Source organism: Budorcas taxicolor, chromosome 14 (genome assembly GCF_023091745.1).
Source record: "Budorcas taxicolor isolate Tak-1 chromosome 14, Takin1.1, whole genome shotgun sequence".
Taxonomy (NCBI): Eukaryota; Metazoa; Chordata; class Mammalia; order Artiodactyla; family Bovidae; genus Budorcas; species Budorcas taxicolor.
The window spans coordinates 38,093,628-38,237,806 of NC_068923.1; the positions used below are offsets into that span (position 1 = coordinate 38,093,628).

The window sequence follows — 144,179 nt, forward strand, 5'->3', positions numbered from 1 at the left end:
ACCCTGAACTTCAGATAGATTTACCTGCGGCGTTATTGTTGTTCAGTCACCCAGGCATGTCCGACTCTTTGAGACCCCATGGACTGCAGCATGTCAGGCCTCTCTGTCCCTCACCATCTCCTGGAGTGTGCCCAAGTTCATGTCCATTGAATTGGTGATGCCTTCCACCCATCTCATCCTCTGATGCCCTCTTCTCCTCCTGCTCTCAGTCTTTCCCAGCATCAGGGACCTGTCCAGTGAGTCTGCTGTTTGCGTCAGATGACCAAAATACTGGAGTTTCAACTCCAGCATCAGTCCTTCCAATGAGTATTCAGGATACTGAATTTCCCTTAGGATTGACTGCTTTGATCTCCTTGCTGTTCAAGGGACTCTCAGAAGTCTTCTCCAGCACCATAGTTTGAAGGCATCAATTCTTTGGCACTCTGCCTTCTTTACGGTCCAACTCTCACAACCGTACGTGACCACTGGGAAGACTTGACTGTATGGACCTTTGTTGGCAGAGTAGTGTCCTGCTTTGTCATAGTGTTCCTGCCAAGAAGCAAACATCTGATTCCATGGCTGCAGTCACCATCCACAGTGATTTTAGAGGTCAAAAAGAGGAAATCTGTCACTATTGCCACCTTTTCCACCTCTATTTGCCATGATCTTAGTTTTTTTACTACTTAGTTTTAAGCCAGCTCGTTCACTCTCCTTCTTCACCCTCATTAGGAGGCTGTTTAGTTCCTCTTCCCTTTCTGCCATTAGCGTGGTATCATCCACATATCTGAGGTGGTTGTTTCTCCCGCCTATCTTGATTCTAGCTTGTAACTCATCCAGTGTAGCATTTCTGATGATGTGCTCAGTGTATAGATTAAACAGATGACAGCAGACAGCTGTTCTTTCTCAATCTTGAACCAACCAGTTATTCCATATGGGATTCTAACTGTTGCTTCTTGACCCGCATACAGGTTGCTCAGGAGACAGGTAAGATGGTCTGGTATTCCCATCTCTTTAAGAGCTTCCCACAGTTTATTATGATCCACAGAGTCAAAGGGTTTGGCGTAGAGGATGAAACAGGGGTAGATCTTTTTTACCTGCAGTAAGCACATGAAATTCTTCCTGCTTTTTTGTTGGTGACCAAGCACAGAGGGCCGCTAGACCTCCCAAAATCCTGGTCGGAGAGCCTCATCATTGTACCTTCCTATGGGCGTAAAATTCCAATCGTTCATATTGCTCATCTCAGTATCCTTATCCACACCTTTGGCTTCAGATAACAGCAGGGGCTTCTCTGGTGGCTCAGTGGTAAAGAATCTGCCTGCAATTCAGGAGACTCAGGTTCAGTCCCTGGGTCTGGAAGATCCCCGGAGAAGGGAATGGCAACCCACTCCAGTATTCTTGCCTGGAGAATCCCATGGACAGAGAAACCTGGTGGGCTACAGTCCATGAGGTCCTAAAGAGTTGGACACGACTGTGCAAACACACACAACAGCAGAGCACCTCTTTCTCCCAGTTTCCTATGTCAGGTCTGACACCTCAGAGTCCCCTGCTGATTTGATCTACCTCTCTTACAGATGCTAAGTCTACAATCATGTACCCACCTCCCCCTCACTCCACCGGCCCGAGAGGGTGGCCTGCTTAGAGTCAGTCTCTGGAGAAGAGGCTAGTTCTCAGGGAGGAAAGGAGAACTCTTGAAAACCAGGCAGGGCAATGACAAGAAATTCTGTCTCTCCCTGGCCTTGTGATTTTGCCTTTCATTGCACAAGCCATTTGTTTCCTCCCTCGTGGTTTTGAGTTCATTGCATAACTTTCTGAAAGCAGTTTTCAGTAACAACAAGGAATGCAAGCTTAAGATGAAAGTGTAACAGTTGGAGTGCAAATAAACCAGCTAGGTGACCTCTGTTCATGAGGTTGCTGGGGAGCTGAAAGGAACACTGAGCCCGCAAAGACTGTCTCAACTTCCTCTTCTCCTGACAGCTGAAATATTCTACCAAGACCGATTATTATAGAAATCTTTAGTTCTGAGTTGTTAAAATGTGGACAACAACTTCACTTCTAGAAATAGGAAACTACGGTACATTCTAGAATTTCATACTACTTTTCTGTTCCTCGGGCATTGTGCCAGGCATCAGAGACCATTTAAAGCATAGCTCCAGCCCTTAGGAAGTAATGATTAACACAGAAGAAACCACAGGGAAGAAAAGCAAAGGCCTCTTCTATAAAATACAGTAAGGTGCCTGTCCAAAGGTCAGATGAATACAATTGCCTATTATTCACACACTCCGGAAGCTAAAGGAGTGATAGAAACTCTGGTAATTTTCCATAGGACCAGGCTTCAGAAGTTATCCATTTTCCTGGCTACGTAAACACAGCTAATTGGGTTGATTTGGATCATCTGGAACACTTTTGGCCACGTGTAACTTGGAACCGAGCATTTGGCATCCTTTCTAAGGGTGTGTGTATTCACAGCTTGGTGAGGAATCTCAAATAGAATTCCACAGTTACAATCAAATACATCTTTTAGCAAACTGAAAAAGTGCTGTCCTGTGTGGAAGAGAAACAGCCAGTGATCAGTGGAACCCAGGGCAACCCAAATGTCCACGTGGCACATCTCCTGTGGAATGTGGGTGTATTCAGAGACTTCAGTGATTTCATATTCTTAACGCAACCTGATGTACCTAAGTACTCCAGATACTATTAAACATTAAGCTGAATAGAAGTGGCCACAAAATATGGTAGTGTTCATATATTAGTTTTGAATACTGATGTGCAAAGAGCTGCATCCTTTCATCAGGATGATTCTTTCAAATCTCTTTAAGTTTTATGTATTATTGATCACTTTTTAATATTTTCTGTTATAAAAATCCTGTATCAGTGGGGGTAAGATACATTTAAATTTCTTGCCTTGTAGTTATTAATAATATCATCATGGTCAGTGTAAGAAGGTAGAAAATAGAACCTTGAAAATAACCCAATGGACAATTGAAACTCCCTATTTTTAAAGTCACATGTGATTTTACCTTTGTTTTAAAGTTTTTTAGCAGCCCCACAAATTATTTTGTGGAGGAAAGAAATCTCTAAACATCGTAAAATGTGTTTTAATTTTTAGGAAAGCAGAACTCAACATACACCTTTGACAGGGGGGCCGAATGCCATACTGTAAGTTAATTTAACTTACATTTGCAAGTTATATTTAACTCAGTGGCATGTCAACCAACTATGTTTTTATCAAATGTTAAGAGACATGGCTCGTGACTGTGATGGAATTTTTGTTACAGATAATCACTTAACTGTGGGCAAAAGAACCTCTGATGAAAGAACTGTAAAAATAGCTTTGTAAAAATGGTAAACACCTAGGGGAAGGTAATTTAGCATCATTTACGCAGGAATGTTCTATTATCAGATAACCACTTTCACGAAATGCAAATGTGAAGAGTAATATTTACCAAGGAATAATTATTCACATTTCACCAATGTTTAGGCTTAATTAAATGATTTCTTTCAATGTTCTTTTTATATATGAAGCCCCCCATAGGCATTTAAAAAGTGATCAAGTTGACAAAGTAATCATTTACTTTTTTCTTTTTTTTTTGCAAGGACATATTCCCTTTTAAAGTGAGATTGTCTAGAAGGTATATAGACAAATTGGTCCCCGGAAAGTCAGCTGGGGAGTGTGCTGAGTGGCAGTTTCACTCCTCAACAAAGCACTGTTCATAACCTTGTTGATATAATATAAAACCCTGCAGAGGGAAGCGTATCCGGAATGAAGGCTAATGTCACGAGTTTAGGACAGTCTGGTCTGTCATGTGGCTGGGATTTTTAAAAGGAAGAGGAAGTTACATAATTCAGTAGAGCAAGTGGCCTGCAAGGGTTTGACTATTTTTGGTCTTCAGGGTGAGGTTAAATCTTTAGAAATAACAATACTAATTATGATAGTACTATTCATATTTCAGGGACGTTTAAAGAGACAAAATTCTCAATGCTGAAAATTGAATAAAAATGCATAGTAATTATTTGCTTCCTTACTTCTTCCTATGAGCAACATTATCAACCAGAAAGATATCTAAGAGGCATCCTTTTAAGTCAGAGTACTCACTGTGCTTTAGGTTTCCACTGTACATGGAATACTAAAGAGATTTTAATGTACAGTAATATCTTTGGGTAGAGTAGTCAATTGGCCACATAGTGTTCCAGGACAGTTTCAGAGACAACATTAAAAAACAGAGACATTACTTTGCCAACAAAGGTCCGTCTAGTCAAGGCTATGGTTTTTCCAATGGTCATGTATGGATGTGAGAGTTGGACTGTGAAGAAAGCTGAGCGCCAAAGAATTGCTGCTTTTGAACTGTGATGTTGGAGAACTCTTGAGATCCCTTGGACTGCAAGGAGATCCAACCAGTCCATCCTAAAGCTGAAACTCCAATACTTTGGCCACCTCATGTGAAGAGTTGACTCACTGGAAAAGACCCTGATGTTGGGAGGGATTGGGGGCAGGAGCAGAAGGGGATGACAGAGGATGAGATGGCTGGATGGCATCACCAACTCGATGGACACAAGTTTGAGTAAACTCTGGGAGTTGGTGACGGACAGGGAGGCCTGGTGTGCTGCTATTCATGAGGTCTCAAAGAGTTGGACACAACTGAGAGACTGAACTGAACTGAACTGAATATCTTTGGGTAGTCATACCCTACCAAAGTAATTTTTAGCATATACTCATATTTGTGAATCTGTTTTTACATCAGAGAACTGAAAGTTCTAAAAAAAAAAGTAACATGTTCTGGAAAATAGCTATCAATACATTCATGTTATAGCTAACGTATGATCATGGTTTAATCTTAAACCAATGATATTTTGATCTTACTATGCTTTTATAAATATCATTCAAAAAGATAAATCATGTAGAGTGATGTGATTACATTTCTTGGTTAATTTCCCTCACTTCTTTTGCAGTGATTTATACTCTAATTTCTTATCATTTTCACCTCCCCACCGCGAGAAGCAAGAATTCTTCACTATGTTCAAATTACTACCTTTTGAGGAATTCCCTGTGAGGGCCAGTGGCTAAGATTCCACGCTTTCACTGCTGAAGGCATGGGTTCAGTCCTTGGTCAGGGAACTGAGATCCTGTAAGCCACATGGCTCAGCCAAAAAAAAAAAAAAAAAAAGATATGAAAATAAAGCAAGGCAAAACTCCACAGTTAACTATGACTTTTTGTGGAGATATTCATCCTAGAGTGTCTGTCACCCAGTTTTCTCTGGGACCGCATACCCCACATCCCAGCGTCTCCTGTCAACATCATCTGTCAGCTCTTTGGGACTCTCTGCAGTGCTGAAGCCTCTTTGTCATGGGAACCTTCTCATCCCATTTTCCTTTCTTCTCGTGTTCCTGTTAAGTGCAGCACAGTGCGCATGTCCTCTGTCATTTACAGGGCTTCCCTGGGGGCTCAAATGGTAAAGAATCAGCCTACAATGCTGGAGACCTGGTTTCAATCCCTGGGTTGCGAAGATCCCTGGAGGAGGGCATGGCAACCCACTCCAGTATTCTTGCCTGGAGAATCCCCATGGACAGAGGAGCCTGACAGGCTATAGCCCAAGGGGTCGCAAAGTGTGGGACACAACTGAGTGACTAAGCACACAGCACATTTGTCATTTACTTCCTGACAAAGGCAGCTTGGGAGAGAAGCTTGTGGATTCTTGCTGGTGTCAGAATGTCTTCATTCTGTCATACAGGAATGATCTAATTTGGCCCAGTAAGATATCACTTTCCTTTATCATTTTGAAGGCATTGTTCCATTGCTTTCTAGCTTCAGGCATTTCTGTTGAGAAGTCCAGTCTCTTCTGATTCTCAATCATGGGTATATGACCTGTTTCTTCTTCCTGGGAATTTATAGGATCTTATCTTTAATGTTTCAAAATATTGCATTGTGGTGTCTTTCTGATGATGTCCAACTCTTCACAACCCCATGGACTGTAGCCTGCCAGGCTCCTCTGTCTGTGGAATTCTTCTGGAAAGAATACTGGAGTGGGTTGCCATGCCCTCCTCCAGGGGACTTTCCCAACCCAGGGATCAGACTCGTGTCTCCTGCCTTGGCAGGTGGATTCTTTACCACTGAGCCATCAGCTGCTGCTGCTGCTAAGTCACTTCAGTCATGTCTGACTCTGTGCGACCCCATAGACGGCAGCCCACCAGGCTCCCCCATCCCTGGGATTCTCTAGGCAAGAACACTGGAGTGGGTTGCCATTTCCTTCTCCAATGCATGAAAGTGAAAAGTGAAAGTGAAGTTGCTCAGTCATGTCCAACTCTTCACAACCCCATGGACTGTAGCCCACCAGGCTCCTCTGTCCATGGGATTTTCCAGGCAAGAGTACTGGAGTGGGGTGCCATTGCCTTCAGGAAGCCCCAAAACAAAGATGGGGCTTGTTAACTGAGGGCCTACATTACAGAGTAATTAGGTCAACTGTGGGTATTTTTAGATCTTTCCTCCTGAGTTTCTCCTGAGAGGAATCTCTCAATCAACTGCATACTGGAGGACAGGGATGGCTTCAAGTCTGACTGTGGGTGTTCTTGAAGCCAATGGGCAGATGGACAGGGGGCCTGGGGGTTTCACTAGTTGGTATGTAGATTTCCATTCCCTCTCCCTTCATTCACTAGAGAGCAGGTCTTCAGTTTCTCCAGACTCAGGTAGTGGACACATCAAGATCTGTGTAATAAGATGTTGACAGGGCTGATTCCTTGTGGAGCCTCCAGGGGAGAATGTGTTCTTTATCTTTTCTGGAGTCTAGAGGCTACCCACATGAGTCCTCTGACCCACAACCACATAGTTTCAATCTTTACTCTCTTTCTTGTATCATCTACTGCCAACTTTGATCCTCTAGCCACTCCCTCACCCCACCAAAGGACCCTTGTGATTGTAACAGACCCAAGTGGATAATAGAGAAAGATCTCCCTATCTCAAAATGCTTAACCTAATCTGCAAAGTCCCTTTACTTTATAAGGTAGCATATTTATAGGTGGGGGGTTAGGACATGGGCATCTTTTGGGAGGGGTCATTATTCAGCCTACCACCACTGGGAGCTCATGTCACTTCAACTTTAATAAGGGCAAAAACAGTCCTCCCATCTTCCCACCTTCTGAGTCCGCTCATCTTACTGTGCCACCTCAGCACATATTTGCTCATCCCACCAACAACTAAGTCTTCCTGATTTTCTTTATCCTAACATTTTTTGGGATTTCTTTGATTTTCTCCATCTCTTCTATAGTTGACATCAGGACTACTGCAATAGTGTCCTAGTGTGACTCTGCACATTCCAGACTTATCCACACATCCTGTCCATCCTCAAGCAGTAAGCAGAGTGGTAGTCATTTAAAAGACCAAAGACCCTGATGCTGGGAAAGATTGAAGGCTGGAGAAGGGGATGACAGAGGACGAGATGGTTGGATGGCATAACCAACTCATTAGACATGAGTTTTAGCAAACTCCAGGACATAGTGAAGGACAGGGAGGCATGGTGTGATGAAATCCATGGGGTTGCAGAGTCTGACATGGACACAACTGAACATCTGAACAACAACAGCACACAACAACAACAAAATCATTTAAATGCAAATCTAATCACCTCTTTTTCCAGAGCTTCTGAACATCCCTGCCTCCTTCTCCAGCTTCATCATAAGCCATCCTTCTCTTCCTGTTGTGTGATGGCCAAAATGGCCTTTCAGCTCCTGAAATGCATCAAGCTTCATTTTAACCAAAGTGCTTTTTTGATTGATCTTCTCTTTGCCTGAAACATTCCCTCCATTTGTCACTTGGCATACTCTTACTCTTCAGCTTAAGACACATCTTCAAAGATGGCTTCTTTGAACTCTTAAGACTAATTTTTGTTCCCTTATAATATATTTCCTTGACCTTTTTCTTTTCAAAATTTATTGATGCATAGATGATTTACAATGATGCATTAATTTCGAACCTACAGCAAAGTGATTCAGTTCCGTTCAGTTCAGTCGCTCAGTCATGTCTGACTCTTTGTGACCTCATGGACTGCAACACGCCAGGCCTCCCTGTCCATCACCAACTCCCTGAGCTTACTAAAACTCATGTCCATCAAGTCGGTGATGCCATCCAACCATCTCATCCTTATCCTCTTCTCCTCCTTCCTTCAATATTTCCCAACATCAGAGTCTTTTCCAATGAGTCAGTTTTTCGCATCAAGTGGCCAAAGTATTGGAGTTTCAGCTTCATCATCAGTCCTTCCAATGAATATTCAGGACTGATTTCCTTTAGGATGGACTAGTTTGATCTCCTTGCAGTCCAAGGGACTCTCAAGAGTCTTCTCCAACACCACAGTTCAAAAGCATCAATTCTTTGGCTGGTTCCAAATTGAGAAAGGGGTACGTCAAGGCTGTACATTGTCACCCTGCTTATTTAACTTATATGCAGAGTACATCATGCAAAATACCAGGCTGGATGAAGCACAAGCTGGAATCAAGATTGCCAGGAGAAACACCCAATAACCTCAGATATGCAGATGACACCACCCTTATGGCAGAAAGTGAAGAGGAACAAAAGAGCCTCTTGATAAAAGTGAGAGAGAAGAAGAAAAAGTTGGCTTAAAACTCAACATTCAAAAAACTAAGATCATGGCATGCAGTCCCATCACTTCATGGCAAATAGATGAAGAAACAATGGGAACAGTGAGAGACTTTATTTTGGGGGGCTCCAAAATCACTGCCAATGGTGACTGCAGCCATTAAATTAAAAAACACTTGCTCCTTGGAAGAAAAACTATGACCAACCTAGACAGCATATTAAAAAGCAGAGACATTACTTTGCCAATAAAGGTTCATCTAGTCAAAGCTGTGGTTTTTCCAGTAGTCATGGATGGATGTGAGAGTTGGACTATAAAGAAAACTGAGCAAAGTGATTCAGTTGTACATAAATATATTTTTCATATTCTTTGCCTTTATCATAGGATATTGAATATACTTCCCTATGCTATGCAGTAGGACCTTGTTGTTTATCATTCTGTATAAACCCTTGAGCTTTTTCTTAAACACTCATCACCATTCTATTTGTGTAATTATTATATTTTAAATTAATTTTTTACAACAGTTTTAGGTTTGTGGAAAAATTGAGCAAATAGCACAGATTGTTTTCATGTACTTCCATCTCCCTAATCACAGTTTACCCTCTTCCTAACCTATAAAATTAGTGGTGACTGCAGCCATTAAATTAAAAGACGCTTGCTCCTTGGAAGAAAAGCTATGGCCAACCTAGACAGCATATTAAAAAGCAGAGACAGAATTTTGTCGACAAAGTCCTGTCTAGTCAAAGCTTTGGTTTTTCCAGTAGTCATGTATGGATGTGAGAGTTGGAATATAAAGAAAGCTGAGCACTGAAGAATTGATACTTTTGAACTGTGGTGTTGGAGAAGACTCTTGAAAGTCCCTTGGACTGCAAGGAGATCCTACCAGTCTATCCTAAAGGGAATCAGTCCTGAGTGTTCATTGGAAGGACTGATGTTGAAGCTGAAACTCCAATACTTTGGCCCCCTGATGAGAAAAACTGACTCACTGGAAAATACCCTGATGCTGGGAAAGACTGAAGGCGGGAGGAGAAGGGGACAACAGAGGATGAGATAGTTGGATGGCATCACTGACTCAATGGGCATGAGTTTGCATAAGTTCTAGGAATTGGTGATGGACAGGGAAGCCTGGCATGCTGCAGTCCATGGGATCACAAAGAATTGGATGCAACTGAACTGAACTGAACTGAGTATGAGTATTGTACATCTGCCACAAATGATGGGCCAGTACTGATACATCACTGCACATCAGGGTTCTTGACCATTGTACAGCGAGTTCCATTCCATCAACAATTATTTGACACCAACTGGGTGTCCTGTGGTTTCATCCAACCTGACACTAACTACCCAGAGTTATTGTTAGATCCTACAAGTCAAAGGACAAGATCTCTAACAAGACTGCATTCACGTCACACAAGAGCCCAAATGGCATCCTCAGGAGGTTGGCACTTCTGTCCAGCTGGTTACACATTCAGATTCCCGCAGTGCACCTTCAAGTTTGGTACTTAGCTACTAGTCACTGGAAGCAGTGTACTTTGGATTGTGGTTTTATTATAAAGTACACAAATAAATTGCCAGGTAGAGAGATACATAGAGCAAGGTCTGGAAGAGTCCTCAGGGCAGGAGGCTCTAGCTGTAGACTTGGAGGTGCTTCACTCTCCTGGTACTTTGATATGTTCACTAACCAGGAAGCTCCATCAAGCCCTGGTGTTTAGGTTTTTTATTTGGGGTTTCGTTACATAGGTACGATGGATAATGTTACTGGCCCATAGATGAACTCACTCTTCAGCACCCTCCCCTTGCCAAAGGTTGGGGAGTGGTGCTGAAAGCACCAACCCTCTAATCTCAGGCTTGGTTTTTCTGGTGATCAGCTTCCACCATGAAGTTTTCCAGGGCCCCTTTTCACCGGAGCCCTGCTCCAATCAGGATCCACCTTATTAGCATAACAATGACACATTGGTCACGCATGAAACTCCAAGGGTTCTTAATGTTCCAGTCATGGAACTGGGAATGAAGACTTAATATATACACATACATAATTATACTACCTGCTGTCCAGAATGTCATGGATCTACCATTGTAGTAGCATACAGAATAGCTTCATCATCCTAAAAAAAAAATTTCCCTCTGCTTCACATACCTCATCCTTCTCCTTATTTTCCAAACCACTGGCAATTGCTGATATTTTTACTGCCTTTATCATTCTAGTTTTTTCCGCAGCATCATATAGTTGGAATCATATAGGATGTAACCATTTTAGACTATCTTCTTGCACATACAATGTGCATTTAAGTGCTTCCCAGGTGGCTCAGAGGTAAAGAACCTGCCTGCCAGTGCAGGAGACCTGGGTTTGATCCCTGGATCAGGAAGATCCCCTGGAGAAGGAAATGGCAACATGCATTTAAGATTCCTCCCTGTTCTCCATGACTTGGTAGTTCATTTTCATTTTATTGCTGAATAATATTTCATTTATGGATGTAGCATGGTTTATGTATTCCTTTACCTATTGAAGGATATCACACGTGCTTCTAATTTTGGATGATTATGAATAAAGCTGCTATGAATATTCCTGTGCAGAGTTTTGCGTGGTTTTAAGCTCATTTGAGCAAATATCCATGAGCATGATAATTGGCTGATATGTTGAGAATATGTTGAGCTTTGTGAGAACTTCCAAATTGCCTTCCAACGTGGTTATACCATTTTGCATTTCCATCAGCAATTGATGAGAGGTCCTGTTGCTCCACATCCTCCTTGGGTTTTGGTGTTGTCAGTGTTGTGGATTGTAGCCATTCTAAAAAGGTGTGCAGTAGTGTATTTCAAAGTGTTGCTTTAATTTGCAATTCCCTAATGTCATGCTGTGGACCCTCTTTTCATACACTTAGTTGCTATCTGCGTGTCATCTATGGTGAAGTGTCTGTTCAGCTCTTTTGCCCAGTTTTAAACTGGGCTCTTATTGTTGAAGTTTAGGTGTTCTTTAAATATTTTAGGTGCAAGTCTTTGATTAGATGTGTAATCAGATTTTTAATTTACAAATATCTTCTCTGTTTGTGGTTTGTCTTTTCATTCTTTATAAGAGCTTCCTTGGTGATTCAGATGGTAAAGAATCTGCCTGCAATGCAGAAGACCTGGGTTCAATCCCTGGGTCAAGAAGATTCCCTGGAGAAGGAAATGGCAACCCACCCCAGTATTCTTGTCTGGAGAATTCCATGGACAGAGGAGCCTGGCAGGCTACAGTCCATGGGATAGCATAGAGTTGGTGTCTTTTAATTCTCTAAACACTGTCTATCACAAAGAAGAATTTTTAAGTTTTAATGAAGTCTAACTTATTAATTTGTTCTGTCATGGATTGTGCTTTTGGTGTTGTATCTAAAAATTTATGACCAAACCAAATGTCACCTAGATTTTCTCTTATGTTACCTTACAGAAGTTTTATTGCTTTGAGTTATAAATGTAGATCTATGGTCTATTTCAAGTTAATTTTTGTGAATGGTGTGAACTCTTATCTAGATTAATTTTTTGTATGTGGAGGTCCAGTTGCCCCAGTACCATCTGTTGAAAAGACTACCCTTTGTCTGTTGAATACCTTTGCTCCTTTGTTAAAGATCCATCGAATGTACTTGTGTGAGTCTGTTTCTGGGTTCTGTATTCTGTTCCATTGATCTACATTTTTAGTCTTTTGCTGTTACCATACTGCCTTGATTGAGTGAGTGAATGAGTGAAGTCACTCAGTCATGTCTGACTCTTTTCGACCCCATGGACTGTAGCCTACCAGGCTCCTCTGTCCATGGGATATTCCAGGCAAGAGTACTGGAGTGGGTTGCCATTTCCTTCTCCAGGGGATCTTCCCGACCCGGGATCGAACCCAGGTCTCCATTGTAGGCTTTACCCTCTGAGCCACCAGGGAAGTCACTGCCTTGATTACTGTTGTTGTTGTTCAGTTGCTAAGTCAAGTCCAACTTTTTGTGACACCGTGGATGGCAGCATGCCAGGCTTCTCTGTCCTTCATGATCTCCTGGAGTTTGCTCAAATTCATGACCATTGAGTCAGTGATGCCATCTAACCATCTCTTCCTCTGTCGTCCCCTTCTTCTACTGCCCTCAATCTTTCCCAGCATCAGGGACTTTTCCAGTGAGTCATCTCTTTGCATCAGGTGGAGAAAGTATTGGCGCTTCAGCATCAGTCCTTTCAGTGAATATTCGGGGTTGATTTCCTTTAGGATTGACTGGTTTGATCTCCTTATTGTCCAAGGGACTCTCAAGAGTCTTCTCCAGCACCGCAATATTAAAGCATCAATTTTTCGGTGCTCAGCCTTCTTTATGGTCCACCTCTCACATCCATACCTGACTACATGATTACTATAGCTTTATAATACATTTTGATGTTGGCACACACAAGCCTGTGACTTTGTTGTTCTTCCATTTTGGGTTGTTTTTTCTGAGACTTTTGCCTTCCCAAAGAAATTTCTAGATCATTTTCTTGACTTTCAAAAAATACCTTGTTGGGATTTTGACTGAGATTTTGTCAAATCTATCCAGTTGAGGAAAACTGATGTCTTGACAATAGGGATTCTTCCTATTCATGAATACAGACTTTCTTTCCATTTATTTGTATCTTCTTTGATTCATTTCATTAGAATTTTAGCTTTTTCCATATGGATTTTTTACACATTTTGTTAGTTATATCTAGGTATTGTTTCATTCTTTGTGTTGAGTGATATTGTGTCTTTAATTTCAAATTCCAGTTGTTTATTGCTGTCATATAGGAAAACAATTGGCTCTTGTATGTTAACCTTGAATCCTGCAACCGTGCTGTAATTGCTTATTAGTTTTAGGTTATTTTTGTGTGTAGGGGTCAGTTCTTTGGGAGTTTCTAAGTAACTATGTCACCTGTGAACAAAAGCAATTTTCTTTCTTTTTTTTTTGATGATAAATCTTTTTTATTTTATTTTTTTTTATTTTACTTTACAATACTGTATTGGTTTTGCCATACATTGACATGAATCCACCACGGGTGTACATGCGTTCCCAAACATGAACCCCCCTCCCACCTCCCTCCCCATACCATCTCTCTGGGTCATCACCATGCACCAACCCCAAGCATGCTGTATCCTGCATCGGACATAGACTGGCGATTCGATTCTTACATGATAGTATACATGTTTCAATGCCATTCTCCCAAATCATCCCACCCTCTCCCTCTCCCTCTGAGTCCAAGCAATTTTCTTTCTTTCTTTTGGTTGCAGTAGTTTTTACATGTCTATTACTCTCTGAAGTCTTTTCATCTCATTGTCATCTCTTTTATGCTCAGATTTTTATTTAACCATAGGTTAAATTATCATTGCACTAAATAATTTAGCTAGAAATAAACTGCTTCTAAGTTAATGCTCTTTTTTCAAGTACTGCTACTCCATGGTAAGTATGGAAAACGTAGGTAAAATGTGACTCAGTGTCTTTGCCCCCTAAAGAAGATGGTGTATCTACCTTTGATGTAAGCACCAAATTAAGACTGCCGCAATGACACCCCACTCCAGTACTCTTGCCTGGGAAATCCCATGGACGGAGGAGCCTGGTAGGTTACAGTCCATGGGGCCGCTAAGAGTCGGACACGACTGAGCGACTTCACTTTCACCTTTCACTTTCATGCATTGGAGAAGGAAATGGCAACTCACTCCAGTGTTCTTGCCTGGAGAATCCCAGGGACGGCGGAGCCTGGTGGGCTGCCGTCTATGGGGTCGCACAGAGTCGGACATGACTGACGCGACTTGGCAGCAGCAGCATACCTTATGTTCTTAGGACAGTTCCTAATAGTTTTTCAGTTTTTGATTAGGATACAGGTATTACTTGTGTGCCCTACGACACAGAACCTTCAACAACCAGCAAACTTCGATCAGATAGACAAAGAGTAATAAAAACCAAAGAGAAATGTAGCGCCAAGAAGGCAGGAGTCCAGAAAGGTTAGTGGGAGGTATGTTTAACAGCCTGTGAGTGTGGTGGAAGTCTAAGGCTGACCAGGAAATCGCCGAACGACAGGTTCTCAGGACTCTGTGTTGGAGGTGATGGGAACCAAGTGAGCATGTGCGAAGGTGAACAACACTAGGCGGGTGGCACAAGGCCGAAGGGCAGGAGCTGTGGGGAGAGAAGAGCAGGTGGGCTAGAGCGGCAGGAGGTGAGAGCCGCCCCCCGCCCTGTTACCATAGGGACCGGGTCACCTGACCGGGCGCCGCGCGCCTGCGCGGGCGGAAGGCGGGGGCGGCGCGGTGACGCGCGGCGCGGGCGGTCCTCGGGAGCGCGCCGCCCTCCCCCCTTTGGGTTTCAGAAGTCCGAGCCAGTGACCGGCGGCGGAGAGCGGGTCTCAGCGGTCTCGGTGAGCAGCCCTGGGGGGGACCGGGGGACGCTCGCGCGGCGTCCCGGGCGCGGGGACGAGGAGCGGGAAACCTGGGGGACTCGGGGCCGCTGGGCGGAGGGCATTTCGGCAGTGGCCTTTCCTCAGTGGGCTCCGCTCCGCGCCCCTCGCGGCGCCCAGCCGGCCCGGGGGCGTAAGTTTGCGCGACGGCGCCCCTCTGCCCGCCCGCGGCCTTGCGGGATTCCGGGTCCCCGTCCGGAGAGAGGGGCGGGGAGGGAGCCTGAGGCCCGGCCGGGGACGATGCAGGCAGCCCCCCGTCCGCCGCGACTCTTTTTGTTCGTGTTGGGTGGGCCCGCGGCCGGTGCGGGGGCACCCTCCGGCTCTGGTCCCGGTGCCGCGATCCCTGTGTGCGGAGTCGCCCTCGGCGGCGGCGGCGGCCGCGTCCGAACGTCCGGAGTTGGAGGGAGGTGTTCGGCAGGCGCAGCCTTGACTTTCTGGAAGGGGGTGGGGAGGCTGCTCGCGGCGCTAGTTTGTGGAGAAGTTGGAGGAAAGGGAGAAGAGCTCCCGGCTGGGTGAGCGCGGCAGGAAATGTTCCTAGAGGGCTCGCCTTTCAGAGCCTTCCGAGCTTTTCCTTGCAGGATTTCCCTATAATCACGGGAAGGCGGAAACTTACACCTACGGAAAGTTTCCCCTTTCACCAAAACGGGCTTATTTCATCGTGGAGTCTTGTATGATGCCGATTTTAAAAAGAAATATCTAGGTTTATCTAGTCTGTGTTGTGTATGTGGTCCGCACACCCATTTACTGTTATTTTTAATATCATGTACATTTACTGTTATATTAAATATCGTGTGCACTTCCTAGGAAGTAGGTTTGGTTTACCAAACTCATAACATCCAGTGTTTCGAGGGAAAAAAGTCCTGGCTAAAAAGGAAAATTACAGGGAAGAAGAGCCACAGGCTGGTTAGCTGTATCTCAAATGTATATAAATGGTCAGTTTTAAGTTTGTCTGTTCCTTTTTTTCTGTTTTAGGTTGAGGGCAAACAGTAAAAATGTGTGTTTTCATTTGCTGTGTTACCAACTTAATTCTACAAACTTTTGTTCTTTAAATGGTATGTAAACATTATAAATCAGATTGTGCTACAGAATTAAAATAAGGGAATGTCTTTTAATAGGTTCAGGAAATAGTCATCCTGTTATAGTACATATTTAACTTTGGCAGCATTAATTTTTCGTTATGTTTGGGCATTTTAAGAAAGGATGTGAAAATCGTGACTAAAAGAGGAAGCATTTACTAATAGTCGGCGGTTGAACCTACTTTTCAATAAACAGTTCCCTAAATTGAGCATGACTCAACTATATTTTTTCCTGTTTTTGCCGGACTTAGGTACTTTTAGATAGCAAATGCCAAAAGTCTCTAAAAAGATTCCCACCCCTGCAACTGTTATATGTAGTAATAGATACAGTCACAATTATTAATGTTTCCAAGTGCTGCCAAGATTTTTTTTTGTGTATTTATTTAGTCTTTGAGGAAGTAATCAATTAACGTGACTCAACATTTAAGTAAAGAAAAACAGGGTACGTAGTGTGTACTGTTCCCTTCCTTCAAGGTCCTCTAGCCAGCCAAATTCTCTTACTGTAGGAAACAGCTGTTTTGCATTTCTTAGGTATCTTTATAGGGATATTTTATACCTTACAAATATATATTTTTCCCCTTCTGTTACTTCTCTTTTTTTAATTGCGGTAAAGGACACAACTTGGTGACTAAACAGCAGGCATCACAAGTGCATGTAACATTACCATCTTAACCATTTTAAAGTGTACAGTTCAGAGGTATTTAATATACTGACGTTGTCATGCAACCATCACCACTGTCCATTCCCTCAGCTCTTTTCATCTTGTTCTCATTAAACAGTAATGCCCCATTCTCTCCTCCTCCCAGCCCCTGGCAACCATTTTGGTACTTTGTGTCTCTTATGATTTTGACTAGTGCAGCAACCTCATGTAAGTGGGATCAGGGTGTTTTTCTTTTTTATATTTGGTTTATTTCACTTAGTGTAATGTTTTCAAAGTTCTTTCATGTTATATATTGCAGACTCTCCTTCCATTTTAAGGCAGGGTAAAATTCCGTTGTGTACGTGTGCGCGGGCATACATTTATACACACAGTTATACCACATTTTGCTATCCATTCATCTGTTGATGGACACTTGGGTTGCTTCCAAGGTTGAGCTAATTTGGGGGAATCTCCTATACTGTTTTTATAGCACCTGTGCCCAGGGGATGCAGTAGTAAAGAGTCTGCCTGCCAGTGCAGGAGACCTGGGTTCCATCCCTGGGTCGGAAGATCCCCTGGAGTAAGGAAGGGCAACCCACTCCAGTATTCTGGCCTGGAGAATCCCATGGACAGAGGAGCCTGGTGGGCTACAGTCCATGGGTTGCAAAGAGTCAGACACGACCAAGCAGCTGAACACGCACATGTGAACACACACCATTTTACATTCCCACAAACAGCAAATTAAGAGTTCTAAATTTTCCACATCCTCACCAAAACTTGTTTGGTTTTTTTGGGTAGTTGTCACTCTTGTGGATGTGAGATGTATCTCATAGTTTTGATTTGCATTTCTGTAATGATTAGTCCATGGGAAATAGACGGAGAAACAATGGAAACAGTGTCAGACTTTATTTTTGGGGCTCCAAAAATCACTGCAGATGGTGATTGCAGCCATGAAATTAAAAGACGCTTACTCCTTGGAAGAAAAGTTAGGACCAACCTAGACAGCATATTCAAAAGCAGAGACATTACTTTGCCGACTAAGGTCCGTCTAGTCAAGGCTGTGGTTTTTCCAGTAGTCATGGATGGATGTGAGAGTTGGACTGTGAAGAAAGCTGAGCGCCGAAGAACTGAAGCTTTTGAACTGTGGTGTTGGAGAAGACTCTTGAGAGTCCCTTGGACTTCAAGGAGATCCAACCAGTCCATTCTGAAGGAGATCAGCTCTGGGATTTCTTTTGAAGGAATGATGCTAAAGCTGAAACTCCAGTACTTTGGCCACCTCATGCGAAGAGTTGACTCATTGGAAAAGACTCTGATGCTGGGAGGGATTGGGGGCAGGAGGAGAAGGGGAAGACAGAGGATGAGATGGCTGGATGGCATCACTGACTCCGTGGACGTGAGTCTGAGTGAACTCTGGGAGTTGGTGATGGACAGGGAGGCCTGGCGTGCTGCGATTCATGGGGTTGCAAAGAGTTGGACACGACTGAGCGACTGAATTGAACTGAGCTGAATGATTAGTGATGTTGAGCATCCTTTCTTGTGATTGTTGCCTTTTCCTCTATATTCTTTGGAGGGATGATCATTCGTGTTCTTTGCCAATTTTGTTTTTGTTGTTTTAGGACTTCTCTAAATATTCTGGGTATTAGTCCCTTATCAGATATGATTTACAAATATTTTTACCCATTTGATGAGTTACCTTTTTATGCTATTGATAACATTCTTTGACACAAAAAGTTTTTGTTTTCATGAAGTCCAGTATGTCAGTTTTTTCTTTTGTGACCTGTTCCTTTGGTGTCACGTCCAAGAAATCATTTTCAAATTGAATGTCAGGAATGTTTTGTCCCATGTTTTCTTCTAAGAGTTTTATTGTTTTAGGTCTTAGGTGTAGATCTTTGATCCATTTTGAGTTTATATGTATGCACACACATATATATTTATATGGTGTTAGATAAGGGTCCATCATCATTCTTCTGTGTGTGGCTTTCCAGTTTTCCCAGTGCCATTTGTTGTAAAGATTGTTTTTTTTCCATTGAATGGTCTTTAGACCCTTGTCAGAGATCATTTGACCATGTATATGAGGGTTTATTTTAGGCTATCTCTTCCATTGGTCTGTGTTTGTCTTTGTACCAATACTATACCATTTTGAATACCATAGCTTTATAGTAAGTTTTGAAATCAGGACATGCAAGTTCTCCAGTTTTATTTCTACAATTGGTTTTAATTTCTTTCAGCAGTATTTTGTGGTTTCCATTGTACAAGTTTTTTACTTCCTTGATTAAATAAATTCCTAAGTAGTTTATTATTTTTGATGCTCTTGAAAATGGAATTGTCTCTTTTTTCCTGATTGTTCACTATTTATGTGTAGAATTGCAATTGATTTTTGTACCCTGACTATCCTGTTTCATTGGTGAATTTATTAGTTCTAAGGCTTTTTTATGGAGTTGTTAAGGTTTGCTAAACTCTAAGCATATAAGGTCATATCTGAAAATGTAGATAATTTTACTTTTTTTCAGAGAAGGAAATGGGAACCCACTCCAGTATCCTTGCCTGGAAAGTCTCATGGACACAGGAGCCTGGTGGGCTGCAGTCCATGGAGTCACGAAGAGTCGGGCACGACTGAGCGACTAACACTTAACACTTACTTCTTTTCTAATCTGGATATCTTTTATTTCTTTTTCTTACCTAATTGCTCTGGCTAGAACTTCCAGTACTATGTGTGGAAGAGTAGTGTTGAAAGTGGGCATTCTTGCCTTGTTCATGATCCCAGAGGAAAAATAATTAATCTTTCACCTTTGAGTATAACATTTGCTGAGGGTTTTGCATTATATGGCTTTTATTATGTGGCCCTTGCTTTCTTCTATGCCTGTTGTGTCTTTATCATAAAAGGTGCTGAATTTTGCCAAGTGCTTTTTATGTATCAATGAGATGATTGTGGTTTTTTCCCACTTCATTATCTTGATATGATGTATTGCTTTGAACAGTTCTTATATGTTGAACTAACTTTCTCTCCCGATAATGAATCCTATTTGTTAAGAAGTGTCTAATCCGTTTAATATGCTGTTAAGTTCTGTTTGTTAGTATTTTGTTGAGGATTGCATCAGTGTTCATATTGGTTTGTAGTTGTCTGGCTTTGGTATCAGGGTAATACTGTCCTCATAGAATGAAAGTGTTCCTTCTTCAACGGTTAGCAAAATTTTGAGGATTTATACCAGTCCTCTTTTATGTATTTAGTAGAATTCACCAAAGACGTCATCAGATCCAGGGTTTTTCTTTGTTGAGAGACTTGACTACTGATTCAGTCTCTTCACTAGTTACTGGGCCTATTCAGATTTTCTGCTTCCTTGTGATTCTTAGTAGGTTTTGTGTTTCTAAGAATTTGTCCATTTCGTCTAGGTTATTCAGTTTTTTAGTGTCCATTTGTTCATAGTGCACTCTTTATATAGTCTTTTATTTCTGTAGAAACAGTTCATTTTAACATATATATTTTTTTTTTCCTTAGTCCATTTAGCTAAAGGTTTGTCAATTTTGTTGATCTTTTTGTAGAACCAAATTTAGGTTTCAGTAATTTTAATTTATTTTTTCTGTTCTCTATTTCATTTATCTCTGTTCTCATCTCTGCTACTTAGTTCTGCTAGCTTTGGGTTTAGTTTGTGTTTTCTTTTCTGGTTGTTTATTCCCCCTTATTTTATCACAAATTTGAGCGTGCTTTACATACTGGCCTAAATAGGGTTGTATTTTTTCCAGTTAGTGATAATATTTTGGATCTCTTTCACTATCTTGTCTGTTTAGTACTTCCTCCTTTGTTTCAAGAATTTTGCTATTACAGTTGGTGCTTCAGTGAATAAAATTCTACATATGTTGCTTTTTGTATGTAGATATATTTATAGACTAAAACCTGAAGTGGTATTTGTGGGTTGGAGAGTATCTGCATTTACAGTTTTGGTAGATACTGCAAACTCACTCTTTATGGAAATTGTACTGCTTTATACTTTTACCAGTAATATATGTGTTTCTCAAAGCCTCATTACCAGAGAGCATTGTCAGACTTTGTATTTTTGTCTGTTCAGTGGGTGGGAAATGGGTAAAAAGGTTATTCTATTTAGAAGAGATGTCATATGACCATATTTCTCAATGGCTTATCATAACAATCTCCCTGGATATTTATTGAAAGAATTCCTAAATTCCTAAGCCCTTTCATAAAATCTGTGTCTGTATTTTTAACTAGTGCTCAAATACTTCTGATTTGGTGATTTGCCAGGTTTAGAAACATAGCTGTGGAAGACTTTGCATCAAACTGTGTTCCTTGATACCATCTGGAATCATCTGGAATGTATGATTGTATGATTCATTGTATGAATCAACTTGAACATAAGAACCCCAAAATCTTATTCTAAATTTTTGTAGCATTTAAAGATATATGTAGATGAAATGGCATTGTCTTTGAGGACAACTAATTGCTCATCAGATGTCTTCCATAAAGTTGAGAGATAACACATTTTATAAATACTCTTCCAGATTTCAGTCACATTTTTAATACAGCTTATTAGTGTGTTTAGTTCTTCCTACAGTTGGTTATCAAAACACATTACTGGTTTTAGATTTCATATCCATTTCTAATAGGTTCTAACATTACTGTCTGGTAACTTTTGTACCTGCGTTGTCAAAAAGCAATATTTTTTGTGGGGATGACAATTTATATTTGCAGAGAATTTTTGTGTGTGGAATTTTGTGGGGATGACCGTCTGTTTCTGTATTATCAGAGAATTTTCACTTATACTTTTATAAACACCAATTAAAATAGTCAGTGCAATAAAGTTTTAAAAATTTCTCTGCCTTGCTGTTGTAAGGCGCATGTGGAGAAAAAGTGAACCGGGCAGTCAGGCAAGAGAAGGAAATTTATTAGAGGGAAGACGAGAGGGTGACTGGCCTTTAAGGAAGTCCAGTGTCCTCCCTTTCTAATGGGGTCTTTCTTACACCCTGCCAATGAAAAATTCTCTGAAGGGATGGTTAATTTTTAGCCTGTAGCTGAGTCCTGTGATCATGTAGCTGGAGGTCTGGAATCCAGTGGTCTTGTAGACTTGAATAGGTAGGCGCCAATTCCTTTCTCCTTCCCTTATTCCTAAGAAAGAATAAAAGTCTTGAAGTAGAACTTCTGAGAAAAAAAATCTTAATTTTAAATTGTATTCATTGGACCTTGATACAGAGGGTTAACGGAGAAGGCAGTGGCACCCCACTCCAGTACTCTTGCCTGGAAAATCCCATGGATGGAGGAGCCTGGTGGGCTGCGGTCCATCGGGTCGCAAAGAGTCAGACATGACTGAGCGACTTCACTTTCACTTTCCACTTTTATCCATTGGAGAAGGAAATGGCAACTCACTCCAGTGTTCTTGCCTGGAGAATCCTAGGGATGGGGGAGCCTGGTGGGCTGCCGTCTGTGGGGTCACACAGAGTCAGACATGACTGAAGTGACTTAGCAGCAGCACAAGAGGGTTAAAGGGCAGATTTCTGGACTCTGTTTCAGTTTCTGGGTCTAGGACTCAATCTCTGTTCTTAACAAGATTTCCAGATTATCCTTATGGACTTAGAAATTGAAGATGATAGGGCTCACATGGGGTCTCATTGATGAGATGGCTCATTATGTCTACCTCGCAAACAAAGAATAAAATCACGGTGATCCAGGAGACTGACCAAATTGCCCAAATGGCGTCTGTTTTCTCACTGGCACCTATCTTCTCAAAGCTGTGAGACCACCAGATTCCAGACCTTCAGCTACGTGACTACAGGACTCAACTACAGGCTAACAACCATCCCTTCAGAGAATTTTTCATTGGTGGGGTATAAGAAGGACCCCATCAGAAAGGGAGGACGCTGGTTCTCCTTAAGAGCCATTCACCCTCTCTTTTTCCTCTAATGAATTTCCCTTTTATTGCCTGACTGCTCAGCTTGCTCTTTTTCTCTGCACTCGCCTTAAAGCAGACAAGATGTTTGAGGACCTTAAGCAGGTTTTTTACTATGGTAGTACTTTGGGCTACTTTTCTATAGAGCATTTCAATTGTTTCCTGTGCTGTGAGGTGATACCTCTTTGTGGTTTTGATTTGCATTTCCCTGATGGTGTTGAACACCTTTTCATATATCTGTTGGCTGTCCTTGTGAAAATGTCTGTCCAGCTCCTCTGCCCAGTTTTTAATTGGATTCAGTGTACAGGTCTTTCAGCTCCTTATTTAAATTGATACTTCTGTTTGATGCAATTGTAAGTGGAATTGTTATCTCAATTTCTCTTTCTGATAGTGTATTTTTAGTGTATAGAAATGCAACAGTTTTGTGTATTGATTTTGTATCTTGCAGCTTTACTGATTTTATTAGTTCTAATAGTTTTTTGGTGAATCTTAGGTTTTCTTCATATTCATAATATAAATAGTAACAGTTTTACTTCTTCCCTTCCTTTTGGAAGGGTGTCTTTTCTAACTGTTGCTTGCCTAGTTGTTCTGGCTAGGACGTCTAGTAGTGTATTGAGTAAAAGTGGCAAGGTGGGATTCTTCTCACTGCATTTTACAGCCCTCCCTCCCACCCCCCCCCCGCCCCCCCCCGTTTATGCTTTTGATGTCACAGTTTACATCCTTTTATCTGTGTTGCCCTTAACAAATGAGTGTAGTTATAGGTGTTTTTTGTGTGTGTGTCTTCAGTGGTTATTCTAGCTTTATAAGTAATTAGTCCACTATCTTTATAACTTTAAGCTATTCTGAATTTTCTATATTTACTTTTACCATTGGGATTTAAACTTTGTTTTCCTGTTACTAATTAGCATCTTTTTGTTTCAACTTAAATCTCTTTAAAATTTCTTTTGAGGCTGGTCTAGTGGTGATAAACTCCCTTATTTGCTTGTCTGGGAAATTCTTTACCTCACCTCCAAATCTGAAGGACTTTTCTGGGTGGAGTGTTCTTTCAGCTGTTAGTCCCTTCTGTCCTGGAGTTTCTGCTGATGAACTGCTTAGAGTCTTTAGGGGCTTCTCTTGTGCATAACAAGTTGTTCTCTTGTTAGTTTCTAAGATTCTTTCCTCGTCTTGACGTTTTAGTTATGACATGTCATGGTGTGGGTGTCTTCATCTCTTTTTGGAACTCCCTGAGCTTCTGGATCTGAATGTCTGTTTCCTTCCTCAAGTTAGGAAAACTTTCAGCCATTATTTCTTCAAATTTTTTTACCTCTTTTCCTTCCAAAACCCTTACGCTGCGAATGTTGGTGGCATGGTGGTGTCTCGTAAGTCCTCTCAGCTGTTTACATCCTTTCTTCTTTCTGCTGCTCTGACCTGCACTGCCCTGTCCACAGGTTTGTTTCTTCTCTTCTTCAGGTTCGTTTCTTCCTGCATTCTGCTTCCTCTAGTCTGCTGGTGAACCCTCTGTCATATTTTTTCAGTTTTCATATTTTTAGTTTTAAGATTTCTGCTTGCTTACATTTTCTGTATCTTTTGAAATTCTTTGTTCATATATTGTTCTCCTGAACTTAGCCTCTATTGTAACTTAAAACCGTATCGGGTAAATCGCTTGTGTGTACTAAGTCCCTTCAGTCATGTCTGACTCTGTGACCTCTGTCCATGGGATTCTCCAGGCAAGAATACTGGAGTGGGTTGCCATTCCCTCCTCCAGGGAATCTTCCTGACCCAGGGATCAAACCCGGGTTTCTTACGTCTCCTGCATTGGCAGGCAGGTTCTTTACCAGTAGTGCCATCTGGGAAGCCCAATTTTTTTAGTGAGGCTTTATCTTGGTCTTTTGTTTGGATTCTGTTATTTTGTTTCTTCATTTTTCTTGACACCCTTTGTTTACATAAAACAGGCACCCCATCTGATCTTGAATGACTAGTCTCATAGAGGAGATGAGCTTTCTCATTTAGCCCTGCACTTATACTTGTTGTATCTCATACCCTTTTAATTTTCCAAGCAGCCTACTTTATTGCCTTTGGCTCTCAGTAGCTGAGGCTGTGCCAGGGTCTGTCACTGGCCCAAAGGGGAGGATCCCAGTCAGCACCTAAATTCAGGTTGGTGCGAAGCCAGACCCAGGCCCTCAGGCAGTAGCTTTTAAAGTATACAAATGTTCCCTCTGCACTGAGCCTGGCAGGATAGCCCGTTACCTGTGTCTTTGTTTGCTCCAGTCCTGTTGAGCTGAGGAAGACAAGCCCTGCTGACTTCCAGAGCGAGGCTGTCCAGGGATGTTCCCTGTGGGTGGCAGACAACTGCCTTGGCACTGGGTCCTTTCTCAGAGACACTGGCTACCTCGGATGGGGCAGAAGGAGATGCAGAGATGGGGCCTGCTGGCCCTTCCAGTCTTTGGAGAGAATTATAGCCCCTGGGTGTATATTTAATTAGCAGCCCGCTTGCTCTTCAGGCCACAGCTATGAAGATCAGGTAACAGATCTCTTCTGGAGAGTCTGGGGTGTGTTCAGTCTGCTGTCTTTACACTGTGCCCTGGAGAGAGCCTGTGAAGAACTGTTTTCTCAGGAGGCCAGCTGATGGAGCACCAACTTGAAATGGGTTTCACAGTTAGACCATCACACGGTTGCACCTGGGTGCAGCCAGGACCAACTGAAAGCCCTGTTGTCCTCCTCATAGACACAGCCCACTCTTGGCTTGTCAGTGATGGGGCACTCAGTTAGGGTCTCCCTGGATACCTGAAGCTGCCTTTGGGGTGAGTGTGTCGTGTGGGTTCCGTCCCTTCCGGGTATCCATCATGACAGCCGCTCTCCAGCCCGGTTGCCTGCTCCTCATCCATAGGAGCACTTGCAGTCCTGTGGGACCCGTGAACGGACGTCTTGCCACCAGAGCCTGGCTCTCGGGATGTCCCTGGTGGCAGCTGCAAAAACCGGGGCACCTAATGTGTTGTGCTGTTTTTTTTTTTTTTTTTTTAAGATAAATGGTTCTGCAATCCTGAAATTTCATCATCCTAAGATTTCTTAAAAAACAACTTAAGACTAAACAAGTAGACAAGTATTGTTTTAACTTTTAAATGATCGCAAAGTTTAAAAAATTTTATTTTTATTTATTTGGCTGTGCTGGGTCTTAGTTGCAGCACTCAGAATGTTTTAGTTGCTGCTTGTGGAATCTAGTGTCCTGACCAGGCATTGAACCCAGGCTGCCTGCATGGGAAGTCAAAGGGGAGACCAGTTATAGTGGGTGATTTGAGGGAAGGAGTGAGTCAGTAACTCAGAAAATGATGAGTACTGCCATTTTAGGCGATGCCAAATAGATGACTTTACCAGCGTGTTTCCTACTTCAAGAATCAAAGCATTGCAGCTAGAAAGATGATCACAGATAAACCGCTATGGTATTTGAGTCCTTGAGGTGTTTGGTCTGTGTGCATATTTAAAGGAAGTTACTGCAACATTGCCCTGAGGAGGTAGAGGTCAGAAATCTTGATGCTGAGGCAGAATCGTCAAGTATTTTTTGTCTTTAGATGTTCTGGAAAAACCCTGAGACTGTTCCAAGCATTGAGAAGGTTCTTCAGTTCAGTTGCTCAGTTGTGTCTGACTCTTTGCGACCCCATGAATCACAGCATGCCAGGCCTCCCTGTCCATCACCAACTCCCAGAGTTCACTCAGACTCACATCCATTGAGTCAGTGATGCCATCCAGCCATCTCATCCTCTGTCTTCCCCTTCTCCTCCTGCCCCCAATCCCTCCCAGCATCAAATTCTTTTCCAATGAGTCAACTCTTCGCATGAGGTGGCCAAAGTACTGGAGTTTCAGCTTTAGCATCATTCCTTCAGAGGAAATCCCAGGACTGATATCCTTCAGAATGGACTGGTTGGATCTCCTTGCACTCCAAGGGACTCTCAAGAGCCTTCTCCAACACCACAGTTCAAAAGCTTCAATTCTTTGGCGCTCAGCCTTCTTCACAGTCCAACTCTCACATCCATCCATGACTACTGGAAAAACCATAGCCTTGACTAGATGGACCTTTGTTGGCAAAGTAATGTCTCTGCTTTTGAATATGCTATCTAGGTTGGTCATAGCTTTCCTTCCAAGGAGTAAGCGTCTTTTAATTTCATGGCTGCAGTCACCATCTGCAGTGATTTTGGAACCCCCCAAAATAAAGTCTGACAGTTTCCACTGTTTCCCTTCTATTTGCCATGAAGTGATGGGACTGGATGCCATGATCTTCATTTTTTGAATGTTGAGCTGTAAGCCAACTTATTCACTCTCATCAAGAGGCTTTTTAGTTCCTCTTCACTTTCTGCCATAAAGGTGGTGTCATCTGCATATCTGAAGTTATTGATATTTCTTCCGGCAATCTTGATTCCAGCTTGTGTTTCTTCCAGTCCAGCGTTTCTCATGATGTACTCTGCATATAAGTTAAATAAGCAGGGTGACAATATACAGCCTTGATGTACTCCTTTTCCTATTTGGAACCAGTCTTAGAATCCAAGTTGGGGGCCAGTGCTTTAGAAGACTGTCTTGAGAGTCCCTTGGACAGCAAGAAGATCAAACCAGTCAATCCTAAAGGAAATCAACACTCAGTATTCATTGGAAGGGCTGATGCTGAAGCTCCAGTACTTTGGCCACCTGATGTGAAGAGCCAGCTCATTGGAAAAGACCTTGATGCTGGGAAAGATTGAAGGCAGGAGAAGAGGACGACAGAAGATGAGATGGTTGGATGGCATCACCGATTCAATGGACATGAGTTTGAGCAAGCTCTGGGAGATGGTGAATTACAGGGAAGCCTGGGGTGCTGTAGTCCATGGGGTCGCAAAGAGTTGGACACGACGAACTATGACAGTGGGATGCACAGGGGTACAGAGGCCTTGAACACAGCACGGAGAGATTCAAAGCGGCTGCAGAAAGCACAGGGTGGGCCAGATCTGGGCTGGGGTCAGTGAGGAGCACCAGTTCTTCCAGGAGTTAGACTAGTGAAGCCATGTTGTCACAGCGAGGAATGTTGTGATGGCTGGAATAGATGCAGAGGAATGTGCCTGCTGATGCCTGGAGCAGTGAGAGCTTAGCTCCCCTCCTCCTGGTTCCCCAGGCAGCTGAAGGGAAGGCCTGGACCCAGACTCCTTTCTTCACTTGGTACAGTGTAGTGTTTATCTGATAGAGTCCTAAGTGAGAGTGAAGTGAGAATTTTGACACTGATGTAATGCAGGTATTTTCAGAATCCTCTTAAATCTCATTAGTGGTCATTCTGAAATTCCAACCATAATTGAAAGGATATACAGTAGCTTTGTGGTTCTTCACAGAGGTCTGAGTGTTTTTCACACTTCGCATTAGGTCAAAGGTTTAAATACACCATACAAGTGATTCAGAGAAATAATGCAAGAATTTATTGTTCTCATGGAAAGCTGTTAATAGTATTGTTCAAAATAGTGGACTTGTTGGGAATTCCCTGCTGGCCTGGTGGTTGGGATCCTGGATATTCATGGCCGTGGCCCAGGTGCAGTCCCTGGTTGGGGAACTGAGATCCTATAAGCTGCATAGCAAAAAAAAAAAAACCCCAATGAAGGAGTATACTTATAAGACAGTTATTTTGCTCTCCCTTATTTTGATGATATTGTCTAAAATATTTAATAAACATTTGTTTTTTGTCAGAAGAAGGCATTGTGTTAGACAAATGTGGTCCTTGATCTCAAGTAGCCAGAGTTAAACATAAAAATAGCTATACTGAAAGGCAGAGGGTAACTGCTGAACTGAGAGAAATGTCAGACTTAGGTCATCAAAGGTGACCTCACAGAAGAGGCTCTTGACTAAGACTGTGATGGAAAAGCCCTGGAAGGACATTCCAGGGAGAAGACAAAGCTTTTACAAAGATACCGAGGCACAGAAGCACGTGACCAGGGTGGGAAGTGGAGTGTGGGACTGGAACATTTTAATGCTTGGAATGAAATTGGATGAGATGAGACCACAAAAATCGTTTCAGGTAAAATGATTGAGGAATCCTTTGTATTTTATCAGAATAGTGAGATTTAAGGTCAGCTTACTTAAACTGACTACTTAAAGAGTGTAAGTTGGGGTGATACTTGCTGCTTTTTTTAAAGATGCTGTATCTTTTCTAGGCTTGACTGTGTGTGTTGATGGGAGGGGGAGTAATGAGTGACCTCCGAGCTGTTCAAACGTCAGTTAATATTTGAAGAAAAGCTTCTATGGGGAAAAAAATGTTAGAAAACTACTCTTGAGTTTTAAACCATTCATCCAGTTCATTTTTCATGGGGGAAAAAAAAAATGGGATCTTGTAGGTGACCAGTGGCAGAATCAAGAATAGAACTAACGCCTGGATTGCTAGTTAACATTAGTTTCAGTAAATTTAGAATGATTTTGTTTATGATGTTGATACAATGGTTGAAAGTGTCAATAAAATGTGATTAAGAAAACTTCTAGAGAACTGATCTTTGGAGACAAAAAAGATAACTGTTTTGTTTTCCTGGATTAATAGAGTTAAGACATATTTGATTGTGCTTTTTTAAGAATTTGCATTTTATTCACAAACCGAGGCCCTATTCTCCTCTTCAAAACTGTATCATGCTACTTCTCTTCAGCGTTTTATTAGAGGTTCTATTCCAGGGCGGCTAGGCAAGAAAAAGGAATACATAGGCAAAGGATTTAAATAGATGTTTCTTCAGAGAAGATATACAGATTGGCCATCTAGGTTCATGAAAGATGCTCAGTATCCTTAGTTATTAGTTAAGGAATTAGGAATCAAATCTACAATGAAGTGCTGCTGCACATCCACCCAGATGGCTGTAATTGGAAAGAACGACAATAGCAAGTGTGTATGAGCCTTTTTATATAAAGGGACTTGAGCATCCAAAGAGTTTCGTGTATGCAGGGGAGACTCTTAGAACCAGTGCCCTGCAGAAACTGAGGGACAACGGTATTGTATTGGCCAAGTTAAGGGAAAATTGGAACCCTAACACGTGTTGGTGGGAATGTAAAATAGTGCAGTCACTTCAGAAACCAGTTCCTCAAAAAGTTAAATACAGAGTCACCATATAACCTAGCAGTTCTACTCTTAGCTGTGTATGAAGACAGTTGAACATTATGTGTTTATATAAAAACTGGGGTGTAAATGCTTATTAGCATTATTAGCAGCAATATTCATAAGTTAGAAAGTGAACAGTCACCCAAAACATCATCGACTGAGTGGATCCCAGAAGTGAATGGGGAAGGGCATGGGGAGTGCTGTTGGTGCCCCTGTACTGGGAGCCTGCTAAGCAGTGCTGGGGACTGTCGCTGCTGCTCCCTGCAGTGGCCTGGCTGGAGGAGGACACTGGAAGCTGGGAGAAAGCACCCTTTCTCCTCACTGTACCTCCAGCTTCCCCGTTGACAAAGCTTAGCATCTTCCCAGCTGGAGAAGAGCAGCATTTAAAGGGCCTGTCTCCCTCTTCACAGAGCAGCCAATTGTGGGTGGGTTTTCATTGGGAGGCAGTTAAGAGTATCAGCCCCTATACCAATTTAGAATATGTTCTGTTTTGTTGGGCTTCAAGGACGTATTCATTTCAAAATACTTAAACAAAGTTTTGGAGTATATATGCCTGTAATACTTTGAGACTTTTGTTTTAAATCACTACAAAAAGCAATTCACGGTCACTAAAAGTCACTGAACAATATGTTTATAAAAATTCCTTTCCCTTTTATTCCTCGTCTATTTCATTCACATCTCCTATGGTGTGTATTATTTTATATATATACTTACATAATGTGTGTGTATATATATATTTTTTGTAATAATGAGGTTTTGTACATAGATAACATGTATCAGCTGTTGCAGATTTTTGTTAGAAGGATATAATTCTCGCTCAGTTGCTAAGCCCTTGTTTGTGTAAACTAGATGAGCCACATAATTGTTCTTTGATTTTCTAAACTATAGAAATGAAGGGATTTTTTATTCAGGGAAGTTTAACATTTGTAATGAATGTAGCTCGAGAGAAAGGTAGTTGGCAACCATCAGTCAGCAATTTTTAGTATAGCTAGATGGTCGTATTGTTTTGCAATTTAAATCTTGTGGTAAACGACTTACACACGTTTATGTGTATGCTGCTGGCTCCATGTACTCTTTAAATTTCAATGAACTTAATCATAGACATTTGTTGTTGTTGTTTTTTTTCTTTAGAAAAATCCTGCAAAAATGTCTCTGTACCCATCTCTTGAAGACCTGAAGGTAGACAAGGTGATTAAGGTATGTTTTAAACACTTTTTTCCTTCCATCTCCTCTGCCATACATTCTGCTTGTAGGTGAAGTGAAGCGAGAAACTTAAATAGCAGATGTATTTGTTCAACTTTACACTGTATAAACTCAGTTTTTCTAACTAGAACGTTAGAAAACTAGAGATTTCTTCATTTCACTGTGAATTAATGGGCGCGAGATATTTTTTCTTTGAAATGGGACTTTAACACGCTTCGGAAATAACTTGGTTTCATGACTGGTTTTAATTTAAGTACATTTTAAAGTTGGTAATATATACTCCAAATTCTTAGATGTTCATTGTCTTAAAATTCCTGTGTGCTGTTGGGTTTTCAGGGATGACCAGTCTTTGAAGTAATTGTCTTTTCCAAAGTTAAACATTATTGAAACAGGGGGGCGCAAACTGCTTTAGGAGGAGGAGGAGTGTAAGAAGAGCTCAGTGAAAGCTGAGCAGTGTGTCTTCTTTTAAACATAAGCAGCAGACAGTCTCTGCTACAGCAACAGAGTCCTGCTCCAAGTGGCTGTGTAAGACAAGTGATTCTAACACTTTGATTAAGTCAGGCATTTTTGTACTCCTTTGAGTATTAGCTTTGAAGATAGTTGCTTCTGCTTAAGAATGTTTGGGAGTGGGATCAAGTCTTGCTGTTTTGTAAATTTTTGTTATTGGTTTTAACTGGAGATAATTGTAGTGTTTAGTGAACCATCCTGTTTCCAGTTTACTTTCAACTTGGTCTTTTATAAACTGTTTTTATTTCTGAACTTCTTCAGCTGTTATTTGTTTTTCTAACTTGACAAGATAAACTCCCTGTTACACTTTATTCCAGGAATCTTTTAGATATGATAAATGTGATGAAATTCTTTTCTGTTACAAGTTGCTAAAGTACTTCAAAGCTTCTTACCCTAAAGATCATTTTGTTAGAGGTCTTGGCCTCAGTTTACTCTACATGAGATTGACTTCCTAATTAATTAGCATAAAATGTTTATTACAAACTTGTGAGAAGAACACAAGAATACAAGTGTTTTTTAGACAAAATGTTCAAGGGTAGAGAAAAAGTCAGCAAAAATAGTGGCAAATGTGTGGCTGAAGTTGTTAGCCTCCTGGCAGTGATTGGCTGAATGTGGGGGAGATCATGAGCGAGTATTTCTCCTCCTTTCTCTGTGGCTGTTCATGGGTGGTTTGTAAAATCTCTGCAATCTGTTCAGTTGCCTAGGCTTTGATGCCTGACAGTTTTAAGTGGTTTATTCAGTCATCTCAAATCTGTTTTTTCTTTGCTATTGTGTCATTATTTTTCTCATGTGGTTTTTATTTCCACAGAGGTCATCTGAACAAGTATACTTTCTTTTTTTAAAAAGCTTTTATTTGAAATATTTACCTTGAAGTATAACAGCCAAGCCATTACTATGACATCAGAGCACTAAGTGATAGGATCTGCAGATGGGTCTGAGAGAATGACTCATTTCCTTTTTGGCCTTTTTTGTTAGTTTTTATGAAATTGAACCTAAACCACCGTAGACAGAGGTTTTTTCATCTTGAAAGCAGCATAAAAAGAAGGAAAGAGTTGATATTGGCAAATGTTGGATCAGAAAATGAAGAAGGCTGCAGTCCACCGCAGGCTGAGCTCTTCAAGGAGCAACTAGTTGTATGGATATTTCCATTTCAAAGCCTTTTATGTTCTGAGCACAAAGCTAGCTGCCTGGAGATGTGACAGAGAGTAAGGAGGGGGGAACACGGATTTTAAATTCTCACTGGATTTAAGAAGATTCCCAGCCTAGCCACTAACATCTTGGACTGCTTCTGTTTTATTTTTTGTTCATTTTCTGTGGTAGTGTTACTTGGGTGTTTGTTTTTGAGGCGCCTCTGTAAAGGTAGTCATTTTCTAATCTCACCTTTCACACCGCAGCAGTGACTTGGCAGCTCATATTGTGTAAACTGCTTCACAGGAACCGTTAGGCTGTGGCTCTGAGCATCGTGCAGCCCCTGCGCCTCTCTGTCCACCGTGAGTTTCAGACAGGAGCCACACCTGTGCATAGTAGACAGAGAAACAGTCGTCAGCGTCCCGACACAGTGAGCAGAGACTGACTCTGCTGGCTCCACGAGTATGGTGTCTTCTCATGCTTTCTGTAATGGTAGAAACAACATGCCCCCCCCCCCCCCCCGCCTTTTTTTTAACTAGTTTGAGATTTCAAGTGGGTGTGGAATATTTTGCTGCATTTAAATGGCTTATAGTCCTTAAGCCTTTGTTGTACCATCTTTCTTTTATTTTTACTACAAATTATATAGTAATTAAATATGTAACTTTGTGTTCAGAGAGCTTACTTGAGTATTCCTTGGATAAGAACAAGAGCAATGAATGAAAGAACAGAAATAATAGACCGGTATTACAAGGATACATTTTTTAAAGTTAGTAAATCCTGTTTTTCAGAGTGGTTTTAGGTTCACAGCAGAAGTGATGCAGGGCAGTTTCCATCGCAGTGGCCCTTCCCTGTGCGCCCTCCCCCACCTGACCTGCACACCACACACCTCTCGCCCGACACCAGCAGCATCTTCGCCAGAGCGGTACACCTGGGACAGTCACTGAGCTGCGTGGACACGCTGCTGCTGCCCCGTGTCCGTCCACAGCTGCACTTGTGTTCGCTCTGTGGGCTTGGACGAGTGTGTGGTGATGGGGAGCCACCATTCGGTGTCACGCAGAGCACTCTCACTCCCTCACAGTCCTCACGCTCTGTCCAGGCCTCCCTCCTCCTCTAGAATCTCAGGGGTGGACTCATACCATAATTTGCCTTTTCAGATTGCCTCACTCTCTTAGTAACGTGCATTTTAGGCTCCTCCATGTCTTTTCGTGGCTTTGATAGCTCCTTTCTTTTTAGTGAGGGACAGCATTTTTTTTTTTTTTCCCTCAGAGTTTATCCGGGAAGCAATCCACTGTCCTTTTAGTTGATAGTTGGTGAGAGAATTTTCAAAATTCAGCTTATTTTGAGTTTGTGGATATATTTAAAATGATAAAGATTTGCGTGCAGCATTTTATTTGAATTTAGATTGTGACATTATGAAACAGTAATAAAGAATGACTCAATAACAGTCATATCAGAACATTTGGAGTCCAAATGAGTGATGTACTTGCAGTGCTTATGTGGACTTCCTTATTTAATTAATCTTCCATCTCTCCAGGCATCTTTGGGACTGCTCTTAGCATCAGTTTCAGAGCTTGATGATAAAGAATATAGGTATAAACTCCTATCACTTAATCAGTATATTTTTGATTAAGTAAAAAATCTTACATCTGGATCTTACAGCTTAACTGCCAACAGAGACATATGTCTGCTTGAGGAGCTCAGATGTATCTGTAAGGGAAAAAGGAACACTCCATACTACATGGGCTGTGAAGGCAGCCCTGAGGGGAGCTCCTGGCATACCTGCCCCTGACTAGTATTAAGTATATATGTTTTGAAAGTTTTGGCAAGTTTTAACACATAAATTACATTACTTTACCATGATTGTTATGTCAGTGATTAAGTATGCATTTTGCATACTTTGTAATATTCTTGTACTTAGTATAACGTAATACCCTCTTCCAACAACGCAGGAGAAGGCTCTACACATGGGCATCACCAGATGGTCAACTGAAATCAGATTGATTATATTCTTTGCAGCCAAAGATGGAGAAGCTCTATTACAGTCAGCAGAAACAAGACTGGGAGCTGACTGTGGCTCAGATCATGAACTGTTTATTGCCACATTCAGACTTAAATTGAAGAAAGTAGGGAAAACCATGAGACCATTCAGGTATCACCTAAATCAAATCCCTTATGTTTATACAGTGGAAGCGACAAACAGATTCAAGGGATTAGGTCTGATAGAGTGCCTGAAGAACTATGAACGGAGGTTCGTGACATTGTATAGGAGGCGGTGATCAAGAGCATCCCCAAGGGAAAAAGTGCAGAAAGGCAAGATGGTTGTCTGAGGAGACCTTACAAATAGCTGAGAAAAGAAATGAAGCTAAAGGCACAGAAGCAAAGGAATGATACACCCATTGGAACGCAGAGTTCCAAAGAATAGCACTGAGAGATAAGAAAGCCTTCCTCAGTGATCAGTGCAAAGAAATAGAGGAAAACAATAGAATGGGAAAGACTAGCGACCTCTTCAAGAAAATTTGAGTTACCAAGGGAACATTTCATGCAAAGATGGGTACAATAAATGACAGAAATGGTATGGACCTAACAGAAACAGAAAATATTAAGAAAAGGTGGCAAGGATACACAGAAGAACTACATAAAAAAGATCCCCATGACCCAGATAACCAGGATGGTGTGATCACTCACTTAGAGCCAGATATCCTGCAATGCGAAGTCAAGTGAGCCTTAGGAAGCATCGTTATGAACAAAGCTAGTAGAGATGATGGAATTCCAGGTGAGCTATTTCAAATCCTAAAAGATGATGCTGTGAAAGTGCTGCCCTCAATAAGCCAGCAAATTTGGAAAACTGCAGTGGCCACAGGACTGGAAAAGGTCAGTTTTCATTCCAATCCCCAAGAAAGGCCATGCCAAAGAATACTCAAACTACCACACAGTTGCACTAATGCTAGCAACGTAATGTTCAAAATTCTCCAAGCCAGGCTTCCACAGTATGTGAATCGTGAACTTCCAGATGTTCAAGCTGGATTTAGAAAAGACAGAGGAACCAGGGATCAAATTTCCAACACCTGTTGGATCATCGAATAAGCAACAGAATTCCAGAAAAATGTCTCTTCCTGCTTTATTGACTATGCCAAAGCCTTTGACTGTGTGAATCACAACAAACTGGAAAATTCTTAAAGAGATAAGAATAACAGACCACCTGACCTGCCTCCTGAGAAATCTCTATGCAAGTCAAGAAGCAACAGTTAGAACTGGACATGGAATAACAGACTGGTTCCAAATTGAGAAAGGAGTACAGCAAAACTGTATATTGTCACCCTGCTTATTGAACTTCTATGCAGAGTACATCATGAGAAATACTGGACTGGATGAAGGACAAGCTGGAATCAAGATTGCTGGGAGAAATACCAATAACCTCAGATATGCAGATGACACCACCCTTATGGCAGAAAGTGAAGAAAAACTAAAGAGCCTCTTGATGAAAGTGAAAGAGGAGAGTGTGAAAGTTGGCTTAAAGTCAACATTCAGAAAATTAAGATCATGGCATCTGGTCCCATCACTTCATGGCAAATAGATGGGGAAACAATGGAAACTGTGACAGACTTTATTTTGAGGGGATCCAAAATCACTGCAGATGGTGACTCTAGCCTTGAAATTAAAAGACACTTGCTCCTGGGAAAAAAACCTATGACCAACCTATATAGCATATTAAAAAGCAGAGAAATTACTTTGCCAGCAAAAGTCCGTCTAGTCAAAGCTATGGTTTTTCCAGTAGTCAGTTATGGATGTGAGAGTTGTAATATCAAGAAATAAAGAAAGCTGAGCACCGAAGAATTGAAGCTTTTGAACTGTGGTGTTGGAGAATACTCTTGAGAGTCCCTTGGACTGCAAGGAGATTAAACCAGTCCATCCTAAAGGAAATTAGTCCTGAATATTCATTGGAAGGACTGATGCTGAAGCTGAAACTCCAATACTTTGGCCACTTGATGCGAAGAACTGACTCATTGGAAAAGACCCTGGTGTTAGGAAAGATTAAAGGTGGGAGGAGAAGGGGATGACAGGATGAGATGGTTGGATGGCATTACTGACTCAATGGACATGAGTTTGAGAAAGCTCCTGGAGTTGGTGATGGACAGGGAAGCCTGGTGTGCTGCAGTCCATGGGGTCACAGAGTCGGACACAACTGAGCAACTGAATTGACTGACTGAACACCTTATACTTGGTAAAACGTAGATAAACATTTCATTGGGATATGCTGAAATGGCAAAATAAATATTAGCAACTTAAGTATTTAAATTTTTAAGTGTTCTCCTGATATATACTTAGGTAAATATGGTTAAGCTTTTTTCTTTAGGTAAAGAAGGTACTTTTCCTTAGACTAAAGTGTAACTATCATTTCTTAATGCATTGTGAAAATATTTGCAGTAGCACTATGAAATATTAGTTATATGTAGAGTGGTGTTTAGTTTTTTAAATAGTGTTAAATATTTATATTTTTTATTTTTTTATTTTTCTTTCAAAATATATTGCTAAAGTGTTTGAAATTAGAGTTTCCTAAATAAAAGTAAAGGGTTTTAGGGTTCTTTTTAATTACTGGATTTAAGTTATATGAGAAGTCTTTTTAAGTGAGTCTCTATAGAGTGTTGTCAGAATTCTTTTTTTTTTTTTTTTAGGCTCAGACTGCCTTTTCTGCAAACCCTGCCAACCCAGCGATTTTATCTGAAGCCTCTGCCCCCGTCTCTCAAGATGGAAGTAGGTTTATTCTTTGGGTTCCTTCTCCTTGAACAGAGATACCTGTTAAGCCTTCTTTTACTAAAATAGAGAATCCAGAATATATATATTTTTTAACATATACAGCATGAAATTGGCTGTTAAAGCTCTAGTAGTAAGTTTATTTCAAAACAACCTTTAATCAAGAAAGTGAACTGTGACTATGAAAGTATGTTTATGACTTTATGAAAATTGTTACTTAAATTTCACCCTTTGCAAGTCCTTGATCCACTGAACTGTCCCCTGTCTTAGGGCTGTGGGGCTGATAGCGTTCTCCTTTAGGGGAACTTTCCAAATCCTGGAGTCTCTACTCTGACTCCATACCCTTCTCCTTTGTTCCTTTTCCTTCTAAATTCATAGGAATTCAGGACAGAACTCTTAAACAATATGACTTCAGATACAAAAGGTGTGGCAGTCTCAATGGGAGGGGAGTTGGGAGAGAATGGATGCATGTATGTGTATGGCTGAGTCCCTTTGCTGTCCACTGCAGCCACTACAACATTGTTAATCAGCTCTACTCCAGTATAAAGTGAAAAAAAAATGTTTTTTTTTAAATACAAGAGGAGTGTTAAATAGATTTTTATGGCCTGTCATCTTATAACACTGTTTCCTTTAGAAAATCCATAACTCACATAAAGAGCTTTTGGAAATAGTATCTAACTGTACTGTTCAGTTAAATACTGTTAATATTTAAATGTACTGTTTCAAAGATTTCATTGCTGTGTATTCTTAAACTGATATGATAATAAATTTACAAGCTTTTTTTTTTCTCACAGTTCATTTTTTTGGGTACATTTTATAGCTGTGTTTACTGAATGAATTAAAATGTAGCTGATTTGAAGTGTACATTTTGGTCAGTTGTTCTTAAGTGGAGAATCAGTGGTATGTGTAGAAAATTCCTAATAGGTTTAAGAGAAAGAAAAGGCAAGATAACTTGGAAAAATTATTTCTAGTCTTGAGTATTTAGAAGTCTGAAGTTTCAGTTAAAATGTCTTCATACTTTCACTTTTATTTTTCTGTTTTCCATTTCTAATTGTCATTACAGAGAAAGGGGTTTTCCAGATTACTAATTTAAATTCATCCTAGATTTTATAAAATAAATGTGATTTTTAAAAATACAAGTAAAAGTCCATAATAACAATGGTTTTTTAAAATATTCTACTAGTTTTTTTTCTCTACTCATTCATTTGTTATTAGATCTCTATCCTAAGCTATATCCTGAGCTCTCTCAGTACATGGGCCTGAGTTTAAATGAAGAAGAAATTCGTGCAAATATGGCCTTGGTCCCTGGAGCACCAAGTCATGGGGTATGTATAATGTAATTCGTTCTGAATTATATAAAATCATACTTTACACAGAGATATAAGCTAACTCGTCTTTGTGGCAAACTCACAAATTTATAGCCTTAGCATTGATCTCTTCTCAGGATTGCCTTCTAGGTATTGCTTTTTACACAGTCTACTTCCTTCTGTGCTGTTACCACTTTTCTGATTTATTAGGAGTTAAAGATTCAGGTGCCTTTAACTGGTACATTCTCCTTTGTCTTCTGCATTTAGTTACAGACCTAGTGACTCTGCTTCTGGTGTGTTTCTTGTATTCATGTTATTCACTGTAGGCTTGCTGTAGCCCTGTCCATGATTTATACCTCTAACCTAGATGTTACACTTGGCTCTTCTTCCAGTAACTCCTCTAGTAACTTGTTATATCAATGAATGCTGAGCTACTGCTAACTTTATCATTCTGAAATTCAGGTCTGTTATCGTTTTTTTGCTCATAATCTTTTTAAGTTTAAAGCTTCTTACAGTTTGACCCCAAATTCTTGGCTTAAATATAGTGTGTCTCAGTCTTTTGTTAAGATTGTTGCTATAAGACTGTAATACCTTTCAGTACTTGTCATAGGTAAATGCATAACTTCATGAAGACAGCCTTTATGTCTCTGTTGTTGCCATGACTCCCATGCTTAGTACAGTACCTGGCTTTCAATTTATTCACCAAATATTTATTGAAAACTTGCTTACATCAGTCAGGGTCCAGGTGGAACAACAGAAATCACAAAGAATTTTAACAGAGATAACAAGAAATCAGAGAGGTTGAAGAATTGAAAAAAGCAAAAGCGGAACCCAGAAAGCTGCTTCTCCTAGAACTGGGGCATACAGGATGGGGGTTACAGTTCGCAGAGCCAACAGTGTTGGTGGAGGAGCCCCGTGAGCTGGGCCTCAGGGGAGGGGCCCCTGTGATGGGTGCTGGTACCTCTGGGGGCTGCAGGGAGGCTGTTCTGCCAGTGTCTGGAATCTGGAGACTGGAGTCACCTGCTGCCAGCAGCATGAAGGGCTGGCCCCAGGCAGTACTGGCAGGAGCAGGAAGCAGACAGGAAGGGGCAGGCCCTGGCACCTCCTCCTCGAGAGGGGTCCTGACCAGAAAGCCATGGCAGAAGAGGGCTCACCACAGAGGGTGGGCTTGGAAGGCACGGACAGTCTGTGATGCTTGCTGGCCTCTCTTCTCTTCAGTGTGCCCACAGGCTTCTTTCTTCACATTTCATCACATTTGTTGATGCGCAACAAATATTTTCTGGTAAGGGAACCATAGTAAGTACGTTCAGCTTTACTAGCCAGTGTATACAGAGACCTTGAGAGGCTTTCGGGCAGAAATGAGCTTGAGAGGCCTGAGAGACAGGACCTCGGTGAGGGCAGATGAGACAGAATGTGGCGGCAGATGCACTGGGGGGTGACATTGGCAGGGCTGTCAGGCCAGGTAGTCTGCGGTCTTGTGGACAGGGTAAGGGGTTGGGGGTCTGAGTTGTGGGATTAACAAAAGGGTTTCAGTGCTTGCTGTGTGGAGGGGAAATAGAAGGGCAAGAGTAGATGGTGGTCATAGTAGCCTTAGCAGGAGGGAGCAGTGGTCATGTGTTGGTCATATGGATCATGGTAAGAACACCGAGTAAGCACTTAACTGCACTTGCTGGAAAAAAATTGTTTTCCAAAAGTTATACTCCAAAGCTCCTCCCTTTTGTCCTATGTTTCAGCTAAACTAAATTCATTTGCTTAATTTTTTCTATCCCATTGCCTGATTTTTATGCTTTTATAGCTGTAATCATTGAATTTTTGTAATTCTTCAAAAGTTGTATTTTCTGGTATTGTGCTTGATTTGTGGTATGGCTCTTTGTGTGTGTGTGGTGTCCTGGTGACTGTGATTCTGAACGGAGACATTCGCAGCCTGTGTGTGTGCGGCTGAGGTTTCTCTCCCCCATCATGCCTGCTCTGAGCATCACGGTGTCAGACCAGAGCTTTTCATGACAGGTTCCGGTTAAGACGCCTTGGTAACAAATATGCTCTTCCCTCATTTTCTTTGGTAGAGGAAAGGGTCCACTTAAAACACTAAATTCATTTTGGTCAAGAAAAAAAATAAGGAATGTGAGGCCTGGTACCTAACGGAGTCCCTAGTACAGCTATTCTCCATACAGTTGGTTAATCCACAGATGTTTACTAAAGGGACGAAAAATAACATTTGTCTTGCGTGTGTCAGCACTTGAACAATAGGTGCTTGTAGTCCTCGTAGTGGAGCTGTGAGGTGAGAAGTTTGCCTCTGTAATAAAAACTCTGAAAGAGTAAGTACATTGTTGAAGGCCATATAAAAGAACCCTCAGGAAGATGCTGTGTGAATTTAAAAGTAAAGTACAGCGTTTATAAAGTTCAAGGATAATATGTTTGAGTTGAAAACAAGCCAGGGTACACATAAAACAAATGCCAGTGAATTCATCGGGCAGCAGAGTCATTGAGTCTGCTGGAGATGGTGTCTGGGGGGTAAGTTACTTGCAGAATTAGTTTTAAAAAACAAAATAGGGTCATTTTTGCAAAACTCATATCTGAAGGAAATAATTGGCAGATTACATTTTAGGAAACCACAACAGAATATGTTCAGTTTTGGATTTTCTCAGGGCGCGTGTTTGCGAATACTGACGTGTTGCATGTGTCTTTGTCAGCAGTTGGTGGCACGGCCTTCCAGCATGGACCACATGGTGGCCCCTGTCACTGGTGGCGACACTGGGATCCGCAGAGCGGAGATCAAGCAAGGGATCCGAGAAGTCATCTTGTGTAAGGATCAAGACGGGAAGATCGGGCTCAGGCTGAAATCCATAGACAATGTAAGCGCTTTCAGTACTCTTGTCTGATTAGCTGTTATGTGACCCAGTTACAATTTAAAATGTAAATCCTTTAATGAAGTGTAATGGTGCTCTCTGATCAAGACTACTTTTAATCTGCTTTTCCACGTGAGATGCTACCCTGTTCTGAAGAGGCAGAGCTGGGACTTGAGCATTACCCAAGATGAATTTTTTCTGAGTCCTTTTTCTGGAATAAAGTTCACTAGTCTGCGTGTATTATAACATAGTTCATACAAGGAGAATGCTGGCATTGAAATAGGGTAACGTGTGGAAGTTAAGACTGATAGGTGAGGGTCAGTGGTCTTGTGTATTTTTAAACTAAAAGAGGATCATGTGACTTGTAATGTGGTTTTGGGTTTGTTATTTCCATCCTTGAATTTGACTTTCATGGGGCATTTTCCAGGCAACGGTGACTTTCTAAAGTACATTACTTTACCTCTCGCCTTTCCAGATGGAAGAAACGAAACCTGGTTACTCTGTGGGGAAGCACTTAGGATCACTAAGGAGGTGCTGAGTCTTTACCCTGATTTGTGGGTTTCCAAGTTATTTATTGGGCTTCTTCTCAGTCTTCGGTCTCATAGCTCAGCGCATCCAGCTTTTGCATGTAGAAGATGTGGCGCCTGGCGGAAGATGTTTGAGGCCAGTCCCGGGCCCCACCTGCCTCCCCAGAGGCTGAGGGCATTGTGTCTTGGCACACTTGTGGCTTGTGTGAGACCCTCATTGAGTGTGCTGCTCTGGGAAGCTCGTACTTCACTGCCCTCTCTACATCCTAGAGAGAGACCATACTCTCCCCAGCTCCACCCCTGCAGCAGTTATCCTTGCAGTGGTTTGTCCAGTGGCCGAAGCTTGTAGGTGTGGCCACTCTGCTGGGTGCCGCCCTCAAGTACAGGATACGCAGCACCGAATCTGAGGCAGCTCAGGATGGAGAAGGGGTGCAACCTGTGGTTGCTTTCATCTCTTACCTGGCACATGCCTTTTATACTTGGCTTGTTTATAGTGTTCAGCATCTGAAATTTAGTTTACATGAGTAAAAATATCCTGTGGGTTTAGTTCTCAGTTACCTGTACTTGAGTTCTCTGTATTTGCCTCGTAGATTTTTAAGAACGGGGGTTGTATTCCGTGTACCCACCTTTTTAGGCTGTTTAATAGTAGTGATTATGCGTAATTTAGCAAGCGGGTAAAGGAATTCTTCACTCAAAAGGTAAACTTCTGACCTTAACCTATCACTTTTCTTAAATGAAACTTCCAACACTTTACTGTCTTTCCCCCTAAATAATGACCAGGTGCAGTAATACCTGTTTGGTATTCTATCAGACTCATGGAACCTTACATTTCTTATAGTAATCTGACTTTATTTTCCTTAGTTTTTTTATTCCAAGGTGGAGGGGGTGATGGAAGTTGGTCAGGTGAGTCATGATGTGTGCTAGAAATTACCACTCAGATCTTCCTGTTGCCTTGATGGCATTTTCAGTTTCCTTCTTGGGAGTAATGAAACACACTTGTGTAGTTTTCCCCTTTTTTAAGAAAAATTACCAGAGTAGCTGCCTAAACAGTTGGTTCCTGATTTTCCAGCACTTACTTAGTGATTTCCATCCTCCAGGGTATATTTGTTCAGCTTGTCCAGGCCAATTCTCCGTCCTCCCTGGTGGGCCTGCGGTTTGGGGACCAGGTACTGCAGATAAACGGCGAGAACTGTGCTGGCTGGAGCTCGGACCGGGCGCACAAGGTGCTCAAACAGGCTTTCGGAGAGAAGATCACCATGACCATTCGGGACAGGTGAGCCAACTAAACGCCACATGTGGACATTCAGGACTAGTTTTCCATTTTCTTAGGGTTTTAAGATTCTGGAAATACAGCATTTTGTTGCAGAAAATAATCAAATGTTATTGATTAGTTTTATATTTATACTCTTGTAGTTCTGTGTTGCTTTCACTTTCTTACATAGTTTGACTTTTTAAAAACAGTATTCTGGTTTTGCATACACCTTATTTCAGAGCTTACAGAAATTTGTCCTTTGAGAAGTTCCTTTCCTGTCTTAATCAGTTTCTCTGGAAAATGAAAGGTAACAGCAACAAGTGTCTGGACTTTGCCCCTGGTTTCCTGCTCAGAGTGGATACATCGGGGCCTAGCAGTTCCCAAAACCCAGCCTGGCCTTCTGGGTGGCTGAGGCTCGAGTCCTTGGTGGGAGCATCATCTTTAGCTCGTTTATAATGGAACTTGCGGTACCTGTGCTACGGACACCACCACCTTCTCGGCCACGCAGGGGTTGAGGGGCAGACCTTGTAACACATTTTTAGCTTTGGCATTTTTGTTCATACTGGTTCAACTGGCTTTTATCTACCTTTGTGTTTTCGCTTTGAATAATACATGGTAGGTATTAAGTAAACATTTTGCAGACAAATGGCACTTTTGCTCTTATGTGAGCAAAGTTTCAAAAAGTAACTTGGATCACCAGGAAGACATGACTGCTGTGAACTTTATAATGTAAAATTCGTATTTATTTTGCACATGAAACATGTGCAGTAACAGGTTGTCAGTGCTCAGAGTGGATGCCATCTTTCTGAAGCTCCTCCCTTTCTAAGGGACTGGGAGCTTCCGTCTTACTGCTGCAGCAGAAAAATACCTTTGTAAAGTTTTCAAAATCAAGATGTGAGAAATATTACAAAGGTTCTAAGTATTTCCTAAGAAAAATTAAGCTCCAGGAAATACTAAAAAGTTAATTCATTTTTAACACTGGTTTTTGCTCACACGTAATGTTAACGTAAAGGAAAAAGCACACTGGTAAACTGCGTGAAGCATTGTGTTAATTCTTTGATTCTTAAAAGAAGGAAATCTTGATTAGTCCAGCCATAATGGAGAGAGTTTTTAAACTTTTACACGAGATGTACATACCAAGGCAAATAGTTTTGAAATAATTTATGGTAACAAAGTATCCAGTACACCATAATGGAAATCCATTGACATGTTTACCTTGGAATTACAATTTTAATTGAAACTGTTATGCTCACAGGCCCTTTGAACGGACAATTACCATGCATAAGGACAGTACTGGACACGTTGGCTTTGTTTTTAAAAATGGAAAAATCACATCCATTGTGAAAGACAGTTCTGCAGCTAGAAACGGCCTTCTCACGGAACATAACATCTGTGAGGTCAACGGACAGAACGTCATCGGACTGAAGGTCAGAGCAGAACTTACGTCGTGTTGTTTAGTTTTGGAAGTCTCTTTTTCATTTGTCTGTTGGGGTGGTGCTGTTAGTGACCAAAATGGAGACATTCTTTGTCGCGCTGGCTGTGCCCTCATGTTACATCTAGAATTGTGGCCTCTGTACCGGGGGTCAGGGTGAGATCTCTGAAGTCCCTTGAACTAGAATTCTGTGAAGACCTGGGCAGTGAAGATGTTGATGAGATCCTGAATGAATGGTTGCTTTTTTGTCCAATTGCTTTTTTCAGTCCAGGGGTTGTAGGAAAAATATGAGTAATAGTTTATGGCCAAATTAGTACTTCATTTTTATGGTTTATGCCCTCCACAAATTCCTAAATAGAACTATTTTGAGGTCTAAAGGTTTTCATTAAGAATTAATGTTAGCAGAGGGGATGTGGTAATATTGTATATGGGGGCAATTATTTAATCTCTAGAAAAAGAATGCTATGTTGGCTAATATATTCAACGTAGTTTACTTAGTTTTGTTGCCACTGATGAAGTTGTGATTCTAATGAATTAAAACTTGCTAAAGAAACTGGAAAAAATTTAAATAGCAGGAGTCAGGATTTTAGAGACATTAGCAAAACCTCAGAACATATATTTCTTTACCAAGAATAACTTAGTTTTATATTTAATAGAGCCTCTCAGAATTTTCATTGTTTTCCACAGGACTCTCAAATTGCAGACATATTGTCCACAGCTGGAAATATAGTGACTATTACAATCATGCCTGCTTTTATCTTTGAACACATTATTAAACGGTAAGTAGAGAATTCTTTGACTTCATTCTGTGCTCATGTGATTTCATAGAGGCTCTGTACTTTAATTCTCAAGCTTCTCAAACCTTTGGTTCTTTAGTGGATGACGTTGGCATTATTCAGAAATTTGAAGTATTTAAATTATTTACATTTTGGAAGTCCTCAGGAGTGAGGGCTGGAAGCTGAGGAGAAAGAAAAAAACAGGGGTGGCTGGGGCTGTCTGCCCGGTAGCATCTTACATTCTGTCCTGGCTCAGCCAGCACAGTCCTTTCAGTATCTACATGAAAGATAAATGATATTTAAAACATTAAAAGATGTAACTCCTGTAATGGAATGTTTGTTTACCCAGAAGCTGGAATAGAATGCAGCTAGCTCCTTTTGGGGGTTGTTGTGGGGAGAATTGTCAGGACTAATCCATGAAGAGCTCACTTGTCTTAAATCAGTGATAGCCTCCCCACCCCATCCCACCCCCGCCAAAAAAAGAAAAATCCCACACATATTTCCCTCTAGTTCATAGCATTAATAGCATTGTCTTTTTTAACCATTCAGCCTTAACATACAAGGATTGAAGGACTTACCTGTATCTATCTTACTGGCCAGGATAGATAGCTTATTTGCAATCAGCTAGATTACCTGAAACCCTTAGAGCTGAACTCATTAAAAAACCTGCTCTATTCCCACTTGATGCTAACAGTACTGAGTTTGAATTAGAGTTTTCTTGAATCATTGTAGCAGTTTTGAAAAAAGAAACCCAACCCTCAGTATCTAATAAAAGTAACTGTCTTGTAGGATGGCGCCAAGCATTATGAAAAGCTTGATGGATCACACCATTCCTGAGGTTTAGAAGTCACGGCACAGTGGAAACTTCCCGGAAGTTCTTCCGTTTACGTCTTGGGCAACTGACCTTTCTATTATGCACATGAAGCTTTCTAGGAGCCAGCGAGCATATGCTGCATGAGGACTTCCTGTCTTACAGTAGGGCTGGGGATCTTACTGTTCGATCCAGTGTATCTTGTTCAGACATCAAGATAGTTGTAGCCTTACCCTGGTTTTACAGTTGAAAAGACTTTTACAGACTAGCTTCTTTACTGGAAACCTGATGCTTTCACAAGCCTTGTGAGTAGGATGACTGCGACAGGCTCAGCTCTGTTAGAAGCGTCACCTTGATAGAGAGCAGTGCTTAGTTCTGTGCTGTGTTTGCATTTTTACTGTGTCACCATAGTGCATTTAGAATTATTTTCCTTCAGTTCTGTAACACCAGCTAAGTAACACTGGTTTCATTCCATGTAAGCATTATTAGACAGTGTGTAGCTGCAAGGGACTTATCGATTGTCGTTACATTTTATCTACCTTCACTTAATACGCTTAAACTGTCGCCTTAACTAAGTTAAGCATCTAGAATAAAAGCCAAAATGTAATGATTGCTGCCTTCCTAAACCCAGATGCAGTTCTGCATTCACCTGAGATGTACACTAGCCCTGCGCAGTCTTGACAGTACATCCCAAGCTAGCACAGCTGCTGACTTGCATTTGAGATTTTCTAGTCTTTCCTTGTGTAATGGGAACTTCTTCTAAAAGTAACTGATATCACTTTTTGAGAAATGAAGCACTGTATATTTAATGTAAAAATTCTTGTACTAAATAGAATGAACCTTGACTCCTTTTTTCATGTGTAGATTAAGTGGGCTAAGACCTGATTGTGGCATTTACACAGTATGTAACCTAGCTGCCCCAGGACGGCCTTAGGACACTGTCCTGGTCATATGTTCCATTTCCTGCCTCTTCCCTGCTCACAGAATGACACATTATCCTGATTTTTTTTCCCATCTCTTTGGCTTATGCCTATTCTGTTTTAATTAAAAATGTATAAATAAAGTTAAGTTCTAGTCTGTCTGTCATTGCATCATTTGAAAATGTCAGGCTTGTAGGAGGGTCCTCTCCCAGAGTGGCCAACACCCAGGAGCCTGGGGCAAGCCTTCTATGCTGAGACGCCCTGCGTGTCCAGAGAAGTACCTTCAGCCTGGAAGCCCAGACACACTGGAGGCCGAGCAGCGGGGCCTCAACGAGCCTATCGATTCTCCTGGTGACACCCAAGCCATGTTTGACATTCAGGATACACCAGTGGTTTTTAAATAAGAGAGAAAAATCTTACCTCGCATGCTTTCTGTGGTTCAGAGGTTGAATACAAAATAATTAGTGCTACTGATTCATGGCTTATCTTGTGTGGAATTCAGAAAAGCCAACCAACTCAAGCTTTTTCAGCGATGTTCTTCCTCGGTATCTGTATGGACTTGGCTCTGAAGATAGTTCAGAAGTACAGGGTTACATAGTACTAAGGATGGTTTTCTAGAAGGATTGACATTTGAAGTACCTAGTAGTTTGTGCTAAGTCATTTAAATAAAGAAAATGAGAATTTCATTACAGAAAAATATTTTTAATGTCATAGAAAAGATGAGCATTTAACAGCCATAATGAAATAAACCATTCCTATACACAGTAAACTGTTATAAGAACTGCTAATCCTTGCCCAGGTTCTCAGAATCTGGGGCCAGCAGGTTATAGAAAGTGACCACTCCATGAAAACACACATCCCCAATCCAGCAGGCATGCCGCAAGTGTGTCCGTTAGATAGGGTGGCTTGGCAACAGCGGAGAATACTCAGGGTTTCTTGCAGAGCCCTTAAACTGTTCGGTGCTTTCGGGAGGTCGCCCCCAGCTGGTTGAGTTACCTTTCAGCTGCTCGCTCTCGCCCAGACTTGCTTTCTGACGTCAGCACCCTGGGACAGCCGCCTGCCTCACAGATGTTCCTTCCCCAAATCTCCCACGCCTTCATCCGCCTTAGAGGATGACAGCTAACAGCTTTCAGTGAAGTCACCATGATTTATACAGTCTAAAACCACAAATTTCTCATGTGGTGAAATTTGTAATTACTATAATTGCACATTCACCAATTCCTTTAAAAGTTTGGTTTAAAAGTACATTAAATAGAGTTCAAAAACATTCAAGGAAAAGGCACTTAATACTGCAACTTCCAGAACATAATTTGTCTGTCTTCCCCTCCTGTGATGACGTTGCTACACTGTTCGTTCATCCACATACATGTCACGGCACCTGCGAGGAGAGAGACGCGGTTAGGGGTGAGCTGCCCAGCTGGCACCACGTCGTCTTGTCCTGTGAAGCAATCTTTGCCTGAACTCAAGTGCTTAGGACAAGGAACTTGGGAAGACTAGGAAACCATGTAGATGTAATGCTACAGCCAAAACAGCTGGGAATCACAGATGTGTAACAGTACAAATACTACACCTACAGCAAGTTAGGAATCAGATGAGAGGGACAAGTGGGGAACTGGTGTGAGAGTGCTGATTTCCGTTTCTATCAGGTGAGCGGAGGAAGGCAGGCATAGACCTCACTTCAATGTACAATGTTGAAATAACCACACATAACAGTGACAATGGGAAGAGGATGGAGGTAGGCTGTCAACAGTTACTTGTAACCATCGACACAACAATTCACTGTCCTCCAAATGCTCTAAGGGAAAACATGGAAATGTAAGAAAACTAAGAAGCCAACAGGCAGAAGGACACAGACATACACAAGAACACATCCTTGGATAATAGACACCAGGTCACCAGCTGGAGAAGTCCTCCAAGGAGGGGACCTGGGAAGGTGGAAGCCACTGGGAGCAAGACTGTTTTCTCTGTAATTTGTTACTTTCTTTTTCTTGGTGACAAGGCATGCAGGATCTTGGTTCCTGGACCAGGCGTTGAACCTGTGCCCCATGTGGCAGAACCACCAAGTCCTAACCACTGGACGCCAGGGAAGTTGCTTGTTTTTTAAAAACTTTTGGGTCTTAGTTGCAGCATGTGGGCTCTAATTCCCTGACCAGGAATCGAACCTGGGCCCTCTGCGTTCTCTTAGCCACCGAACCACTAAGAAAGTTGCTTTTTTATATATATAATACAATAAAAACTGTATGCATGTGTTAAAAAAAAATCTACACCTTTTACTTTTTTGTCCTCTCTATGTAGAAGTTAATGTAAAAACTTTCCATTTTGGAGTCAAATGTCTGCAAAGACAGATCTAAATCCTGAAAGAACCAAGAGACTCAGGTGGCCAGGCTGGCCAGGATCTGGAGGGGAATGTTCACAGCACAGAGGCCCCGGGGGCTTGTAACCTGAGAAAAGCGTGGCCACTGGTGGGAAAGGAGGTGCTGGAGCACGTAGGGAGAAGAGGCAGGTCAGCAGCAGACAGCTTACCCCCGTGGCCCTGGATCCTCTTGCTGACCCTTCCCCCGAGGAGGTCCCAGACGAGCAGCTCCCCAGACTGACTGCCAGATACGACGGAGTTTCCATCCCAGAGAAAGCACCTGCAAGAAGGATTTGGCAGTCATCCCTCGTCAGGAAGGACGGACTAGACCAGGCCCAGTGTGGTGACGGTGAGCCTGTCTGTAAAAGTCTTCATCGTGAGTAACCTGAGTACCTCTGGGGCTCGTCCGCAGTCAGAGATGAGATGAGCATTCCTGTCTGTACGTCGATGACGTTCAGACGGCTGTCGGCTCCTGTGCTCAGGACGTGGCGACTGTCTGCAACGTGGGGCGGGACAGGGTGCAGGTTACAGCTTTAGATCATCTGAGATTTCATTTCTGAGTCCAGGAGCCCAATGTTCACATGAGTTACTTGTATTAACCAATGAGGACCATCCTCTCTGTGAAAAGCTTCTGTGTTTAAGGCACTGGCCTGATGACCCTTTGGTGTGAATTCATAAATTAATTTCTCCAGTGATTTGAGCAACCAGCAAGAATATGATACAGCTTTTCTAATAGGAACACATGCCATATGCACTGTGTTCTCCCATGAAGCAGCCTTAACCCACAGGCAAAACCCCTTTTATCAGCAAATAGCATTTTTGTCGTTTAGTTGCTCAGTCACGTCTAACTATTCGTGACCCCATGGACTGTAGCCAGCCAGGCTCCTCTGTCCATGGTATTCTCCAGGCAAGAATACTGGAGTGGGTTGCCATTTCCTTCTCCAGTGGAATCTTCCTGACCCAGGGATCAAACCTGCATCTCCTGCATTGGCAGGCTGATTCTTTACCACTGAGCCTCCTGGAAAACTGTTTTTACGTTCTTATTTATTTCAAAGTAGTAATTCCAGTTCCCCTGGTATCTGTATTAAAAAAGGATGCTACCTGGGCTGAAAGCACTGTCGCCTACAGTCCCCTCATGACATGGAATCTGGTGTAACAGGGTGGCCGTGGTGAGGTCCCAGATGGTCACTGTGCCTTCCTTGGTGCCTGAGGCCAGCAGTGTGCCGGCAGCGTTCAAACTGATCGTATCCACCTGGAGAAGGAAGCACATGCGGTATTCTGTCAGAACCACGGTCATGAAGCTGTGTTTCTCAGCCCGTTCTTTCAGCACCACCTATTGCGCGATGGTTCATTTACAAGTGAAATCTTCATAGGCCAGTGACTACAATCAAGTGTTACTGGAAAACGCTGTTTGACAAAGAGCCTAAAATTGACGGACTCAGAATAGTGACTCCATGTGCGACAAGCGGCAGGGCATGCCAGGCTGCCTGAAGCACAGGGGCTCTGTGAGGATGTCGGGGGTTTGGGGGAACTGGGGGATCTCAAGGTTGGCTAAACTACATCCTGTATAAATATTCCTCAACCCTGGTTATTCTGCTGACCGTGAAGATCAGGCAACAGTTCACAGCCTAGAGGGAAGACAATACCACAGGCACAGCGCCAGATGCAGCCGTGCCCGCGAGGAGACAGACTGAGTGAAGAGGACATGGTGCCAGCTGAGTTCTGCCCCTGCTGCGAGCACCAGGCCGTGTAGACACGTCAGTGTCCTCACACTAGACAGAGTGCTCCTTCCACTTAAGGTGTCGGAAAACACATCCAGCTGCCCAAGTAGTTTGAGGGTACCCATATATTCAATGTCACGCTCGGAAATTGGTCTTGTGGAAATCTGGCTGGAGGGCAGCCAATTCTCAAACAGCAAAACAGGGAAAAAGGCACAGTGGACTAGGAAACCCAAAGGGTCAACTTGAAGAACTGACAGCCCCCATGCTCTCCTGCAATGAGCAAACTAAAAGATGAGCAAGCCAAGAACCCACTTCCCCCGGTGGTTTCCACTGGGCCCAGGTACTCACGCTGACATCGTGCTCCAGCTCAGCCAGCAGCTCAAAGTGCTGTTTCCTGGCACACGGCATCTCCGCGGGGACCCCGGACCACACCTGGGATGGGACGCATTGCAGAGCACTTCCTTTAAGAGCACTGCTAACACGCAGCAAACACTCTCCTGACTGACCAACTCCCACTTAACAGCTCCCAGCAGAACGAAGCATCTTAAGGCTGTTTCTCTGCCCCGTGCCTGCACTCTTAATTCTGCCACCCGTGCTTCCTAAGGGTCCACTGTGCCCGGGTCTGCTCCACCCCTTGCACTTACTGTTGTGACTTAAGTTCTCTGTGAACTAAAACTGAAGTGCAGAAGTGCAGTCATGTCTATTAAGGTTTCGAGTGCTCAGTCGTGTCTGACTCTTTGCAACCCCGTGGACTGCAGCCCGCCAGGCTCCTCTGTCCATGGGATTCTCCAGGCAAGAATGCTGGAGTGGGTTGCCATGCCCTTCTCCAGGGGATCTTCCCGACCCAGGGATCGAACCCACGTCTCTCATGTCTCCTGCATTGGCAGGTGTATTCTTTACCACTAGCACCACCTAGGAAGCTCCATTAAGGTTTTGAGAAAACTCAAAAAGGCAAGTTGCCAAAAAAGTTTACTGACATTACATGTAGGCAAGAAAATTTACCAACAAAAGTGCCCCCTCTGGGGGAAGCAGAAATGATGAAAAACTTGAAGGAATTCTAATGGCTTGAGGTTCTTGCTTTCTGTTTACATAAAAGCAGACTGGAAACCAAGGATGATGAATGCGTTGTGGTTCATGCAGCAAAGTTGTGCAAGATTTCAGAGAAAAGGCCAAGTGTGGTCCTGCGTCAGTAATGATGACAAGTGTGTCTGTATTTTTCAACGATTCTCCACTTATTTTGATATTTTCTGATTCACTGGTCAACTGCTAGTTCCACAGCTGCATGAGCTCAGATGGGCCGCTGCATGTTTCTCTAATGAACCACTCGACCCCCGGTGGAGCACATAGGGCAAGCTCAGGAAAACATCTTCCCACACCGCACACTAAACACACGAAGGTAATAACCTCCCGTATCCTTCCATATCACTCTCACTTTATGAAAGGCAGTGAAAAAGTGACTGAACACATCAACAGCAGGGAGGTGAATGGCTTATACTATTTATATTACCCAAACATTTTAATCTAGAAATTATATATAAACCTTCACAGTAGAGTCCCACGATGCAGAATACAGCCTGTTGTCATGCCAACAGATCTTACTAACAGCATCATCATGTCCCATTAATGTGTCCTGGCGTCTTCCAAATGCTATGGAATAAAAATAGCTAAAAGATAATGAGAATTATTAAGACAGCATTCCAGCTCAACGTTAAGATTCTTAAATACATTTTCAAGAAGCATTAGATTGTTTAATTCTACGCTCACTAAGGCCCACTGGAATTACAAATCATTTGTTCTCATGTTATCAAACCAAATACTTAAAAAGGGAATTTAAAACTAGAAATTTCTAGGTCTGGCTCATCTGTGTTTTCACCTCAATTTAAAAACTTACAGAAAGATAGAATCCAACTGGAGGAATTATTAGATTCAAACAATGTCTCACTCCTTTGTGACCCCTCAGACTATCCCACCAGGCTCCTCTGTCCATGGGATTCTCCAGGCAAGAATACTGGAGTGGGTTGCCATTTCCTTCTCCAGGGGATCCTCCTGGACCAGGGATTGAACTCACATCTCCTGCATTGCAGGCGGATTCTTTGCCACTGAGCTGCCAAATAATCACATTCAAATCCAACCATCCTCATCTGTTCCCTTTTGAAAACAGTTAGGGAGTCCGCGCTCCCCTCCAGAGGGAGCTACGCGGCGTGAGGAGTTAGGGAGGGGCCCGCAGATACATACATGTTATTATCCCAGGAAGAGCTTATGACAGTGGCGTCTCCTGGTAAAAGTAAACAGGATGATAAAGCCTGAAATACAAGTGACTCACCATTAATAATTTACAAAAATTAAATGACTCCTTAATGTGATAAAACTATCTGACAAGTTCCCCCCAAAATTAATCCCCAATTCTGGTTATGTTGGCCTTCCTCATATTCATGAAGTTTCTCTTCATTTGGCTAATTCCAGATGCCTCGTTTCCTCCCGAAGGTAGAAAAGTGAAAGTGTGTCGAGTGTGCAAGGACCTAGCGTGATGGTTCTCAGGGGGTCCAGGCGCCCTCACTGCCCTGGGCTGAGGGACCCCTACTTACATCAGAGTCGGTGGGGTGCAGGTAGGGACTGTCTTCAAGAATCCCAACACCCACTCTGGGTTACAGACTCAGGTGGGGAAGGAAAACTTCCAAAATCTTTAGGGAATTTCAAAATCTTTTGGATGCTTTACATCAACAATAAAAAGTGTGTGTGTGTGCTTTTTTTTTTTCAGAAGAACTGACTTTCTAGTATTAAATATCAACTTAGAAATGCATTAAAAGTTATATAAGTGGCACATATACATTTAGTCTGACAGTTCCAAAAAAGGCATGATCTGTTGAGAATTCTACTGGATAGCAATGTAAGCTTTCTAGGCTACAAATAAAACCACAAAAACACGAGAAAGAGGTAACCAGAAAAAATTTCTAATTTACAAGGCATCTACCTAAGGCATTCTGTAGCTACCACACAGAAATAAACCCAATTATCTGGGAAGAAACAAATGTCACGTGTGTGTGTATAGCAAACTGCTCCATGAATTTCCACCATAACACTGATGCAAAATGGAAATGAACTCAACTCACCATATTTGAGAATGATATGCTTCTCTGTAGCATCCTGGATTCTTTGGAAAACATCTTCAAGGTGGAATCTAATTTAACAACAACAAAACAAATGCATCAGAAAGGTTTCCTGACCCTTAGACAGGACCAGCACACGCCAAGGTAATGGGCAAGGTGACCGAGGGCTGGGTCCCCCATGAGGACTCTCTAGTCTATGAAGTTCTATGACCTATGGCGCCATGACAAGGAGGTCAACTCAGAGCCACGACCAAAGGCAGAGTTAAACCTAATAACTGATAAGACTCTAAAGTTACACATGAGGAAAAGAGGAAAATATTAAAGAAAACCAAAAGATCTTGGCAATGTAAGGGTTTTTTTTTGTTTTTTTTTTTTAAGTAGCCACATTATAGAGTGATGTACTGCAGGCTTCCCAGGTGGCTCAGTGGTAAAGAATCTGCCTGCCAACGTAGGAGACCCCAGTTTGATCCCTGGGTTGGGAAGATCCTCTGGAGGAGGAAATACTCCAGTATCCTTGTCTGCAGAGTTTCATGGACAGAAGGGTCTGGCGGGCTACAGTCCACGGGGGTCACAAGGAGTCAGACACGACCGACCGACTAAACAGCAAGCCTAGTGCTGCGTTAGCATTTACGGAGGAGAAACACTAACTTTCTAAATAATAAACTGGGGGTTAAAATGCCCAAGCTTTTTAATCTTCTTGCTTAACAGAAGCTTTAGAAGTGCATCAAGGTGACCTCTTAAATAAGATTGCAAATTGCAACGTGCTCCAAACACCCATATTTGAAATATGCAACAATATGTTTTCTAACTTGAAAACATACAACAGGATAAATAAAAGGTGAGATGAGCTTTAAATCATTTCTTCTTTATAGCACAATCTAATATTTCAACCTACTTTTTGCCAACACCAACATACAGAAGGGTGCTGGGTATCAGACAGAAAACTGTCAGCTAGCCTGGCACGTAAAGATGCTTTCTCAACATCAGAGGATCCCCCTCGTACTGGGGGTGACCACGCCAGAGGCTGCTGCAAGTAGGTCTCCCAGATAATGGGATCGCCCGTGGGGTCACCCACACGCACACACACTGCACCTCTGAGGAAGAGCTGCAACTACGGGGTGACCATCAGGGTACATGTAAGTCAGTAATACACGTGGAAATATAAATGCACACATATCAGCAATATGAGCTATTAACAGTGAAAAAACAAACAGAAAATAACAAAAGCTTTTGATTAGAAAGAATGTTGGCAGGTTCACAAAGAAGCCATAGGCTTCATAAGCCTCAGAGGTTTAAAGCCTTGAGGCCTGTAAAACTCACGGTTTACAAGGTCAGACAAGTATGAGGAACTGAAGGATTTAACAAACCAACCCAGCTAAGAATGCAGGCTTTGCTAAGAGATAAGGGTTTTTGTCTGGTGTGATGACGGCGGACACGGGGCACGGGAACGCTGGCCGGGCGTGCTGGCTTCCTCCCATGAGTATCGCCGTCTGACTGCCCCCAGCGTGGCCCGTGCACACTGCAGGCGCACTCCCTCTGGTCCACCATAGGGTCCTGTTCTGGGCTTTGTGGAAATCCTGTTTTATGAAATCCAAGGTCGTATTTGACAGAGAACGGAATGACATGCCAAGGAATGAAAGCCATGGTCCCAGGATCTCAGACCAGCAGCTCTGACCTACTGGAGCGCAGCATCTGGCCTCAGCTTAATGGATGAAAAACATAATTTCCTATGATGAAGAATGAAGCACAGGTAGGCAGTCACTTACAACCACAAGCTCTGTCCAAACCAGGCGTCTCAAAGTCCATGCAGGGCAGCTAAGCTCTTCCCCTCTCATCTCCTATCCCTCCTGAGCACCTGCCACACTTCAAATGGGACGCAGACGAGACATGTGTCAGTTAATGGCATGTCGTGTAGACTGCCAAGAAAAGCAATGCTGTGGCTAGCAGGAAAAGCCCAAGGCTGAGCCCCTTTTTAGGATGGAAACAGTGAAGTTCTAGTGTGTCATTAAGATGTAGTTACAAGACTATATCAGCCAGCCAGTGCAGGGCTTCTGCAGGATTTTGACAATGTACAAGCACATTAACAGTGTTTGAATTAGATTTTTGAACTCAACCCTACAATCAACACCTAATCAAAAAATCGAATTCATACACTATACCCCGAGTGACCGAGTGGAAAACATAATCGCACGTTTGCCTTCCCATGTGCTGCTGTGCTGCCTCTGGTCAAGCCCTCGCCCCCCAGGGGACAGGCCCACCACACACACTCTTGCTGCCCTGCCCCTGAAAATTCTAGGAACCTTATCAGCAATAGAAAGGCATTTTCCACTGTTGTTTTTGGCAAATTAACAATGGAATTTTATGTATTATACCACAAACTAACTGCCCTTTTACATGCAGGTGACACAAGCAGGCACAGCCCTGGACTGGGAGACGACGGGACAATGAGATGCTTGATGACTCAAGACAACCCACCTTTCAGGTAGGAAAACACACCTTGTGAGGTTGTGAAGATGGACGACCCGTTGCGGGACACGGCTATTCCAGTGACTGCCCTGTCGGAAAACAAAGTGTCGTGAATTACCATCAACCATGTGCTTGGATGCCGGCGTCCTACAAAAGGCCCTGATTTGAGTCCAAATTCCTGTGACTTTTCTTCACAGCATGTCTGCTGGACCCATCCCACCTTCCACAAAGCATTAGCAAGTCATGGCTCGGCAATTCCTAATTCTGTTCTGGGAACGCCTATGGCTGGAAAACACCCCCAACTCATAGCTCCCAGGCCACCCTGCGCAAAGGCTGCCCCACGTCTGCCCACTAGACAACCAGTGGCGCTCGCTGACCACCACGGAAACGCTTCCGTGCAGTCACTTCACTTGCTTGGTCACTTAGCATCTGTCCCATGATGATGCTGTTGTCTGGTCCTGAGAAGGGCTGGGACCTGGGACCCTCTGCTGCAATGCCCACACCTGGACAAACGTCTCCTCCAACAACAAAATGCAAAGAAACTATAAAGGACTGAAAATAACTGCGTGCCTGGGCAGCTGGAGCAAATTATGGACAAGAAGATAGAAAAAGATTTTTTTTTAATGTGATGCTACTTCTGAAGAGCTGCGAGCAAAAGCAGGGGACTGCGCATGTGCCCTGCACACAGCAGCCAAGGGGTGGGCCAACCACATGTGCCACCTCTCTGGCCCGACCCCTGGATCCACCCCTACCCTCACCCCACTCAAGGAACCAGCTCGCCCCTCCTCATGGAGCGGGCAAGGGAACAGGGCTGTTTGTTCCTGCTCCCTCTGCTGCAGCTGGAGCCCCAACAAAGCCTCGCCAGAATTTCCTGTCTGGCCTCTGATCAACATCTACAGATCAAGGGGGTCAAGAAGCCAGGTCAGTATCAGTGCCAGCAGGTCCTCTTCAAGGTTCCCTCTTCATGGCCTCAGGTGTCGAGGCCCCTTTCTACCTGCCGTTTAGAGAGGGTGGTGAGGGACAGCCAGTGTTACAAGGAATAAGGGGGAACACAGGTTTCTTTGCAGGAGGCCATGCTCTGACTGGGGGCTGTGGATCGGATGGGGATAGGCCTGTTCCGTTCCACCCATAACCAGTTGTACATGGCATCAAACGTCAGAGAGGGCATCGGGGCCCCTGGAGCAAGATGTGGGGCCTCCTCCCAGCCTGAGTTTTCTTCTCTGGAGCAGGACGGGTCAGCGAGGTCAGTGCTTCCCAACCTTCCCATCGAGTCCATCACCACCCCTGCAGACAGGGGCCTTGGATACTCGTGACCCCTCTGGGGCCAAAGCAAGCCTGATTTGAGGGAGGGCATTTTAAAAAAATTCTTATGAACTTTGCAACGCTCTCTCTCTCCATGAATGCACACACGTTTTTCATTTTTTAAAAAGGACACATTTTCCCAGATGATAACAGTAAATGTGCCACATGGGGGAGATATATCCCGTTTCTCAAGAACTTCACACCATCAGACTCGAGGGCCGTGAGCCTGTCTGAGGAGCGCCCAGCCACCTGCCATCAGCAGATCCACCTGTGCTCTAGAATGATCGAGAGCCGAAACGACACACACCCACCTTCTGTGCCACACTGACCCCGGGTGGCTGGTCCCTGTGGATGGTGTAGGGGGATAAAACCCAACCAAGACAGCTTTGAATGACGACGGCCCCCCGTGACTCGGCTTAACCCGGCTTCACCCCAGGCTGAGACCCCACCGTGCGCCCGGCCAGTGCAGAGATGCTCTTACTCCTTGTGGATTCTGTGTTGCTCCTGGGGCTCTAGCCGGGCGATGTTACTCCAAGCCAGGGTTCTGCTCTCTTCTGTCAGGTCTTCAAAAGACTCTTCGCCTGGAGAGACTACATTAAATTGCCACTCAGTCGGTCAACTAAGCTTCTAACCAGCACTGGAGACAAGCGTCAGAGTCTTAAAAATTTCCATTAAAATCAAACAACTAAGAGAGCAAAACACCCACTGAAAAAGAACTACTTTGAAATGCACTTGTTAGATAGCTCCATGTTAGTCAAGGGAAAAAGAATAAGGTGTATAATCTAAATAAAACATCATTTGAAGATTACGAAGTGTCTTTGACTGCTGAAGTCTTTGTGCACTTTTAGCAATGTCTGCAGAGTTTTCACTCAACCCTGAAGCTGGGAACTTCAGGAAACATGCACTGAATAACCATTTCCTTGTCAGCAATCTTTTCAAAAACCTGCCAGTTCCCTAACAACACTGCAGGGTTTTGGTTTTGGTTTTGAGCAGGAGAAAGAAGAGATGAAACCAGCCACTACCACTCTCCTGGGCTGGACTAGCTAAGCTGTCCCTTTGCTTCTGTTTTGAGAAGGGCTGGAACAATTTCGCTTTTGAGAAAATCCCTGTGGATGGGTCTGGTGATTAAGCTGAGCATGGGTTCAAGGGCATCACGAGATAATCCCATGGTCTTCATGACTCAGCCCGTGGAGCTTTCTCTCTCGGGTCACAAGACTGCAGGCAGCTGGACCACCAAGCTGAGCAGGTCCCAAGTGTATGGCCTGAGAAGCCTGGACGTGCCAGGCTGTAGAACTGTGCCAGGCTGTGCCAGAATGTGGAACTGGGAGATGACAAGCAGTCCCACCACTCTGCTTCCAAGGTCCACACAGGGTCGGATTCCTGGGAACCTGGGGGTCTGAGGCTGCTTTATGTGAAATGTACAATGTGGATAACTGGATGAAGGAGCTCATTCTTTCTTCCCTTTCTAAATACCAGCCGTGAGAACAGGGTCAAGTTCATTTTACCACCTGGCACAGATGCTCTGTAAATGTCTGTCAAATAACTGAATAAAAAACCAGAATCGAATAAACAGAGCACCCTGCACTGAAGATCTGTACATGGGGGTGGAAAAATGGATGTTGGAAGTCATTCCTGGGACAGGGCTAGGTGACACTGTTAACAACAGCCACAGCCAGGATGGATCAACATGAAAACATGAATGGCTAGGAATCAGAGACCAACTTGGAAAACAACTGAAAAGAAAGGACATAACAGCAACAAATGCTCCCAGGCTGCATTAAATGACCAGAAACTACAAGTGAGTTAATTTCCTTTACAGAGTTAAACAAAACAACACAAAGAGGTCTGTTTGTAGGAGCAACTCAGTGAGACAGTAAAACAGAATCATCTCTAAGCTGTTCAGGGTTCATAACTCATCTCTTCTCTAGAACCTGCAGAAAACGGCTTAATCAAGAAAGAGAAATAGAAGGTGCTCATGTTGTTTCTTCTCTTTACAAGATTTACCTGGAGAATCTGCCGTGGAGGCATTGTAACTGGAGGGCTGGGACAAGCTTTTAAACTTTGGGGTGATCCTTCGAGGATGGGGTGTCACAAAGAGCTGTCTGGGTGTCTGTCCAAACTCTAAGATCTGGGTGAGCATGGCGACCTTCTCGTCAGGATCCTCGATGCTTTAGGACAGAACACAAACCCTGTGGTGACCACTGGGGTCAAGCTCCCTGAGTGCTTGCATTTCAAATAATTCAGATCAACAGGAGAGAGATTAACCCTCAAATAGTAACAGCAACTATATGCTAGAACTGTCTAGACTGTATTGTTTATTTGTTGTTTAGTTGCTAAGCCGTGTCTGACTCTCTGTGACCCCATGACTGTAGCCCACCAGGATCCTCTGTCCATGGAATTCTCCAGGCAAGAGTACTGGAGTGGGTAGCCATCCCCTCCCCTCCAGGGGATTTTCCCAATCCAGAGACGGAACCTGCATCTCCTGCACTGGTAGGTGGGTTCTTTACCACTGAGCCACCAGGGAAGGCCCCCAGACCATATTACATATCTTTAATTTCTGAGGCTCAGTATTTTATATAATGGTAAAAGCGGGCTATATAATTCACTGTAACATTCTCATGCCTTTATATCCTCAGAGAACTGCATTCATCATTTAGACACAGAGCTCATTTGTGGCTAAAGTAGAAAATTCCTTAAGTGAAGTCGCTCAGTCATGTCCGACTCTTTGAGACCCCATGGACTGTAGCCTACAAGGCTCCTCCGTCCATGGAATTTTCCAGGCAAGAGTACTAAAGTGGGCTGCCACTTCCTTCTCCAGAGGATCTTCCCAACCCAGGGACTGAACCTGGGTCTCCTGCATTGCAGGCAGACACTTTACTGTCTGAGCCACCAGGGAAGCCCAAGAAAATTCCTTACAGACACGTAAATAAATACCTGTTCAAGTCCACACCTCCTTCATAGGTCAGCGGATGAAACACTGGAAAAAGAGACACAAAAACACTATTGAAAGCTGTGTTGTTTTCTTCCAATTCACAATGCTCAGAATTTTAAAACAACAAATTTTAACTTGTATTCAAAGAAACTGATTTTCACTTTGCAAAATAGCCTCATACTACCCAGCCTGGGCCAACATCAAAGAGGACTGTTGGTTTTCTGAGCTTCAGTCTAACTGGCGGTGAGACACTGTATCTGGGTGTGTGTCTCGGTCGGCGCCTTCTCCCGGGCTGAGCACAGAGCGCCATGTGTGGAGGACAAGCGAGGGGTCAGACCACCTCCCGCCACCGGTGCCGAGGAGCCTGGAGGAGACGAGAGCTGACCGTGAAGAGGAGGGCTGCAGCTGGCTCCTGTCTGCTCAGTAACAGAGACGCCCCAGGGCCCTTGTAGGAGCTGTGCAATCCTATCCTGACTGAGTTGCAGCAGAAATTACTGGCTGGGATGGCGCGGACATGCTGAAGGTAGGAGTCTTCGGCATAGACCCCTCGGGTCACTGTGAAGTGGGTGTTTTTAGACAAAAGCACCTCCTCCTCCTTCACTCAGGATCAAATCCGGGGCCTCCGAGCCAGGAGACCCCATATGCTGAGACCAGATGCTTTGGCCAAGGAAACAAGCTGGGCTGTGCTGAGCCCGTTGTGGGGGGTTTGCTTTTGCTTCCGTCAAATGCCGAATGGAGTTTCCATGGCTGCTGCTGCTAAGTCAATTCAGTCGTGTCCGACTCTGTGCGACCCCACAGATGGCAGCCCACGAGGCTCCCCCGCCCCTGGGATTCTCCAGGCAAGAACACTGCAGTGGGTTGCCATTTCCTTCTCCAATGCATGAAAGTGAAAAGTGAAAGTGAAGTCGCTCAATCGTGTCTAACTCTTAGCGACCCCATGGACTGCGGGCCACCAGGCTCCTCCGTCCACGAGACTCTCCAGGCAAGAGTGCTGGAGTGGGGTGCCACAGCCTTTTCCATGGCTACTACACACCATTATGGGCTCCGATGGCATCCCGGCCCTGCTGCTTGTAGCCAAACACCAGGTCGATCCACTCGTGCAGGTGCTCGGACACGTGCTCACTCTCCAGTGCGGCTCTGCTCTTCTGGAGAAAGTCCTCGGGACCTAGGAGGAAGCCACCGTCAGAACACCCGGGGGTGCCACCTGACTTCCTCCCGTGCCTTTTTTCCTTTTGGCCAGGCTGCAGGGCTTGTGGGATCTAGTTCCCCAAGCAGGAACTGAACCCCGACCCCCTGCCTTGGGAGTGTGCAGTCTTAACCACTGGACCACAGGGACACCTCTCCCATTCCTTCTGTCTGTCCACATGTCGACAGACATTGGGGCTTCCCAGGCACACTGGCAGTAATGAACCCGCCTGCAATGCAGGAGACGCAGGTTTGATCCCTGGGTGAGAAAGATCCCCTGGAGGAGGAAATGGCAATGCACTCCAGTATTCTTGCCTGGCGAATTCCATGGACAGAGGAGCCTGGCGGACTACAGTCCATGGGGTCGCAAACTAAGCAACTAAGCACGCACGCAGGCATGCAGGCAGGGCTTCTGGGACAGGCCAGAGGGACATGTTCCTTAATGAGGCTCACCCACCCCCTCCATCATATAAAATATAAATCTGAGGTGGAGGAAGAGGCAAAAATTATTTTTATCTTTAGCTCTCTCAAGTACATAATAATGTTTTTACATGATAGTCTCACAGAATACTTACAATTTGGAGTAAGATTTTTACCATCTCCTCTAGACAGAGAATTCTACTGTTTTAAAAAATCTAAGCAACTAAATAACAATACTGAAACTGCACGACTAAGTGGAAGGTTTCTGAGATTCAACACTTCCCAGGTAGTACTCACTCCGTGCCCAAGGGGGGAGCTCTACGTCGTTAACCAGCTGCCCTCCTTGTCTCTTCCCCAAATCCAACTTCAGACTGTTGACTAAAAAGCTGACATCATCACCGTAGAATTCCGGGATCAGCTGAAAGTTTTGTGGAAGAAAGAAAAGAACAGTAGCAAACATTTTTAAAGCAGTTAGAAGCCACAAGCCCAGTGAATCATTAGCTTGGTAACTGCTTACCTCTTTAAAATCGGTTGCACCATCCAAACAATTTTTCCAAGTTTCTGCAATACTAAATATGAAAAAAAAATTCAACTGATTTTAAATTGAGGGTATGGAAATAGCAAGAGCAGCACTTCTAGGTGCCAGGGCGCTACTCTACACTTTACCTAAGTCAGATCATTTCTCTTATTAATTCATAATTCCCAACATTCACATGAGTCCCCCCCGCTCCCCTTTTACAGACAAGAAAACTCTGGGTCCACAGAGTGTGAGCACAGGGTCAGGACATGGACCTGGGGTGGGGACATCTGCAAGTCTAAGACAGGAGCCTCCCCCACACATGGCCTCATTGAAGGGCCACTCGGGGCAGGTACTTAAACATGAAAAACGAGCACACAAAAAATGAGCTTTTAATAGCTCATTTCAAAAAGGGATCATAAATAGACAGGTGCAGAGCTTAGAAAAAGACTGGAAAAGACAGACCAAAAGATGAACGATGAGCTCTATCTCAGTGTGGTCGGATGCCAAGTGAAGTTACTTTCTTCTTTATACTCTGCTTTTCATGGTAAGAAAATATTACTTTTGTAACTAAAAAATATTTAGACACTCAGAGGGAATTGTATTCAATTCATAGCAGGCTTATTTAGAATAATGAAATGTTGGAAACAGCCTAAATGTCCAACAAAGAAACAGTTAAAATAAATTATGTCATACATTAGGAAGAGATACACACATTTAAAAAAAAAACAATCACCGTTTTGCAGAACATCTAACAATATGGGGAAAATTTTAAGATCTAATACAAGGCTGCAAAGGGCAGGACAAAACACTGTTTCAGATATGTTCTCATATTTACATATACACACACAACTACACAAAGCCTAAGAGGTACAGATACAACATTACTGCATGTATATGTCAGTCGCTCAGTTGTGTTCCACTCTTTGTGATCCCTTGGACTGTAACTTATCAGGTTCCTTTGTCCACTGAATTCCCCAGGCAAGAATACTGGAGTGGGTTGCCATTTCCTTCTCCAGGGATCTTCCCAAGCCATGGATCAAACCCAAGTCTCCCTATCTGTGGACAGATTCTTTACCGCCTGAGCTACCTGGGAAGTCCAACCATAAATGTATATATAGAAAACTAAAATCTTTTACATACTGGATAAAAGTTTATGGGATAAACGGAAGTGTTTTTAAACTTACACTACATATGTTTTCTTACATGTCCTTCCATTTTTGTTTATATCTAGGTTTTCCAGGTAAACACATTGTGCATGTATAAATGAGAAAGTTTAAAAAGCAGAATGTGAGGCACAGATGTCTACCTGTTGAACATTCTGTCTGCGTTGTCGAACCTTCCATTCTGCAGGCACAGCATGTACTCCGGTGCTGGAGGGGGGAAACCAGAGTTAATAAGCTCACGGAACCACTGCAGAGCCCACGTGCACATGCGTGTCCCCGGGAGTGACGACGAAGCTCACCGATCCGGACCAGGTAGAAGAGCACGTAGCCCGGGGAGGAGTAGTGGCTGCCGTACATGAACCTGGGCTCCGGCATCTCCTGGTAGCGGGTCTGCAGGAGGGAGAGGAGGCCTGTGAGGGCCGGCTGGAGACAGTAACCCATCTGGGAGCAAAGCCGAGGGAAACCATGGCCTGGTCACAGCCTAGCCCCCAGTTTCTCTCTTAAATAGGAAAAGGAGCAGATAAACAGAGGGGGGAAACTGAAGAAACACCGCATTCTTGCAACAAGCATCTTGGTTTTCTTGGCTCAGTGGTAACAATGTCTGCTGGGGTGGGATTGAGAAGAAGAAATTTTACCTATCTTTTGTGCCATTCGCCAAAAGGTAATTTCGTCATGAAAATAAATTGGCAAACCTGTGATGAGCTCAGCTCCCACCCACTGAACTGTAAGCAAATGCTAAGCAGCTAAATTCCTGGGGGAAGGAAGGCAGAAGGCAGAGGGAGGGTAAAGAATATGCTCAGAACCTTTGGTCTCTTCGGATACACCTCCACCAAGTTTTGGGGAAACGAGTGTCAGGAGCTATAAAAACACAGGCCACGGCTCCTGGGTTGCTTAGAAACCAGGAATCCCCAGGTCCACGTACCAGCAGCCTCTCCAGACGCTCCTGGTTGAGGGCCCCTACTGGCTTACTGAGATCCCGGAAGGTCTCTGGATTTGACAGATCTGCAAAAGAAACAGATTGTCAAAAACTAATTAAAATGAAGGACGCAACTAGAGATGATCATACTAAATGAAGTAAGTCAGGAAGAAAAAGATACCGTCTATTAGATCACTCATATGTGGAATCTAAAATGTGGCACAAATGAGCCCCTCTACAAAATAGAAACAGACTCACGGGCACAGAGAACAGGCTCGTGGTTGCCAAGGGGATGGCGGAGGCGAGAGGGATGAGCGGCTGTTGGGGGTTAGCAGATGCCAACTGTCACGTTTAGAATGGGAAAACAACAAGGTCCTACTGCATAATGCAGGGAGCTATATTCAAAGTCCTGTGATAAACCATAATGGGAAAGAATATAAAAAATACTGTCTATATGTGTAAACTGAGTCACTTTGCTGTACAGCAGAGATTTGGTACAACACTGTGAACCAATGATAATTCAACAGAGATTGGCACAGCACTGTGAGCCAATGATAATTCAAGAAAAAAGAAAGCTGGCAAGCTTATACTTAATAACATTACCCCCGAACTGATTGACATGCACACATTTATTTCCAAATAATAAACAGCTTTCTAAAAGTTAGGACAGCTCCATTAGAATTACAGTATTTCTGGCGTGTGTTTATACAGCTGTAAATGTTAGAACTTTTGAGTGTTTAGTTAGCTACAGCCACTCAAGAATAAAATCTAATTTGAAAATGTTCAGAATATTTTTTAAAAAAGACCTACTGATTAAGAAAAATTATATTCCAAGTAAAATGACAGAAAAAGTAAACAAATTTCAAAACCCATTATTCTATCAAAATTTACTTTTTAGGTTTGAGTTACTGTGAATATTATCAATGATAATAGCATAATTGGAGAACTGGGGACCTTAAAATTATCAGATAAATAATATTCCTAGAAAATCTGTCACCTTTCAAGTAAAAGGGAGCAATCAGTGAACTGTCAAAAGTAATTTAATCTTCATAATATCTAATTTTAAGCCATTATAAAATTACAATGCAATCACAATAATTTTGGTAAAATAATTTGAGAGAAAGAAATATACTGTCTCAGTACTGTGATCATCGATGGCTCTTATTTCCTTGAGTATTTCAGTAGTTTCTAAGTGCTCTACATGAGTCTGAGTAAACTCTGGGAGCTGGTGATGGACACGGAGGCCTGGCGTGCTGCAGTCCATAGGTTCGCAAAGAGTCGGACAGGACTGAGCGACTGAACTGAACTAAGCGCTCTATAATTAATAGTTATTACTTTTGATAATCACATTTTTGAATATGAATTGACAGTTAATATGATAACCTGAGGTGTGATCTTCCAAGTGAACTCTTCAGTATTTGGAAACAATACTTGTTGGTAATTACAGTAACACTGGCTAAAGATCACATGCATGTTTTCTGGGTATGGCTTTTAAGACGTATGCGAGTAGTTTCTTTAGGATTAAAAAAAATTCACAGACAGTAGAGAGAACATACAGAACACATGTAATTCACATGACACGTGTTATCCAGCATCATGGCGCAGAAACTGGCCACCTAGAGTCACGAGACGGAGCGGGTTTTATTCTGCTCACGAATCACAACGTGGTCCTAGAACGGAGCGAGCTCTTTGCTCTGAAAGACTGGCCCACGCACGCACCCAGCTCGGAGCTGCTGTAGTCGCCGATGACCCAGGGGAACACGGGGTACTGTGAGAGGTCGCTGCAGCTGCGGTCGGCCAGCGAGTTGAGGTGCAGCAGGTACTGGTAGTTGGACAGGAGGCCGCGCTGCCACTGCAGCGTGTAGCCCTCGGCCGTGCGCTCAGGCACGTGGTGCTCTGCGGGGACAGGGGGACAGGCCCGGGTCACACCATGCTCAGCGCACGCGGGCCATGGCCACTCAGCACGTGACGGTCCTACAGGGGCTTGCAGTGTAGACCCTTCAACCCACTGTTGAAAAGCACATTTCCAAAAAAGAAAAGTAGGCTAATCTGTTTTCACAAAAGAGTTGTCTGGTCAAGGATGAGCATCTCTAAGATCCAGGAGGGAAAATGATCAAATATGTGACATGAAACATCATGTCTATGAGATATATGACAGAAAACATACTGTATCTATTGAATATATAAAACATCATATCTGTGAGATATGACAGACATATCACATCTGCAAAATATAGGATATTAAACCACATCTGTTAAATAGATATGACATAAACATGAAAATATAAAGCAAATACATCAATATTACATGGCAATATATAATGTTTACTATATTTATCTGTAGTCCACAATATGTATTTACTAACAAAGAATCGTTCCCAATGTGCTTGAATTTCAATGCCTTTAAGAAGCCATTACCATTTGAAAAAGCTCATTTCCTCCATTTCCTACGAAATCAAAACAAAACCATCTTTTCTTTCTCTTTTAGATCTGGAAGACAGGCACCCGGCTGATTTGTCAATGACTATGTATTATTTATGCAAGTGAGGAATACAGAAAAGAACAGAAACTGCTGAAGGAGAAATCAGGTGTCTGTCAGGAGGATGTGATTTCTCAACTAGAAGGCCACCCGGAAATAACCTCAGAAAAGAAGGAAAACACAGATTGTGTGACACCAGTGAAAACCTTCCTGTGAAATGAGTCCACTTTTCTATTATGTTTAGAAAATTCTGCTTTCAACTTTTTATTGGCAGCATAAAACAACTTTCCTCATTTGCTGATTCAATATTTATTCTTAAGTACTTTGCCAAGTTTCTTCTCTAACTGGCTACCCGGAAAGGGCTTAAAAAAAAAAAAAAAGACCAGAACACTTATCCCCTGATTTTCCATTCTTAGAACATCACAGAGGAAGTCTGAACAATCTCAGGAATAAACTCGGAAAGGACACTTCACAGAAGCGACCTTCTAGACCATGGTGGGATTAAGATTTTAGGACTCACTATGAGAGTTGAGTTTTTTGTTGCAATCTTGTTACAGTTAGAAAAATTAAATGAAAAAATTAAATTGGGAGGCAGGAGATAACAGTAAACCTGTAGCGAAGCTATAGTTATGGACTGAGTTAAACTGAATAGCTTAATGTGAGAATAAACAAATATGAACTTTAGTAAAGTTCACTTATAAACTTTAAAATATAAAGTTCTTCACGTGAAAACAAACTATTCCTCCTTGAGAGAAAATTTCTTTTCTAAGGGAATTAACTCGCTACTTCATAAATGGGTTCACTGCACCCTGGAACAGCAAACAAAACTGAGATGGTATTAACACAATTCTAACATGTACTTAAACCCATCCCATTCTAGTCATCTGACAACTCTGAAAACAAGAAAAACTTAACTCAACCATACAACTTAATATGTTTGTGCTCAGAAAGGAAAATACAGGTGTCCTCTCTGAAAAAAGTGGGAAAATTCGCATTTCCCGTGGAAGACTGAGGAAGTAGTAGTTAGAGGCAAACTGCGCTCCATGGTACCATAAGAGCATAGAAGGTTCACGTGTGCCTTTCGCACCGTCTCCCAGTTTTGTGATTAGGACCACAATTAATGATCACAAACACATGACTGCATACCCCACTGTCTCATATGAGGAAGCCCAGTCCTGGCATTCATAAACTAACATAAGACAGGATTGAACATAAAAAATGACCATGTGTATTCTTTATAACCCATTCAACTGGGGTGTCGTTAAGATACAGAAAAACATATAGATACATTCACCAAGAGTTTTTAAAATACAGAATTTGAGTGAACTACTACCAAATTTCATTTATATTTCCCTTTGTTTCTAAAATGCCACTCTGCTAATGATGGTTACCGATGAGAATAGATAAAGGGGACCCGGAGAGGCAACAGTGGACACGGCAACTGTTCCACTGCTGAGCCACCTCCACGTGAGCATACAGGACGGGTGAGCACCAAACCTAGATATGTAGCGATGTAAAAATAGAGGTCGTCTCGGTCCTGACGTTCATAGAACTTCAGGTAGATGTCAGAACACAGGTCATCTTCTGTGCAAAACACTTCCAAGCCCTACAGATCCAGGGAGGATAGAACAAATGGCACCTCAATGTGAGTGACTCAAGTATAAAAGCCTTTCAATTCAACACTTGCATTTTTTTATTTGTAGGTCTTGTATGCATATTCCCCAGCTATTCATTTAATTTATAAACATGAGAACAAGACATGTATTTCAGCTAAACTTTATAAAATCCCTTTTAGTGCTGAGTATTTTTATTGGTAATCACATTTGTGAATTTGTGCCAAATCAAAATTGGCAATTTGTGTCTTCACATATGTTTTTCAAACACAAATGTTTAGCTTTCCTTTATAAATTCAATCATAATTCTGATTTTTATATTTAGAACTCTCATGCATACTTTTTATACCTTTAAGTACATTTTTATGTGCCTCTAAATATATGTAGCATTTTTGTATATTAAAAAATACATACTTTTCTGATTAGGTTTTTGTGATTTGTGTATGTTGATTTATACATGGTTGGTCTATATTTTAATGACAATGTAATATTTCACTGAATGAATGTAATTCACTTTGTGTGCTGTCATATCTGATTCTGTGTGTTCTCATGGACTGTAGCCCACCAGGCTCCTCTGTTAATGGAATTTTCCAGGCAAGAATACTGGAATGGGTTGCCATTTCCTTCTCCAGGAGATTTTTCCGACCCAGGGATCGAACCTGTCTCTCCTGCTTATCCTGCTTTGGCAGACAGATACTTTACCACAAGCGCCATATGGGAAACTGATAAATTACTTGACTGATCCTCTTATTGATGAAAAACTAATTCAACCATAACTATGTCAATTTAACAAATTGATAATTGAACTCATTCAAATAGGAGCTTGCAATTATTCTTAAGAAAACTATTGAGCTGTATAGATGACGTGTTGGTGAGGCCAAGAAGGGACAGGAACGGAAAGGACGAAAGCAGAGCATTTTCCTCAGTTCAAACACAGACTTTCACGCTACTAGTTAACTCCTGGAGCCTTAATTTCTTTGTAAAATGAGGCATCTTGTAACCTCAGAGAGGCTGTGCTGGTGAATGGACATGTACATAAACTGCCCAGCACACACAAAGTACTTAATTAATGCCGATTTCTAACAAAACAAGCTGCTTCAATATCCACAATGCTTTTGTAACGCCACCAACTCACTGGTTAGTCTTCAAAGGAGAACAAATACATTGATATTGACATCAAATGACAAGCCCTTGGAGTCACACCCTTTGCGGGGACTGGTTTCTAGATTATAAGTGTGTGACTCGCAGGAGGGTGGACTTGGGGAGATAAGAGGCACGGCGGGCAGGACAGCCCTGGTGGCTGGAATGGTCGCCTTATCCGTCTCTCCCTCTCCCCAGGCCTGGGGGCGGAAGCAATCTAAGTCCACAGTGACTGGGCTACAGTTCCACTGAGGGCTGGCTCTGCAAGAGCTTCTAAGCTCTGCCTGGAGGCCTTGCTGGGCTGTAACAGGGTGGCGGCAAGGAGCCCTGGGCCGGTTCTGCAGGCGCAAACCCAGAGCCCTGAGCACCTGGGAGGGAAAAACAGAGGGTGTTCGAGCCCTCTCGCTCTGGGAGCCAAGAACATGTTCCCAGCAGCCCTCCCACCTACCAAAACAGCTGCTCCTTTAAAAACTGCCAGCTCACCCAGAAGAAGGAGCCATGGGACTCAGAGCCCACCTGCTTACAACACAACATGCCGGCACCTTCCACAGTGGCCCCGGGCGCTTTAAGTTAATGGACCACTGACCAACCTGAAGACGAGACGCCCATCCTCCAGGGGAACTCACCAGAGGCATGAGGCCGTGTCTCCTCTTGTAAATGCGGCGGATGTCCTGGAGCATTATCTGGACCACGGGTTTCTTTAAAAGTGGAGAGAGACAGGATGAGCTGGTTGGATGGCATCACCGACTCAAAGGACATGAGTCTGAGCAAACTCTGGGAGATGGTGAAGGACAGGGAAGCCTGGCGTGCTGCAGTCCATGGGGTCGCAAAGAGTCGGACACGACTGAACAAAAGAGAGATCTCAAACTGCAACATTCTGACGCAGCTAGAAGCTGCCCTTCGGTATCAGAAAGGGAAAGATGAGCCCACCTTAACTTCCCAACAGGTCACAAGTGAACAGCTAGAAAGGGGGCTCTTAGGACAGGGCAAACCCCACTCTATGTGCCAGCCCGCCCTTTCCACTAGCTCTGTGACCGTGGACATGTCCCCCTACTCACTCCGCTTTGGTACTCAACTTCTCAGAATGACAGTGCACCCATCTTTAAGATTTTTTTTTTTTTGATGTGGGCCATTTTTAAAGTCTTTATTGAATTTGTTACGATACTGCAGAAGCAGTTTTACATTTCAGTTTTTTGGCCACAAGGCATATGGGATCTTATAGCTCCCCGACCAGAGAGTGAACCTGTACTCCCTGCATTGGAAGCTGAAGTCTCAACCACTGGGCCACCAGGGGATCCCTAGGCATCTATCTTTCAGGTTTTTGGAAAGTTGTTGAGTGATAAAGAGCATTAAAGGATTGGTGTATACAACCTCACAGGAATTTTGCTTTTTATAGACCTATAGTTTGCTCAGAAACTAATATGCATCCTTTTTAGAGTCCTGTCTTTTATCACCTTAAACTACAGTGTTGTTGTTCAGGCGTTTAGCCATGTCCGACTCTTTGCAACCCTATGGACTGCAGCCTGCCAACATCTATGTCCATGGGATTTCCCAGGCAAGAACACTGGAGGGGGTTGCCATTTCTTCCTCCAGGGGCTCTGACTGACCTAGGAATCGAACCCGTGTCTCCTGCACTAGCAGGGCGGGTTGTTTACATCTGAGACACCAGGGAAGCCCAAACCTCAGTGTAATGAAGCTCATAAACTATAGTATAAACTAGAGCCTCTAAACTTTATGAGGAGAGAAATTTTCTTGCTTCTCTGGAGCCTTGAAATGCTAGTAAGAGAGGAACAGGGTTACAAAAGGCTACAGGTCCACCCTCCTCTCCACATGAGAGGGAGGAGGAGCCCACAGACGCAGGGTATGCAGTGGTAGAAGCTGCAAGAAGACCAGCCAAGGCCCCCAGCCCAGACACCTGGGACCCTGAAGCTATGGCACATACTCAGATATTTTTGCAGAAGTACTGACTCAAGCCACAGCAACTGTGGTGGCCCACACAATTTATCACACCACACGGAAGGCCAGCAGTGATATGTACTGGGTCCACTGAAGGGCCCAGTGGGCGTGCTGCACCACCTGGTGGACGGACTCATTATAGCATCAGGTAGAAAAGGGCTTCCCTGGGGTCTCAGATGGTAAAGGATCTGCCTGCAATGTGGGAGACCTGGGTTCAATCCCTGGGTTGAGAAGATCCCCTGGAAGAGGGCATGGCAACCCACTCCAGTATTCTTGCCTGGAGAATCCTCATGGTGGGCTACAGTCCATGGGGTTGGAAAGAGTCGGACATGACTAAGCACAGCACAGAAAAGGATATATTTGTGTTTCTGTGTGTGTTTCTGTGTGTGTTTCTGTGTGTGTGTGTGTGTGTGTGTGTGTGTGTGTGTGTGTGTGTGATGCTCAGTTGCATCTGACTCTTTGCGACCCCATGGACTGTAGCCCACCAGGCTCCTCTGTCCACGGGAGTTCTCCAGGCAAGAATACTAGAGTGGGTTGCCATTTCCTTCTCCAGGCGATCTTCCCGACTCAGGGATGGAACCCGTGTCTATCACATCTCCTGCATTAGCAGGTGGATTCTTTACCTCTAGCAACACCAGGGAAGCACATACAATGACTGACCAACTGGGAGAACTTCTTCCACGGCAGAAAACAGTTCTGTTCTTAAAGCTGCCGGCCAAAAGGACCAACCGTAAGAGCAGAGTACTGGGATTTCTGCTTTTTCAGTGAACCGCTCTGAAAAGGGGCCAGATCTAGATAAAGCCTCTAACCTTAACAAGTCTTAGTGTAGAAATCTGAGTCTCTACTGTCTGGCCAAATGAGTCTAAAGGCATCGTGGAAAAGGAGCCTGCTTCCAGCACCACCCCTGCAACTGCCCAGTGACAGCATCTCAACATGCACCTCTGCCCCAGGCTGGAGAGGACCACTTTCTACCACTTCTCTGGGCAAGACTCAGACCTACTGATTGTGTTTATAATTAAGGAATAACGAGAAATACGACTCAGGTGTACAGATAAGCAGGTACACAGGAAACATCCATTTTCCTTAACCTTAGTAGATTTCACTGCTCGCTTGCAGAAGTGCTTCCAGGTAGAAAGGTATAAATCTCTAAGGACCCTTTACTAAAATTGGGAGAGGCGGGGTTTCTTCTCGCATCGCTGAGAGCAAGCGATCCCAAAGTCACAGAAAACAAGTTAGGGGAGCTCAAATGTCAAGGTCACACGGGGAGCCTGTTAAATACCAGATGCTGGGTGAGCAGGGGGCGGCCATTCTGACTCTCACCAAAATGTGCGAACACAGTAAGGTCAAGCTCAGGGAATGAAAAGTTCACTGAAGACGAAAACTGCAATGCAAAGGAGCTCTCCCTGGCCCACAGTCCGCTTACCGGGTACCCGTTGAGAGGCTGGAAATAGAGGGTGGTGTCAGTGACGCAGGCGTGGCCAGGGTTCGTCACCAGAGGTGTCACCATTTCTGCTTTGCATTCCATGTGCAGCTTTTCAGAAACACTTTGGAATCTGAAAATATGTTTTCCAGCAAAAGCAAGAAAAATCAGAAATCAATGTACTTTCTCGGCTTAACTTTATCTGAGGGAGCTCCAGGGTGACTCTGCAGAACAGGTATCTAAACACAACACTTAATATAAGAAAAGCGGTGACGTAAGCTAGTCACCTAAATAAAACTGCCTTTTTTTTAATGGGTACAATGAGTACTTCATTTTGAAAAAGCAGATGGGGTTATGTATCACAGAAGAGAAGACAGACAAGTAAAAAACTTGTCAAACAGGCACAAGAAGAAACAGACAACCTAAGTAGTCATACGTCGTGTGAATAAATTGAATCAGAACATTTCCGAGTAAATAAATTGAATAAGAACACTTCAGGCCTGTATGGCTTTACCAATAAATTCTATTAAAAATTTAAGGAAGAAATATAATCCTGCACACGTTCTTGGCAAACAGACTAAAGGGGCATTTCTAAACTCATGTTATATGGCGAGTATAACCCTGATAGCAAAACGTCACAAATACACTAAGATTTACAGAGCAATATCCATGAACAGAGATGTAAAATCCTTTATAGCCGCAACTACTAAAGCTCGTGTACCCTACTAGAGCCAGCACAGGCTTCCCAACCAGGGAAGCCACCGCAACGAGAAGCTGTGCACCAAGATGGAGAGTGACTCCGCTCACCACAACCAGAGAAAGCCTGAGCACAGCAACAGAGACCTGGCACAGCCAAACATGAAAAGAAACTTGAAAAAGTCCTTTATGAAGAAAAAGGACTTCTTCTAGCAAAGAAAATCCAGTAATATGTAAACAAAAAAAGCAATACATCATAAGCAAGTTAGATTTACCCCACAAATACAAGGTTGTTTTAACAATGAAAAACCAATCAATCAACATAATTCATACTATCAACAGAATAAAAGAAAAAAGATGATCTCAATAAATGCACAAGAAGCACTTCACAAAATTCTACATTCATTTTTGAGAATACTCTCAGCAAACCACAAATAATAAGAAACTTCCTCAATCCTGATTAAAGGACAGCTGTGAAAATCCTACAGCTGGCACACTGACATCATTCTTTCGTGGTGAAACATTAAACCTCTTTCCTGTAATACCAAGAACAAGGCAAGAATGTCTGCTCTCACCGCATCTATTAATCAAACTGTGCAATGAGGCAAGAAGCAGAAACAAAAGCCTTAAGAATTTTTGTGAAACTGTCATTATTCACAGATTAAATAATAATGGACAGATAAAACACTATAGAATCTACAAAAAAACCCCAAAACACAGATGGCTTTACCAGCAAATTCTGTAACATTTTAAAAGGTAGTATAAGACACACATCTCACAAAAAGGTAGCAATAAAACAGAATATTACAAACTAATTTCATTTATACACATAAGCTTCTAGCCAAAACCGACTAATGAGTGAATTTTGAATTTGGAAAAGCCACAGGATACAAGGTCATTGTTTAAAAAAAAATGAAAAAAAAAAAAACAAACAACCACCCTATTTTCTATATACCATAAGAAATAATTGGAAAATAAAATTTTGATAGCATCAAAAAAAATCTAGGATTATGCTCAAAAGACAGCAGCATAATATAAACATATTATATATAAACATATAACTTGTATATATATAAAACATGTTATATATAAACATATAACAATGCAGGGAACTGGATGAGGAGATAGAACTCTTTGTCCTGTCTTTACATCTTTCAATCTAAAATTAATACCAAGCATTTTAATGAGGACATTTCGGGGTATAAATGGGGAAACCTGACTATGGAGCTATGAGCTGCCTGGCATGCAGACTATTGCTGCGTGAGTATCATAACAGTATGGAGGGCGGCAGAGATCTTCCTGTAACAGAGAAATGTTGAAGCAGTCGCGGGTGAAGTGTGAGGGAGTCTTGCAGTGTCATTTCAAATTGCTCAGGAAAAATACTCATATTTTAAATATATCATACAAGCATACATATGCACATCAGCTATGCATGTATACCTATGTATATAACATACAGACATACATGTGTGACTTATGTACACACACAGCAAGCAACAGCATGAGCATGCAAGGACCAACGCAAATGGAGCAAAATGTTGACAAATTAATACCTCGTGACTCACACGGAATCTGTGTTCACTATTACCTTTTCAACTTGTGAGGATTCGAAATTTTTCAGAGTGAACAGTAGGGAAAAAAATATACTTCAATAAAAAAAAGTATTTCCTTGGAAGTATGATGAAAATCGTACTTATTTAGCAAAAGTTTATTTTCTTTCGTTTAGAGGAATTATATAATCTTGCAACATTTCACTTTATGTTGTAAATATTTCTCCCCCAAATTCTTTAGCCTAACACTCTGGAGACTGGATAGGTTAAAACTTTCATGGTGAACCATTTTTAAAATTAATGTCATGCTGAAGCCCAGGATTAAAGTCTAAACTGCTAATTAGAAAGTTTATCCATTCTAAGTCAAAAGAAGCTAATTCTCATTATATAATTCTTATTCTTTTCCTTCCTAAAATGAATGCTATACTTGCCCCTCTGCAACACATTTAACTGGTACATCCTACAAATACAAAAATGAAAAGTAATGCTATGTAGGTGAAACAGAGAAAGAACAAACATAACCATAGAAAAGACATTCTTGGCAAGATGACTTTACCAGCAAACTCTCTAACATTTTCAAACACAGTGTAAGGGTCACAAGCCTCATAAAGGTAGCACTGAAACAGAATATTACCAACTACTCTCATGTATACACATAAGCTTTCAGCCAAAGCCGACACGTAATAATCTATTCAACCAATATGTTCTGCTTTGTCCTAAGCTGCAAGGATACCGCAAAACACAAAAATCTAAAGTAGAAATGACATCTCATGACTAGAGACTGCAATAATCCATACCTAAGGTTTTATACACATTAGACAATCTGTACATATATATTAAGTAAATGGAATTGCACAAAGTTGAGCAGGGTTGCTAAAAACAAAATGAATACACAAAAATATACTTCATTCTACTTGTCAACAATAAAGAGAAAATGACATATTTTAGGATACCATTTAAAACACCACTAAAATATGAAGTACTTGGAATAAATCTAGCACAAGAGAAGAAAGACTCTTACAAAGAAAACTGTAAAAAAGACACTACTGCTGCTGCTAAGTCACTTTAGTCGTGTCCGACTCTGGGCGACCCCATAGACAGCAGCCCACCAGGCTCCGCTGTCCCTGGGATTCTCCAGGCAAAAAAGACACTAAGGAAGACTTAAACAGAGTTTCACTGCAATCAGAGTCAAAATCCCAGTAGGCTTTTCTTCTGTGGAACTTGACAAGCTGATTCTAACTTTACACAGAATGTATAAGACCAAAACACTGAAGACACAAATTAGAAAGGAAATGCCGGGGCAGATACTAAGACACAGTGATTAACACAGTGGTACTGCAGAGAGACACAGACAAATAGCCCAAATCTACTTAACAGAAGGAAATCTACTTAAAATATGGGGAGAAAGAAATCAGAGAATAGGTTAATATGAAAGTATAGTTACTTGCAGAAAATATATTGGATACTTAGAAAAGTGAATACTTTACCCTCTGGAGGAGTATCAAACAGACAAGTGATATAAACAAGTAAGTTCTTTAGAAAGAAAGTATTTTAAAAGCGCATTCAGAAGAGTAGAGAAAAGGGGACTGCAGAAGAAAAGGCGCAAGAGTGTAGGGGTGATGAGCTAAATGCTGTCACAGCAACCTGAGCAATGGGGGCTGGTGGCCTGAACGGAAGGGGTAACGTGTGAAAGGATAGAAGCTCACAGACTGGGAGGCTCTGGGGGGGGGGCACCATTCCCCAGGCCTTCAAGAGGCCAGGAGCCCCCAGACTTTGTGCTGGCATTGAGGCCGGGGCCATTGCCCCAGGTCAGCAGCTTTGGGGCGAGGCAGACGCCAGCACCCATCATCAATGGCAGACACATTGAATGAGGCCTGAGATGACAACACCGCTGCTTTTACCACCAGGAATCAAAATCATGGAAAACTTACCTGTTTTTGTCAAATGACGTCCTAGCCAAACGGGACTGCAAGATAGCTGTTATCTGTTAAGACAAAATCATTTTAAAAATATGGCTGTAAGTATCTGTAAGTGACACATCAATGCAGGCTCATTCACAATAAAGACACAGGTCTTTAGAAACTCACCATGGCAGTTTGGTCCCCCAGTTTGTCCAGACAGGATGCTCTATGAAGCTACAAGTACAGAAATATACATGGATTTATTTCTCTCTCTGATGATAAGAAGATAGTTCCTTAGAAGCAATGAAACACAACCACCATTCTGTTACTCAGTAACAGTTAAGAGCCATTCTAAAACACCTATGACTTCTTCCTAATGTAGAGTTTAAGTTCAACACATTCAAGTAAATCTCATTCAGATTTATAGAAGGGGTTATGGTTTCGGTGAGATGTACGAATATGAAATTCTTTTTAAAAAAGTTTGCCAGTGAATATCTGAGAAGAGCGCTGACTTACCTGAAGCAGTGTCTCCACAACATCTTCTACTTTCCCTGAAACATCCAGCTCGAAGACATACTCCATCGTGCCCTGAAAGAGGAAGAGGAACTGAATCAGAGGAGAACAAGCGCGTCAGGACCTGTCATTTTTAAGAACATCTGCAACCCCTGCTGACGGCTGCAGGGGACTCCCTCAGCCCACCTGGGAGATTTACTTCTGTGTTTACTATTTCCTTCCTTCCACTGCCTTTGGGCTTAGTTCGCTCTTCTTTTCCTAGTTCCTTGAGCTATCTAATTAGGTTTTTTAATTTGAGAGCTTCCTCTTTTCTTAAGGTAAGCGTTTAACACTCTAAACTTCCTTCTTAGGATTGCTTTTGCGGCATCCTAGGAGTTTAGGTATGTTTTCGTTTTGATCATCTTGAAGTATTTTTAAATTTCCCTTTTTATTTCTTCCCACTGTGTGCACAAGAAGGTTGTTTAATTTCCGCATACGTATGAATCTTCCTGCTGCTATGGATTTCTGGTTTCACTCCACGGTGGTTGTTAAAGATACTTGGAATGACATCAGTCTTATTAGATTTACTGACTTGTTTTGGGACCTGACATGTGATCTGGAGGATGTCCCCTGTGCACGTGAGGAGAGCGTGTCCCACTGTCATCGGGCAGGATGTTCTGCATGTGTCTATGAAGCCCATCTGGCTAGAGTACTGGTCAAGTCCTGTTTCCCGAGTGACCTTCTGCCTGGATGACCTGCCCATTATTGAAGGTGGGCATGGGAGTCTCCTCTGTTCGGCGCAGCTGTCAGTCTCTCCCTTCACCCTGTCAGTGCTGGCTTCACACACTCACGTGCTCTGAGGCGGGGTGCACATGTGTTGTGACTGTCACTTTTTACGTGTCACAAACTGTGCTCTTCTCTTCCCCACGAGGGTGAGTATGCTGGGCTGCATCTGCCTGTGTCTCTGGCTCAAAGTCCCCTGGAGCAGCTGCACAAGCCCAGCTCTTTCCTGTTTTGGGAGGAGGGTCCCCAGACATCTAGAGCATTATGGGTCCGTCAGAGCTCCAGGACAGGTGAGAAGATGGGAACTGGGCATTCCCTGCAATCACGTGCACTGTGCCAGGGGAGGGACTATGGTGAGACGATGCCCCAGTGTTCCTACACCTTCAGTGTGGCTCACTTCACTCTCACCTGGGCACAGGGCACTCTGAACTGGTTTCTGGATTTCTCAAAAAGGGAATTCATCCATGTACTGTTTCTGAACCAGTCTCCCCATCAGAGGAATAAGGGTCTTCCCAGTCTATCATCTCTCATCACCATTGTCAATGTCATCATTCTCCCCCTTAAACCTGAAAATCTTCTGGTGTCCTCATTCACACTGGAACAAAAGAGCTTTTCTTTGCTTCAGACAACCTGACCCACTTCTTTTGACGTCACTTTTCAGCATATTTGTGGCTTGAGGAGGCGTCAGGAGAACCTCTGCAGTGAGGGTGTAATGACCAGTGGTTCTCAGCTTGGAGGGAGGTGGTCCTGCCACCCCTGCAGGGCGTTTGTCAACATGTGGAGGTGCCACACAGCAGGAGGGGACAGTGTCAGGGGGAGCACTCAGTGGGTGGGGCAGCCTGTAACATAAGGGACAGTCCCTCATGGCGAAGAAGCATCCTTCCCAGATGCCAATAGCACTGCCTGTGAGCAACAAGAGCTCAGGGCTCACTGCTCCTGACTGACCAGCGTGCACAGATGCTTCCTGCACATAAAACCTGGAGGTGGCTACTGGTGGCCAGCTGTCCCAGCTGCTGCCGAGGACTTGCATGCCAGGCCGGCCTGTGACCAGGACCGCCATCCAGCCTGCAGCAGTCTGCTCAGAGGTGGGGCTTTTCCTAATTCAGAGGAGTCGTGACAGGAGCAGTAGGCCCATGTCTAGGTCCTGTAAGGTCTCCTCTGCTAGGAGTTATCCCTTTACTACATGCGAAACTGCAGCATGGGTCTGTGCTTAGGCTCCTCTGTCCAGGGTATTCTCAAGGCAAGAATACTGGAGTGGGTTGCCATTTCCTCCTTCGGGGGATCTTCCTTGCCCAGGGATCGAACCCACATCTCTTGCCTTGGCAGGCGGGTTCTTTACCACTGAGCCACTTGGGAAGTCACAACATTAAGTAAAGCACAGAGTGGTTGGATGTGATGTCTAGTTATGAGTCCTGTGTTCATGGTCCTTCAGAGCTTCTACCCAATCAGGAGAACTTATACACTTGTTACTGAGCTCTTAAATAAGGGTATCTTATAACCTATAAATATTTCTGTAACATTTAAAAGAAGTCCTCAGCGATACCCAGTAAATATGATGCATCTTCTGATTTCAACTTTTAACCCAATAATTTAAGCCTTTTCCCCCACTAATAGACCCACTTATTTTTAAGCTGGAAAGTTAACTGAAATCTTTTGAACTGAAGTCTGTGGCTCCCTTGGATAATTTTGTTATAACTGCTAAGTAACAAGCCTTTAAATACCTGTTATCATTATACTGCATCAAAGAAGTTAACACAGACACAGAACCCTATTGCTCAAGATCACTACGGAAATTGTTGGGGATGAAGGAAAAACCTTACTTACCCTTTCTATTTTATACGGTGCAACAATGTTGTGTTCTTTAATGAAATACACCTGAAAAAGACAAATCAATACTTGTAAAATAAGTAAACGTTTTCAGTGATGAGCTGATGGATGTTATGAATCAAATTTAAATCATTGTTATTTAACCTCTATTTCCAAAAGCACTTGTGTTAATATTAGTATGGCTTTAAAGTTCTGATGTTAAAATAACAAACATTAAGTTAAAAAGAGATTCATTAAGGAAACAAGGTAGCAACCACTGCAAGATGGATACAATGTCTAAGATGGCTTGTCAATGTCATCACTTGAGCCCAGTAACCACATAGGTGAAGGGTGCTAACCTAAGTGCTCATTGTCTAAGAAAGGATTAAGACAGTCACTGTGGTATGAAATCCATTCATCAACATAGAGAAACCTCTCTTTTCTAGAGGTGCAGTTTTCACATGCACCAGGCCACTTGCAACATGGGACACTAGCAACCACATATCACACACGCCCCAGAGCATCAACCTCCTCGCACAAGCGCCCTAATCCCACCCTCCCTCCAGTTAGGACAGAAAGTCTGCTTCCCCCACATCTGTCAGCTGTTCAAAAACGTAGCTCCTAGGATCACACAATGCATCTTCTCCCGTTTAAAACAAACTACAGATTAAAAAAGACTCCTTTGGTCTCACATCCTTTTACCCCTTTTCTGTTTGTCTTAGTGGTAAAACTCTTTGCCAGAGCTGACGGACTTTCCAGGGGCCAAAGCAGGTTTTCCTCCGATCCGTGTTACTGCAGCCGTTCCTGACGAGGTCAGCGAGGACACACAAGGTTACTGTTCTCGGGACTTGCACTCTGTTTCTTAGATGCGACATAGCTGGGCTCTTCCTGGAGCAGGTTTCTAGCCGGCTGCGTGGCACCTGCTCCAGGTTCTCCCGACCTCACCAGCTGGGGTCCACCTTCCCAGGGCCCCTGCTTTCCTCCCAACCTCCCGAGAACGCACCCAGCCCCGGGGCCTGACAAGCGTCTGCAAACGGTGCCTCCTCAGTCTGTCATTCCAGGCCCAGCCTCCTCCCGAAGCCCAGACAGAGGCCCCCACACGGCGGCGGGGCCTCCTCCAGGTCACGATCTACAGAGCCTGCTCCCACATCGAGCCTCACCATGAGCCCAGCAGCACCTCTGTCAGGGTTTCTTCAGAGCACACCCGGACGCCGACCCCTCTCACCCTCCCGCCGCCACCAGCCTGGGCCACACGCCTGAGTCAGCAGCCCCAGAGGCTCGCCTGGTGTCCCCCGCTGTCCCGGGCGCTGGGGAGACCCACAGGCAGAGACGAATCAGACCGGGGCCCTTCCCAGCAAGGCATCCGCCGCTGCTGCGCTACCGCAGCTCGTGCGTGCCTTCTCACGTTTTGGCCTCTGTCCTGGTTCATCTTCCTCATGGCGTCTGTCTCTGCCTGACGTCAGAGAAGACGTCTGCTCACTGTCTGCCGCCCCACTGAGAGGTAACGTTCTTGCAGAGAGGGGCTTCATGTATTTTATTCTTCCCTCTATCTCCCTCCTCTCTCTTGGGCTTCCCTGGTGGCTCAGAGGGTAAAGCATCTGCCTGCAATGTGGGAGAACTGGGTTCAATCCCCGGGTCGGGAAGATCCCCTGGAGAAGGAAATGGCAACCCACTCCAACACTCTTGCCTGGAAAATTCCATGGACGGAGGAGCCTGGCGGGCTGAAGTCCATGGGACTGCACATAGTCACACGTGACTGAGCAACTTCACTTCTATCTCTAAAACCATGACTGTGATACTTACAGGATGCATGAAGAAAGTGAAAAGTGTTAGTCGCTCAGTCCTGTCTGACTTTATGACCCCAAGGACTGTAACCTGCCAGGCTCCTCTGTCCATGGAATTCTCCAGGCAAAAATACTGCAGTGGGTTGGATGCCCTTCTCTGGGGGATCTTCCCGACCCTGGGACTGAACCCAGGTCTTCTGCATTGCAGGCAGATTCTTTACCGTCTGAGTCACTGAGGAAACCCAGGATGCATGACTACTATTGTTGACACACACACACACCTTCCTCTTTATTTTACCAGCAAAAGAGTATATAGAAACAAAGCTCTCTAAAGCCCAAGAACCATAACATATTTCTGAAGCACTGTGACCTAGTAAGTAATGAAAACAAACAAACAACAACACACACACACATTTTGTTTTCTTGGTTGTGCAGTTAACCCAGGAAACTTAATACTTGAAAGAGCAGCTTATGTCTAGTTGCCCCTTGATATAATATAGCTGATTATGAGCTTGATATGAGACATCTTACATAAACTATTGAAAGGCAATAGAAAGATTTTGCTTCTAGGTTTATTAAAATTATATTAAAATGGATACTTTTATAACAGAAACCACACTTCCAATTTAAAACATACCCACTCCTTTCAAGATATGGACTTTCCAGAATAAAGCCACAGTGTAGAATGATACTGTAGTAATTATGAGAATACAGCTGTGGGCCAGAATTATCAATAATGGTGTTCCTTCCCCAAAGTAAGAGATGGCAGTAACCGCTTTCATTTATGTCAGTTAAAACTAACAGACATTCTAAAATTAATAGAACCATAGAAGGCAGACCTAGAATATCACGTACCCTGATATCTCCCAGCTTTCATAAAATAATTTTCAACATACCCTAAAAAGGGCCATGAACAAGAGGGCTGCATGATCTGAGCAACACCAAGAGGCTCTCTGTTCCAGACTATTCACCCCGTGAGACTCACAAGGCTTTGAGTCAAGTCCTGAAGTGAAGAAACCTCTATATCTGTTTCCCATGGCTTTTCCAACATTTCACAGAAAGATACTTTTCTTCGAACACTTCAGGGATCTGCAGAGGGGAGGCAACCCTGATCTCCTCTCTCCCTTTCATTTTCAAGGTGAAGAAGGTAAGATTCACAGCAAAAAGACAGGGCTAATGGGCATCCCAGATGGCTCAGTGGTACAGAATCCACCTGACAATGCAGAGGATCCCTGGGTTGGGAAGATCCTCAGAGAAGGAAATGGCAACCCACTCCAGTATTCTTGCCAAGAGAATCCCACGGGCAGAGGAGCCTGGAGGCCTACCGTCTATGGGGTCACAAACAGTCGGACACGACTTAGCGACTAAACAACAAAAATGAGCTCTACTCTTATAATTTTTTAAAGATCTGCAGGTGAATTAAGTACAGCTGACCCCTGAACAACATGGGCATGAACCACCTGAGTCCACTTACATGTGGACTGTTTTCAATAAAAACACTGGAAAATTTTGTGGAGATTTCAGACAATTGGAAAGAAGATGAACTGCATAGCCTAGAAATATCAGAAAAATTAAGACATAAGTATGTCATGAGTACATAAAATGTATGTAGATACTAGTCTATCATATCATTTACAACCATAAAACAAACATGATAAATTTTTTATCACAACTTAACACGCAAACTTCCGGACCAGACGCGGCACCAACTGAAGTGGATAGAAAATGTAAATAACTATATAGAGATGCAGCGTGAAGCCACAGTGTTCCCTTCCTGCAGCTCACACTGTACCATGGCCATAGCTTCCTAGCCACCCCCTGTGCTGAGGTCAAGTGTTGAGAGTAACCTCAAAAGGCCAGAGGACACCATTCATCTCCCTGTGAACAGCCATCTCCACAGTAGACTGCATTGCAGTAAAAACTGGTTTCTCCTGGTTCTTGTGCATCTTTCATCGTGCTCAGTGTCAGATCGTAAACCTTGAATAACACCACGGGACCCACCGAAGTGCCGCTAGTGATGCTGGCAGTGCTCCAGAGAAGCCGAGGAAAGTCACGACACTACAAGCAACAGCTGAGCTGCTCGATGTGCGCCACTGATTGAGCTGAGGTCCACAGCTGTGGCTGCCACCGTGTCAAGATAAATGGATCCTGCATTAAGGACCATTGTAGAAAGGAAAAGGACATTCATGAAGCGGTCACGCAGCTACCCCACAGGCAGGAGAACCTGGCACTTTCTGTGAAATACTTCTTCATCTCATGTTTGACATGCAGCTTTTATGGGGGTGCAGGATTGCTGTAAGAAAGCCACACCTATAGATGAGTATGAAGTCATCACATGACAACTTAAAGCCAAAGGAAGGTGAAGGAGCTAAAGCTGGAGAACTAAACGCTAGCAAAGGATGGTTTGATAATTTTAGAAAGAGGTTTGGCTTTAGAAATGTCAAGATAACAGGAAAAGCAGCTTCTGCCAACCAAGAGGCAGCAGATGAGCTCCCAGACAGCATGAAAAATATCTCTGAGGAGAAAAGAGTATCTGCCTGGACAGGTTTTTACTGCAGATGAAAGTGCCCTCTTCTGCAGGTGGCTGGGGTGGGTGAGCAGGGAATCCACAAAGGTCATTCATTAGGATGAGAAGTGAGGACCAGGAGTTAATACGGCAGGCTGAGATAGGCTAAGTCTGCTGTTTCACACAAGTGCAGCAGAGTTGATGACCAGGACTGCCCTGATCTACAAAGTTGCTGACCTCTAGCCTTGAAGAGCGGAGAAGGCAATGGTGACTCACTCCAGTACTCTTGCCTGGAAATTCCCGTGGATGGAGGAGCCTGGTGGGCTGCAGTCCATGGGGTTGCTAAGAGTCAGACACAACTGAGAGATTTCACTTTCGCACATTGGAGAAGGACATGGCAACCCACTCCAGTGTTCTTGCCTGGAGAATCCCAGGATGGAGGAGCCTGGTGGGCTGCCGTCTATGGGGTCACACAGAGTTGGACACGACTGAAGCAACTTAGCAGCAGCAGCAGCCTTGAAGAGAAGAGATGACCACAGCTGCCATCTTTAGGTTGCACAGCAAGAGGGCCTGGGCAGCAAGAACCCTTTTCCTGGATTGGTTCTATCGATGCTTTGTCCCATCGATGCAGTCAGGAAGTATTCTGCCAGTAAGGGACTACCCTTTAACATTTTTTTAAATTGGACAATACTCCTGGCCACCTAGAATGATGAGTTCAACACCAAAGCTGTCAAAGCGGTCTACTTGCCCCAAAACAGTGTCTCTAATTGAGACTCCAGATCAAGGGGTCATAAGAACCTTTAAGGTTTAGTGCACATGGTGCTCTATGGAAAGGGCTGTCAGTGCTGACAGCCGGAATATCTTCAGAGTCTGTAAGGACCGCACCACTGAAGATGCCCAGGTTGTTCAGGAAAAAGCCATGAAAGCCACCAAGCTGAAAACTGTACATTCCTGCTAGAGAAAACTGTTCGGATGCTGTGCACGACCACATGGCATTTATGACAGAGCCAATCAGATTATGGATATGGCCAAAAAAGAAGGGGGCTGAAACGTTTCGAGACCTGGATCTCAGAGAGATCCAAGCACTAATGGACACTGCATCCGAGGACAAAAGATGACCTGATGCAGACGAGCGCTCCCAAACCAGAGCCAGACTGGAGGGAGGAGATGCAGTAAGCGCCGGGGAATAAACTGACATTGGACAACCTAGCAGAAGCGCCTGGTTTTTTTATTTTCCTGCTTTTTGACTTCTTTTTACAACACGGACTCTTCTTTGACACAGGCGCTGAAACTAAAGCAAACTGTGGAAGAAGGATGGGTACGTGGAGAAACACTTTTAGAGAAATAAAAAAGCAGAAAAAGACAGAAATTATGATGTATTTCTGTAAATTTAAACTGAATGTGTCTGCCTTTCCTGCACCCCCACCCACCCACCTCTTCCTCCTCTGCCCTCCTGAGACAGCAAGACTTTCTTCCTCCTCAGCACGAAGACAGACGACAAGGATGACGACCTCTGTGACGATCCATTTCCACTTAATAACTAGCAGTCACCCTGCTGGGGAGTTACTAAACTTGTAAAAAGATGAGAAACGTATAGTATTGATAAACCCAGTACATACTGCAAACGTGTCTTCTCTTCCTTATGATTTTCTTATAACCTTTTTTCTCTAACTCAATATATTGTATGACTACATAATATAATACATACAACATACAAAATGTGTTAATCAACCATGTATGATCCCCTGCAGGATGAAATGGCAACCCACTCCAGTATTCTTGTCTGAAAAATCCCATGGACAGAGGAGCCCGGCGGGCTACAGTTCATGGGGTTGCAAAGAGTGGGACACAACTAAGCACGTGTCATCAGTAGGCTATTCGTAGTAGATAAGCTTTGGGGGAGTCAAAAGTTATACAGGAATTTTTAACTGTGTTGGAGGTTGTCAGTGCCCTGAACTTTTGCTTTACTCAAGGGTCAGTTGTGTATGTTAGGAGAAAAAACATGTTATAATTTATCTCTGTACTGCCAGTGGTAACACAGTGCTGGATGCAAAAATCTATACTGAGTAAACATGAAATGAATAAAGAGTTACGACTCCAAGGCTTTATAATTCGACAAGGCTACACAACCCGAGTCGTGCCTGGGTTGCCATCACGAGTCACCTTGAGCTCACTGAAGCGGTGGGCACTGGCCTCCCCCCTCCTAAATGCTGATGAGGCTACAGCAGATCCTGCAGTCCTTTACCTCCACCTCACACGCCGTCAGGACTCCTAAGGGCGAACCCACAGCCGGCAGGTAACACACACACACACCCCCACTCACCTACTTACCTGAGGAATGTTAAGGATCTCAGCAGGGATCACACCTTCTCAAACATATTTCCCAGTGACTAAATTTTAAAAGAATTTAAACATCTTTTCCAGCGGTCTTCATTTGAGACTTGTACAAATAATTTCATTATGCTAAAAGAGTGTGTATATGGAAGCCCATACATACACACACACATATATATATAATGTATTTATTCATTTAAATGTTCATTCAGGTTAGAAAAAATATTTACTAAGTCTCCTTACCTGGCTGAAAATGAGTGAAATCGCCCCAGATACTGTCCTAAAAATGCAGATAAAAGTCATTAAATATATATATATACATACACATATACACACAGTTTTTTGGTAGAAGTAAAGTCAAACAGTCGTGACAGTGACATACTTTGCAAAGTGTCTATTGGCTTCATTTTCCCCATGTTTTCCTATTTTTATACAATCCCTCAAAGGAATCTGTATAAAATTGAGAGAGAGAGAGGTTATAAAAATAAAACAAGGTAAAATGTATACAAAGGGCTATTTCTCTTCACGTTGAAAGTGTGTTTACCTTAATGATGGGTTGGGATATTGCATCCGGTTCAAAAATAACTGATTTTGAACATATTTTTAAGGAGCCTCTGATTTTCCTAGAGATAAAGTACAAAGGGATATTATTAATGAACATAACAGGAGTCACAGAAGAATCATAACACATTTTAACCAGCATGTAGCTGACTAAAGCATCAACTAATAAAAGATCAAAGACAAAGGTATGAAAGGTTGGACAACATCGCAAAATAATTATCCTCACCTCCTAAAGGAAATCAACCCTGAATATTCACTGGAAGGACTGATGCTGCAGCTCCAATACTTTGGCCACCTGATATGAAGAACCTACTCACTGGAAAAGACTCTGATGCTGGGAAAGATTGAAGGCAAAAGGAGAAGAGGGCAGCAGAGGATGGTTAGATGGCATCACCGACTCAATGGATAGGAATGTGAGCAGACTCTGGGGAACAGTGGAGGACAGAAGAGTGCACTGTGCTACATACAGTCCATGAGGTTGCCAAGAGTCAGACACGACTTAGCAACTAAGCAACAACCATCACCTCCTCCCTAGAGGTTAAAGAAACTCCACATGTTGTAATACAGTCTCACTGGCTGAGGACTGTCCTGGGTATTTTATTCATTATCACTTCACTTGGTCCTCACAACTACATGAATGTGAAGCAGTTTTCTGATCCTTAAGAAACACTGATTCCATCCTGTCTGTGGTTAATTCTTTTGACTTTGAATTTCCTACATCTTAAACACCTATTCAGAAGACCATACTGTAACCCTAATCCTTTTTAAACCTGACATTGATTAGGTAAGGGATTTTTTTCCTTATTTATAACCATGGGAAAATAACAGTTTGAATTTAACACATAAAATGCTTTTAGCAGTGATTCTGGGGTACATAGGAATTCAGGGTAAAATTGCTTCTATGAGAATAAGCAATTTTAAAGACAATCTGCCTACTACTATAATACCAAACAGATCAGCTGTCGACCATTCTTCTCCTTTCCTGGGACATGGATAAGGCTCTAGTAAGTCTAGGGGGACGCCTGCCTGAGCATGCTAGAGGCCAGTGTGCCTCACTAGCCTGAAGCCAATAAAAAGCTACACTTTATTGTCTTTTACTGACTGAATGACTTTTATCAATGATCAGATCAAGGCAATATATGTAATTGCAAATATGCAAAATATGTAATAAATTACATATTTATTATGTAATCAGAACACAGGTTAAGAAATGCTGGGGAAAAAGAAACCTTTAAAAAAAAAATCACTTTAGTTTCCAAGACTCTATTTTGTCTACAAGAAAAGCTCCATGGATTTTTTTTTTAATTACTTGTATGACATTTGGGCCTTTTCTCTAGCCATTCCTTGGTGTCCTAGTGAACCCTTCTCACTCTGTCCATCCCACGGGTCGCTTAATTGAAGCAATTATTTTACCTGGACGCTAGAAAGACCCACCTGCTCTCCCTGTCCCTGTGTCCCCTCCCTGAGTCAATTATTCTGCCAAGAAATCTCACATCCTTCCTGGCTTACAAAAATGCCAATGGCTTCCTAGCCCACAGGATAAAGCCCCATCGCAATCTGAGAAAGGTCTGCCTCTGAGTACACATGTATATGTACCAAATGGATGAGAAGCGTCACGGTAAAGGCCATGATATAGTCTACAATTCTTCTTCCTCAAAGGATCTTTTAAATGTTGCTTTTTATATCATTTTTTCCATGCTGTTAACTGCATTTACTTCTCTAACACCCTAAATTACCTAATAATAACTTAAGTACTTTTAAGCCAAAAGCTAAAGAAATACAAATAGAACAGAAAACTCCCAAGTACCAATCCACTAGTTCCTGCAGCTGTTAACATGCAGTCGTTCCTGTTTTGTGTCTAACACCCCAGAACCCTACTGGATTTTAGATAAATTCCCAGACCTCCTATACTTCATCTGCTGTGCTGTGCTCAGTCACGTCCACCTCTTTGTGACCCCATGGACTGTAGCCCACCAGGTTCCTCTGTCCATGGGATTCTCTAGACAAGAACACTGGAGTGGGTTTCCATTTCCTTCTCCAATACTTCATCTAAACATACTTTAACATGAATCTCTCAAGTCCTTCAATAAATGACCATCATTACACATCTACAAAAAATAATAATTCCTTAATGTCATCCAGGATAAAGTCAGGGTTCAAATCTATTTTACAACTGTTTTTTATAGTTGCTTTGTTCAAAGCCCACATTTCCTTTAGCCGATATGTCTGCTAATATCTCTTAATCTAAGGCAGTGTTCATTCCCCCAGTTTTTGGGCTTCGCTAAACACGCCTCTGTGGTTTTCCTCTATCCCACTTCTTTTATGTCAGAGGCAGAGCACACGTACTGCCCTCACATCAGGAGGCCCCAGTGGGCTCAGATAACACCCACCTTGACACGTGCATTAAGATATCTCTTAGCAGCTTTTCACCTGCTAGTTTAGCAGCCACTGAAGAGTACGTCTAGGTCAGGGGTTAGCAAACTTTTCCAGTTAAGAGCCAGACAGCAAATATTTTTGACTTTGCGGGCCATTTGGTATCTGTCTCTATTCAGCTCTGTTTCCCTGTTGTTGCAGAAAACCAACCAGATACAAGATGTAAACAAGTGGTTGTGACTGCACTCCAATAAAACTTTATTTAAAAAACACAAGTGGCAGTCAGATATGACCATAGTCTGTCGATCCCTGATTCACAAGGGATTGAAATTTTTAACAGTCCTTCAGTGTTTGTTATCTGCTGCTGCTAAGTTGCTTCAGTCATGTCTGACTCTGTGCGACCCCGTAGACAGCAGCCCACCAGGCTCGCCCGTCCTTGGGATTCTCCAGGCAAGAACACTGGAGTGGGTTGCCATTTTCTTCTCTAATGCATGAAAGTGAAAGTGAAGCCCCTCAGTCGTGTCCGACTCTTAGCAACCCCATGGGCCCACCAGGCCCTCCGTCCATGGGATTTTCCAGGCGAGAGTACTGGAGTGGGGTACCATTGCCTTCTCCGGTTTGTTATCTAGAATTTATCAAAGAACAGCTTTAATTATCTAAGATTTGATCACCCTGAAATACAATTTGTACAAGGAAAGCAGGAAAAATGCTTGATCTTTTTTATCAAGTTTTAGAAAAATGAGTCGGTGTACAATCCTTTGAAGGTAAATGATACACACACACATATATATACATATGAAATTATTTTTATTATATATATATCATTAGGAACTCATGGAGTTGAGTCCTTATGATACATTCCAATCCCCTATAGTCATTCTTTTTTGATGCTCAATCTGCTCGATTTTTTTTTTTTGCCCAACTTTTCAGGGTGGCCTTGTGCCCTTTTAATTCAGTATGCAATCGTTTTTGATATTTTTCCTTACTTGCCAGGATAACAAGATGTTACAGGCTTGCCTCCCTCACATTTCCTGCCCCTCACTTAGACTCAGGCACTTCTCCAAAGAGCCCTCATTCCTTTTACTGGAGAGAGGCATTCACAGAGTAGCTCATTGCTACTGAGCTGTTTCTAGGTCTTTTCAGAAGGCAGAGCTAGAAACCACTTTCTTTTAAAAGAAAAGCATATGACTCCATATAAGCATTACCAATTCAAATCAAAGATCCCAAGGTTTTTACTTAACTCCTTTAATATTAGATCTGTATCTCCTTTATACTGAAAATCTCGATCTTGGCATTTTGCTTTATCTAACTATATAAAATTGTGTGCATAAAACAGTTCCAAAATAATACAAAAATACTTAATATTACTACTAAAACAATTTACAACATTTTTTGCAGTTCCTTAACTGAAAATATATTTCACCAGAGACACAAATTATTGCGTTGTGAAGTTGATTAAAACAATTCTTTTCCGTGATTAATCCTCCAGCTTTATATATAGTTAGGTTCACTTGTTTCATTTTCTTTTTAATTTTTAGAATTTTCTGCTTCTCCTGAGATTTAATAAAGAAATAAATTCTATATTGCAAATAAATATTCCTATGGTTCCAAAAACAGAGCTATAAAAAAAGGTACATTCAGAGGCATCTAGTTGTCATCTCAGTATTATCCCCTGATCCCTCCTTTTTCTCTGTAGATAACCATTTCCATTAGCTTTTTGCTTATGCTTTAAAATATATATATATATTTCACTTTTAAAAATATAATCAATATAACTGCCCCATTCTTATATGAAAGATGGCATCCAACACAAAATATTCTTCCCTTGCATTTTTCACTTAATATGTATTGGAGTACAGTGACACACAGAACTTCTTCATTCCTTTGTTACAGTTTCATAATACTCCAGTATGTGGTCATTCTGTAAGTTATTCAGTCACGCACTAAACTGCTTCCAGCATCTTGCTATTACAAGTAGTACTACAATAAATAATCTTGGGCATATGTCCATTTATATACTTTCTAGTGCATCTCTGCATCTCTGAGGCAGTTTCCTACAAGTAGCATTGCTAGATCAATAGGATAATTTACATGCAATCTTGCTAAATATTGCCAAATTCACTTCTATGGAACCGTACCATTTCAACCTAATAATAACTTGAAAATTACAAAAACAGGTTTCAGTTTGCTTGCTTCTATTTGTGCTTCAATAATATATTCAATTTTAAGCAGGACATTATTATGACAGAGAGCAGAGGAGCACTGGGAGAGTAAAAGATATGAAATTAGGAGAAAAAAATATGTTCAAAATTCTAGAGGTAAAAAGCCAAGGTTCTACTTTCAATTAGAAAAATAATTATATAATATGATTGAATGCCAAGGAAACAGATATGCCCAAACCTATCAAACAAAAAGCTGAATTTTACTTTGGTTTATATTTAAACAAATACTACACAGTTTTGATTTAAACAAAAACTACACGAAGAATTAATGCTTTTGAACTGTAGTATTGGAGAAGACTCTTGAGAGTCCCTTGGACTTCAAGGAGATCCAACCAGTCCAACCTAAAGGAAATCAGTCCTGGATATTCACTGGAAGGACTGATGCTGAAGCTGAAACTCCAATACTTTTGGCCACCTGATGCGAAGAACTGACTCATTTGAAAAGACCCTGATGCTGGGAAAGATTGAAGGCAGGAGTAGAAGGGGACGACAGAGGATGAGATGGTTGGATGGCATCACTGACTCACTGAGTAAACTCTGGGAGTTGGTGTTGGACAGGGAAGCCTGGCATGCTGCAGTTCATGGGGTCACAAAGAGTTGGACACGACTGAGCAACTGGACTGAACTGAACATGATTTTGATCCTTTCAGGATTAAAGGATATTTCATTTTTAAAATGGTAAAAAGTAAAGTGTTTATCTAATACTAAAGCATGTTCTAAATTGTAGCCCATAGTTGTTAAGTGACAAACCAAGAGAATTAACAGATACATTTTAGTTAATTCAAAGTTGGCATTTTAAACCAAAAAAAAAAAAATACTTCATTATATACTTTTGCAAATAGCTTTCAAATGGTGTGGCCAAAGAAACAATCTACTTTTACAGTAACAAACAATAATAATTAAAATACAGAGTATTTTGCTTCTAGAGGTTTTGCTTCTAGCTCAAATCAAATTATTCATTTGAAAGTACTGATTTTTACACCACGTGCACTGATGTTTTATGATCATTACTCTAAAACACCATAACCCAAATAATTGAGCACGCAAGGACAAAAGGGATGCAAGAAAAAAGTGATGGAATGAATTAGGGCCCCATTGGGTGGATTTAAGAACCAGACACAACCTTTGAGGAATTAGTACACATTTAGCTTTAGAAAGGGCCTCCCTGATAGCTCAATTGGTAAAGAATTTGCCTGCAATGCAGGAGACCCCAGTTCGATTCCTGGGTTTGGAAGATCCCCTGGAGAAGGATAAATCTACGCACTCCACTATTCTGGCCTGGAGAATTCCATGGACTCTATAGTCCACGGAGTTGCAGAGAGTCGGACACAACTGAGCAACTTTCACTTTCAGCTTCAGAAAATATCTTAAGTTATGACAATCCATATGTTGGATTTATAAATCCCTTTCTTCTCATTAGTTTCCCAATATAAAAGAAGGGAAAAACTGTATGATCATACATTTAATTTTAAAACAGACAACAGAAAAGTCTGTAAGTCTGAAGAGATCTAAAACTCCTTACCTTTCCTTCTGGCTGCCCTTGTGCTGAATGTGATGAGCCGTGTGCTGTTCAAAGTAGTACTCCTCCAAGTTAAGCAGGAGCAAGGAAAATCTACATTTGGGAGAAAAAAAAATGTTAGGTTATTTTTTTTTTTTACATATTAAGAAAGAAGAATATTTTACATGTGTTCCCAAAGTGCTTTTCCATCTATTACATCAAAAATACTTATTAAGAGTGTATTATATGCCAGCCATGCCTCTCCATCCAGAAAGACCTGTCGAGCTATGCCAAAAATAAAACCGTTTTGTTGCTCAGTCAGTAAGTCACCTCTGACTCTCTGCGATCCCATGGACTGTAGCCCACTAGGCTCCCCTCTCCATGGAATTTCCCAAGCAAGAATACTGGAGTGGGTTGCTATTTCCTTCTCCAAATCTGTTTACCAAGTGGATCTATTATTTCTTTACAGAAACTCCAAATTTCAATAAACAAAACTTATTCTTGCCTGAACAAAGCTTGGAGCCTTCCCGCCTACAGGGTTCTTGTCCTCTGTTCCCTGTGACCGCACCCTAGGCTTCTGTACCACACACACCACTCCAGTGTCTTGGCTCGTGGGTGGGCAAGTGCCTCTTGCTACACTCACAAGAGCACAGCCTCTGAGAGGTAGATCTTTAGATATTCCTCTGTACTCACTGGAAAAGACCCTGATGCTGGTAAAGACTGAGGGGCAGGAGAAGGGGACGACAGAAGATGGGATGGTTGGATGGCATCACCGACTCAATGGACATGAGTTTGAGCAGACTCTGGGAGATGGTGAAGGTCAGGGAAGCCTGGCATGCTGCAGCCCACGGGGTTGCAAAGAGTCAGACATGACTGACTCACTCAACAACCAACCCAATGCTTGCACACAATGACTATGTCATAGATAAACTAAGCAAGTTGAAACTGAATGGGATTGAAAAATAGTTCCTTCTAAAGTTCCAAGTGCTTTTTTAAAAACAAAGCGTTAAAGAAAAGTATTATTTAGTTGTATGGCCACAGAAGGAAACACATGGCAAAGAACTAGAAGCAACTGTTTGTTTTGTGGTAAGGACCTGGAAACACAGATAGCACCCAGAGTTACAGGGAGGGAGAGGTTTTCATGAAAAACGTGGCACTTGAGCTGGGTCTTGAAGTTCCTGTGTAAGAGGGAAAGACATCTAGATTAAATACGGCAGAACAGACCTCTAGATTAAATATGGCAGAACAGATCTCTAGATTAAATACGGCAGAATAGACCTCTAGATTAAATACAGCAGAATAAATATGTATGGTTCATTTCTGCTCCCTCTGGAAACAACAACACAATGTAAACAAAAGTATTTTTTAAATAGTAAAAAGCCATAGACTAAAGAAAACTGGAGAGGCATACCAGCAAGTGAGAAATAACAGTAAGTTTGTGAGCAAGACAGTGAAAGTGAACAGATAGTAGATGGAGGAATTAGCAGTGACCAGAAACCAGAAGAGCTGATGCCTCCAGAGAAGGCACCAGTCAGGAGAAAACCAGAAGTTCCACGACTGCAGGAATAAGGCAGCAAGAAGGCAGGGATGAAGTCAAGGTGATGCTGAAAGTCCAAATGAGGCTAGTCACCCAGATTCCTCCCCTGGTAGTTCTCCCGACACAGTTTTTCAATAACAAAATTAAACAGGAGGCTCCAAACTAGACATCAAGCACAGTGCAGAGCATGAGAAGAAGGTGGTTACACAAAAATCAGGAAGACATATCACACTCCAAGTAGCAGTCTGGTGGATTTTCTTTGGAGAAAACTAGTGCTAGAGAAAAGACCCATGGCTGCCAGCATTTGAAAGAACATCATCCCACACTCAAGCCCAGCAGAAGAGGCCTGCCCACAAGAATTACATGCTTCACCCTTAAATATAAGACACCCCAGGATTACCAGCTTCCAGTGTGAAAGAAATAGACCAAGCAAGCAGAAGAACACAACTTGAAGGACTAGAAACATGTACAGAAAAAAAGGTCCAAAGACTATAATTAATATCCTTACAAAGAAATTATATCCATAAACCAAGATACAGCTCACTTAAAAGTTTTGAACCAACAGAAAAATAACTCATAAACTAAGAATAATGACAGCAGGAACCAGCTCTACCATCACAACAGGCAACTTTTATTGGCCTGTTCTACACTGTAAAATCCATGAACAAGAATTAATCATAGGCTACACTGCCAGAGCTCAGTGTAAAATGCTCACCATTAGTACCTACTGTGAATTTCAATACAATCACAAAAGTTAGGATTGTTAGGAACATCCTTTGATGCATCAGATAATTTCCAGGAAGGTATAAATCAGAGAGATAGTTACTAAGTACCTTGCCCTTTATCTTTAGCTTGTATTAATATCTTAATAAGCTGAAATACTTTGCTTGGGCTGGAGCTAGGCAACCCTTCCTCCTTCTCCTTCATCTCCCCACTTCTCTTCGAGTGAGGGTAAAATAAAGTATTTGTCAATAAGACAATGGCACAATTTTGTTGCTATGTAGCACAAGTAGCCTTCATAAACAGCCAGCTCTTCCATATAAATAAGATATAATCGTATCTTTAATATTGTTAAAATGTCATACTAGCCAAAGCATAATATTGTTAAAATGTATATACCATCCAAAGCAATCTATATATTCAGTGTTATCCCTAGCAAACTCTCAATGGCAATTACTGCAGAAATAGAAAAGAAAAATCCTAAAATTCATACAGAATCAGAAAGCTAAAATAATTGAGAATAAAAAAACAAAGCTGGAAGTCTCACAGTGCCTGTATCAAAAGATATTACAAAGCTACAGTATTTAAACAATGTGGTGCTGACATGCAAACCAAAGGAACATAATGGAGAGCTCAGAAATACTCTAGTATCGATCGGATCTTTGACAAGGGACCCAAAGTCACACAATAGGGAAAGAACTGTCTCTTCAACAAATGGAAATCTGGGTATTGACATACAAAAGAACAATCCTGAACCCTTCATAATATATATATAAATTAACTCAAAATGAATTAAAGGCCTAATTTTAAGACCTGAAACTATAAAGCTCCAGGAGAAAAAATAAGGGGAAACCTTCATGACACTGGATTTGGCAATGATTTCGTGGCTATGACACAGCAAGCATAACAAAAGCAAAAATAGATAAGTGTAACCACATCCGACTTCTATGACGTGGAAGTATGACTACTACTCTGCAGCAAAGAAAACAATCAACAAAGTGAGATGGAGGGATTTCCCTGGTGGTCCAGTGGCTAAGACTCCATGCTCCCAATGCAGGGGGCCTGGGTTCAATCTCCAGTCAGGGAACTAGATTTCACGTGCTGCAAGTAAGACCCAGTGCAGCCAAATATTAACAAAGTGAGAAGGCAACCTACAAACCTGGAGAGAATATTTGCAAACCATGTATCTCATAACGAGTTAATATTGAGAACATATAAAGAACTGCTGCCGCTGCTGCTGCTGCTGCTGCTAAGTCACCTCAGTCATGTCCAACTCTGTGTAACCCCATAGACGACAGCCCACCAGGCTCCCCCACCCCTGGGATTCTCCAGGCAAGAACACTGGAGTGGGATGCTATTTCCTTCTCCAGTACATGAAAGAACTGCTATAACTCAACAAAAATTAAACTAAAAAATGGGCAAAGGTCCACTTGTCCAAAGATATGCAAATAGCCAGAGAGTGTATAAAAAAGATATTGAACATCACTAATCATCAGGACGCTGCAAATCAATCTCATACATTGTTACAAAACAACAAACATTGGTGAGGATGTGGAGAAATTCTGGTGGAACTGTGAAAGGATGTAGCTGCTCTGGAAAACAGTACAGAGGTTCCTCAAAAAATTTAAAGCTACAACTATCATATCCAGGTTCCCTCTGGTGGGCAGATGGCGCCTATCCTCCTTCACAGACCCACAGATTCACGCATCTCTCACCACCTGCTTCTCCGTTGTTGTTTAGTCACTCAGTCGTGTCCGACTCTTTGTGACCCCACAGACTGTAGCCCACCAGGCTCCTCTGTCCATGGGATTTCCCAGCCAAGAATACTGGAGTGGGTTGCCACTTCCTTCTCCACCTGCTTCTTTAGCTACTCTTTAGTCCTTCCAAGTCATCTAATTGCTCTAGCAACCAGGATATGTTTACCGACTCCTATTCATTAAAAGGCTTGGCTTCTAATGCTCCATGCCTAGAGCCAGAATCAAAAGCACGATGAGGTTATCACCTCACGTGGCTCAGAATGGCCATCATCAAAAAGTCTACAGACAACAAATGCAGGAGAGAGAGTGTGGAGAAAAGGGAACCCTCCTGCACTGTTGGTGGGAATGTAAACTGGTACTACTACTATCGAGAACAGTATGGATGTTCCTTACAAAACTAAAAATAGAACTACCATCAGTTCAGTTCAGTCACTCAGTCGTGTCCGACTCTTTGCGACCCCATGAATTGCAGCACGCCAGGCCTCCCTGTCCATCACCAACTTCCGGAGTTCACTCAGACTCACGGCCATCGAGTCAGTGATGCCATCCAGCCATCTCATCCTCGGTCGTCCCCTTCTCCTCCTGCCCCCAATCCCTCCCAGCATCAGAGTCTTTTCCAATGAGTCAACTCTTTGCATGAGGTGGCCAAAGTACTGGAGTTTCAGCTTCAGCATCATTCCCTCCAAAGAACACCCAGGGCTAATCTCCTTCAGAATGGACTGGATGGATCTCCTTGCAGTCCAAGGGACTCTCAAGAGTCTTCTCCAACACCACAGTTCAAAAGCATCAATTCTTCAGCACTCAGCTTTCTTCACAGTCCAACTCTCACATCCATACATGACCACTGGAAAAAACCTAGCCTTGACTAGACGGACCTTTGTTGGCAAAGTAATGTCTCTGCTTTTGAATATGCTATCTAGGTTGGTCATACTTTTCTTCCAAGGAGTAAGCGTCTTTTAATTTCATGGCTGCAGTCACCATCTGCAGTGATTTTGTAGGCCAGAAAAAAAATGTCTGACACTGTTTCCACTGTTTCCCCATCTATTTCCCATGAAATGATGGGACCAGATGCCTTGATCTTCATTTTTTGAATGTTGAGCTTTAAGCCAACTTTTTCACTCTCCACTTTCACTTTCATCAAGAGGCTTTTGATTTCCTCTTCACTTTCTGCCATAAGGGTGGTGTCATCTGCATATCTGAGGTTATTGATATTTCTCCCAGCAATCTTGACTCCAGCTTGTGCTTCTTCCAGACCAGCGTTTCTCATGATGTACTCTGCACAGAAGTTAAATAAGCAGGGTGACAATATGCAGCCTTGACATACCCCTTTTCCTATTTGGAACCAGTCTGTTGTTCCATGTCCAGTTCTAACTGTTGCTTCCTGACCTGCATACAGGTTTCTCAAGAGGCAGGTTAGGTTGTCTGGTATTCCCATCTCTTTCAGAATTTTCCACAGTTTATTGTGATCCACACAGTCAAAGGCTTTGGCATAGTCAATAAAGCAGAAATAGATGTTTTTCTGGAACTCTCTTGCTTTTTCCATGATCCAGCGGATGTTGGAAATTTGATCTCTTGTTCCTCTGCCTTTTCCAAAACCAGCTTGAACATCTGGAAGTTCACGGTTCACGTATTGCTGAAGCCTGGCTTGGAGAATGTTGAGCATTACTTTACTAGCGTGTGAGATGAGTGCAATTGTGCGGTAGTTTGAGCATTCTTTGGCATTGCCTTTCTTTGGAATTGGAATGAAAACTGACCTTTTCCAGTCCTGTGGCCACTGCTGAGTTTTCCAAATTTGCTGGCATATTGAGTGCAGCACTTTCACAGCATCATCTTTCAGGATTTGAAATAGCTCAACTGGAATTCCATCACCTCTACTAGCTTTGTTCGTAGTGATGCTTTCTAAGGTCCACTTGACTTCACATTCCAGGATGTCTGGCTCTAGGTGAGTGATCACACCATCATGATTATTTTGGTCATGAAGATCTTTTTTTTATAGTTCTTCTGTGTATTCTTGCCACCTCTTCTTAATATCTTCTGCTTCTGTTAGGTCCATACCATTTCTGTCCTTTGTCAAGGCCATCTTTTCAGGAAATCTTCCCTTGGTATCTCTAACTTTCTTGAAGAGATCTCTAGTCTTTCCCATTCTGTTGTTTTCCTCTATTTCTTTGCATTGATCACTGAGGAAGGCTTTCTTCTCTCTTCTTGCTGTTCTTTGGAACTCTGCATTCAGATGCTTGTATCTTTCCTTTTCTCCTTTGCTTTTCGGTTCTCTTCTTTTCACAGCTATTTGTAAGGCCTCCTCAGACAGCCATTTTGCTTTTTTGCATTTCTTTTCCATGGGGATGGTCTTGATCCCTGTCTCCTGTACAATGTCACGAACCTCTGTCCATAGTTCATCAGGCACTCGATCTATAAGACCCAGCAATACCACACCTGGAAATATATCTGGAGAAAACTAATAGAAAAGATACACACACACCAATGTTCATCGCAGCACTATTTACAACAGCCAAGACATAGAAGCAACCTGAACATCCATCAACAAGAAGAACGGATAAAGCAGATCTGGTACATACATACAGTGGAACATAAACCAGCCATAAAAAGGAATGAAAAGCCATTTGCAGCAACGTGGACGGACCTAGAGACTGTCCTACAAAGTCAGAAAGAGAAAGGCAAATATCATATGAATCATATGTGGAATTTAGTTTCTTAAACTGATAGAAATAAACTTATTTACAAAGTAGGAACAGACACTCAGATTTTGAAACCAAGCTTATAGGTAACCAAAGGGGAAAGGCTGGCTGGGAGCTTGGGATTAACACACACACAACTATATAGAAAACAGATAACCAACAAGGACCTGACATATAGCACAGGAACTCTACTCAGTAACCTATATGGGAAAAGAATCTGAAAAAGAAGGAAGATATCTTTACGCATAATTGAATCACTTAGCTGTACACTTGAAACTAATACAACACTGTAAGTCAACTATATTCCAATAACATTTAAAAAATAAAAAAAGAACTACCCTCTGACCCAACAGTCACACTTATGAATATATATCCAAAAGCACAGAAAATGTATCAGAGATATTTGCATATCCATGTTCACTGCAGCGTTATTCACAACAGCTAAGAGACAGAAGCAATCTAAGCATCTGTTGATGGATGGGTAAAGAAAATGAGGCATACACATACAGTGAAATATTTTTCAGCCTTAAAAAAAAAAAAGAAGGAAGTCTTGTCACATGCTACAACATGCACGAGCCTTGAAGGCACTGCTCCAGGTGAAATAGATCAGTTCCCAAAAGACAAATACCACATTGTTCCACTTATCTAAGAATCTAACATAGTCAGAGTCTTACTAAGAGAAAACAAAATGGTGGTTGCCAAGAGAGCTGGGGGAAGGATAGAGCTTCAGTTTGGAAGATTTGAAGTTCTAGAGATGAGTTTGGGTGAACTCCGGGAGTTGGTGATGGACAGGGAGGCATGGAGTAAAAGTTTCCACGCTTTAAAAAGAACCTAAAAACCCTTTTATAATTTTATGATCTCAGCCATTAGTGTTATATCAGTATAACAGACTATAAATTCTTTCTTTAGGAGACCCTGGGTCCTGCTTCTGGGTATTCCTTAGTTAAACCCATGTTTACAGAGCTGTAGTGGCATTTTCTGTAGATAAACTGACTCATTCGGCAATTGAACTTTCATGAAAAAGATTCTGGCCCATTCTCATAAAGCATCTTGCTCAACACTTAACCAACAACGTGAAACAAGGTCACTGCGGGCAGCCCTCAAAGCTAAGGCTGCATTCACAGCTGCTCAGTGATTGTTCAACACTCCACTGGCAAACAGTATTCAGAATGGAGCCCGAAGGTTTTGCCAGTCAGTTGATTTTCTAGGTTGGAGATGCTGAGGAGATTGAGAGAAGGGAAAATGTGCCAGTTCACGTTAGGAGTGTGTTCACGGCCGGCTGTCCTCTATCTGCATCTTTACTCTGAATACTTCAACACGATCTGGATTTAGCCAGACTGTAGGGCCCCCCTACCTACCTGGAGAGCTGGTTTAACTAACTTGAGCATTTCTTAAAATGGCCTCTGAAACAAGATATGAAATGAAGGGGAACTCCCTGGGGATCCAGTGGTTAGGGCTCTGGAATTCCACTGCAGGGAATGAAATGAACGAAAGGAATGAAATGAAGAAAATGCTTAACGGACAAGGGCGAGAACACAGTTCTGTGACCCACTGTTAGAAATGTGCCCCCAATAATGTACATTTGACAGCAACCTCTGAAAAAATGAATCTTACTCCACCTAACTCTGTGAACGTCAATTTCTCCTTTCTCCATTCTGCTATTAACACAAAAGGATAGCTTACTCTCTGCCAAAATTCAGCTGAACTGAATCTACTCCATTTTCCCAACCCACCAGTCAGAACTCTGTCAAAAGAGATTAGATTAGCATTGGATGACTTCACAGTGAGTTTATGCTGCAGATGGGTGACAACTTCCTCTTTGGTTTATAAATAATCTGTCTAATCTAGAATGAGCACTAAACCTGTGTTTCTCAAGGTCTTTCAGTTTCTTCACCAAGAGTCACAGCCCTGGGAGCAGGCTTCCTTCCAGGAGGGTTCTCTACACCATCCAGAAGATAAAGGTAGAGACAGTTTGAAGGAACAAACAATAGGAAATCCAGATGAATGCTTGATTACTGTTATCTCCAGCAGGGCTTCTCATGCTTTAATTACCCGGGGATCTTGTTAACATGCAGATTCTGATGCAGAAGATCTGATAGGAGCCTGAGATTCTGCATTTGCTAACAGGCTCCCAGACAGAGCTGATAGGATAGCCACAGAGCACACTTAGTGTAACAAGGTACCAAGTCTCCATGAACCAGGCTTGGAGCATTCCTGAATTGTTCTAAATGTCAAAGATACCATAAAAACAAGCACTGACCCAGGATGTAAAACAGGAGCAGCATGCTGCGGTGGAAAGGGTGCTGGACTGGATCAGAGGACATCTGTTTTAGGTTCAGCACAGCCATGTCTTGGCTACTGGACTCTTGGTCAAACCACTTTGCTTTCTCAGGCTTCCAACTATAAAGTGAGGGGCAGGGAGCTACAGCTTAGATGACCTCAAAAGGTCTTTCTTAACCAGTGTCTGAGCCACCAGGGAAGTACCAGTGGGTTTACAGATTAATAAAATAAACTTGAGTTTAAAGAATCAGCAGGAATTCCATTTTGGGCATCATGGTAGATTAAATTTCCAAAGAAACGATCTCAATACACAGCCTCTAAAACTGCTGGATTACTGAAAACTTCACATGTTTGGCTGAGGTGATGGAAAAGTAAGGGAAGGTCTTGGAAGACAGAAACCAAGAAGTCAGCAAGTCACTGGAGGACGCTTTCCCCAACTGTCTGAGCAGCAGAGCCTGAATTCAGGAGGCGACTGAGACGGGGAGACAGAAGGAGCAGAAAAAGCTAGGGTCCCTAAACTAACAGCCTCTAAGGGTGAACATCTGTTGGATCACAGAAAAAGCAAGAGAATACCAGAAAAACATCTGCTTTATTGATTATGTGAAAGCATTTGACTGTGTAGATCACAACCAACTGTGGAAAATTCTTCAAGAAATGGGAATACCAGACCACCTTACCTGCCTCCTGAGGAATCTGTATGTAGGTCAAGAAGCAACAGTTAGAACCAGACATGGAACAACAGACTGGTTCCAAATTGGGAAAGGAGTACGTCAAGGCTGTATATTGTCACCCTGCTTATTTAACTTAAATGCAGAGTACATCATGCAAAATGCCGGGCTCAATGGAGCACAAGCTGGAATCAAGACTGGCAGAAGAAATATCAATGACCTCAGATACGCAGATGATGCCACCCTTATGGCAGAAATGAAAAGGAACTAAAGAGCCTCTTGATGAAAATCAAAGAGGAGAGTGAAAATGCTGGCTTAAAACTCAACATTCAAAAAACTAAGATCATGGCATCCAGTCCCATCACTCAATTGTTTCCCTATTTGTTTGCCATGAAAACAATGAGATTTTATTTTGGGGGGACTCCAAAATCACTGCAGATGGTGATTGCAGCTATGAAATTAAAAGACGCTTGCCCCTTAGAAGAAAACCTATGACCAACCTAGACAGCATATTAAAAAGCAGAGACATTACTTGGCCAACAAAGGTCCATCTAGTCAAGGCTATGGTTTTTCCAGTAGTCATGTATGGATGTGAGAGCTGGATTATAAAAAAAGTTGAGCCCCAAAGAACTGATGCTTTTGAACTGTGGTTTTGGAGAAGGCTCTTAAGAGTCCCTTAGACTGCAAGCAGATCAAACCAGGCAACCCTAAAGGAAATCAGTCCTGAATATTCATTGGAAGGATTGATGCTGAAGCTGAAACTCCAATACTTTGTCCACCTGATGTGAAGAACTGACTCATTTGAAAAGACCCTGATGCTGGGAAAGATTGAAGGCGGGAGGAGAAGGGGATGAGAGAGGATGAGATGGTTGGATGGCATCACTGACTTGATGGACATGAGTTTGAGCAGGCTCTGGGAGCTAGTGGGAAGCCTGGACAGGGAAGCCTGGCGCGCTGCAGTTCATGGGGTCGCAAGGAGTTGGACACAACTGAGTGACTGAACTGAACTGAGGATGAAAATAAAAAACCACCCACCCTACCTTCCCAGAGGGATATGGCAGGACCTTGGCCCTGGGCAGGGAACAACGTAAGTCTCCTTTACAGCCTGAGACTACAAGCCTGCCTTAACACACATTAAGGTTAGAATTAACACTACCTTCTTAGCCCAATAACACTCAGAGCAAACCAGTGTTGTCTCTCCCCCAATCCCAGGCACATACACATGCAAACACTTGCTGGGAAAAACACTCATTAAACCAAAATCTCCAAGAATAAATTCAAAGAGGCCACCATCAAAAACCATTAAACAAATCAAGAAGTAAAACGACTAAATGAAGGTCAGTACAAGCAGCAGACCACTCGTCAAACCTGTTAAGTCTACAGTTAATTTATTTTCTGCATCTGGTCATTACAAGGATAGTTTCTCAGTCGTGTCTGACTCTACAACCCATGGATTGTAGCCCACCAGGCTCCTCTGTTCATGGAATTTCCCAGGCAAGAATACTGGAGTAGGTTGCCATTTCCTTCTCCAGGGGAACTTTCCAAGCCAGAGATTGAACCTGGGTCTCCTGCATTATAGGCAGATTCTTTACCAGCTGATGGGCTTCCCTGGTAGCTCAGACAGTAAAGTGTCTGCCTACAATGCAGGAGATCTGGGTTCGATCCCTCCAGTACTCTTGCCTGGAAAATCCCATAGACCAAGCCGCCTGGTAGGCTACAGTCCATGGGGTCGCAGAGTCAGACACCACGGAGCGAATTCATTTAACATCTGAGCCACCAGGGAAGCCCAATCATTACAAGAATAAGTTAAAAGAAATAGGACATCAAAAACACAAAAGATCAGACTTTTATAAAAAATGACCAAGGCAGCTGTGAGTGAACCAAATGAACTTAGGAATTTACAAATATAGTTAGTGAAATTAGGGAATTCCTTGGGTGTCCAGCGGTTAGGACTCGGCACTTTTACCGCCGAGGGCCTGAGTTCAACCACTAGTTGGGGAACTAAGATCCCATAAGCCACGCAGGGAAGCCAAAAACAGAAGAAAAAAAAAGTGAAATTAAAACCTTAGTGCAAATTAGGCAACTAGTGAAAAAGTTGTAAGATGGATTTAAATAACCTACATGCAACACAGAAAAATCAAGATACATATTCAACAGCTGTTATGAGAGATTAGGGGCTTAAGGAGTGACGAGAAGCAATATTCCCTGAGCTGAAGATTTAGCTACAAATTTTCCAAAACTATCCCAGCTTGAGGAGCCCCAACTAGCAGAGATGAACTGAAGGAAGTGTCTATGCATGCAAACAGCAAAATAGTACAAAGAAAAGACCTTACAAGCAGCCAGAGAAAGGGCAGATTCCTAACAAATAATGAGACTTGAACAACAGGGGTGTGTCACAGGCTCATCTCCCCAGATAGAAGGTGGCGCCCTGCAAAGCTCCAGGGAAACCTGTTCTGGTCTTGTGTTACTGGCAACAGTCTGGGTCAACAAGGCTTGGACCCCAGTGTCTTAATCATGCCAGAGAAAGTGCTGGCAAGCCCCTAACCATGTTTACAGATACACGCACCCTGCCCTCATTCACTGTGTCATGCAGACTCAAGTTCCAGGCTGACACAGCCCCTGAGCAAGCCAGGGGAGGGGCCAGGCCAACCCACGGTCCCAAAAGTTCTTATGCAGGATACAGCATAAGAACCCCTCTGTATCCTGGCCCTCAGTCACCCCACGGGGCCCAGGCTCTTCCTGAAGTGTGAAGCCTGACCCTGCTGGGGGCTAAGAGCCACACCCAGAGGGCAGGGCACACAGGTTACTGATCTATCTGTACTTTGCTGGGTCTTCCCTCCCCCATCCAATGTTACTCCAACAAGTCACATGCCTATTACAGGATCTTCAAAACGCTGAGAGATTCAACAACCAGCAAAATTGATTTTCAAAACAAGGGCCATATAGGGACATGTTCAGGCAGACAAATACAAACGTAGTTTACTATCATCAGACCCCCATCAGGGGAACTTCTCAAGGACATTCTTCAGGAGAGAGAAAATTCTGTAGGGAAGATACATGCAAGAAGGAATGCCAAGACAATGAAAAATATGCATGTAAACTATACACGTTATTAATGAGACAATGATACTGTCTGATTAAAATATAGAGTGCAAATACTGGACAATAACAGACTATAATTTAAAATGGCACAAAAGGAGCTAAGTGTCCCAAGGTCCTTATATTGTTAGGAAGGAGGGTAAAGAGAATGATTGGCCTCAGACCTTAGTTCAGTTCAGTCGCTCAGTGATCTTAATTTTCTGAATGTTGAGTTTGAAGCCAACTTTTTCACTCTCCTCTTTTACTTTCATCAAGAGGCTCTTTAGTTCTTCTTCACTTTCTGCCATAAGGGTGGTATCATCTGCATATCTGAGGTTATTGATATTTCTCCCAGCAATCTTGATTCCAGCTTGTGCTTCTTCCAGCCCAGTGTTTCTCATGATGTACTCTGCATAGAAGTTAAATAAGCAGGGTGACAACATACAGCCTTGATGTACTCCTTTTCTTATTTGGAACCAGTCTGTTGTTCCATGTCCAGTTCTAACTGTTGCTTCCTGACCTGCATACAGATTTCTCAAGAGGCAGGTCAGGTGGTCTGCTATTCCCATCTCTTTCAGAATTTTCCAGTTTATTGTGATCCACACAGTCAAAGGCTTTGGCAGACCTTAAGTTAAACATAAATGTTAAGATTTCAAGGAAAAGCACTAGAAAAACCAGAAACAGAATATATAGCTTCCACATTATTGAGGAAAAATGAAAGGGAACAAGGGGATCTTGCTAGTTAATCCAAGAAAAGGAAAAAATAAGATAAAATAAAAAAGTAAAAATGATTCCAAATATATCTGCAATATTAACAAAAGTGGGCCAATCTGTGAAGAAATATCAGAAAGAATAAAAAGTTCAACTACAAACTGTAAGAAATAAGCTTAAAATCTAAGGATAAGAAAAGTTGGAAGTAAAAGAATGAAAACATATATAATGCAAACAACCCAAAGAAAATATAGCTATATTAATATCAGGCAAAATAGAAAAAAATTATTACCAGAAGTTCACTGTATGTTGATGAAAAATTTAATTTGCTAAGAAGACATCAATTCTAAGGTTAAATAGACTTAATAACATACCCTGAAAATAGTTACAGTGCAGTTGATAGAAATACAAAGTGAAGTTAGCATCATGAACCCTCTCTCAATCAGAAAAAAAAATTCATTAAGGAAATAAAAGATCTAAACAATTGATAAGCTTAATGTTAATCCATATACAGGATATTGTAACAATATTAATATAAATCTATCTTCAACATCCTATTGAACATTAAACTGACTACATATTGTTATAATACAAAATTTCAAACTATTATACAGACCTTATTCACTGAGCACAGATAAACAAATTAAAAGAAGATAATTTCAAAATCCATCAGTTGGAAATGTTAAATATCTGATGAGTAAAAAATGATACCACAACAGTATTTAGGAAAAAAACAAGCAACGAATTCATTAAATGATCATTTCCATTTTACATTATTTTAAAAAACATATAGCAAACACACTAAAAATCCATTTGTGTGTAGATTCTGGTGTCTTTCTAAATGGTAGCCACTTTGGAGGAAGTTAATTTGAGACAGTAATAAGGAAATAAGGTGACAGGTATTTCCAGTAAAGCCAGTGTAAATTTTAAGTTAATCAAAAAATTTGCAACATTTATTTTTACTCTGTGTTTTGGTTATGTAAGAAAAATAAATCCTATTTCTTTACATCATAGTTATGTCAATTTCTCCCAGCCCATCAGTGTTCCTGGTGGCTGAGTGCTGATTCTGAGTTTATTTTCGACACCTGGCAAACTCCACAGAGGAATGAAAGGAACAGGATGAACAGTCTTTAAAACGAATGATTAAACCAGACTATAACAAATCAGTTTTCCCTCTCAGCAATTATTTTTAGTATAACAAATACAGACACAATCAGCAAACATATTAAGTGAAAGATTTTATATCACGCAAGAAATTTAACATTAGCATAACCAAGAGAATTATGCACAGATAGAATGTTTGAAGCAAAGCTGAAGTCTGAGATATGCCTGTAGAATGATGAATGTAATTTGTGAGCCCAATATAGTATTCATGATCATCATGTTCTAGCCTGGAAGGACAGCTTTCAAGCCACAGCTAAGTAATTTGTTCTGAAACTGTAGATAGAAAACTGACTCTCTCCCAGTAGGGAAAAGCCTCAATTGTCTCCATTTCTCTATCACCTTAAAAGAAAACAGCTGTGGTCCCACCACACCACTCCTAGACCTGAAGATAAAAAATATGTAACAATTAGCTTACTCCATCCTAAAGGAGATCAGTCCTGGGTGTTCATTGGTAGGACTGATGTTGAAGCTGAAACTCCAATACTTTGGCCACCTGATGTGAAGAGTTGACTCATTTGAAAAGACCGTGATACTGGAAAAGATTGAGGGCAGGAGGAGAAGGGGACGACAGAGGATGAGATGGTTGGATGGCATCACCGACTCAATGGACATGGGTTTGGGTGAACTCCGGGAGCTGGTGATGGACACGGAGGCCTGGCATGCTGCGGTTCATGGGGTCACAAAGAGTCGGACACAACTGAGCGACTGAACTGAACTGAAATCCTGAAACAGAAATATCTAAATAGTGGTAGTTTGTAGAATTCTCTCATATGTTAACCCACTGTACACATCTACCGTTCCCAACAATTCCAAGACGTGAACTGTCTTTAGATTTTTACATTTATCTTCATTAACACGTGCAAAAGGCATTTCAGAACACCAGTGAGATCAATATGGTTTCTTCCATCTAAGTCTTAACCAGAAGAACAGAGTATTTAATTTGAATAGCCAATTAGCTCTTTGTTTTCTAATAGTGAAAACTACCCAAAGTTTTACTTTAAAGCATCATCAATATTGATATCACTCTGCAGCTGTTTAAACCAGAAACTTGGAGTAGGACTGCTGCTTAGCAAGTAAAAATACAGGACAACTAGTTAAGTTGGAACTTCAGATAAGTTACAAAAATTTTTTAGTACAAATATGTACCACATATCACATGCGACATACTAGAAGATTTTTCACTGTTCACCTGAAATTCAAGTTTAACTGGGCGTCCTGTATTTTATCAGACAACTGTAAGCTAAAATTCTCCCTGTTACCTCCCACATGCAGTCCATTCCAACAAGGCCTATCAATTCTGCCTCCTAAAAACATCTAAAATCCGTCCACTTTTCTCCATTTCTTCTGCCATCACATTGGTCTAAGCCACCAATCTAAGAATTTCTCAACTGCCTCTCTGCTTCTACTTTTGTAGAAATACCACTTTCTCTAAATGTATCAGCACTAACTTTATAGTAAGAGAAATAAAAGCTAACTTCAAGTTTCCCCTTTCTAGGTCATTACTGAGTAGCTGAATAGCAGCAACCTAAACTCTCTCATGGAGAAGGCAATGGCACCCACTCCAGTACTCTTGCCTGGAAAATCCCACGGACAGAGGAGCCTGGTGGGCTGCAGTCCATAGGGTCGCTAAGAGTCGGACACGACTGAGCAACTTCACTTTCACTTTTCACTTTCATGCATTGGAGAAGGCAATGGCAACCCACTCCAGTGTTCTTGCCTGGAGAATCGCAGGGATGGTGGGAGCCTGGTGGGCTGCCGTCTATGGGGTCGCACTGAGTCGGACACGACTGAAGCGACTTAGCAGCAGCAGCAGCAGCAAACTCTCTTAAGCAGCATCAGAGGGACCCATGAAATCGCAACTCGGAAGAGTAAGGACTTTTCAGGAGTGACTTCTGAAACACCTCCAAGGAAACTAACAGTTCTCTTGGGTGTGTCCAAGTCAATGACCTCTATCAATCATCTTGCTAAATGGTGTTTATTGCTACAAAGAGATAAGCTAAGAAAATCTGTGCCGCCATAAGTAAATCAGTAGTTCAATAAAGTTGGTTTAAAACACTCTTGTCTTTCAGAAAGAATTCCAAGATTTAGAAAAAGACTGATTGTGAGATATTCCTGTCCTTCAATCTGCTATTCTAAGAAACCATCCTGGTTAGTGTGCCCATCAATCCAAGGTTGCAAAGCCACAGAGCAGAGCACTAGAGAATTTAGGTAGTTGGTAAGTTTAAGAGGCAAGTGGAAAAAATGTGGCATTGACTTTTTCAGATTACCGATGCTCAAAAACAGCTGCCACCTCCTGACTAATGAATAATAAGTATTTTGGTTGTGAAAGCTACAGAGAGCACAGCTAACCTGTCATGCGGTGTGATCAATGGATAGCAACAGAGCAGATTATACAGAGAAATGCCAGTGCAGACTTAAAAGATTTGTGTGACACTGCAGAGCTGTACCAGCTAACCAAATTAAACACAAATTACTGCCATGGAAGTAACTGGCAGAAAACAGGTTTCCCTGTATATCAAAGAGGCCCCTGGAATTGTTACAAATGACTCTTAGATCATAGAACACGATGGCAATTCAAGTGTTTCAAAGTTCTTACAATGTAAATTTGAACATTCATCGATTTAATACAGAATACCCAGTCTTAATGTAGTTGGCACTGAACAAAGAAACTATTCAAGCTGTCTCCACATGAAACAAGCATTCAAAGGGGAAGTCAGAATAGCCTCTTACGAGAGTGAGTTTCTTTATTGAGGATCCAGTTATTAGTCAATAAACAAGCCTTTCTGTGGATAAAACCTAATGATGCCACCAAAATCGTTCTTGGAAGCCCCATCCAAGATACAGGTTTTGGTATGTCTTCTTCTCTACAGTGGAAAATAGAATTTCAGCCTCTGGACACCCTGGCAGAGGCCAGTATTAGCGACTGGAGAGAGGTATGAATGGGTGCACGGGGTCCAGTTAATCTCTATAAAAAGAAGCATGGATGCTGCAAGAACGGGCAACCCTTAACGCCTGCACTTGTATTTCATGTATAATTTGTTTTGTGGGTCTCCCCTGATCACACAACGTGACAAGCTGGCAGCACTCCGAGATAACTGGCTCCACAACCAAAATACGTGTAAAATGATTCATTCCCAGTTTCTGTCGGCACCTGGGACTACAGATCTGAGGACCAGCAAGCTGTTTCAGTAACACAAAATACACTGGAAACTGACTGACAGCAGAAGTGAGCTTATAAAGGGCTTCCCTTGGAGAAACTGAGGATCAGAAACTCTGAATGCTAACTGCTCTGAGACCATTTCAGCCTCCGCCCGCGGGACCCCGAATCCCCCCGGGATGCGCTTTCACATGCACTCATAAGAAGGTCCACTGCTCGGCGGAGGAAGTCTGGGGGGTGGGGGGCTGGACCCCGGCTTTTCTCTGAATAAGGCCGCTCTTTGAGGCTCTCTCCCGGCCCAGGAGGGCAGAGAGCGGCCCAGGCGTATGCTTTGGGGCTGAACTTGGGATGGGAGCACCTGCGTCTGCCCCGCGGGCGGGTGGTCGCCAACCCGCGCGGTGTCGCCCGAGCGAACAGCCGGGGACCGAGTGCGGGGACCCCATGCCCGGGACCGGGGGGAGGGGGCCCGCCGAGCCCGCTTACAGCCCGCTCCCACCCACTCCCCGACCCCTGACGGCTTCCGGGTGAGCCGGGCCGCGGCGGCGGGACCCGCGTGGCCGCCCGGGCTTGGGGCCCCGGCGCGGGATGGGCCCAGCCCGGCGCCACTCCTGCCCCGCGGTCCCGGCGGCGGCCCGGCCTCTGCGCTCCGCGGCGGGCGCTCACCTCTCCCTGGAGTAGAGCTGCAGCTGCTGCTCGCGCTGCCTCTTCCGGGTGAACGCCATGGAGGGCGGGCGGGGCGCGCGGCTCCAGCTCGGGTTCCGCGGCGCCGCCGCCGGCCGAGAGGTCCGGAACCCGGGAGGCGGGCGGGCACAGCGGGCCTGCGGGCCCCACGAGGAGCGCGCGCCTGCGGCCTGGCGTCCCGAGCCCGCGCTCAGCGCCGCATCCCCGCCGCGTGGGGCCTCGGCCGTGACTCAGGTCGGAGGAGGGGCGGGCGCTCGCCCGAGGCGCCCGGGACCCAGGGCCCGGCCTGGGGTCCGGCCCTCCGCCTCAAACCGCCGCCCCGCGGCTCCATTTCACTGCTTTTCCGCATGAACACGGAAGCCCACCCTGAACTAAGTCGGCATGTGGGCCACGGAGGTTCTAAATAACATTTGAGTCTTTAATTGAAATAACTAGTCACATGACTCTCTTTTTGTTAACAGCTGTGTTTGAGATGTAACTTACACGCGAAACAATTCAGCCATTTAGTACCAATCCGTTGTTTTTAGTATATTCACAGATATGTCCAACTATTGGTGCAGCTGAGATCCAGCAGGACCCTGGAGGGAGGGGGCGGGGTGGCTCCTGGGTACAAAAGCCTTTCTGGGTCCCTGTTTATGTTTGAAGAAAAATGCTTTAGCCTCCTAGGCCTCCCCTGAGTTTCCAAGGGCAGCTTCAGGCAGTTACCAACCACGGCAGAGGGAAGGAGAGACGAAGGGAAAGCAGTCCAACAGTGCAGAGCAGAGTCCTAGCTCCTCCTCAGGATGAAGGCAGTGCAACTGAGCTCTGCTACCCGGATAAGGCCCCCGGGGCAGGGGGAGGATGCTAACTTCTGGCTGCCCACACGCTTCATCCTCTTTCCTCACCACCAAACAATGAGAAGAAAGGCAAACACCCTTCCTCCCTCAGCCCACATTTTGCCTATAAACACTCTTCCCTGAAACCCACTTGGTCTAGCAATAGATGCTCTGAGTTCAGAAGAGAGTCACCTCGGCTGGAAAAAAGGCCAGAAAACAGCTTGCAAGTTTTCTTCATTCAGTTAAACATTAGCGACTGATGTGACCCTGCTGATGGAGAGTGACAACGATTCCCTGATGGAGAGAGCTCCAGCCTTGCCACTTTGAGCCTTCCTCTCCACCAGGCCTTGGCCTAGAAAACCAGACTCTCGGCACATATGATTTTGCCTGCCACAGTACAAGACCTGTACAAACAGGAGCAGTTTCTGACTACCCAGGCCTCATCCCTGGATATCCCCAGCTCCCCTTAAGTGCCTGTCTGAGGAGGCTTAAGGCTTCCCAGAGGATTTACTATTTATTATAGCCAACACCTGGGGCTTCCCCGGTGGCTCAGTGATTAAGAATCTGCCTGCAAGGCAGAAGTGGGTTTGATCCCTCGGTAGGGAAGGTCCCCAGAAGGAGGAAATGGCAATCCACTCCAGTATTCTTGCCTGGAGAATATCTTGGACAGAGGAGCCTGGCAGGCTACAGTCCGGGATCACAAAGAGTCAGGCACAGTTGAGTACCTACATACCCAACATCTGATATGGGTCCTGACTGCTGTTTCTTAGAGCATTTACAAAAAGGGCTTACAGCTGTGAATTCTTTCTCTGAACCCTTGAGATGTATCTCCCACAAGCCAGGATTGGCTTCCTAAAGCACTCGAAAGCCATTTGAAATATCATCAGGAAGTTGAGGGCGTCTGGCTCCTGCTCTCCCTGGGAAGGCAGCTGCCAGCCAGCAGATAAAGACTCGCATTTACAGCTAACCACTCTCAGATTTTTCACTTCCTAGCTTACCTTTGACAGGAGAAGGAAAAAAACTCTCTCAAAAGGACTTTCTTGAACAACAGCTCAGATATACTTCTGCTGTTATGGGGGTTATGTTCCCTGAGAATGAAAAGAGGACTGTGGGGGAGGGGGCAGTTCCCTCCTCCTCCCACCCCAAACCACCAGCCCCCCAACACCTGTACCCTTCACTTCATTCTGCCATTTCCAAGTGTATTTTCCCAACGTCAGCCTCTCCTTCCCACTCAGCCAGCTCAGCCTCTGTAATTATCCCTTCTCTCTTCCCTCTTTCTCTTGCTTTGTCTTTTTCTCCCTCACTATTATGTCATTCCTATCCAAATATATAGTTTTGAACAATGTTCCCCTTACCCCACATCTCCTTCCATCTCCCCATTCTTAGCCAGACTTCTGGAAACACTTGCTTCCCAGGGCGTCTCTGCTTCCTCACCCTGCCTGTCTTTAGTCTGTCCCGCCTGGACTTCTGTTTCCACTCTGTGGTGGTGGTGGTTAGTCGCTAAGTTGTGTCTGACTTTTTGTGACCCCCATGGACTGGGGTCAGGCTCTTTGGTCCATCGGATTCTCCAGGCAAGAATACTGGAGTGGGTTGCCATTTTGTTCTCCAAGGGATCTTCCTGACCCAGGGATTAGAGCCAGGTCTCCTGCATTGCAGGCAGATTCTTAACCATCTGAGCCACCCGGGAAGCAAGGAGATTTAGAACACTGGATTTCTGAAGCTCAGGTTTTTTATGTCTCATCACAGAAAGGATTCAGTTAAAAAGGGTGGTAAAGAATCTGGTAAAGAATCAGTCTTGGTAAAGAATCTGCCTGCAATTTTTAAAGAATAATAATCCTTATTTATTTTTCTTAAGGAAAAATTCTTACACTTCCTTGATATTCCCTTATCAGTACTCAAGACCTCTGTGGGAATGATCTGATTACTGAAATGTTATTACCACGGCCTGTGTGTAAGCTGGTTCTCTCTGTTCTAGCTCATGTGAGAATGCCTCTCAGTCATGTCCAACTCTTTGCGACCCCATGAACTGTATAGCCTGCCAGGCTCCTCTATCCATGGGATTCTCCAGGGAAGAATATTGGACGGGATAGCCAGTCCCTTCTCCAGGGGATATCTTCCTGACTCAGGGATCGAACTCAGATTCTTTACCAGGCAGATTCTTTACCAGGCAGATTCTTTACCATCTGAGCAACCTGGGAAGCCCACTCCAGCCCATTGATTTATAGATAAAATTGGCTCAAAGCTCACAGAATTCAACACCCTTTCCAACACGTCGCTTCCTTTCTCTGAGGGCTTCCATCATCATGACTCTCTCTGCCTCCTGAGATCCTGCTTCTTGACACGTGTCTTTGCTTTCACCATGGGAGAATTTTATCTGCCCGCCTCCCCACCGCATTAATGGAGAGTTGTGAATCCTGGTAGCAGTAATATCAGTGCAAATTGCTGTTAAAAACCCATGTTAGAGACCCTGGGTTGGATCCCTGGTCACGGAACTAGATCCCACATGCAGTAACTAAGAGTTTGAATGCCACAGCTAAGACTTAGTGCAGCCAAATGAGTAAACATTAAAAAAAAAAACCCTATGAATATTTTCTGAGCTGTTTTAAGTCTACCAACACTGAGGATCCCTCACATTTTTCTTCCACAGAGAGTCCAGGCTTACAAATTCCTTACCCCTCACCACCCCACAGCCCTTCTAGGGCTAAGGAGTCTGGCCCCAGGATCTGGGGTCTTGTTAGAAACACAGATTACTGGCCCCACCCTGGTGTTTCTGATCTACTAGATGGCTTCTCCGGTGGCTCATCATGTAAAAAATCCGCCTGCAAAGTGGGAGACATGGGAGATGCGGGTTCTATCCCTGGGTCGGGAAGATCCCCTGGAAAAGGGCATGACAACGCACTCCAGTTTTCCTGCCTGGGAAATCCCAAAGACAGAGGAGCTCGGCGAGTTACAGTCCATGAGGTCACAAAGAGTCAGACATGACTGTGACTGAGCACACAGATCTGAGGTGGGAACCGAGAGTCCTGAGCCCCCAGGTAGTACTGATGCTTGTCTAGAGACCACTCTGCGAAACTTGGCTTTAGAACAAATTCCTTCCCAGTCCTAAAGACAGCAGCACCTCCACCTTCCCTCACCCCACCCCTTCTCTTCATCCTGGCATCAGCAAATATGCAGCCTCAGGTTGGGGAGTGGTGTGCTCACATTTTACTGCAAGCACTTATCAGCACATTTCCCCCAATAAGCAGTCTCCTTTCTAAGAGGCATGAGATGCCAGGTTTAAAGAAAATAAGCCTTATTTTTCTCCCACTGTGTTGCCTCATCATTGTAATTGTCAATATTATTGCTATCTGAATTTATGATGCAATTACTTTGTAGAAAACACTATGCTGAGTACTTTGCATGCATTTTATTTTTAAATCCCACTGGGAGCTAATTCTCCACAAATCTTTCACATTTCTCCATGTTAGGCATCATCAGTCAATTTGCTCTGATTTATTTCCATTCTGGGGGAGTAGAGACCAACAGTATCCTCTGCCCAGAGACACCCTGGGGATGATGAGGACCACACCCTCCCTGCCCCAGGGAAGACTTGCCAACCTCTCAGGATAATTAATGTAATAGTTCTCTCCAGAGGACAGAGGGCACAGGTTTGCCAGCAGCCTCTGAATAAGGCTGTGGCTTCCCTGGTGGCTCAAACAGTAAAGAATCTGCCTGTAATGCGGGAGACTTGGGTTTGAGCCCTGGGTCGGGAAGATCCCCTGGAGGAGGGAATGGCAACCCACTCCAGTATTCTTGCTTGGAGAATCCCCAGGGACAGAGGAGGCTGGTGGGTTATAATCCATGGGGTTACAAAGAGTCAGACAAGACTGAGCGACTTTCACTTTCCTGGAGAAGGCTGGGGATTTCCAAAGATGCTAATTCCTGAGCTGTGATGCAGGACCACGGTGCGTCTACATCTAGTGACTGCCTCATCGCTCCAGTGGGATGTGAGAGTCAAGCGGCTCATGTTGCCTGCTCCCTGGTAAGTGACACACTCTCCAAATCCATGTGAGTACACTGTCCCCGTACCTGCTAAATCAAGAGGCATTTGCCAAGCCCATCTAGCAGCTGTCACCTGCCACTCCAGAGGAACTACTTGACTTCCTTCTTGGCAAATCTCTAAGACTGTTCTATTATTCCCATTCTTTGGAAGGGAACAGCTAAAGCTTTATGCAGTTTAATAATATGTCCAGTAGTAAGTAACAATGCCAGTTGATAAGTGACAGTGACAAGATCTGATCCCGTGTCTGCCTGACTCAAATCTACTTTCTTTGCAATTGTACATTTCTAGTGGCAATTCCGAGACCTTAAAGAAAAAAAAAAAAAAAAAAACTAAGAATCAGAAGTCCTCATTATTGTATTAAAGCTCTAAGTAACTTCACAGGACGAAAACAAAATTTTCCACAGTCAGTGTGCCCAAGGGGGCCCCAGCATACCTACCAGTGACAGTTGCTCCTGGACAGTCTTCCTTGCAGGCAGGGCGGGGGAAGGGTCAACTCAATGTTTCTGACATCCCCTTCCAAAATGTCTGTTTCTATTTCCTTGGCCACACTGGGTCTCAGTTGCAGCACGCAGGTTCTCTTAGCAGCAGCACGTGGCCTCCTAGCTGCGGCATGTGGGACCCAGCTCCCTGAACCCAGCCCCCAGGGTCTTAGCCATTGAACCATCAGGGGCACCCTGACACCCTCCTAAACTCTGCTTTTCCTCAGTTTCTCTTAGTAATTTATAGTATTTGTACATCTACATACCCATCTTCAGTCAGGTTTACTGAGGTGTAACTTACATACAATAATGTTCCTCAGTTGTAAGTGTGCCACGGGATGTGTTAGGACACGTGTGAAGTCATGTGACCACCACCATGCTTGTGATGTAGGAATTTCCGTCACCCTAAAATGCTTTCTTGTGCCCAGCTGTCAGGAATCCCGGTGTCCCTTCCTGATTCCTGGCAACCACTGACCTGCTTTTTGTCTGTTTATTCCTCTTTTCTAGACTTTCATATAAATGGAGTTATGAAGCACGTCTGACTTCCTTCCTTCAGCCCAGAGCTCTTAAGGTATATCCATGTGGTTACCTGGAACATGACTTCATTCTTTTTTTTTTTTTTTTTGGCTCAACAGTAAGCTTTGTATGAATAAACCACAATGAGTTTGTCTTTTCAACAGTTGATGGAAATCTGGGATGTGTTCAGTGTTTTGGGCTAATATGGATAAAGCTGCTATTAACATTTGAACACATCTTTGTTTGCCTTGAATTAGCAAACTAAAATGGAATGGAATGGGTGAGTTTAAGTCAGATGCCCATTTTATCTACTACTGTGGCAGTAATCCTTTAGAAGAAATGGAGTAGCCATCATAGTCAACAAAAGAGTCCGAAATGCAATACTTGGATGCAATCTCAAAAACGACAGAATGATCAGTTTTCTTTCCAATCCCAAAGAAAGGCAATGCCAAAGAATGCTCAAACTACCACACAATTGCACTCATCTCACATGCTAGTAAAGTAATGCTCAACATTCTCCAAGCCAGGCTTCAGCAATACGTGAACTGTGAACTTCCTGATGTTCAAGCTGCTTTTAGAAAAGGTAGAGGAACCAGAGATCAAATTGACCACATCCGTTGGATCATGGAAAAAGCAAGAGAGTTCCAGAAAAACATCTATTTCTGCTTTATTGACTATGCCAAAGCCTTTGACTGTGTGGATCACAATAAACTGTGGAAAATTCTGAAAAAGATGGAATACCAGACCACCTGACCTGCCTCTTGAGAAATCTGTATGCAGGTCAGGAAGCAGCAGTTAGAACTGGACATGGAACAACAGACTGGTTCCAAATAGGAAAAGGAGTACGTCAAGGCTGTATACTGTCACCCTGCTTATTTAACTTCTGTGCAGAGTACATCATGAGAAACGCTGGTCTGGAAGAAACACAAGCTGGAATCAAGATTGCCGGGAGAAATATCAATAACCTCAGATATGCAGATGACACCACCTTTATGGCAGAAAATGAAAAAGAACTAAAGAGCCTTTTGCTGAAAGTGAAAGAAGAGAGTGAAAAAGCTGGCTTAAAGCTCAACACTCAGAAAACTAAGATCAAGGCATCTGGTCCCATCAATTCAGTTCAGTTCAGTCACTCAGTCGTGTCCGACTCTTTGCGACCCCATGAATTGCAGCACGCCAGGCCTCCCTGTCCATCACCAACTCCCAGAGTTCACTCAGACTGGCGTCCATTGAGTCAGTGATGCCATCCAGCCATCTCATCCTCTGTCATCCCCTTCTCCAGCCCCCAACCCCTCCCAGCATCAGAGTCTTTTCCGATGAGTCAACTCTTCGCATGAGGTGGCCAAAGTACTGGAGTTTCAGCTTCAGCATCATTCCTTCCAAAGAAATCCCAGGGTTGATCTCCTTCAGAATGGACTGGTTGGATCTCCTTGCAGTCCAAGGGACTCTCAAGAGTCTTCTCCAACACCACAGTTCAAAAGCATCAATTCTTTGGCGCTCAGCCTTCTTCACAGTCCAACTCTCACATCCATCCATGACTACTGGAAAAACCAAAGCCTTGACTAGACGGACCTTAGTTGGCAAAGTAATGTCTCTTCTTTTCAATATACTGTCTAGGTTGGTCATAACTTTTCTGCCAAGGAGTAAGCGTCTTTTAATTTCATGGCTGCAATCACCATCTGCAGTGATTTGGAGCCCCCAAAAATAAAGTCTGACAATGCTTCCACTGTTTCTCCATCTATTTCCCATGGAGTGATGGGACCGGATGTCATGATCTTTGTTTTCTGAATGTTGAGCTTTAAGCCAACTTTTTCACTCTCCTCTTTCACTTTAATCAAGAGGCTTTTGATTTCCTCTTCACTTTCTGCCATAAGGGTGGTGTCATCTGCATATCTGAGGTTATTGATATTTCTCCCGGCAATCTTGATTCCAGCTTGTGTTTCTTCCAGACCAGCGTTTCTCATGATGTACTCTGCACAGAAGTTAAATAAGCAGGGTGACAGTATACAGCCTTGACGTACTCCTTTTCCTATTTGGAACCAGTCTGTTGTTCCATGTCCAGTTCTAACTGCTGCTTCCTGACCTGCATACAGATTTCTCAAGAGGCAGGTCAGGTGGTCTGGTATTCCATCTTTTTCAGAATTTTCCACAGTTTATTGTGATCCACACAGTCAAAGGCTTTGGCATAGTCAATAAAGCAGAAATAGATGTTTTTCTGGAACTCTCTTGCTTTTTCCATGATCCAACGGATGTGGTCAATTTGATCTCTGGTTCCTCTACCTTTTCTAAAAGCAGCTTGAACATCAGGAAGTTCACAGTTCACGTATTGCTGAAGCCTGGCTTGGAGAATGTTGAGCATTACTTTACTAGCATGTGAGAGGAGTGCAATTGTGTGGTAGTTTGAGCATTCTTTGGCATTGCCTTTCTTTGGGATTGGAATGAAAACTGACCTTTTCCAGTCCTGTGGCCACTGCTGAGCTTTCCAAATTTGCTGGCATATTGAGTGCAGCACTTTCACAGCATCATCTTTCAGGATTTGAAATAGCTCAACTGGAATTCCATCCTCCACTAGCTTTGTTCATAGTGATGCTTTCTAAGGCCCACTTGACCTCACATTCCAAGATGTCTGGTTCTAGATGAGTGATCACACCATCATGATTATTTTGGTCATGAAGATCTTTTTTGTACAGTTCTTCTGTGTATTCTTGCCATCTCTTCTTAATATCTTCTGCTTCTGTTAGGTCCATACCATTTCTGTCCTTCATCAAGCCCATCTTCACATGAAATGTTCCCTTGATATCTCTAATTTTCTTGAAGAGATCTCTAGTCTTTCCCATTCTGTTCTTTTCCTCTATTTCTTTGCATTGATCACTGAAGAAGGCTTTCTTATCTCTTCTTGCTGTTCTTTGGAACTCTGCATTCAGATGCTTATATCTTTCCTTTTCTCCCTGGCTTTTCGCTTCTCTTCTTTTCACAGCTGTTTGTAAGGCTTCCCAAGACAGCCATTTTGCTTTTTTGCATTTCTTTTCCACGGGTATGGTCTTGATCCCTGTCTCCTGTACAATGTCACGAACGTCATTCCATAGTTCATCAGGCACTCTATCTATCAGATCTAGGCCCTTAAATCTATTTCTCACTTCCACTGTATAATCATAAGGGATTTGATTTAGGTCATACCTGAATGGTCTAGTGGTTTTCCTTACTTTCTTCAATTTAAGTCTGAATTGGTAATAAGGAGTTCATGATTTGAGCCACAGTCAGCTCCTGGTCTTGTTTTTGTTGACTGTATAGAGCTTCTCCATCTTTGGCTGCAGAGAATATAATCAATCTGATTTCGGTGTTGACCATCTGGTGATGTCCATGTGTAGAGTCTTCTCTTGTCTTGTTGGAAGAGGGTGTCTGCTATGACCAGTGCATTATCTTGGCAAAACTCTATTAGTCTTTGCCCTGCTTCATTCCGCATTCCAAGGTCAAATTTGCCTGTTACTCCAGGTGTTTCTTGACTTCCTCCTTTTGCATTCCAGTCCCCTATAATGAAAAGGACATCTTTTTTGGGTGTTAGTTCTAAAAGGTCTTGTAGGTCTTCATAGAACCATTCAACTTCAGCTTCTTCAGCATTACTGGTTGGGGCATAGACTTGGATTACGGTGATATTGAATGGTTTGCCTTGGAAACGAACAAAGATCATTCTGTCGTTTTTGAGATTGCATCCAAGTACTGCATTTTGGACTCTTCTGTTGACCATAATGGCTACTCCATTTATTCTGAGGGATTCCTGCCCACAGTAGTAGATATAATGGTCATCTGAGTTAAATTCACCCATTCCAGTCCATTTTAGTTTGCTGATTCCTAGAATGTCGACATTCACTCTTGCTATCTCCTGTTTGACCACTTCCAATTTGCCTTGATTCATAGACCTGGCATTCCAGGTTCCTATGCAATATTGCTCTTTACAGCATTGGACCTTGCTTCACCAGTCACATCCACAGCTGGGTATTGTGTTTGCTTTGGCTCCATCCCTTCTTTCTTTCTGGATTTATTTCTCCACTCACCTCCAGTAGCATATTGGGCACCTACTGACCTGGGGAGTTCCTCTTTCAGTATCCTATCATTTTGCCTTTTCATACTGTTCATGGGGTTCTCAAGGCAAGAATACTGAAGTGTCTGGCCATTCCCTTCTCCAGTGGACCACAGATGGGGAAACAGTGGAAACAGTGAGAGACTTTATTTTGGGGGGATACAAAATCACTGCAGATGGTGATTGCAGCTATGAAATTAAAAGATGCTTACTCCTTGGAAGGAAAGTTATGACCAACCTAGATAGCATATTCAAAAGCAGAGACATTACTTTGCCAACAAAGGTCTGTCTAGGCAAGGCTATGGTTTTTCCAGTGGTCATGTATGGATGGGAGAGTTGGACTAAAAAGAAAGTTGAGCACTGAAGAATTGATGCTTTTGAACTGTGGTGTTGGAGACGACTGTTGAGAGTCCCTTAGGCTGCAAGGAGATCCAACCAGTCCATTCTGAAGGAGATCAGTCCTCGGTGTTCATTGGAAGGACTGATGTTGAAGCTGAAACTCCAATACTTTGGCCTCCTGATGCGAAGAGCTGACTCATTTGAAAATACCCTGATACTGGGGAAGTTTGAGGGCAGGAGGAGAAGAATATGGCAGAGGATGAGATGGTTGGATGGGATCACCAACTCAATGGACAGGAGTTTGAGTAGGCTCTGGGAGTTGGTGATGGACAGAGAGGCCTGGCATGCTGCAGCTCACGGGGTCGCAAAGAGTCGGACACGACCGAGCGACTGAACTGAACACATCTTTTTTAGAATATACATGTTCTCCCATGTCCTAGGGGCCATCTCCTGGAGGCTCCCATGTGTTCCCAAGGTAAAGCCCAGCTCCTAGCATGGCACTGATACTTTTTAGGAGCCTTTCTTTGTCTTTCCCACTGTATATTTCTAAAAATATTTTCTGACACAAATTTGTGTCTATGCACCCAAACAGTGGTAAGAGCTAGGGATAAATATGAACAAAGCAGAGAAGATTCCAGTCTTTACAGAGCATATAGTGGATAAAATTGACTATAAACAAACCAAAATATAAAATAATTGCAGGGAATTCCCTGGAAGTTCAGTGGTTAGGACTCTGTACTTCCACTGTGGAGGGCCCAGACTCAATTCCTGTTTCGGGAAGTAAGATACAAGATACCACAAGCCACATGGTGCAGCCAAAAAAAAAAAAAAAGACTGCAAACCATGAGTGCTACAGAGAGATGAGATGACACTACTAGCTGCCATATGGCACAGGAAAACTTGGCTGGAGGTGAGAAGGTCACAGAACAACAGGCTGGGAGATCAACTGGGTCAGGCACATGGGCACAGATGCCATCAAGGTTAATAATGGGCTAGGGAAGAGGGACTCGGTGAGCCCAGAGTCAAAGCCTTTCATGAATCAGGTGGATTCCCAACAGGATAGTAGATGATAAAGCCTGATGTCATTAACTTCTCAGGAATTCTGGATCCTGAAGGAGAAAAAATAAATCATGTGAATATAGCAAAAGGAAGCAAGGAAGATGCTTATCTCTTGGTCCTAAGGTGCACAGGTTTAAGAACCCAGGATTACACAGGACAAAGGACTGAGTTGCTATGATTGCTACAGATCAGAAATGAGTAACATAGTCTCCATCTTGAAGGGGCTGTTACCTTAACTCCCAAAGAGTTGGGAGGAGAGGAGTGGAGAGGAGATGAAGTTCAGGGTGAGTGTCCTGTGCTAGTCAACAGCTGGAGAAGCTGGGCTACTAATGATAACAGAAGTAAATACGTGAGAAATGGGAGGACAGATCATGAAAATTGTAGTTTGGGTCCTGAATATATGGTTCCCTGGCTTCCGGCTTCTGCTCACTTGTAATTGCTCTGAGCTTCAGAAGCCTGAAAGGGATGCTTGACAAGGCGTTACAGTGTGCTTGTCCACACACTCAGGCCTTTGCAAAGCTGTTCTGACTCAGTAATTTCCCTGTCCTCTGACCTCCCATTCATGATACAAGTCAAATTTCACTTCCTCTTTGAGCTCCCCAGTCACCAATTTGTACCTACCCACACCCTAAGTGAAAAAGAGCAGATACTTGAATCACCCGGATTCTCACAGCTTCCTGTTCAGAGTCTAATTTTAGCTCTACCCTCATGTAATTATTTGTTTACATTTCTGTTTACCTTACTCTCATAACAGCCCCTTCAGGACAGAGATTATGTTACTCATTTCTGATCTATAGCAGTCATAGCAATTGATGGTGTCAGTCCCATGCGTATCTTACCAACACAAGCTGATAGAAAGCATTAGAAAATCAACTCCATTGGCCTGCTACCTGTTTCATGAGACCATACTTCCTCTTATTTATTGTACTTATCTTGTTCAAGTTTCACAGCATGCTCTTTCCATTAATACTTTGACCATAGCTAACAAAGTCATGTCATCTTGTTCATGCAGTTTAGAATCCTGTGTGCTGTGTGAGTCTATATCCTGATAAACTCAAGCGTCCACACTTGGTGGCTTGTTCTTTCAATGAAGCTTCTCGCCTCCATTGTTTTGATCACTTCAACTGCCCTGCTTTGCCCGAGTGAGTATAGACTCCCTTTGTTTCAATATTCAGAAAGCATTCCTTGCTTCACCCTGCTTTTATTTCTTAATTTCTTCACTGGGGCTTAAAATCAACTTGGAACGTTGACTGAAAATGGGCCTGGTTGTCACTGCGTGAATGAGTGGAGGATATCACTCCATATGTGGTCTTAACATTCAAGAGATTTTAGTTACAATGTAGGCTAGATTTATGATCACTGTTGTGTTGCTTGCCACCTTTAACATATATATCCATTTATTTAGAGGGTATTGACAAATGACAAGGTGTAGACAAATTACCTCTTTCTAGATACATAAAGAGTGTGGAAATTAGAACACAGTCATGGTTAGGACAACACAAAACATCCAAGTCTACTTTAGCACAGATTCATGAATAAGATATCTGATGAAGAGTATGCATATTTAGCATGAAAAAAAAGTGTTAGTCACTCAGTTGAGTCTGACTCTTTTGTGACCCCTTGGACTGTAGCCTGCTAGGCTCCTCTGTCTGTGGAACTCTCTAGGCAAGAATACTGGAGTGCGCTGCCATTTCCTACTCCAGGGAATCTTACTGATCCAGGGATTGAACCCTGGTCTGCATTGCAGGCAGATTCTTTATTGTCTGAGCCACCAGGAAATACCCATTATATAGCATATTGCTTTTTAAAAAATATATATTTATTTATTTGGTTTTACCAGGTCTTAGTTGCGGCATGTGAGATCCACCCAGTTCCCTGACCAGGGATCAAACCCGGGCCCCCTGCATTGGGAGCATGAGTCTTAGCCAGGCTAAGAGTCCCAGCGTGTTGCTTTATAAATGCTATAAATTGCTTTAGAAAATAATGAAACCTCATCAGAATGCTCCCCAAAGATGTTCACAACTTCACCTCGAAAAGGATGAATATTAACTTACACGGAAAAAAGATTCTGATTTAAGGACCTTGAAAGGGCAAGATTATCCTGGATCATGTAGATGTGCCCACTCTAATCACATGAGTCCTTTCCAAGCTGTAGTCACAGGGAGGTGTGAGTGCAAAAGACAGAACCCGAGAGACAGCAGTGGGAGACTCAAGTCACACTTGCTAACCTGGAAGACAGAGGCTGTGAACTAGGGGACGCAGGCACCCGCAATAGATTGGAAAACGCAGACAACCAGATTCTCCCCCGAAGCCTCCAGACGGGAGCAGGGCCTCACTGACACCTTGGTTTTAGCTCAGTGAGATTCCAACTCTGTTGGAAGCCGCAGAGTTCATAGTAATTTGACACCGCAGCCATAGGAAACCAAAACAAGACAGGATGGCAAGGCAGATGGAATGGCTTTCCAGAAAGGAAAACAAACCAACCAGCCTAGTGAAACCCTGGCTGAGAGCTGTATATAATTTAGATGGAAATGGGGAACGTGACTGGAGAACATGAATTATCTTTGATCATTATTTTCCAGACAGGCCTGATGATCACTTAAAACAGAGAAAAAGACAGCACAATATCCACCAAGATGTTCACAGTATTGCTTCAATGGTGGGATTATGGGTAGAGCAGTCCCCCCTTATCTGAAGTTTCACCTTCCGTGGTTTCAGTACCCCACAGTCAACTTCAGCCTGGAAATACTAAATGGAAAATTCCCAAAATAAACAATTCATAAGTTTTAAATTGCATACCATTCTCAGTAGTGTTGTCGGGGGAGTGTGTAATTTCCTCGGTTCTGTCTTGCCACTGCAAAAATTTGAAGTAACGGACGGACCAGTGTTACAGCTTAGTTTTATTGGCAGGTAAAGAAAATACATCCTTGAGGCGTGAGGGCAAGCAGTCCCAAAAGAGGTGAAGAGAAGAGAAGTCCTGGGCTCAATTTTGGCTCCTCTTTTTATATGTTTTTTTCTCCTCCCCTGAGCCTGCCGCATGTAAACTGGCCTAGCCAAGAGGGCTGTTTGTTTTACCTGAGGTCCTCACTCCGGTCCTTGGACCTTCCTTTGTTCTATTTTTGTGGGCTTTTAGCCACCACCATTTTGGACTCCCTATGTAAAGTGGGCTAGCCAGGAGGGCTATTTGTCTTACCTGAGTTCCTCACTCCCATCCTTGGACCTTCCTTTGTTCTATTTTTGTGGACTTTCAGCCACCATCATTTTAGACTCCTTTTTTCTATTCTACCTACCTAACATTCCCCCCCTTAAGAGATGGGAGGCCCAATTCTTTGGGAATAAGGGCATAGAAGTCTTTCTGGCTACTTCCTGCTGAACTGGGATGGTGAGGGGCATTGGGCCTCCCCCCTCTTGCTAGTCTCAAGCCTCAGAGTCCTTATAGCGGTGTCCATCTAAGGGGGGTGATAGTCTCTGTGGTCGGCTGGAGTTTTATATATCCTTGCTGAACTGGCACTGCATGTTGTAGCTGGTTGACCTGGGCAGAAACAAAACAGGTTAGACAGTTGAAAAGATATGGAGCAATCATAAGCAGCATCAATATGGTGATAATAGGAATTGGTAGGGGCATTAGTCAACTCCAAATTCCCCTCGCCAGGAGAAGGACCCCCCAAAGAGAGCCTGTAGCCACCCCAAGGACTCTCCAGCACATTCTTTGAGATCCTGTAGGATCTGAATGTTTTCCTTGAGGACTGTGAGGCTTTCTTTAACTTAGATGGAGGTATTTACCCAGAAACATCACGTCTCATTCAAGATGACTCAAGCCCCTCCTTATTCAGGGATCAGGAGATCTATCTCCTGTCTGTTTTAGAGTACAACCCCTGCAAAGCTGTGTGGCTTTTTAGCACTATCCTGAGAAATCTTATCCCCAGAAACTTAATTTGGGGGGTGTTCATTAGACTGGCACTCATTTGCAGTCCTGAATAGGTATCTGAGATCTCCCAGGGGCTCACGGGTTTATTGCGTGTCCTCTTCTGTTTTCTTTCATGGCTTGACTCGTGAGTAGTGAATCCAGGAGTTATGTCCTGGTATCTTCACTGCTGTGGGGGTAGAAAGTATTACAGGGTAGGAGCCCTCACATGTGGGATGGAGTTGAGACTTTGGGGACCCATCCTTCCAGACTTTATTTAGGACTTGAGTCCTTGGAGCATATAGTGGTGGCTTTTTAGAATCTTTTGGGTCCTGGTTGACACCCCAAAGTGTATACCTTGTTGGAACTGTCCAATGGCCATGGTATAAGACTGAAGAGTCTGAGCCTCTGGATCTAGGAAGAGGTTATTGACGTAAACAAAAGGTCTCCCATATAGCATCTCAGAAGGACTAAAACCAAACTATTCCTTAGGGGCAATATGGGTGTGTGGAGGACAGCTATTGGTAAAGCCTCCTTCCATCCCAGGGAGGCCTCCTGGGTTATCATTTTTATTTGCCAATTTTAATAATTGGCTGGCTCTTTCTACTCTTCCTGAAGACTGAGGCCTCCAGGCCCAATGGAGATGATAAGTAATACTCAATGCTTTAGAGATCCCTTGGGTGACCTTAGAAGTAAATGATGTTCCATTGTCAGTTTGTAATGACCTGGGCAGACAAAATCTTGGAATGATTTCCTGGAGCACTTTTTTTTTTTTTTTCACCTCCTCAGCCTTCTCAGTCCAGGTGGGAAAGCCTTATCCATCTTGTGAATATATCTATCATGACTAATAGGTATTTATACCCTTGAGAAACTGGCATCTGGGTGAAGTCCATCTGCCAGTCCTCTCCTGGGTAGGTCCCACGTCATTGGACAGGCTGGGTCAGCTGGGGTCTTTGAGCTCCTTGGCGGTTAATTGGCAAGTGGGACAAGAGGAGACCACTTGCCTTACAGTCGTTTGGAGGCCTGTTCCTCTGAAGGACCTTTCTAGTAATCTTTGGAGGGCCTTCTCCCCTAAACAAGTAGTGACAAGTAAGGAGTTAACCAACTTCCATTGGAGGTTCCCAGGTAGAAAAAGGAGTCCCTCCTTGTGGAACCACCCCATATGATCTTCTTGAAAGCCCTCTCTCGTAGCTTTAAGAGTCTCACCTTCAGGATATGAAGGAGTTTCTGGCAAATTACTCTGTGGAACTAAGGTGGCAACCCCTATTAGGTCATTGTTCTGTAATGCTGCTCTCTTAGCTGCCTGATCAGCTGCAAAAATCTGAAGTGATGGACGGACTAGTGTTACAGCTCAGGTTTACTGGCAAGTAAAGGAAAATACATCCTTGAGGCATGAGGGCAAGTCGACCCAAAAGATGTGAATAGAAGTCCCTGGCTCAATTTTGGCTCCTCTTTTTATATGCTTTTCCTCCTCCATCCTGCCCTATGTAAAGTGGGCTAGCCAGGAGGGCTGTTTGTTTTTCTTGAGGTCTTCACTCCAGTCCTCAGACCTTCCTTTGTTCTATTTTTGTGGGCTTTTCCCTTCTTTGTCTTTTAGCCACCACCATTTTGGACTCCTTTTTCCTATTCTAACTACCTAACAGTGTGATGAAATCTTCCTGTCCAGTTCCATGCCCCCAAACAGGGTCCCAGCCACAGACATGATCGGCTCCTGACAGTCAACCCAAAGTTTAAAGTCCTCCTTCTGACCTACCGACAGAAGGTCAGTGGTAACCTAACACACTGCCTACACCACTGATTTATCTCCTTTTCATCACATACGCATTTCATCTTCTCACACTGCCACAAGAAGGGTGAGAACAGTACAATAAAATATTTTCAGTGAGACCACATTCATATAACTTTTATTACAGCATACTTTTCTGTTTTATTATGAGTCATTATTGTTAATCTCTTACTATGCCTATTCCCATTTCCTACTATGCCTAATTTATAACCTAAACTTTATCATAGGTATGCATGTCTAAGAGAAAAACAGTATCTGTGGAGTTTGGTCCTACATATGATTTCAGGCACCCACTGGCAGCTTGGAACATATTCCCCACAGATGACAGTGGGCACTGTACATATGTATATATATTTCCCCTATCCATTTATCCATATGTTGCAGGAAGAGGGACCCCTTCCAGGGCCTGAAACTGGGCTCTTGTCTAATACTCGGAAATGAATTGTCCGAGGAGACACATGTGCTGACAAAGCAAGAGATTTTATTGGAAAGGGCACCCGGGTGGAGAGCAGTAGCGTAAGAGAACCCAGGAGAACTGCTCTGCCGCGTGCTCGCAGTCTCAATTTATGGTGATGGGATTAGTTTCCGGGTGGTCTTTGGTCAATCACTCTAATTCAGAGTCTTTCCTGGTGGCACACGCATCGCTCAGCCAAGATGGATGCTAGCGAGAGGGATTCTGGGAAGTGGACAGACACGCGGTGTCTCCTTTAGACCTTTCCTGAGCTCTTCCGGTTGGTGGTGGCTTATTAGTTCCGTATTCCTTATCAGGATCTCCTATCATAAAACACCTCATGCAAATGGTTACTATGGTGCCTGGCCAGGGTGGGTGGTTTCAATCAGTGTGCTTCCCCTAACACATATACTTGCTTAGCTTTTTTATTTTTGTACAAAAAATATATATCACTTAGTATGTTAACAAAATACTTGACAAAAAGAAAATGGAAGTGAGCAAAAGAAGAAATTATTTACTGCAAAAAAATTTGGTTCAAAGGTCATTCATACAGAAAATCATGACCTAAGACCAAGTTTTCCAGTCAGTAATAAATTCTCTTTCTAAATACTCTGAGGTGCAACACACACACACACACACACTCACACACACACACACATCTGTGAATCAAAAATTAGAATTTTAAAAAACCTTCATATAGCATTATAAGCTTTATATTTTCCTAATATTCAAAAGAATATTCTTGATGAAATCAGTGTGGATATTACCAACTGTGATTTTTTTTTTTTAACATAGTAATAATGAGATTTGTCAACATTTGGAAATTACAAAATCACATGTGGGTGAAAGATTCTTTCAGAGTGGGAGACAGACTGATGGATTGAAAAGTTCACTGATAGAGTTTCAGTTTCCCCATTCAACCAGCCTTTAAGAAGTTACGACTTGCTGAGCTACTGTTGAACCAAAGATGAAAGTTCATTTACATGAGAAGACTATTAAATACCCTTCCCTTTTCTAACTAAATATCCCTCTGAGATCAGATTTTCTTCAGATACTTCAACCAGAACAACATATCACAAGGGATTACAAGCCCAGGATACTGCTAGAATCCAGTTTTCCTCTATTAAACCAGACATTAAAGAAACTGTCAAGTATGAAACAATGACATTCTTCTAATTAATTTTATTCCAAAACATGTTTTATGCAAATACTTATTTTAACAGGCAGTGGATTTATTACTGTCATTTAAAAATATTTTAAAAACATATAGCTATCAATTTCTACGATAGTAAATATCCACATAAACAGAAGTTCTCAGTAATTTTTAAGGGTGTAAATGGGTTTGGGAGAGGAAGTCTGAGAATGGCTAAATAAAGCCATTAGGAAGTTCTAGAATCTAACAACTTCTGACAGAGAGATGGAAAAATTGTTAGCAAGGAGTCTTGTTTATTTGACACACCTGTTGTCTCAGGAAGGGTTAAGGATATCAGAATTCAGACTTCCCTCATGGCACAGTGGATAAGAATCCACCTGCCAAGGCAGGCGACATGGGTTGTACCCCTGATCCAGGAAGATTCTACATGCCATGGAGAAACTAAGCCCTTGAGCCACAACTACTGAGCCTGTGCTCTAGAGCTAGGGAGCCACAGCAAGAGAAGCCGCCGCAATGACAAGCCTGTCCACCGCAACTAGAGCATAGCCCCTAGCTCGCTGCAACTAGAGAAAGCCCACATGCGGCAATGGAGATCCAGTGCCCCTATAAATGAATAAATAAAATCACAGTTCTAAGAATAGCTCCAGTTATCCACGCAGCTTCTAAGGTTTCTAGTTGTTGTGATGAATTGTAAATGAATTACTTTAATATAAAAGAGATTTTCCTATCCTATAAGTAATAAAAAGTACAAAAGTATGAAAGATTTTGATCCCTTGCTTCAGGAGAAGATGGTACTTTATTAAAAGAAAGGAGAAAAAAAATAAGAATGGAAATTGATACTAGAAGATAAGAGTTTTGGAGCTGTTCTAGAGAAAATAGCCACTAAGAAACTTGGTGATAGGGACTGCCTTGGCGGTCCAGTGGTTAGGACTCCCCATCTCCACTGCAGGAGGCATGGGATCAGATCCTGGTTGGGGAACTAAGGTCCCACATGCCATGCAGCCAAAAAAAGAAGATATAAACTCTGCAATAAACAGAATTACATACCAAGAGAAGACTGGAATCTCTAACTTGGCTGAAGAGATATTTGAAACAAGGGTAATACATCAGCTAAAATAAAACCTCAAGTTAAGAAACATTCTCTATTCCTGTAGTTTTTATAAAGCATAACATCAATGTAGATAACCAGAGAAAACACAATTTTTATCCGTATAATTTCTCAGCTGCCTTGTCACCACTAGCTGGGCGATGGCCGTGGTGAAAAATAACAGCCCTTAAACTGACAATCTGTAATAGAGTTCACATATGGAGAACTGGGAATTCATTTCAGGTAATTCAATTTTCCCTCTCTATCCAGCAGGGAAAATGTCTCAGATATTTTCCAGAGTAAATGATCACGTTCCCCTGAAGATGATTCTAGAGGTACAGTATTTTAATGCTAGTTAATTGAGCTGGTGATTCCCTCAACACTCTGGCTTCATTAGCTACATGCAGGAGCTCAATGGACTGTAACACAGTGCTGGCCCGAAAGTGCTATTGAATAACTCCATCGCTGCACACCCATCAGCCGCAAGGATGCCGACCCGATGGTGATCCAGATGGAAGCTGATGGTTGGAACTCACTGATGTCTTTGTACCACTGGCCATATATTATTTTTTAATGCTCATTCACTTAAGCCCTGACACAGCACATCTACTGTCTCCTAAGTTAGCAGTTAACAATACAGATGGCTAATAAACAAATGAAAAAATGAAACAAATGAAAAAATGCTCAACATTGCTCATTACTACAGAAATGCAGATCTGAACTACACTGAGGTATCACCTCACACCAGTCAGAATGGCCATCATCAATGGCCATGATGATGTGTGGAGAGAGGGTGTGGAGAAAAGGGAACCTTCTTGTACTGTTGGTGGGAATGCAAACTGATGCAGCCACTATGGAGAACAATCACTATGGAGATTCTTTAAAACACTAAGAATAAAACTACCATATGACCCAATAATCTCAGCAAACTTCCTTTTTGCTAAAGTTAGTCAAAGCCTAGCCATCCAGTTTTTGGCTTGCAACCAAAGAGGCCCCATATAAACAAGTGTCCCCATATGTATCACATTTAAACCTGCTAAGAGGAACTGTAATTTCTTGCTACCTAAAGAACATTAGTCAAAACTTCCCTGGTGGTCCAGTGGCTAAGATTCTGCACACCCAATGCAGGAAACCTGGGTTCGATCCCTTGTCGGGGCAACTGAGACCCAGGGCAGCCAAATAAACAAATAAAAATAAAATTTTAAAAAGTCTTAGCCATGTGCAAGAATGTGCTGGCATAAATCCCTCAAACCTTGGTCAATTCAAACACCCCAAGTATTCATGAGAACAAAGAAGTGAAAGAATCACTGCACAACACATACTCTGCACCAGGCACTGCGCTCAACCCTAGGGCAGATATTGGAAATACGGAGATAAGAATAAAACGACTGCTTGTCTTCAAAGAACGTATAATCTAACGAAGCAAACAGACATGCACACAAATAGAACCCATGCAGAGGTCTGAACAAAGGACCTGGGGAGTGGGTGCAGAAGAAGCTGCACTTTCCCTCTGCCAAGCTGCTCAAGGAGGAGTCTGGCTTACAATTAACTGGATTTCTCCAACCTGAGAGGGAGAGGAAATGTCTCAGGAAAATTAAAAAGACAGATCATGAAAGACAATGGCTTGATTGGGAACAAATAGAGGGTCCCGGCAGTTAGAAGGCAGAGTGCGGGAGGTATGACCATGAGAACAAGAGGTGGGAGAGCTGGTGGGGGTGATGCTGGAGCGAGGTTGGGTCTGGGTTTGGGGAACTGGCTGTGGAGACCCTGGACATGGATTGGGATTGGAAAGGTGAGCCTGCCTTCCAGCAGGAGAGGCATAGAGTAAATGTCCAGTGATGGAGTGAGTTATTTCACTGCAGCCATGGTCACTGCTGAAAAGATGAAGCACGCAGCCCGCTGGGGTCATAGGATCTGATTGAAACTGGCTGTGGGCATGTGACACGTGACACACAGCACACACATGCACACACACATGATCCTTGTCTTAAGATAGTGCTGTTAGGCTGCGAAAAATTGACCATACTGTGTGGCGAGGTAAGAGCCTTAGGGAGGAGGGAGCCGGGCAAGGTGAAGTGGCGGAAGCCAGGGTCACAGAAGCACAGATCCCCTGTGGGGATCTGTGGCCTCAAGTTCACACAAGCCTCAAATTTAGATACCTAGCTCCAGCTGAGGCTGTGCACACACTTGCCCTGTACATGAGTATTTAGAGCATCGGTTTATTAAGTAAACATGCCATAGTTTTTGACTCCCCATTTTATCTTTTGGGGGGTTTCTTCTTCATAGCATCTAACATTCCTCAGGCATTGGGCCCCCTCTCACCTCTGCTGGGGGCTAGGAGCTGGTCACACAGGCCTTGTTGGCTGTGGCAGGACTGGACTCCTCTCTCCAGGGCAGTGGGGGCCTCAGAGGGGTTTGGTCCACACCTGAGAATCGCTGTGACCATTTTTCCACATTAATCATCTCTGTCCTCTTTTCACCGCTGCCTGCCAAGGGGAGTATTTTTAGCCTTATTTTACAAATGGGGAAACCAAGGCTAAGAATAGGCTAAATAATTCCCCAGTTCACAGTGCTGGAAATGGTCAAGCCAGCAGAATAGTACAGGCCTGACTCCCAAATTCAAGGCCCCCCCACCCCACCCCCACTGACTGCCTCATGGCCTCTCCACTGCCTGGCAGAATTTTAAGAAATATTGGGCACCACTGGAGAGAAGGGCAGTGTTACAGGCTGCACTGCAGCCCCCTCAAATTCAGTGTTTGAAGTTCTAACCCTTACTATCTGTGATGTGAACATATTTGGAGATGGGGGTCTTTAGTTACAATGAGTGCATAGAGTAGCCCCTTAACAGCATGACCAGGGTCCTCATAAAAAGAGGACATTTACCCTGGATATGTTCCAGTGTCTCCTAGTTTACAGTCTATGGGAACTCGACTAGAATGCATACCCTACTGTTGTGTGAAAACTGTATAAATCTTAATTATGTTGAATTGGTTCATAATGCTTTTCTGGTCAACTATAGCCATCTACTTCTCTGTCTGTTCTATTAATTTTTAAGAGTTTGATGTTGAAACTCCAACTAAAAATCTTGATTTTACATGTTTTTTGTCTTGTGTCATGTGTGCATGGTCAGTTGCGTCCAACTCTGCAGCTCCATGGACTACAGCCCACCAGGCTCCTCTCCCCATGGGATTTCCCAGGCAAGACTATTAGAGTGGGCTGCCATTTCCTCCTCCAGGGGATCTTCTCGACCCAGGGATTGAACCTGAGCCTTTTGCATCTCCTGCACTGGCAGGCAGATTCTTTACCATTGCACCACCTGGGAAGCCCAATTTACCTATTTAATAAAAATAATTGTAGTATATAGTGGAACTATATGTAACTTTGTTCTGTATTTTCCAAGTCTCCTGTAAATGTGTTATCATACTTTCATAATTAAAAAAATAAAATGAGATATGATACTCTCTGGTCCCTTGTGCATTCCCTGGTCAAAAACTAATGGGGCATCCAATATTATGTGGCAGCCAGGATGGGAGAGGAGTGTGGGGGAGAATAGATACAGGTACATGTATGGCTGAGTCCCTTTGCTGTTCACCTGAAACTATCATGTTGTTAAGTGGCTATCAGTTCAGTTCAGTCGCACAGTCGTGTCTGACTCTTTGCGACCTCATGAATCGCAGCACACCAGGCCTCCCTGTCCATCACCAACTCCCGGAGTTCACTCAGACTCGCGTTCATCGAGTCAGTGATGCCATCCAGCCATCTCATCCCCTGTCGTCCCCTTCTCCTCCTGCCCCCAATCCCTCCCAGTATCAGAGTCTTTTCCAATGAGTCAACTCTTCGCATGAGATGGCCAAAGTACTGGAGTTTCAGCTTTAGCATTACTCCTTCCAAAGAACACCCAGGACCGATCTCCTTTAAAATGGACTGGTTGGATCTCCTTGCAATCCAAGGGCTATACCCCAATACAAAATAATAATAATAAAAGAGGGCATTTGGACGCAGACATGCACACGTGAAGACACAGGGGGAAGGTGGCATCAGAAGCGCACGATACTTTGATCTTGACCTTCTAGCCTCCAGAACCATGAGGAAACCTGTTTCTGAAGGTTCAGCTGTCTGTCTGTGGCGCCTGTTATGTCAGCCTGGAGCAAGGAAGCCACCTTGGGAGGTTTGTCACCTTCTTTGCTGTTTCTTTGTGGCTGACTCTGTTTTCTTTCCACAGATGCCCCCATTCCTGGCAGATTTCCTGATACAACCCTCCAGTTGTAGGGCTGTATCAGAGCTTTCTGCACCTGGTCTTCTCCCGTAAATTAAAGCCACTGTCAGGTTAATCTTCAAAGCCTTTCCTTCCTACCACATGGTGATGCATAGCAAAAGATTAAGCCATTCAAGCTAATCTTTGCAATCATCAATATTAGCCCTCCAAGCTGAGGTAAAGCCTTTATTCAAAGACATTAAGAATGTTAAGACATAATTAAAGCTCTTAAAGAATGTCAGGTACCAGGAGTTAATCAGAAGAGAGATTTCTGAGTTAAGGAAACTTTCAGCATCTTTTGAATCATTCTCCAAAACTCATCCAAAAGGCTGACTCCACTGAAAGAAATATTCTGGCAGATGGAGGGGTTGAGAAGCTCTGTGTAAATTTACTCTCATTTACAATCTCATGACTTGTTTGGCTTCACTAATTGAATCAGTTTCTTGTGTATTTTTTTCTCTTAAAAACAAAAAATCCAAAGACAGAACTAACCTAATGCCTTTAGGCACCTGTATTTTGTCTTCTGGAGACTTTTTAGTGTGATAATTCCCTCAATCTCTCTGTAATTCTTTATTAAGTTTTAATGTGGTTTAAACTCTCCATCTGTAGACAATGTATTATTTCCCCCTCCAATCAGCAGGTCTAATAGTCCCCAGTAGTCTGTTTTAGAGCTCCTCCTGGTGGTTTAAAGCTATTATGACACATCCATCTGTGGCCTCTGCATCCATTTCAGCTTGCGGTGATTGCTCACCCAAACAATAACAGAGGTTCTGTTTGCAAGAGACTGCAGCAGAATGATGCTCAGCTTTACAAATTAAGAATAATGACTCAAAGTGTGACTGTCCACAAAGGACAGGAAACTTCTGTGGGGGCAGGTTACAATCACTCTAGCAAATGCTGTGACGCTAAAATATACTCTGAGATGGTAACACAGGGAAGGAAATGTGGTGTCTTAGCTGAGTCAGTGATCATAAGAGAAGATTTAATCAGGGCTTAGGAGAAGCACACTTATTTTCGGCACTAAGTCCAGAGAAAATGTTTTCCTGGCGGTTCTTATCAGGAGGACAGGAGCAATGGACTGAACAATGTCTTTAAAAATATCTGCTGTAAACACAGTAATGAATTACTCAGGGCTGCCTCTTATAGAAAAGATCTCAAGAAAGATCATCACAGTTCAGTGAGCAACTTTCTGGGTGGGGAGCCTAAGCAACATGGCCAACATGCCCAACACTAGGGCACTCTGACCTTGGTCCAGCGATATGAGTAGAGGAAGGGTTAGACTGTGTCCTTCAGGTATCCTCCACAAAGATAGCTTTTCTCAATGATGTTTGGTAAGTATTTTTAAAAGGTCTCCCAGAATAATACATGCATATGGTAAAGTAGTGTGAAATAAAATTCGTATTTTGTGGCAAGACATGAAAAATTTAAACATAAAATATTTCCTCTTCCTTTTGGCTTTCCCTCTCCCCACCACTGTGTATTGTATATCTGCATTATGCATCGAACCTCCCCTGGGGCAGAAATACCTGCTCAGCCAGCATCAGCAAGACAACACCTAAAGGATAACATTCCTTCTTGATCCTGTAAGGGGCCAGAACTGGATTGTGTAAACTGTCAATAATGTGTCATTTGGTTTTTTCCATAGCCCTCTGTTTCAGAAAAATTATATAACTGTTTCTTGACCTCTTGTGGGTATAACAGTTCTTGGAGCTTTCTGAGATTCTGTTCCCGGGTTATAATCCTCAACTTGGCTCCAATAAAATATTCCATTTATTTCTTAGATTGACTGGTTAATTTTTTATGGACAGTATCAAATAGTAGATAACAGCTTAGACACAAGCAACAATTTTCCCTGATCCTCCTCACCCTTTAGACTCATTCTTCAGAGGCATTTATTATTGGGTTGGCCGAAAGTTTGGAAAAACCCAAACGACCTCTTTATCATGCATGATCTAAATTTCACAGCCTTGTGTGTAGATGTTTTCCCTTATTTCATGGACCTGTTCAATTGGTAGAGGAAAATCCCATGGACGGAGGAGCCTGGTAGGCTGCAGTCCATGGGGTCGCTAAGAGTCAGACACGACTGAGCGACTTCACTTTCACTTTTCACTTTCATGCATTGCAGAAGGAAATGGCAACCCACTCCAGTGTTCTTGCCTGGAGAACCCCAGGGACGGCGGAGCCTGGTGGGATGCTGTCTATGGGGTCACACGGAGTCGGCCACAACTGAAGCGACTTAGCAGCAGCAGCAGCAGCCCTTCTGCACTTACTATTCAGATGCTGAGCCGAAGGAAATGATCCTTTAATTTTCTTATATTTTCTCTTCTGTTCTCTAGTCTTTTTTCTACTTCCTGGGATATTTTCTCAACTTTATTTACCAACCTTCGATAGTCAATTGATCTTTTCTCTCATTTTCTATTTTTACGGGCATATCCTTACCCATTTATTATGCTTTACAAACTCTGCTTTTACTATTAACATTGAAGTTTTTTTCCAAGAGCTCTTACTTTGTTCCTGATTATTCTCTTTGATAGCATACTGTTCTGTTTTCCTGTGGTTATCTCAGTTCTTCCTGAGTATACTAAAAATGCATTTACAAATCTATTTTATAAACTGTCTTTATATTTGATTTTTATGCTGTTGGGTTTTCTTCTATTTCTAGTGATTCATGATTGACATTTTTATTTAAGAGAAGGCTTGTATGTGAAGTTGCTTAGTTGTGTCCAACTCTTTGCGACCCCATGGACTGTTGCCCACCAGGCTCCTCTGTCCATGGGATTCTCCAGGCAAGAATATTGGAATGGGTTGCCATTTCCTTCTCTAGGAGATCTTCCCCACCCAGGGATTGAACTCGGGTCTCCTGCATTGTAGACGGATGCTTTACCATCTGAGCCACCAGGGAAGTCAAGAGAAGGCTGTGAAGTCAAGTTGCTCAGTCGTGTCCAACTCTTTGTGACCCCATGGACTGTAGCCCGCCAGGCTCCTCTGTCCATGGGATTCTCCAGGCAAGAATACTGGAGTGGGTTGCCATTTCCTTCTCCAGAGGATCTTCCCAACCCAAGGATCAAACCCGGGTCTCCTGCATTGCAGGCAGATGCTTTATCCTCCGAGCCACCAAGGCTTAAGGACCCGCAAATGTCAAAATGAGATTAGATATTTATGCTAGGCAGCCAAAACCCACACTAGAAACTTTATAACTCTCCAGAAAACATTCATATTTTTAGTAAATAGTCTTCTGGATTTTTCCCCAGAATTAAATGCTACATTTCCTAAATACTTTGAGTGGTTAGGTAGGCTGGTGAGCTAGAAGGTGTATCCTCTGTGGTGGTGGTATTTAGTCACTCAGTCGTGTCCGACTCTCTGTGACCCCATAGACTGTAGCCCGCCAGGCTCCTCTGTCCATGGACTTCTCCAGGCAGCAGTACAGGAGTGGGTAGTCATTTCCTTCTCCAGGGGATCTTCCCAACCCAGGGATCAAACCCGGGTCTCCTGCATTGCAGGTGGACTCTTTACCACTGAGCCACCTGGGAAGCCCATCCTTTGTGTGCCAGACCTTTTATCAATTCCCTGGTTCTTACTCCCGTCCTCCATCAGGTCTTCTGACTCTGAGCCGAGAGACTCATCCAATCTCCAGAAGGCAGGTGGCTTCTGCCTGTCCTGCAGCATCCCCGGAGCACAGTCCAGATGGCTGATCCTTCTGCTGTGTCACCTGACAATATGCTCCCTCCCTTTACATGGTCCACCAATTTGTTGATATCTCTCATATGCTGTTGATACTTCTTATGCTCATTGCTATTATAAAATATTATCTTAATGTATTTCTATCATTTTACTTCATTTGGAGGAATAGAAGAGAAAAATGCTCAGTTTTTTCCATAAGTACTCAATGGCAGTCAACTTCAGATTATGCTGTTATATACTCAACTATGTCACCTCAAAATTCAAATGTTGAAACCAGCTAGCAGCAGAATGAATCCTGCTCTGCACCCTGAGCTTTGGCGCAACACGCTGTCCTCTAAACTAGCAAGTGCTCTGCCAAATTAAATATGTTCTGCTGAATGTGATATTTATTGCTTGGCCTATAAGATATTTATTTTGTGTGTGAAAATAATTTTTACTTATAATGGCTGAAAAATGCATGCAAGTTGTAGTGTTGAATCACGCAATCTAAGATAAATGCTTAAAAGGAAATTTCACAACAGTTGCTTAAAGAATCTTTTTAGAAAATGTTTGAGGATATAGAATGTGTGGTAGCCAGCTTCTAAGATGGCTATACTAGATTTCTGTGGCTGTTACAAAAATTTCCTGCAGACTTGGTGACTTAAAACAGAAATGTATTTGTTCATAGCTCTGGAAGCCAGATGTCTGAAATGTATCATTGGGTCAAAATCAAGGTGTTGGTGGGGCCATGCGTCCTTTGGAGGCTCTTGGGGAGAACACGCTCCTAGCTTACTTTGTCTTGGGGCCACATCTTCAACTCTGACTCTGCTCCATATGAGTATTACCTTCTCCTCTGTGTGTCTGTAAGAATGCCATCTACCACTCTCTCACAAGGATATTTGTGATAGAATTTATTTGTGTCATTCACCTGGAATATGCAGAATAGTTTTCCCATTTCAGGATTTTAAAAAATATCTATTTAATTTGGCTGTGTCAGGTCTTAGTTTCAGCATTTGGGATCTTCATTGTGGTGTACAGGCTCAGTAGTTGCAGTATGTGGGCTTAGTTGCCCCACAGCACGTGGGATCCTAGTTATGTGACCAGGGATTGAACCTGTGTCTCCTGCTTTGAAAGGCAGACTCTTAACTGCTGGACCACCAGAGAAATTCCTCAGGATTCTTAATCACATCTGCAAAGACTCTGCCATATAAGCTAATGTTCACAGGTTCCAGAAATTAGGACTTGCTAGTTTTTGGACCATAAAGAAGGCTGAACACCACAGAATTGATGCTTTCAAACTGTAGTGCTGGAGAAGACTCTTGAGAGTCCCTTGGACAGCAAGGAGATCCAACCAGTCCATCCTAAAGGAAATCAGTCCTTAATATTCATTGGAAGGACTGATGCTGAAGCTCCAATACTTTGGCCACCTGACGCAAAGAGCTGACTCATTAGAGAAGACCCTGATGCTGGGAAAGATTGAAGGCAGGAGGAAAAGGGGACAACAGAGGATGAGATGGTTGGATGGCATCACCGACTCAATGAACATGTGCTTGAGCAAACTTCAGGAAATAGTGAAGGACAGGGGAGCCTGGCATGCTGCAGACCATGGGGTCACAGAGTCTGACACAACTGAGCGACTGAACAACAACAAATTTTTTGTGAGGAATGAGATTCTGACCCCAATCACAATGCATGGTTTCTTTCTGCATGACCAAGCAATTCTCAGACACCAGTTGGATGTCCTGAAAGTCAACTCAATTCTGACACTGTTGACCTGGAGACAGCCTCAGATCCCCTAGGGTAAGGGCTCAGTCCTACAAGATTCTCCCCTTCCCCATCCCACCACTGACCCAACTTCAGAGGCCATTTGCAAACCCAGGTTGTCACCTGTGCTTCTGATCACCTAGTTATAGATTGAGAGTGTGTTAGTCGCTCAGTTGTGTCGCACTCTTTGTGACCCCATGGACTATAGCCCACCAGGTGCCTTTGTCCATGGAATTCTCCAGGCAAGAATCTGGAGCAGGTAGCCATTTCCTCCTCCAGGGGATCTTCCCGACCCAGTGGTCAAACATGGGTCTCCTGCATCGCAGGCAGATTGCTTACTGTCTGAGCTACGAGGGAAGTCATTGAGGGTTCCAACAAATCCCTCCTTACTTACTAGGTCACCAGTTTATTAATAAAGGGTTTAACTCATGAACAGCCAAATGTAAGAGACACATAGCCCAAGATATGGAGAAAGGAATGTGGAGCAGTCCACCCTCCCCACAGACCCATGTGTTCACCACCTGGAAGCTCTCCCAGCCCTGTCCTTTGGGGTTTCTATGGAGGCTTCCTGACACAGGCGTGATTGATTAAACCACTGGCCACTGATAACAGTTTGATCTGCCCGACCATTCTCTGGAGGGGTTGTGGGGAGGGGTGACTGTAAATTCCAATCCTCTAATAACATAATTGCTTCCTCTGGTGACCAGCCCTCATGCTTAGGTTGCTTCGGGGCTTTCCAAAAGTCACTACCTGAACAGAACAAAAGATACCTTTATGGCACTTCTTAGGAAATTCCAAGGGTTTTAGGAGCTCTGGGCCAGAAATAGGGATGAAGACTAAATGAATGTCCTGATTATAAATCACAGGAGAAGAATGGAGTGACAGAGGATGAGATGGTTGGATGGCGTCACCAACTTGATGGACATGAGTTTGAGCAAACTCCAGGAGATATGCAAGGATGGGGAAGCCTGGCATGCTGCAGTTCATGGGATCTCAAAGAGACCAACACGACTAAGCAACGAACAGCAATACATCACAGTTCATAAGCAGCATGATTCTCTCTGTCACAGTGGTCCCGGGAATGCCCCTCTCCTAGTGTCCACAGCTTTGTTTAGTTCTCTCAGTTGTTGTGACCAATAACATAGAGCACAAGTGATGAGGTCAGGTGATAAAGGACTGCAGTTGCCATCTCAAGTTCTCTGCCCACCCCCGCTCAACCCCCAACCCCTCATCACTCATCATTCTGGAGGAATGCAGCTGCCAGGTCTTAAAGACAATGAGACAACCCGATGAGAGGCCATGTGGAGAAGAAACAGGACTTCCAACCCAGCAGCAACTGTGCATCCCAGCTTTAACTACCTGAGTGAACCTCCTTGGAAACAGACTTCAGGTCACTGCAATCCATGCAGCGAGCTTGCCTGCAACTTCATGAGAAAACCTGAGACAGACAGAACCACTCAACTGCTCCCACATTTCCGACCCTCAAAAGGTGATTCATGCTGTTTGAAGTCACTAAACTTTGAGGTTAATTTGTCAAGCAGCAATGGATAATACAGAAAGACTAGATTGGTGTGCAGTTAGAGACTGGTGGCAATCTACTGATACTGTGAGAAGCCTCATAAATATCATTACAGTCTGCATTATTGTCCAAAAATTATATAAAAGATAGAAGAGTTATAGTAGGAAGCTTGTCTTGATAACATGGGATTTTAAATACCAAAAAGAACAACTGACAATGCTGGGACTGTGCTGTCAGGGGGACCATGCTGTGATGACTGTGCTTTCCTGATCTCATTTGGGCTCCTATTTTCTGGAAGGCATCCCTTAAATGAGTATTAATGTTGTTGAGTAGCTAAGTCAAGTCCAGCTCTTCTGCAACACCATGGACTGTAGCCCACCAGGCTCCTCTGTCCATGGGATTTTCCAGGCGAGGATACTGGACACTGCCATTTCCTCCTCCAGGGAATCTTCCTGACCCAGGGATCAAAGCTTTGTCTCTTGCATTGGCAGGATTCTTTACCGTTGAGCCAATGAGTACAGACGTAATCTAAAAATTGC

General features: G+C 43.1%; 2 protein-coding genes across 5 annotated transcripts; one reads left to right on the top strand and one right to left on the bottom strand.

Annotated features, from left to right (window-relative positions):
* The first annotated feature begins 14,849 nt into the window (after window positions 1-14,849).
* On the top strand, window positions 14,850-47,236 carry SDCBP (syndecan binding protein). 2 transcript variants are annotated; one of them, XM_052651535.1, is made up of 9 exons: window positions 14,850-14,919; window positions 30,759-30,824; window positions 37,139-37,217; window positions 38,433-38,542; window positions 41,215-41,376; window positions 42,995-43,170; window positions 44,405-44,576; window positions 45,269-45,360; window positions 46,147-47,236. In XM_052651535.1, the coding sequence occupies exons 2-9, from the start codon at window positions 30,774-30,776 to the stop codon at window positions 46,199-46,201; spliced, it is 897 nt and encodes a 298-aa protein (XP_052507495.1). In that variant the 5' UTR covers window positions 14,850-14,919; window positions 30,759-30,773; the 3' UTR covers window positions 46,202-47,236. The 2 variants fall into 2 exon arrangements, with proteins under 2 accessions (XP_052507495.1, XP_052507496.1); XM_052651536.1 differs by having other exon boundaries at window positions 41,218-41,376.
* Window positions 47,237-47,775: 539 nt separating this feature from the next.
* NSMAF (neutral sphingomyelinase activation associated factor) lies at window positions 47,776-112,844 on the bottom strand. 3 transcript variants are annotated; one of them, XM_052651430.1, is made up of 31 exons: window positions 112,719-112,844; window positions 94,312-94,401; window positions 88,178-88,256; window positions 88,016-88,083; window positions 87,877-87,913; window positions 81,028-81,078; window positions 78,445-78,516; window positions 78,115-78,162; window positions 77,959-78,011; window positions 73,785-73,914; window positions 71,032-71,103; window positions 69,150-69,258; window positions 66,893-67,069; window positions 65,180-65,259; window positions 64,557-64,647; window positions 64,401-64,464; window positions 63,092-63,143; window positions 62,872-62,992; window positions 62,003-62,134; window positions 60,972-61,014; window positions 60,042-60,205; window positions 58,519-58,618; window positions 56,766-56,824; window positions 54,273-54,340; window positions 53,398-53,465; window positions 52,703-52,826; window positions 51,511-51,594; window positions 50,543-50,693; window positions 49,835-49,937; window positions 49,612-49,721; window positions 47,776-48,466 (listed from the first exon to the last, which is right to left on the bottom strand). In XM_052651430.1, exons 1-31 carry the CDS (start codon window positions 112,775-112,777, stop codon window positions 48,372-48,374), a joined length of 2,754 nt encoding a protein of 917 aa, XP_052507390.1. In that variant the 5' UTR covers window positions 112,778-112,844; the 3' UTR covers window positions 47,776-48,371. The 3 variants fall into 3 exon arrangements, with proteins under 3 accessions (XP_052507390.1, XP_052507389.1, XP_052507391.1); XM_052651429.1 differs by having other exon boundaries at window positions 58,519-58,627; XM_052651431.1 differs by lacking the exons at window positions 87,877-87,913; window positions 88,016-88,083; window positions 88,178-88,256; window positions 94,312-94,401; window positions 112,719-112,844 and adding an exon at window positions 81,712-81,813 and having other exon boundaries at window positions 58,519-58,627.
* Window positions 112,845-144,179: the final 31,335 nt, after the last annotated feature.

Coding starts and splice junctions, on each gene's coding strand:
- SDCBP (XM_052651535.1), top strand. CDS start 30,774: ATGTCTCTGTACCCATCTCTTGAAGACCTGAAGGTAGACAAGGTGATT. Junction 41,377..42,994: donor GGCTGAAATCCATAGACAAT/GTAAGCGCTTTC, acceptor TCCATCCTCCAG/GGTATATTTGTTCAGCTTGT. Junction 44,577..45,268: donor AGAACGTCATCGGACTGAAG/GTCAGAGCAGAA, acceptor TGTTTTCCACAG/GACTCTCAAATTGCAGACAT.
- NSMAF (XM_052651429.1), bottom strand. CDS start 112,777: ATGGCGTTCACCCGGAAGAGGCAGCGCGAGCAGCAGCTGCAGCTCTAC. Junction 71,104..73,784: donor AGCCTCTCAACGGGTACCCG/GTAAGCGGACTG, acceptor CCACTTTTAAAG/AAACCCGTGGTCCAGATAAT. Junction 65,260..66,892: donor CTACAGCAGCTCCGAGCTGG/GTGCGTGCGTGG, acceptor TTTCTTTTGCAG/ATCTGTCAAATCCAGAGACC.